At 40.7% G+C, this 144,179-nt stretch overlaps 2 protein-coding genes across 3 annotated transcripts; one reads left to right on the top strand and one right to left on the bottom strand.

Annotated features, from left to right (window-relative positions):
- Window positions 1-33,821: 33,821 nt before the first annotated feature.
- OPA1 (OPA1 mitochondrial dynamin like GTPase) lies at window positions 33,822-92,405 on the bottom strand. Its single transcript, XM_068405921.1, is given in 32 exon segments — window positions 33,822-35,810; window positions 36,311-36,388; window positions 53,843-53,953; window positions 55,192-55,285; window positions 56,601-56,717; window positions 58,018-58,158; window positions 58,951-59,030; window positions 59,688-59,796; window positions 60,417-60,569; window positions 61,116-61,281; window positions 65,075-65,151; window positions 65,795-65,859; window positions 66,469-66,584; window positions 67,079-67,151; window positions 67,241-67,313; window positions 67,825-67,955; window positions 68,518-68,617; window positions 68,767-68,838; window positions 69,167-69,241; window positions 69,657-69,737; window positions 70,066-70,179; window positions 71,062-71,148; window positions 72,162-72,266; window positions 75,170-75,223; window positions 79,851-79,961; window positions 85,062-85,129; window positions 85,773-85,826; window positions 87,055-87,162; window positions 88,311-88,407; window positions 88,731-89,000; window positions 89,003-89,051; window positions 92,289-92,405. Coding segments are annotated over 31 exon segments (3,045 nt in total). The 5' UTR covers window positions 92,318-92,405; the 3' UTR covers window positions 33,822-35,810; window positions 36,311-36,323.
- Window positions 92,406-96,091: 3,686 nt separating this feature from the next.
- LOC137666465 (probable cation-transporting ATPase 13A4) lies at window positions 96,092-139,731 on the top strand. 2 transcript variants are annotated; one of them, XM_068406487.1, is made up of 30 exons: window positions 96,092-96,154; window positions 103,896-104,069; window positions 107,223-107,360; window positions 109,516-109,586; window positions 109,679-109,759; window positions 110,602-110,671; window positions 111,486-111,620; window positions 112,043-112,115; window positions 112,761-112,892; window positions 114,553-114,723; window positions 115,154-115,311; window positions 117,769-117,957; window positions 118,275-118,336; window positions 119,066-119,216; window positions 120,523-120,609; window positions 121,309-121,462; window positions 122,066-122,177; window positions 124,027-124,151; window positions 125,155-125,318; window positions 126,376-126,498; window positions 127,140-127,219; window positions 128,531-128,573; window positions 129,496-129,605; window positions 130,421-130,517; window positions 131,246-131,318; window positions 132,565-132,739; window positions 133,213-133,427; window positions 134,864-134,952; window positions 137,072-137,152; window positions 137,643-139,731. In XM_068406487.1, the coding sequence occupies exons 1-30, from the start codon at window positions 96,092-96,094 to the stop codon at window positions 137,862-137,864; spliced, it is 3,618 nt and encodes a 1,205-aa protein (XP_068262588.1). In that variant the 3' UTR covers window positions 137,865-139,731. The 2 variants fall into 2 exon arrangements, with proteins under 2 accessions (XP_068262588.1, XP_068262587.1); XM_068406486.1 differs by having other exon boundaries at window positions 119,066-119,264; window positions 120,550-120,609.
- Window positions 139,732-144,179: the final 4,448 nt, after the last annotated feature.

The raw sequence follows: 144,179 nt of genomic DNA, 5'->3' as shown, positions 1-144,179 counted from the left end.
GAACATGAATTCCCCACTACACAGGAAACACCAGCATCTGTACATCCCATCGGCAAAAGGTGACCAACACGACTGTGCAGCTGTCCATGACACCACCCACTCCTGCCAGTGCTCCCAGGTTGGATGCTGAGGATCGGGGAATCAGATCTTGCACGTGGGACACATGCTGTCTTCTCAGTGCTGCACACTTGAAAGCTGCTCCACTGTTTATGTTCACTTCAGCTTCCCCTGAGGCTTCTGAGAGGCAAACAGAAGTTTTTTTCCTTGCCTAAAAAAAACCAGTTTTGCCCTATGCTACCTGCGCTAAGGTATGCTTTATTGATTCACCAGGAGCAACATGCGTGCATCCAGAAGCAAGTGCAGGGGTCACCAGTGCCATCCCAGGTTTGCATAATTTTAAACAGAAAGTGACAAACTTGGAGCTGATCTGGGAGCCCTGCTTAGCCTAAATCCCCTCTGCCCGCCCCAGGGACCCCGGCACTTCTCCTCCAGCTGAAAATGCAAATGCAAACAGAGACAAATACAAACTTTACAGTCTGGATCAGCACTTTGCCTCTTCCAGGGAGCATGATGCCATTGGTCTGACTGTTGGTTCTGACGTAACAGCCAGGCATTGCACCACCGAGGACCTAGGAGACAAGTCCCAGGGCTGCACTATTGTTATGAGACGAACACACTGAATTGTTCAATAGATCCTATGATGATCTGAAGGTGGAAGGACCTCACTTTCGTTTGCTGCTCTGCTGAATATCACACCCATGCTGACGTGAAAGTGTTGCAGCTGCTCGGGGCATGGCCATCCTCGGAGGGAGTGACCCCGAGCCAGGCTGCATGCAGGTATCCCTGTGCTGCGAGGGAGGGCTGGCTCTGGAAACCCAGCTACTCCCTCAGCCACTGGCAGTGCCAAATTGTGGCAGCGAGCTGAGCCCAGAAAAGCACTCTGGGGTTTCCAAGGAGAGAAGCATGCTGTTGTTGACAGCATTTTCCCCAAGTGTCACCCAAATCTGCAACGAGTCCTAACAGGCTTGTCATAAATCTGCCCTGTCAAGCCCTCCCTGGAAGGGTCTCTGCTGACACCCAGTAGGGCAGACCTCCTGCCCTGGAGAGGAGGGAAGGAGGAGGATGAGGTGGGTAACCAGACACTTCTTCACTGTCTCTTCCCTCTGCTGTGTGTTCAAAGCAGCCTGCCTCGGGCACGTCTTCAGAGGTCAGACACCTTGGGAGGATGGCCGCTGGCCAGGCAGGCTGTGGGAGCTGGGCTCTCTACTCGAGACAGGGCCACTGTAAACCCCCCACTTTTCCCCATCGACCCTGGCCAGCAGCTGGGCCATACCACCTGTGCTGCAGTTCGCAGGCCCCCTCTGTAGGTCCAGAGGGAGAAAACCCATTTTCCATCCCCAGGGAGAAGCGCTGCCCTCACATACAATTAAGAGAGCAACTGTCTTCATCCTTCATCTTCACGTTGTTTTAAAGATCACACGTTCACACCAAACAGCCTTGGAAGTGGGGAAGGGGGACAAGGCATGTTGTATCAGGCTTTACTCTGCAAGAGAAGGAGGGAGTTGTGGTTAGACCACAGGACAGGGAATCAGGACTTCCAGGGTTGCATCTCTGCTGACAGACTGGGCAGCCCAGCAGGCATGCTGGCAACCCATGTCTGTGTGAGCCTAATCCTGCCTAGCTCACAGCCTCTCTGGCGAGGTCTCCCATGCTGTGCTGGTGCCGTCACACTGGCATAGTGTGTCCATGGAGGATCTGCAAAGCAGCTCTGAGAAAGACTTATTTTCCCCACCAACTGCCCCACTTTTTACAGCCAAGCTGAAGTAAAACATTTCCTGATGTTCTGGTGTGGGGAAATGACATTCCTCTTCCCATTTTGGTGGTCACAAGTACTGGAAATACCAAAGAAACACAGGCAGCTCCCAGGAGATTTTTCATCTGGAGGAAAAGTGCCAGGATTCTGGGGAAGCTTCAGGCCAAGCAGGGCTCCCAGATCAGCTCCTTGTGCTCCAGAGAAGAGCACCCAAACCAGACCTGAACTGCACTGTGGAAGCAATTTGCAAAACACAATCAGAGACCAACTAGCTCTACTTCAGCATAGAGATGGCAGAGTACCCAAGCAGATAACTTGTCAGGCAGGTGCCAGCAGCATCGCCCCTCCTCTTCCCCCCAACATTTGCACCATCTCCTGCCCAGAAGGGTGAGAAAGAGCAGGGTGAATGCCTGCATCTGCCAACCCCACGAACCTGGGGTCAGAGCAAGCTGCTGTGAGATACCTGTGCCTGCCCTGCCCCAGGCCCCCAGCACTGCTGCCTGCAGTGGAGCCAAACCACAGCGTGCTGGTTCTGGACAGGGCTTTAGCAGCAGGAAGAATTAGCAGAGAAGCTTTCATGGCCTTGGACCTTAATGAGATTCATTTCCAAAAAAGCCCAGGGTCTCATTGCAGTTTCCAAACAGGAAGGGATCACCTGAGGACTTTGAAAGGAAAAGAAGAGGTACTTCATTAGCACTACAAGAGCAGAGCTCGGCAGGAAGGGAGAGTGGCGAGTTGAGCCCAGGCCACGCACATGGCACGGCAGCCCAGCGTTTTGCTCCATCTGTGATACAGACATTCGAGTATGCTGGATTCCAGGTTAAAGGAATACACACTCGTGCATATTCTTCTATAAGCAAGTGAGATGCCACTTGAAGGTCACACTGAAACTGGCCTCTCTGTGATTCCCTAGGAGTAAAATGGGATTTGTGGCTATAGTAATTAAAGAAAAAATACCAGAATTGCTGTTTAGGCTGCACATAGCCTGGGATCTGGTTTCAGGGGCTTTCCAGGGACATGCCATGCCACTTCCAAGGACTTGTTAAAAAATACTTCATACCAGCAGAGTTCTGTGGTATTTTTCTCCAGCTAGTCCTGCATGCTACCACAGGGAAATTCACTAGCAGGATTTCTGTAGGACTCTGACCCACACAGGAACTTTTTATTACTGCTTTTAAATATTTGACTGCCTTTTGGCTCCTGGCAGAAAAGTTATTAAATGTTTTACCAGACGTGGCCAGAAACTCTTTATAAAAACATCTTGGCCTGGCATAAAGCATATGTCTCTACTTATCTCTGTAGCATGTGCTCAAAGCTTTCACATGTCCCCTGGCAGTGCAAGAAACTTGGGACCTTCATGTTTCTAGGCTGTGGATAAACAGAGCATCCAATGTCCTGGGCTCGTGTGAGTAAATCTTCTGGTATGCGAATAGTCCTGCTGCAATAAACAAGATATATCAAATTTGCAGGACTGAAGAGACCGGGGCCCCAGTACAGACTCTAGGTTATGGTTCCTATGCACAGCTCTGTGGCCTGATCCTGCCAGGATCCATCTATGCAGCCACTGAACACTTACTCAAGGGATTAAATTAAGTGAGGAGCCCTTAGTCTTCCAAGTAGTCTTGTTAATGTCACTAGGTCGGATGACATTTTCAGTACTGCGTGACACATTGTTTCTTTGCTCAAAGCCCTTTCCCCTCCATCATTGTTTTTTCTCCCTTTATCTTCCTCACATAAATTAAGATGAAACAAAGAAAAAGCATCCCACAAACCAGAGCAGAGATGAACTCCATCCCAGCACTGCATGGAAGAAAGAAGGAGTAAAATCACTGCCTGTTTCTGCTTTCACAAGAGCAGTAAATCAGAATGTTCTGCTAAAGGGGCTGTTGATCAGAAGTACTTGTGCCTGTAGTTTTTTGCTCTACTCCCTGATTATTTTGCCATGTGCTATAGTGATCCAAAGCAGGGGGTTATCACTAAAAGTGCCTGCTGCTTACCTGCTTAGATAGCTGTGCTTGAGGAAGGTAACAAATACAGTTTCCACTTCTCTGCATCCCTCCACAGGCATCCTGGAGCTGAACACACCTGCAGTGGCGATAAACACAAATGGATAAGTAGAAGCAGAGAGGATCTGCACATCAGGGGCAGAGCTGGCTGGAAGCAGCCCCATTCCTACTGCATGGAGTGGGGGTATGCCCAGGCTGCCCCCCACTTTACGGGGGTTACCTCTAAAAGGACCAGCTGTGGTACTGCTAACCACCTAACCTCAGCCGCTCAGATTTGCTGGAGATTTCGTGCCCAAGCAGCCAGCCTGCGCTGGGCTCCTTCCTATTCTGGCACCAGTGCTGGAGTGGAGCAGCTTGGAGCTCACTCAGGGCTGTCCCTGTGGGCTTCGCTGGAGGCAAATCTTGTGTGTGACACAGCTGTCAGTAAGGCAGAACTCTAGTGTAATGCAGGGGAGATTCAGGCCCAGCCTCTGACCTGCATCATTTCATTGCAGATTAACCTCAAATTCCCACATTTCAGTGGCTTCTGCTGGGTGCAGATGGCAGGATCGGGCCCCGCTGGGCTGGAGGTGCAGAAACACCATTTGAGGGTTCAGGAAGGCTCCCGGGTGCCCTCCCAGGTGCCAGCCCTCCCTGCCCCTCGCCACGCGCGGGCACTGCACCCACACACGCCTCCACCACCGGCATCCGAACCCTCGCTCCGTGCACCGGCGTTACCGCTGAACCCACGCAGCCCACGGGAGCGAGCCCCAGCCCCGCCGCGTCCGTCCGCCGGCCCCGCGGAGCGGGATGGGGCTGGTTTGTGGGCTGCTGCCTCCCGCGGGTCCCAAAGCGCCCCGAGCAGCCCTGCCCGACCCGGGGAGCCAGGCAGGGAAGAGCCCGGCCTCAGCGAGGGCCGCTGGTGCCCTCTGTTGTCACAAGAAAATATAGGAGCTGCTGAGAGCACGAATGGGACGTGCCACCCAGGACGGGGTGCAGGGCACCCACCTCTTTGGGCTGCAGGTCCTGGGACAGGGCTGGGCCTGTCAGCTCCCCGGGAACAGCCCGGGCTGGCTGCAGTAAGAGCTCGATGGGTTTGGGTGCCATTAGCACCCACATAAGGCAAGAATGGCTGCTTCTGGCTCAACTCCCTCATCTCCTAAGGGTTGTGCTGCATCAGCCAGGGGATCTCGGAGCATCCCAGGATATTGTTTCTGCCTTCCTAAATAGTTACAGGCGTGCATCTGAAACAGGCGACAGAAATCACGTCCAGGTTTCCAACTAAGTAGTACATGTGCAAAAGAATCCACTTTTTCTTTGAAAAAAAAGGAGTGCAGCATTGCAGTGGGGGAAGGCTGATGCCTCAGTACATGCCGTGGCACTGAGCAATCTCTGCTGAGAACAGGGTTCAGTCCCTGCTGCCCAGCTCAGTGAAAAGCTGCCCGCTCGCAGCTTTTCACAATGCAAAATACCAGCATGTTCCAGCACCAGCTGCTCTGAGCATTTCCCTGGGCTGGGCCCAGGATCATACAGAGTACTCGCAGGACTCTAAGTGCTGCTAGCAGGGAACCTCACCCACGGTCCTGGTGTTGCTCTGTCCCCTCCCACCTTCATCTTGCAAGCCAGGCCACCAGCCATAGGGACAGGCAGCACTTTCCTGGGCTGACTCTGGGATTTCAGAGTGCCTTCCTGGTCACTCACATCCCAGTGCACTTGTTTACCATCAGCTGAAGTTGGTCCCACCATCTGCTGCGTGAGGCTGCAGTAGAGAGAGGATTGGCAGGCAAATCAGTTTTGAGTTAGGGTGATGGGACCAAGTCCAAGTCCAGCTACTCAAAGAGCAGAGCCTCTTTTTGTCAAAAGTACTGAAATCTCCAACACAGGCAGCTACAAGGGGGAGAACATGCCCAGAAAACCTCATCCTAAATATGTGGCTTGTGATTTTCTTACGGTCCTGGCCTAGAGACCCATAGTTTGGGCTCTGCAGCCCAAAGACATGTCTAACAATCCAGCTTACAGCACAGTTCCCACCATCCTCTCGAGGGGCAGCATGCCTTGAACCAGCCTCCGAGCAACAGCAGAGCCCCAGGCATCACTCAAGCACAACATTTTGGGCTCCCGCCCCATTCCCAGGTATAGCAGGGAGCTTGCATTCCCTACTCACCTACTAACAGGGGCCCAGCCCTGCTGAACAGGCATCTGTGTATCCTGGAGAGTCCTCAGGCTTAGACATGTTTCAAGGCTTGCAGACGATACGATGATACAGCCATCACCTTAAAAATTAATACATGAAAACAGGGTCTTAACTGGAGTAGAGAGATTTGACTCTGTTTGGAGTAGAAGAAACATCAGTTAGAAGTGGCTTGTTTCTACCTCCACAGCAATGGTCAGCTGTAATTTGTGTGCACATCACAAGGCAGCACTAGTTAATTATTATTTTAATACTAATTTATTTAGTACTTATCACAAAAAAAAACCCCTCCTTATGGTCTATAAATGTTTGTGAAATTAATTCTTGAAATTAATTGTTATTGGAGATGAAAGAAAAAACGCTATCTGGTCAACTCGGTATGAATTTTACTCTTTGTGAATTATCTGTGGGCAGATGCAATTTCTCCGCATTTGTTATTAAAAGCAGCTCAGGATTTTCAGATGTAGCAATTATGTGCTGTATTTCTGCAGTTTGGAAATGGTATTAACTACAAACAGGAAATCTCTCCTAAAAATTGCATTGCTTCCTTCAAAACCCACAAACACTCCTGCCTCCAAAGACCTCCTCATAAGGAGCGACAGACACAGCTGGGGCAACTCACCAAGCCCTGAGAATGAATATTAATCAAGTACTGGGCAGTGCTGTGCCTTTACTGCAGATGACCCTCCCTAGAAGTCAGAGTCTTATCTGAGAGGGCAACAGGACTCAGTTTTTCACCAAAGGCAAGTTTTTCACACAGGCTGTCTTAAATTCTACATCATCGCTCGAGCATTTCAGTCACACAGCAGAAATGCAAGGTAATACCGTGATCCGGCCTGTTCTCTGGGTTCTCACCAGAATAACCGAGAGCAGACCTTACCCTTGTCATGCCAGCTGCTAGACTGGACCCCAGCCTTCCGCGGTGCTCCCTGCAGCCAGAGCCTCTCTGCGTGGGTGGCACTGCTCGCGGCGGAGGCAAGCATGGTCAGCCTGTAGAGCCTGCCTTAGGAACTCCTCCATCAGCACCCTCTATTTTATTTAACAATCCCATTTCCTTTTCCTGAATTTCTGGAAAGAGTCTGGCGTGGCTCCAGGTTTTACTCTCTAAAGCGCAGCCTACACACGGAAATAAAAACATTTAGAAAGGGATTGGCCATACTAATTGGCTGAACACATCCAGCAAGTGCTGAGATGCTCAAGGAGCGGAAAGAGGTGTGGAGCTTCACACCTTCTCCTGGAACCGCAAAGACAGTCTGTTTCCAGTGCGAGGGGTGTTTGCGTCTGTGTCGTCTCCCTCAGATGCCTCTATCAGTCGGTATCGATCCCCTGCGGGGCTGCGGGCAGGGACTGCCTGAGCTCCCAGGCCAGAGAGAGCCGTACACACGCAGAGGGATAATGAGGTTTAGGAAGGATCGATTTCACGACAAACCCCATGTAGAGGTACAGCATGTGCAGTGCTCTGCCCGCTGTAGACCACACAGACATGCAGAACTCCTTGCAGTGGCCCCAGTATCATTTAGACCAAGTAAATGCTAATATAAATAAATAACAAGTAGCTTAATTGCATTGCGGAAATGGGGGGCCTGATCTTGCAACAAAATCCTTGTGGACAACCCCATGCATCTGCGTAAACCAGGTAGGAACAGGCAAACTGCTACAAGGATCCTGTTGTGGTGTTACAATAAGATCTTCAGGATGTTTGTGGGTCCATCTGGATCCACATGCCCCCAAAAGTGCATTGGAAATGTCCTCTCCAAAGGGCTCATCCATTGCAATAATTTACAGAGGGGAGATGACAAAGAAGAGCAAAACCCTGGCTGAAACAGTGCAAAGAAGGACCCAGAGTCGCCCTTCATGGTCAAGGTTGCTCTCTGTGGTTCATTTGAACTTTCAGGGTCTGAGGGAGCTGGGACTGTTCAGCCTGGAAAAGAGAAGGCTCAGGGGGATCTTATCAATGTGTACAAATACCTCCTGTGAGAACGTAAAGAAGACGGAGCCAGGCTTTTCTCAGTGATGCCCACTGAAAGGACAAGACACAATTGCACAAATTGAAACACAGGTTCCACTTAAACACAAGAAAATACATTTTTACCTTGGGGGTGGCCAGACACTGGAATAGGTTGCCCAGAGAGGTTGTGGAGTCTCCATCCTTGGAGATATTCAAAACCCAACTGGACACAGCCCTGGGCAACTTGCCCTAGCTGATGGTGCTTTGAGCAGGGGGCTAGAATCTCCAGAAGTACCTCTGACCTCAACCATCCCATGATACTATGAGTAGAGATTAAAATTGGAATTAATAGAAAATAAAAATATCACAAAAAATTGGAAGAAGCTGTTGAACAAGGCATGCCACATGTTCTTCAATGGATGCTTAAGTGAATGTTCTTGGCTTACAGATGTTACAAGGTAACTGTGCTTTTCTGTGTCCCAAAAGCCAAACAGGGACCAAAGGGAAGTCAAAAAAAGGAAGCTGGTAGTCATCAAGCAGAGTGCTTTCACTTCTCAGGCTGCTTTCCTTCTGAATGCGACAGTCAGGCCAAGCCATTGATAAATATATATTTTTAGGACTGTGATCTTGAATATTCTATTTTTCAAAACAAAATTTCATTTTACCAGGAATATTTATCACTTGCTTCTTTCAAAGCAATATGCTAAATATAGCCTTTGGTCAGTGCAGTTTATTCTGTTTAACCCTGTATTTCTCCTGCAAAGCAGGATTTATACCCAAACTCAATGTTTTTGTGGGCTTTTAGATTCACAGGTTAAACACAGTAAAACCAGATATCTCCCCATTGCAGGTAGAGAAAAGCACAGGATTCTTGGCATTTTAATCACCCATGAAGATCAATGGATGATTTTATGCTTTTTTGTGGAGAAGGACGGGACAGGGAAAAAAAAAATCACATATATTGATTCCCAGGCATCAGTGAAATGAATAATAGGGTGAAATGTCCTACGTAAGTTCTTTGCAGGTCTTGTGAAAGCTGCCTGTCAAGGAAATGTAGCTGTGCATGTAAGTTGTGATTATGCTAAAGAGGCACTAAATTAGTACATTACATGCCCCATTTAGCACTACTGTGCAAAATCTGAGAGTGCTAATACATTTTGTTTCTAGGGTCAAGAATCATTAAAGAATGGATTCATGGTCATTCATTAGCCAGGAAATTAAAGCTTGACAGCTGCTTTTCAGTTCTGATTTCTCTTAAATGGCAGTATTATATTAGAAGGCTTTTTTTTAAAAAAAAAAACCCTTCCTGACTGTAGAATGGTGAGCGTCATCCCTAAAGCACAGTACCCCCAAGTCATCCAGCCAGTCTTACTTTGTAAGAGTGCTGTATGGCTTTGGGGATTGTTTACAGGGGCTGCAAATGTTTCCATGTGCTGTTGAGACTGGTTTCTTGCTTAGCTATATGGATGTAAGTGATCCATGTCTGGAGTTGTAACTCCACTTCTGCTAGGTTTGCATTACAAAGGAATCACACATTGTGCAACAGAAACAAGGTCCTGTGGTCCTCTGTGGGCCACCAGTGCCAGGAGAGCAAATGGAATTTATGTACGTGTATTTGGAGAGAATGAACCCTTTCATTAAAACAAAAGGAGCAAGTAAACCAACAGTCCTCTCAGCTCTCAGCAGGGGTCAAGGTAGGAGAAACCCTGCCTGCCCTCTAAGGTAGGCACATAACACCAGGCTCAGGGAAAGTCCTTAGTAACCCTGACAAAATTCCTTGGATTAGGGTCTCCATTCTGCAAAAGCCTCTGCACGTGAGAAGCCTCCCTGAGCTCAATGGCACAGCTCACGTGAATACATGCCACGTCGCAGACACAAGTGTTTGCCACACCGCCGTCCAGCTGACAAAACGCATAGTCCAAGGGAGAGATTAACTGACACTCGAGATGGCTTTGTGCCCCGCTCTGTTTCAGCAGCCACCGCAAATATATATAAGCAGTGACATTCCCCTTTTCTCTTTTCCAGTTTGCTCCTACTAAATTTATATCAACAATACCAAGGGTCTTGCTTGCCCCATACAACAGCCATCCTAATGAGAGCCATGTTTTACACCTCCATAGCATTGTTCTTCCTGACATGCCTCAAAGCACTTCGTACACTACAGCCAACATTTGAGCATCCTAACTGTCCTACGGAGCCACCCCTGATTTCCTGTGTGAATACAACTAGTTACGTGCTGATCGCTCTGAAGAACTGGTACCTCTCTCTGTAAAAAAGCAGCACTGAATGGCAGCTTTGCACTGGAGAAAAGCTTAAGGAAGGAGGGGAAAAAAAAAAAGGTACTCTCAAAAAGAAAAAAAAAAAAAAAAAAAGAGAAAGCCCAGCAGCCTGGAGCCTTCTATCGATCAGAGCCCCTGGGCTGCCTTTGATTAATAATCTCTGCATCAATACCACAACTGATGTAATACCCAAATATGTTGCATTAAAAATGCCAACATCCAATTGGATTGATCTGGTTATTGTACTACAAGGGACATTCAGTCCCAGTCAGAAGAATAGTGATATAACTGACTGTATTGCTAAACAAAAAAACTTAGAAAAAAGTTATTTCACATTCCACTCACCACGAAACGCTGTCCCTCCCAGGCAGGCTAGCAAATAACACCCCAAACTTACAAAGTACATCTGAAAAATTAGGACACTTACAGAGCAGAAACAGACTAAATCCAATAATTTATTCATTAGCAATTATTTCCTCTCTTATAAATTGGTAGAATCGAAAAGCCATATTTTATAGTGATAAAGCATTGCTCAGTTCTAAAGTCCTGTGCTCTTTGATAAATTTATGCTGAATGCATTTACCTTTTGCTGAAATGTTGCTGTCCCGAGAGCCGAGCAGCAGACATGGAGCACTACCAGCCTGACTTTGGGTTTAAGTGCTTTACCCAGTCCTGTCTTGGAGGTCTTCTGCAGCAGAACGACCTGCCTCTACCCTCAAGGATTATTCAGCTGCCCTAATACACCTTGCTGCTACTGTGCTTCCAGCCCCCAGGGTGACAAGATGCAGAAGCCAGGCCTTGAGCATGGTCTGGTTAAAAGGAGCTCAGTGGGGATCCTGCCTCTGCGTGATGTGATCCCAGGTACCTTCAGTGGGCACCTCAGAGCCTTCATAGCGTGCAATGTTTCTTGGACCCCATGAATATATTTCCACAAAATGCAGTTGACGGTCTGTCATAACCAAGCGACTCCAGGAGCTGCAGCCCTCCTGAGAACACACGAGTACCCAGAAAACACACAAATATCCAGATCCTCAAACAAAAGCACAGAGAGCTGCTGACATGCAGCTTTCATGCCGGCAGCCTAGACGCTGCTTTTTCAGTCCCTGCTCAACACCCAGTTGTACTTGCTCGTACAATCACAACTGAGCACATATGGGGACTCAGACAGCCCTGCTGTGCTGGGACCAGCCTGCACAGCCCCATGGTTGGGTACAGGCATGTTGTGCCCTTTCCTGTTGCTGCTTTCTGCTGCTAGCCCCATCACAGCCATCCCACTACGACAGCATCTCCAGGCCACGTCTCACAACACTTGCAATTATTCTCTTGCTAGGCTGCTAAAAACCAACTCTAATTAATGTCTTCTGGAGAAACCTCCTCCCTGCCACCCTAGAAAAGATGCTGCAGAAGGCAGATGTGCAAGCCCAAGGCAGCGGGGCAGAGAGGAGGGTGCTTGAAAACACTTGAGGAGTCTCCTGGGCCGAGCGTTATCTCCCGTTTCCTTTGACAGCCCACAAGAGACGGCCTTCCCAAAGCAACCTCTGAGGTGGCCCATTCGGCTTTTGTCTCCCTCAGCAAAAAAATTTCTGCCCCAGCGGCTCTGAACAAGGCTTCCATTAACTCCGTTCCCACGAGGGCAGCACGTGGGACAAAAAGCCCAACACTGCGTCCCGGCCCTCAGACAAGCCTGGAAACAAACGTTGCAGGAATTTGTCAGAATAAAATCACCCGCTCGGTGTCACCGCATACATTTACCTACCTCAGCGCCTATTCAGGGCCCTTCCAAAAGGGCTATATTAACAGAGAGAGATCAGACACCATCTCTATAGCAACACCACCCCGGAAAAATTACGGTTGCCCCAGCAAAGGGAATCCCTGTTTTAGGAGCCCCACCAAGTCTAGGGGTTAGTCCTGATTTTAAAAACAATTCCCTTTCAACACACTTTTGTTCCTTGTGATAAAAACATTTAAGCAACAAGAGAGCAGCAACCTGGGTGGAAGGAGAGCGATCGGAGGATGCCTGGCGTGGAAGGGATGTAGCAGAGCTGCGGCGTGCAGTGCTGCAACACGAACGCCTGTCAACAAAGCAGATCACCAACCCGCTGCTGTGGGGACCTTTCAGGCAGGGAGAGCTTTTCTGGTGCTATTAGACTCGCAGCAAATCCCAGGGCACAAAAGTTATCTGGATGCTGCACCTGAAAACTAGGATGAAAAGCATAGGTAAGAGTTCCGGTTTTCATTGAATCAATAATCACCTATTTCTCCTTCAAAAAAGTTCTTGAAATTAAAGTGCCTTTAAACTGTGGGGAAAAAAATGCGAGAAGAGCAAAGCAAGCTGTTAGAGAGCATGAACTGCAGGAGGAAAGTGGGACTCATTGAAATGAGAGCTTGATACTGCAGAGGATGTTAAAGCCAATCTAGCCAAAGATCCTTTAGCTCTTTAAATCAAGGGGGCAGATCTGCTGTACGTGGGGTAGAAATGAATGAGAATTTAAGTATGCCCCAAACTAGATGAGCACAATGCCCCAGTTTGTGCATACAGAGATGTGAGCCTGAGAGCAGTGACTGGGTGACTAATGGGAACAAGCATGAGAAACAGCATCGTTCAGGGAAACCAGCCCACGCAGCCTCCACGCAGGGTTTGTACACTGCAGAGCCAGCAGCAACTCCATCTGCATGCTTTTCATGCTAGTGGCATGATCCAGCCTTTAGCCTCTGTAATGCTTTCCGCGCTGGAAAGCATTCCAAACACTTGGAAGTTTGGGTCTCAGGTGATGAATTTTTAAATTTAGTATGCAAGAAGCAGTTCTGGAAGGCAGGTGGTCCAGCAGCCTCACAGACACTTTCACTTCATGATTCTTGACAATTTATGACATTGATCTGCATTAAAACCAAAGGAGAAAGCTTGAAATAGCCCCATAATTATGCTGCAGAGAAGCCTTAGATGACCTTCCATTAACACCTGCTCTGCACTAAATGCTGAGCATCAATTCACACTAAGATGAAAACTGGGCTTGTGGCTGTGTTTAATATGACAGAGTGCTCAGCAACCCACTGCTACCCTGGCAGCATATTTGTCCACCTGCACACCAACATCCTAGTGAAGGTATCCTGAACGATGGGAAAGGCTCAACAGGCTCTGCTAGACGGATGTTTGGGTGGACATCTGGAGGAAAGACCCTGAAGCATGCATCTGAGCTGTGGCTTCACACAATGACCTTCTCCCACTGAAGTAAAGACTTTCCAGATCTGGAACTATCATAACCTACTTGAGGCGAATCTGCCTGTCCAAGCTCCAGCTGGAAAGTAAACTTGTCCAGCTGAAAGACTGCTGGAAAGGTTAATGCTTAGCAAATGCATTTAAGTCCTGGGAAGCCAGGAGCTAAGTCAGTTCAGATAAGAGGAAGTCTACTTCTAAGATACATTTGTACAGTTTTATTTCAAGTATGCTTGCAAATAATATGTACTGTGGGATGGCTTCAACAAGTAGAAAAGATAAATTGTAATATGTTTGCACCTGATGGTTACACTAGGGACAGCATGCAGAGATGCCTTATTTTCTCCATGGCTCCTTACTCTCACAGATACACCAGATTCCTCTCTCTGCTTGCTCCTCCACCCTTCCCAGGACTCTGGGCTCCCCCAGCTCCATAGCACTGGGCCCAGCATCAGCAAGCTCCTTGTCCAGAGCTCTGGGATCCCCCCAGGAGAGAGAGTGGAACAGGTAGAAAAACACTTCAGTAGAAAACCCCACTGCATGGCTCATAAGACCTCATATCCATGGCCAATGCACAATCACAGTTCATAACAGCAAACAGCCCTCTCCAGATACTGGCCAAAAGCTTTCAGAGACCAGTACGGTCCTAAAACATGCCCCCTTCTTGGTCTCTGTTTCTGCCCTGACGGATTTACTGGATAACCTTCTCTGCAAAGTGATTCTCTCAGTCCCAACAGTAAGACATATTTAGAGGCTAATGCTGCATGTGATAAACAGCACAGCCCTTGGCAGCAGTCAGCCAGACCCTTCCCCTCCGCTGTGACCACGGCTTCTCCTTATTAAGCTCTTTAAGTCATTAAGTGGCCCCACCGGGAACAGCAGAAAGCACAACTGGGAACATTAATGAAGATCTACAGCATTACAAGAAAAAGCTCAATGAATCAATGCCTCTTGCCTTATTCCCATGGCTGTGACCTGTCCCCATTAGTAACAGGAGAGGGTTTGAAATGAGAGAGACCTCCCTTTCTCCTCTTTCTCCCTTGAGAGGTCTGTACCACTCAGTACCGATAGCTGCTTGCAGGCAACAAAGGTGACTCTGGCTGACTTGTTGCCCTCATGCATCCCTTGTGTCAGTTCCCGCCCAAATGGTGCAGACACCAGCAGCTGGGACCAACACTGGCTCTGTCACACAGCTCTTCTCTCAGGGGGTGGCAGTTACGTTCACTACAAAAGCAAATACCCACCTTCTCTTGTGACAAAAACGAGTCATCAGTGGCACTAGGGCTCAGGAGTGCAACCAGCTGAAATATGAGGCAGAAAGGGAGGATCAGGAGATTTTAGGCTGCTTTAAGAAAACCCAAAAAGCAGCTCTTACCTCCCAAAATGAAGATCTGAGGCACATGTTCAAAGTGTACCATAGGAACCCATGTGCGTGGCCAAGGGATTAGGAAAGGGTTTTACACCTGCCCACATTCACTCGCAGCTGGGTTCATAGACAGATCACATAGCTCATAGCAGAGGGAGGGATTGGGAGAAGGAAGGGGTCAGGGGGATGAAGCTTTGTGACCATTGTAAGGTGATCAAGACAGACCCACATCAGACACAGCCATGAACGGTCGTGCTCTGCGATTGCCACCAGCATCACTCGTCCATGTCCTCTGTCCCGCTGCATAGCCCTGGGGAATGAGGACTGCTTGGGAGGTGCCTGTACCAATACTCTGAGGGCAAGGACTGCCTGCGGGAACAGACCTCTGCTTTTCTGCACTGGGTCACACCATAGGGACAGAGGAGTTTCTATCTGCAGGAATAAAGATTGGTGAAAAACTTGGAAACTTCATCACATTTTGCCCATATTTCACATACATGCTTAGCAAATAAACCAGCAACCTTCAATTGCTCAGTTATGTTAAATTCTATATTTAGGGTCATTCAGCCACTGGGTAGAGAGGTATCTGCATGTACCTATCCATGGCACACAAGCAGCTCCAAGGCTGTCTGCAGGGAGTTATTCTGCTACATAAGCCCTGGTTTTCCCTTGTTCTTAGTACCTACTACAGTATTTTTGCCCTGAGAGGAGTAGAAATGATTATATGAAATTAAGTAATTTTGCATTTTTTTTGCCAGGGATTTTTTGTAGGGATAAGAGTCCCCTCTCCAGCAATAGTAATATGAGAGCTTAATGTTCATGTAGGTCAGCACTGAGGGGACACGGCAGTAATAAGGCTTACACAGAGGGTAGATCAAAGGGGCTGTGGACCTTTAGAGCTTTCTAGCAGGCTTGGCAGGAATTTATCCAAGTGTCTGTGATGGGCTTGTCCTGGCCTTGCCACCAGGCAAGTTAACCTCAGGGGTTTAAAACCTCAGAGTGTCAGCCTGACAGTACCTTCTCCGCAGATGGAAAATCCCAGAACAAGACAGTGCAAAGCAACCCCCTTCAGCAGCCAGCAGCTCCCAGTCCAGGAGGGCCACAAATCTCCCTGGAAGGAGAGGACATAGCAGGGACTGAATCTCTTTTGGCCTCCCTGATGAAAAGCACAATGTTTAGCCTGTTAGCAACAGCTCCCGCCAAAATCTGCCTTTACCACCACTACAGTGATCAGTGCTGTTAGCAGTGCTCCCCTTGCCCCTTCATAAACACCTCGAGAACAAAATGCAATGCTGGGTCCAGGAGCCCAGCTCCAGCTCATGCTGCCTCATTATCTTCTCAGCCTTGTCTAGGCTTTGTCTCTAATGTAGATGGTAAACTCTCAGGGGCAGTGACCATGACTCAGTTCACTGAGTGCCAGACAACTGCCGGAGCTCAGTTAACGATGAGAGAACTCCCATGGGCCCATTGTCTTAAGTGGGAGTTTTGGCTAAGTGAAGACTTCAGGGATTTGCCCAATAATAAGTCAGTAATTCAGGATGCACTTAAAGACACATTCAATGTGCCTTTCCAGCGACATCCCTGGGAAGTGAGCATTTATACTCCAGAGCACAACTGTGAGGAAGTCTAATATTAATTAGGAAGCAAACTCAAGGGCCCTGAATAGGCCCTTATAACAAAAGATCTTTTATTGAATAACGGTAGATGAGTGCAATGCCAAAGTTTTCATGCCAAAGTAACAATAAACAAACTGCAATTAATGCCTTTAAGACCAGTCTGTAAATTCAATCCTAGCTTAAACAAAACAAGGAGCTTCTAAAAAAACCATTTAAAAACTATAAGAGGAAAAAAGAATGAATATAAACTTAAATAAAATACACAGGTTGATTCAACCTGTTTCAGCTGATAAACGGCGTGGTACTTGTTCTGTGACAAAGTGACACTTGACCTCTATATATCTTCTTAATGAAGTCAGCAGAGAAAGACACCCAGTGAGCCTTTGTAACACTGCAAGCAAGTTGCAAGCTGGGCTTTGCTAATGGGAGCTGTCACTTGGTTTTTTCCAGGTCACAAACTAAGAAGAGCAATTAAATCAAATTGGAGGCTGTACAGATTGGAGCAAGCCTCAAAAGACCAGGTACCTAAATCATTAAAGACACAGTTCTTTTCCAGTTCTTTTCCATGATAAATTGTTGAGGAGAGTGAAACTTGCTGCTGGTCATTAATCTAGGCTAATCAGCTTGAAAGCTGGGTTGTTTTATTTAGTAATTAACTGGTTATTTGAAAAAAATGATACATGGCCTATAGAGCTGCCATCCAGCAGATAATAATGCAGAGCAGTGGGGAATCTCTCGAGGGCAATTCATGCCTTTTCAATTACAGCCATTGGCAAACTCTGAAAAATGGCTCTAGGTTTGTATTGACACACAGTAAAGAAACATGCTCCAATGAACATAGCAGGCATCTTGTTGCTGGTAATTGCTCTGGCCAGCCCCTTACACAAACCACACTAAAGCAAACCAAATAGTTCGGAGGTGTCCTTCTTCCCATCCCTTGGATTTAGAGTTTGTCAGACCCTTCTGCTGGAATTAGGGGAAAATTGCTGCTGTGTGTTGACAGTCCGGTCTGCAATAAAGGGGGCCCCAGCACACTCTTGCACAGGTAGAGGCTGCATCTCCACACACAGTAACCACTCTGGACTTCTCCAGAAGTGCTCCATGGGATCCTCAACTGGCTGAGACCAAATGCAGTCTAAGCAAAGAAGCTGAAGCCAATTTCCTGGGGAACCTGCTGAGCAGGGACACCAGTCGATCAGTCCCTGCTGTCCCACATGTTTACTGATGGACATAATAGACAAGACTGGCTGTCTATCTTTGTGCTGCAGCAAAATCAGAGAAAGTCTCTTTGCAAGAACATACTGTAGGAACGGTGTGGTAATCCTCTAACTGAGAGGAACTAACCAGTCCCATCTGCCACTTCAGTGGAAGGTCAGTGTCTCCCAGACCTGGCCACAGCTATGACAGGTTTTTTTTCACACTCAGCCCTTCCAGTCATTTTGAACAGGGGCACCTAACTGCTTTGCTCTAGACATGGATGTATAAACAAACAGCTTTCCTTTGCTGACTGAGACAGCTCATTTAGCCTCACCAACAATTGCTTCCAGGTGTTCACAAAAAAACACTCAAATGCAGGGATCATGTAGGTGAACCACATGTCCCCAGAATGGATTTTTGTCCTTTGTTAAATACAAAGGACAGGAGAGAGGTTAAAATTCTGCTGGAAAAAAGTCTCTGGACATAGAAGAAAGCTCCATTAAGTTATACTGAATACACAGACAACAGCTCTGGCTCAAAAACCTCCTGAACCACGAGTTGCTGGCAGATCACACCGGAGAATCATACACACTTGTCCTGTTTTTCACTCTACCCTAGGCACGTGCTGCTGGCTAATGTTGGAGACAGGATACTGGGCTACCCAGACCAGTGGTCTGATGCAGCATGACTGCTCTTTTGTTAGGTAAGTTCTCTCTCTTAAGATTCAGAGGAGAAGAAATATATGACTGACACAGCAGCAATAGGAATCCAGACTGGAGGGAAAGGCAGTACCATTAACAGGCGGGTAAGCACTGTGCAGGTGGAGGGACTTGTTGCTCAGTCACTGTATCTAACCAACTGTATGTAAAAAAGTATTTCCTCTTTTGAGAGCCTTTGATGGAAATTTTGGAGTCAGAAAGAGAAAAGAAAGAGCCTGTTCAATAGGGCAGGAAGCAGCACCCACCATGCAGCAGCAGCAGCATCCACCAGGCACACAAAGATTGCAAATACAGGCCACGCAGAGTTATTAAACCTGGTTGTGGGGGTCAGGAGAGCCCCAGAGCCAGCAAGATCCCACAGAGTAAGCAAAGCAAGCTCCAGCCAGCTTAAAAAAGCACCCGTTAATGAAAAACTTTACCAGGAAAGCAGATCACATCAAGGCCACACAGAAGCCTCAGATCCTTTAAGCTGCACTTTGAAGACCAGTGGTGACAGACCGACAGATAAAGGCAAGGTCACAGGCCATCAAGACCCCCTCCAACATACCAGGCAGCTGAGTTGGAAAAAAGAAGAAAAATCATTGTTGCTATTTGACTAAACATTATGAACTAAAAATAGCTGAATATCTCTGATTAGGAGAATTCCAAGGGCTTACAATCCTTGCCACTTGGGGTCCAATTTTTCTCTCTTTTATTATGGGCATTAGGTTTTGGACAATACCAGGTCTACAGAGGGCATATGTTAAGTTAGTCTAATCCTGCACCACGTGAACCTTTGCACCCTGTAGGCTACTTTGTCGAATATTTCTGTCTCCAAATGAGCTATAAAGGTTGCAGTTTTTCTGGCAGCAGCCAGCACAGCTCCCACTAACACGTTTCACAAGTATAATTTTCAACAGTATTAATAATTGTCCTCATAAAAGTCCATGAGAGGAACTTAATGGACTGTTTTTATTTTCATGAAATTCCTGCTCTTTTAAAAGCTCTCCATGCCTGGATTTAATATCTTCTACTTTCAGACCTCGACCAACTGTTTCCAGGCATAAACTTTCCTACTTCAAGTATGCTAATGCCAAATGAAAAGCAAAATGATCTAAAGTTCTGCCAGACCCTGCAAACTGAGTTGAAAAAGTCAAAGATGAAAGGGGTGCACCTGCCAGTCATCCTCAGATGAGCAGGGTGGGACTCTGGGAAATCATTAGCTCTAAGCAAGGACTTTTTGACTGCACCAAAGACCTCATCAGCCTTTGGGAATGCCCACTGCAAGGTCTATCCCACAAGGGATGGCAACCAGCTGGATAGGGCCACAACAGATGTAAAACCATGATCCAGTTCCAGACCAGGATCTTGGGGCGGGGGTCAGGTACTGGAGGGGCAGCAGCCAGGATTGCTAAGCTGCATTTGCATGTTTGGCTCATTCAGTCCCTCTTAGCTTCCATCAGCAAAGAAGGGTACCATCTCTGTGGGCACAGAATACTCTGATCATTGAAAAGCAACAGCACAAAGTATTCTGGCTGAAGCTGGGAGAGTCTGCTTCGAAACCCAGCTTCAATACCTTTGCTTAGGCAAGGGGGGAATTACTAACCTCTAAGTTCAACATTCAGTCATAATTAACACTCTGGGGAAACACATCCAATTCAAGACAGCTCCTAATTCAGCAGATAAAAGGAGAATGAGATCTCAGTGCTGGAAGCTACAGCATAAAAATTAGTCAAAGTAGAGTGGTAATGTTTATCAATGACTGTAATAAGCTTAGCAAACTTACATGGTGACAAGATCCATCACAGAGGATTGTCAAATCAGCCCTCAATGTTTCTTTATTGCAGGTGTCTTTTAGCCCAGCCAGAAGCTAGAAGTTTGATGCAGATGATCACAGTGACCCATTCTGGTCTTACCACCTAGAAATACCAAGCAGTAGGAATTGAAACACTTGTAACTAATCACTTACAAGCAAGTAATGCATTTTCATTTGTTCCCTGATGTCTCTAAATTGCCCAAGACAATCTGTTATAAGAAATAAGGAAGAAATCTAAGATGTAAAAATACTTTTCTTTATGAAGTATTTATCTTGCACTGGAAAATGGCCTTGTAAAAACAATCAAACAAGAAAAAGCACAAAAACTGGGACTGGCTCAAATACTTCACACCAAGGATCACTGAACTCCTTTGATTTCCAGCGTCAGTGGAAACAAACAGCAGGAAAAACTTAACATTTAAGTACAAGGATCCCCACGCAAGCAATATCAAGCAACCTCGAAAATCCAAGATTAATGTTGGCAGAAAAAAATCAAGATGATCATCAGTGTGCATTATACCTCAGAATCTCTCTCCTGTTGACCAAGCAAACACCTCATCTCGGGTGTATGTTAGACCTAACAGGTCTGTTTTCAGCTTATTACAAATTAAACCAATGTGTGTTTTCTTGAAAATGTTTGCTTGAAAAGTTATATAGCTAGCTGGCCAACCCTCTTCTCTTTATTATCACCTAAAACCCTCAGTTTTATATGTGGGTGTTTGACTGGCACCATCTTTTCAAAATTAATTCTGCCCATTCTTCATTAGAGTAATTACAAGCAAACTTCACAGAACTGTGGAATCACAGTGATGACCGAGCAAAACATAACTAAGAGGAATATCATTCTGGGAGACCTGAAAACCTGAATACTGGCAAAATTACTGAAAAGAAGAGGAATTCCACAAACACTTGGGAATTCATGCCGTAGTTCTCCCAGAAGGTTTTTGACATAGACTTTGCACATCCCCTCAGTCCTCTGTCATCTAACATGATGCGATTCCAAGGGGATCCTTTTGTCTCTCGACTCTAAATTAAGCCTTACATACAGGAAAGCTATTTCCAGGACTCAGAGAAAGGAGTTTCAGACACAGCATACTTCAACAGTGAGGCATTTCCGGAGAAAAAGGCCATACCAAAGCACTGGGTTTAGAATTCTAATAAGTGAAAAAGCCACCCTTGTATTTCTCATCAGCCACGTGGGTTTACACAATTAAAACACAATAGTTTCTTCCAGGGCTTTGTCGAGGTCCAGAATAGCCCTATGTAAGGGTGCAGCGTGGCATACCACGCCTATTCTCTTCTCTCTGCAGGTCTGTCTGCCCAAGGCAGCCCCTCTGCTCCACGCAAACCTGCTTCTCTCTGGCTGTTGGAAAGGAGCTGTAGTTTTACTTTGCTGCGCTTGAGCAGTGTTTCTGATAATGTCTAGGATCAGGTGCTGGTAAACTCCAGGAAATAGTTTAGATCACACTGAAGCCTTTGTTCAGTGAGTATTTCCTTAAAGCAGAAAGCAATTTTCACATTAGCACTTATTGTAAAATTATCAGGCCCAAGGAACCTGACAAATTCTGGAAAAATCCTCCTGCTGTACATTTTGGAGGTCCACGAATTAACATTTTTGATAGAGAAAAGGTCTTATTCAGGGATTTCAGCTACTTCTTATCCTAAAATCAACTGTGCAGGTAACAAGCAGTGCAGCCAACAGTTGCAAGCTGAATACTTACAATACACTCTGAATACGGCTTAATGCATATTTCCACTTTCTCTGAGGTGGAGTTGATGGAGGCTACTTAAAGAGTGCTTGGTTCTTCTCCATTATAAATTCCTGATTATCAGTGGCTGAAAAAACATTACCAACATGTAACTGTTCATGCTAAAATTTCTTATGCTAGTTGGCTGATCCCAGATGATTGAATTGTTGCTGTTGAATATAGAGTGAAAATGCTGAGAATCTCCAGAGCTTCTTTACTTAGGAACTGGACTTCAGATTTATTAGGAGAAAAGTCTAGTTCTCAAATATTTTCTTAACAAAAAATTGGCCTTTTGGGGTTAAGATACAGTTTTGGATTATTTTGAAGAATACATTTGAAGCTAACAGTTTCTGAAGGACCAGAGAATGAACTGATGCTAGTCAGCATGGGTAGTCCCAGGTTGTCATATACATATATGCAGTGCCCGAGGAGCCCACACACCAAACCTTTTAAAGAGACTAGTATTTTAAATGGCAATATAAAATGTTCTCGACTTTGTTTTGTAAGAGTACCCAGCCGTCCATCTGTACAGGAATGGTAGTTTGTTACCATGCAAAAAGTCCTACTCCAAAGCCACAACAGGGTGAAGCGCTGCTGCCAGCTGCGTTTGGCCTGATGAGCTCCTGCTAGCAGGGAAGCTGGAAGATGCTGCCTGAGAGTCCAACTTGTTCATTAGGATGCTGCCATTCCCCTACCCACAGGAACTCACTACTGTCTCCTACTGTGTAGTATCAGGCTGTCCTTTCCACCCCAGCCTTCCTTCACCTGAACAGCCCGCAGGCTCTATCTGAGCCTTTCTGGAAGTAGAGTGCATGGGGATACGTGTCATCTAAAATTAAAAAACCACATTGACTGGGCTTATTGTAAAGAAGGGGTAGTATCAGCTGTAAACACATGAAAAACCCAGACACCTGAACTGGGTAGCCACTGGGAAATCAGCTTCTGCTGTGCACAGCTTTGGCTGGCTCGGCCAGAACGCAGCGACTTCTGCCATCCACATTTGCAGGTGGATGCAAAAATACTGCAGCTTTATGGGATGGACAGGGTCTTCTCTCTCACAGACTGATGGCTGCTAACTTTCTTTGTCCATTCCACAGCTATTGCTGGGGAAAAAATAAAGACTAAGAAAAAAAAAATGCTTGCTTCTGCAAAAACAAGAAACAGGTCTGACTTCTCCCTTCCGGCTGGGATTTCAGTCGAGGCCAGCACAGTGAAGGCCTTATTCTCCCCTGGAAGTTCAAGACAATTTTGTTTAAGGGAAACAGAGGCTTCAGCAGCTGGTTTTTGGTAAAAGGAACCTTATAGACAATAGGTGAATCAACCCAAAAGCAGTCACTTGACATCAGCCACAAAAGCTTCCAGCCTCATGATCAACGAGCCCCTCTGAACTAACACAGGAAGAATTATGGTGGTGTTTCCCTGACGCATGGAGCTTCGCCTCTCCCTTTTTGCTGGAAACACAATTACAATCCTATCTCCCACTCCCTTCAGCTCTGAATTACCCAAGACAAGTCTGCAACTTGGCAAAATGTGAACAGTAGATAAGGGGACTTGTCCCATCTCAGCACCTGGCAGTGAAATCCATGCTGGCCTCTTTCTGTTTCTTTGACATTAGACTTCTTTTTAGCATGTGAGTGCACTAACCTCAAAGGCAAAACTGTTAGTTTTTCTGAGACACAAAGGAAAAGGAAGCACCATTAGTTCAACAAAAAGGCAATAAACAGCACACGCTATATGTGTTTGAGTGTCCACTGAGGGTATAAAAAGCTGTGGATTTATTTCTGAATAAATCTGTGGAGAGGACAAATCCTGCAAGCTGGTGGGCACCAGCCTAAAGAAGCAGGATCCAACTGTCTGCAAAGGCTCTCTTTCTTGCACATTCACCTCTTAACAGTGTTCGGGCCAATGTTTCATATGTAATATCATAACTGCTGATGTGCCGCTAGACACTTTTCAAACAGATCCATTGTGATTTAGGTTCTCTACCATTTTAGCATGCAACCTGGCCTAAATAAAGATTCCATGCAGTTCACATGTACAACAAACTGTAGGTGAAAGCGGAGATGTGAAGCAAAGGAAAGGCAGATCTGCTTTAAGCTTCACCCTTGACTTAAATATGAAATAAATAACAAAGCTGTAGTGAACAAAGGCCAAAGGTAGCATGGAAAAAAAATCTGTTAATTACACCATTCTTGTGGGGCACATCCCCACTGAAGCACACACAGCTGAGTTACTCCAGTCTGATCTAAAGTGATGACTCGCATTAGCAAACAAGCGAGCCAGAGATGCTGGTGAAGCAGAAGGGAGAGACCGTGAATTAAAACTATGGAGGCCGGGACTCAAATGACCCTGGACTTTCAGAGAAGTCATGGGGAGGTTTGATTTTGGTGAGGACAAGGAACAGGCAAGGAGCAGTGCTCTGCTCAGCTAACAGGATGCATGCAATGGAATTTTTTGTCAGCTGCATTTTGGCTCAAAAACGTTTTGTCTCTTCTAACATGCTGTCATGGAAAAGAAAGTACTGATAGTGGGCTTGCAACACAGTAGTTCTTTTCTAGAGGGACCAGTGTTAACTGTACTAATCCACAGTGATTTTTTTCTGCCAAGTATTATTCTTCACTTTCAGACTCTTGAAGCCTAGCCTGGACTCCTCAACATAGACCTGCAGCATAATAAAGGAGGGTGGTACAGAGAGCTTTCCAAAAGAGAAAAGAGCTCCTTCAACAGCAGCCATGCCATCGCCCTCCAGTGTTTTCAGGAAGAGAGTGGCTTGTTTCAATATCAGTTTGAAGTAACCATGGCAGAGACAGGATGTTTGGTTTCAGAGAGCAGGCAGTAAGTTTATATTGTCAGAGCAAACACTTGGGACTCCAGATCACAACATCCCTTGTTGTTTACAGAGTGTGTTATGCCAGAATCAGACGCAAAGATGCACTTCACGGTAACAAAAGAGGACAATGCCATTATCCTGCAATTGTCAACAGTGTTACAGTGCTGAAGACTTTAGTTCAATATTTGCTAAGCAGTAAAATGAGCAATGCCTGTCAGTTTGTTGACCTAGATGCATCAGTCACTAGTAAAACTATATTGAGCAGACAGCAGTTCAGTTTCAATTGTTGGAGACCAAATCCCAGCCACAGAACTAACTGCTATCAAGTTACATTCAGATTAACAAGAAAACTTTAAAATCTTGTTCGGATGCTGTCACCAGGATACAACAAACAAGCATCCTTATGTTGAGACACTTTCAAACGAAGTGTAACAACAGCTTTGTCAGAACCAGGCACTACAATTCTTGCAGACTAAAATTCCAAGGGGGAGTTAAAATGCTGTAAACATCCTTCCTGGAAAGGCTGAAAACCTTAAAAAAACCATTACCTTCACCTTAATGCAGAACGATCGCTGTGGCTTCATTGACAGATGTTCTGAAAGCTTTAGGCTACAGCAAGTGTTGGCACAGTGGTACATTTGTACCAAACCATACCTTCATTCAGTCACCTGTATCTCAGCAGAGCCAGAAAGGCTTCCGCTGGCTATCCCTGCTGGGAAGGCTGATGGACCTGGGAAAGCACCTACCCTTGCCTTACACCAAGGCAGATATAGGGAGGATTAGTACTCCAGTTGCACTCAGTCCTGAGTAACTGGTGCACACCTTAGACTGACAGCAGCCTAAATGTCCTTCCCTTGCATTCAGTGTGACACCTCCCACTGCCAAATCACTTTATCTGCAGCTGCAATCCGTGTACCAAATGACAAGCCAGTAGCATGGGCTTGCGCTAGATTGCGGGACAGAGCAAACAGTACTGTTCTGCAGAGAAAAAGCATGCAACAACACTGAGTTAAAGCAAAAATTGAGCGTATTCTCCTACGTTTACTGCAGGCAATGTTTCAGGCCTCAAAGGGCTGACAACGCTCAGGCTTGCAGCTGAAGAGCTGACAATCATCATTGATTGATGATTGATTGATTCACCATGCTGAACATGCAACCTCATGCCTGGAGGTAAAGTCTGTCAGAATCAGGACAGGATCAGCATTCATGAGAATCCCTCTTCACACCCACACCACAGTGAGAGTGAGACAATTTTGCAAAAGCTTGCTTGGTGAAACCTGCTATAGACTGTGCCTTTGTGCTGCACTTGGGAAAAGCTGGCAAAATACTTTTCCCCATCTTGTCCAAGGAATCTAGCTTTCACTGAGCATCCCCTGCCACATTCTCCTGTAACAGTGTGCTGCATCAATCACATACTGCGAAAGCTTCTAACTGCATGGACTCTACATACGGGGTGTTTACTAACTAGCAAGCACACCAAAACAAATACCTAGCACAGTAAAGGCAGAGGTCCACCACTCAGCTTCAACCCATGCTTTCCTAAGACAATGCACATATGTCACAGAGATTCCTCCCCAGCTTATCCAAGCTCTCAGAAAGGCTTTTCTTTATGTTTTAAAAGAGGCCTCGGATGATAAGATACCATTCTGCTTTCTTAAGTAATGTCACAAGACTTCTGGTTTGGCCACACAGTTGCTCTTTAGAAATGAAAAGGAGAGTCCGTGCTTCTGCTTTGGACAAGTGGCAAAAACACTGCAATCTTTTTTATAAAGCATGGAGGGGAAAAAAGAGGATGAAAAAAAAAAAAATCAGGAACTGAGTTCAGTCACTCTGGGAACCCAGTCTTTATGTACTGTTTACCAAAAGGATGAGCTGGGGAAAGGGATGGGTGGCAAATGTGCATATTAGGTCTCACCTGCTGATTCTCAGGAGTCATGAATATTCTTATAATCCCCATCTCTCGGCCCAACAGGCTACAAGCCTTTGCATCACAAAGCTTGATTTCAGCGAGGATTCGGGAGTTGATCTAAGCTTCAGCAAGTGGTACAATATTCCCTTGTTTCCACATGAAAACAGCCTCTTGCTACAAACCGCTCTCCAGCGTTTCTTCTCTGTTACTCATCTACTAATGGCATTTGTCTTTCAGACTAGATTAGATACTTAAATAAATTCTGTTCTGGGCTATGCAGAGAACAGTCAGCAAGTCACTATTTCTGAGGCAGTCAGCCTGTTTTTCGTTGCATACATACACATACATAGCATATATGTTGAGATACAGGTATATTTATAAAATGTGCTACACACCTGTAGCTAAAGCCAAGACACAGAAACAAAACTGAAAAGGGATGTGAGCAGTAGTGTGAATTATACCACATATTTTTCAAGCCAGACAGCACTACTGTAAGCATCTAAGCTGACCTTCAGCACATCACAGGCCAGAGAATTCACCTGGCATTGGCATAATTTACATGCCAATAGGGCAGAGGAGGACAGGGAAGGAGGTCGTGCTGGCAGGAAAAGCAAACAGGGTGTGTGAAAATATGGAACAAAGCAGTGTACAGAGATAAACCTTCACAAGATAACCTATGGCTAACTGTACTTCCATAGCCTTGTTGAATTCTAATTTTCAGGCACTAGGCAATGGCAAATTATTTTCTTTTACTGAAAAGGGAAGTGTTATGTCCTCCTGCTGAAGGGATGGACTACGCATAAACTGACAGGAGGGGAAAAAAGCCTTTTTAAATGGGAAGCTCTTATTTCCCTTATGGCAATAGTGTCCAGTGACAACCAATCTTGGGCCATGAAACAAATATTAAATAGCTTAAAAAAAGCTTCCTTGCAAAAAGATCTAATTGATCAGAGCTGCCAGATAAAAGTCAAGATTAATTTTTATCTTTTGTCATCTGGTTAGAGCAGAGATACTACATGATAAGAACAAAAGGGACAGCATTGCCTTTCTGGTTCTTGGTGGAGGATTTTTTAAACTTTTAGTTATTTATATATATTTTTAGAAGGCCTTATACAGTTAACATTCATTCTGGTCTTGCTTGTGAGAAAGTAGGCAAGGCCTCACACAAAGCTATATATCATCAGTACTGGAACCCTGTGAAAGTATAAAGTGTTTTAGCAAGAAATCCAGGGGGTGGGGCAGGGAAGCTATTCTATTTGGATGAAATATTTAGTCCATAATTAGTCCTAAACTACAAAATAATTTGCACGTGCAAATACCTTTCAGGTTAGGTGAGTTTGAGGTTACAACTGTTATATGAACTCATCTTCCACCTGAGATATACAAACATACCACAGAGGAATCACAAACGAAGCATAAGCAGAGTTTGTTTTGGGGATGCGCTGAATCTGCGCAGGATATGGAAGTTTGCTTTTCAAGCATGTCTGACATTCAAGCTACAGTCCACCAACATAAAATCATTAATATATCTACATTTTCTAAGGCAATACCCTTACCTGGTATAAGACCATCCTCTTTCATCCCCTTTATGTCTGTGTCTTTCATACCAACTCTGAGGCCTGATGTTCCTGTAGATTTGTCCCAATGTCTGCTTTGGCTTGTGGAAGCCTTCTGTAAAGCATACATGCAACACAAAGTGATGAGCCCAAATGACAAACAGGCCTCTCACCAGATTTCTACTAGGCTAGGTAAATAGAGATTGTTGTGTATCTCCCATTTTACTCCCAGATGTATGCTGCTGTGGCAGTTCAGGTTACCCAGAACATTTCTCTGCAGCAGAACCCTCCATGAATATGGAGATTGAAATAATGTAGATTGGTTCCTGTTGTGGTTTACTTATGATTTTACACTTCAGATACTGCAAACTTACTTCTATGTACAATTAAGACTTGGAGGGAGTAATATTTTGGTGTTGTGTTTGATACCTTAGGAATCCATTACTCAGGAGGTAAGAACGACCCTCCAAACATCATGGCATTGAGAGTGCAGAGGGCAAACTTACAACTATGCAGTATAGCAGTGGTGGTATTCCCACCCCACATTTTGCTCCTGGTCAGATTCCTCCAGTCTTCCTTCTACAAAAGTATCCTCAAGGATGCACAGCTCTGGCAGCTCTGGTATGAAAGGTCTCGTCGCTCCTGAGATTTAGTCCTGGTATGCAGGAAGCCATTGCTTTTCTTACCATCAAACACGATTCAAGATCAATCCCTAAACAAACCCACACGACTCTCTTCAAACCTAGGAAGTGCTCTGCCAATTACAGACATAGGTCTGAAATACTCCTTTGCAATCCATCGTTGTTTAGTGTATGCTGAGTAGACGGAGATTGTTGTGCGTCTGTACGGTATGCTGTACTCAGCTTTTGCCTTGGCCTCAACTTCTTCCCAACTAAAACATGTAACACTGGGCTGTTCAAAGGTCATTCTTTGTTTGCTTCTTGTCTGTGCTTAAGACAGATGTTTCAAGGCATGAGAGAGGATATAAACACATAGACACTGGAAGAAGGGGAAGAAAAAAAAAAGAAAAGGTGTCCAGGTGTTTAAGCAATGCCAAACGTGAAAGAACTCCAATTCACTGCTTTCTCCTTTAATCTGGCAATTCCAAGGGACCAAGTGTGTCACGACTTGTACCCAGAACACTTTCCGCTCGGGTGAATTCAGACAAGGTCTGCATTAACTCCCCAACCTGCAAGAAAATTATTTGAAACAAAAGGTTCAGATATGTCCCTTTCCCTCCAACAAGCCTGGAAACAAATGGTACAGGAATGAGGTCAGAAAGGAATCATCCGCCTACCATATCACTGAATTCATTTACCTACCTCAGAGCCCATTCAAGGAAAGGGGTGGGATGGGGAACAAGGGATGATATAAAGCAGAATGAAGCTCTGGGGTCGCTCGCTACATTACAATATTTGACAGGCCTTTGCCAGCCTTCAGATTCTTTGTGTCTTTCACATAATAGAGGAACACAAACTGAGCAGCCTGTGATCTGGGGGTTGCACTATTAGAGCAAACCCTTTGCAAATGCTAATAGTATTGTAGCATCCTGTCAGGCAACAACACAAAAAAAGGATGTTGATTTTCACATGAACCAGAACAGACTCATTGTAAGGAAGGTTGCAATGAATGTTCCATCTCTAAACATCAAAAGCCATACGCAATTGGCTTGTGGAGATGAGGCAAATACTGCTTCAGACATTCTTAAATGTAGAGGGCATACTGTTACCTTAACGCTTATTTCATGAGGCTAGCAAAGAGAACAGTTGCTTGAAATGGAAGTGAAAATGATCTTTGGTTTTGATTTCTGTACTGAAATACTTTCTAGATGTAAAGAGGCTTTTGTTGTGCAATCTACTGTATTCCAGCAGTCTGGAAGAGATGCTCCTTTATGAAACATGAATATGCAGATTCAGTCAAGGGTAGAGTTTATGTCATTTCCAAATGATAAGGTCGATAGTAGTAGAGCACAAACAGAACGTGCTTGTCGCTTGCGGTTCTAAGGATGTGACAGCCATCAGTTTTGTCCAGTGATGCACAGCTGTTTCCTGAAAAAAGGTCTCTAAAATGTTAGAGGATACAACACTTAAGCTATTTCTGTTGTAAAACTGTTTATAAAATACCCTTTTAATTCAAACTTCACATCTTCCCCTATATTAGGAATGGTATAATCCAAGGTGTTAATAAATGCACCACTGATTAACTTTCAAAAAGTTCATCGTTGTCCTTTGGGAGAAAAACTTGAACAAAGCTCCTCTTGTTGGTTGTCATGACCAAGGATTGTTCAAAATCCAGTTTAAAGTCAGAATCACCACACAGGTTAGGACGCATTATTCTGGAAGCCCTCTTAGACCCTACAGACTTCCAACAACATCAAATAAACAGCTTTCGATCAGTGCTCTGCAACACAAACTTAACACCACTTGCAGCTATGCATAGTAAACAGCTTTTCAGCAGAAATGGCTCGAAATACTTCTGGAACTGGTGCTAAAACAGCACGCAGAGCGAATTCCAGAATCAGTCCCACAGCAAATAGCAAACTCATTTCTGGATTCATCTCCAAAACCATGCCTGGAACACCACAGAGAGTCAAGCTGAGAAACACACCTGCTAGGCTCAACAACTCAGCCTTTATTGCCACAACCACTTCTAGAGCAACTTCTAGAAACATTTCCCCACTGACTGATGGCACCAACCCAAGAAACTTATCTAGAGTCAATTTAAGAAACATTTCTAGGACCGTTTCTGAGGTTGGCTCTAGAGTTTTTTCACAAGCCATTCCAGAAGCCCTTTCAGAACCATTTCCTGAATCACTTCTACAGTCAAAACTAAAATCATGCCTGTGATTTTTAGCATTTCTCACAGAACAACAGCTTGGATAGTTTCACCTTCTGAAGTGCTACAGCACTGAGGTGACGGCAGATGCAAGCAAGATTTGTGTACACAGAAATCTGCATGGGTCTTCCGTTCCAGCACCGCAGGATAAACTATCATTACAATCTCTATATTCTTTCAGCTTCTTCCCTTTGTTTCTGTATAGCTTTTTATACCAAAAAATTCTTGACAACAGCCTTATTCTGTAAAAGGTCTGTGATCACAGCCATACAGAACATATAGCACTTTTGACAAACTCCAGCTTTAAGAGGTAGCTGACTACATAGGACCTATCTTGCAAGGGCTTTACAATGCATTTTATTTATCTTACTGAATAAAAACTAGCAAGTGATTGATCGTGGTCTGTAAAGATTTCTGCAAGGGAAGATGGATTACTGACCTAATTACAAAATAGAACAGGATTCAATACCTCTAAACTGACATAAAAAATAAAATAAAATAAACAAGTACCTTGGAGATGGTAAGTCACTGCAAGGGCATCCTATCAAGTAAAGTGATAGAATCCTTCAAGATTTAAGATTGCTTGAAATCTTCATGTCAAGATGAAAGTATGTTTTTTCTTTAAGCCAATTATTAAGCTCTACAGAAAAATATATTTATTTGCATTATGCAGGTGATCAGAGAGTGTTCATAAAACATCTCCTAGCCTGGAAATCAAGCATCAAGAACTATGTCTGTACATAAGACAGCAGTAACTGGAAATACCGTAGTTCAGGCTAGTATGGTAGTTTGTAATCAGAACTGCAGTCAAACCTCCACTTTCTCTGCAGGCTTTGGAAATGGGCAGGTTTCTACTTCTCAGTCAGGGGAGTTCTCCAGTCAGATGCTTCCTGAGGAAATGAAAGCAAAAGGAAAATATGGGAGGCTAGTTTATTAGCTGCTGTTTTTTTCAGATAGCCATACAGCTAAGTTCTTGTGAGGTACCCCAATATCTGAGTAATCATCACCACCGTACATCTCATCCGTGTAAGGAAGCATGACTGGAACATTTCCTAAAGCACCTCAAGACTGAGAAACACATTCCAAATATATCAAAGAAAATTCATGCTGCAACTCTGCAAAAACACAGAGGTATCTTCACAGACTGAGTTTGTATGGCAACACCTTCACTGACACAAAAATATCCCAGACATCTCCAGGACCAAATCGCAAGAACAAAGAGTTCTAACTGACTCAAGGGCCTCTGGGTAAGACTCAAGAGATCCCATATTTCAACATTTCTCAACTGGAGTGATGAAATATCTTGCATCTTTTTTAATACAAGAGTTAATAAATTACATTTAAGAGATACGAAAATTAAATTATCTACACTTTAGCTTTGGAAATAAATCATAATTCAGGTTAGGTTCAAGATATACTCAGTCAAAACATTGATTAATATATCCTTGATGGTGAAATAGAGCATCCCAGTACATTTGCAATAACTAAGAACTTCATTTGACATTTTCACCCTTTAACTTAACTCCACTTGCTTTCGGCACTTTTACACATTTCCAAGTTTTTCATCTCTCTCATGCTCTGGTAACTCAGGATGAGGTTACTAGTAACCACTCAGAAGGAATAATTCTTGACATTTGAAAAAGCACCATTGTACCTTTTTCATGAAGAAGCAACAGAAAAACGCTTGGCCATCAATATTTAAACCTTGGTTCATAAACGTCTCATTTCATGAAAAACAGAAATTCTTAGCATATCTACATGACAGTAAAGAACATGCTTTGGAAAAGAAATACCCATTTATGGAATAATTATATTTACATTTGCTGATCCCCTCCCTAATCTCAAAAAGCCACAGAAACTACAGATTAGTCTTTGCTCCTTACAATAAACTACTTTATGAAGAATCTGAAGGTAATATATGCAATACAGAAAAATATCCTAAACTTGTGCAAAACAGTTTGGAATAACATACTTTTCAGTATCACATGAATTTTAGAGACAATTCAAATAATTGTGTTTACTATTTAAAAAACGTTGTAATAGTCAGCACATCCTTCTTATGCTGCTTAACATAACTACAGCTAACGATCTCGTAAGATACTCCTTCCCAGGAGCAATTTTGAAGTGGCCAACTTATAGCACTTAAGTCCATTTTTACTTCTGTTAAGTGGTGCTAACCCTTCTTTCCTCTAACCGTAACAAAAAATCCTATGAAAAACAGCATAAAATTTACCTGTTGCTTATTTGTCAGGACCTTTTTTGGTTAGTTTAATCATGAAGTCAAGTTAACGTAGAGTTATAATCCTTCACTGATCCTAACATGCCCATGTCTGCAATTTAAGCTTTGTGGAGTGAACATGCAGCACCTTCAACACCACACTTTTACAGTGAGTATTTTTTTCAGTTGCTTTTGTAAAATTTTCCTTCATCTAAAAGGAAAAGAAAGAAAGAAAAAAAAAAAAGATGTATTCCTGAATTCATGGGTTGGAAAGCTGACTGCTCTGTAATTCTCAAACCCATTGTCCCAGTAAGCATGTTTATTTTAAATGCACCTGAAACTAACACTCTGTAACCAGTTGTCATTTATACTTGGAATATCAGTTCATTATCTAATTTCAACATAATAATTTTTCATAACACATCTTTGTCTAAATGCATTACATAAATGGTAAGGTAATCACTAATTTATATAGTAAAAATTAACACTTAGTACAGTTACCACTAACTTGGTGCTGATGCAGCACTTCCGAATCAGACATCTCAACATCATTAACAGTACACTTTTTCACAATTTAACAAATGAGAAAAAGAAGGCCAAAGTGATTTCTGAAGTAGATGCAATAGCACTGTGTTCAAACCCCACATTTTATTATTCCTTCAGTTACATTTTTATTCAATAAATAGCATAATGTATTCCATGAAAACTAGGTAAGTCTTAGTTGAGCAGCACAGAGAAGTCAGAACTAAAACTATAGGAGCATCACACTAAAAGAGATGTACACCGGGCCACCGGATGTGACATTTTGCAACATTTATATTACAGAGAAGTTTCAAACAGTGATCTCTAGGTAAATGCAAAAGTTTTTTTGTTGTTATTTTGGGGTTTTGTTTTGTTTTTTACAAAGAGGGATTTAACACAAGTACAGACTTATTTCACTTGCTATACAACCTAAGGACTCTGCCTTCAGAACTGTGCAAACTTACATTTCTGAAGTTATCTTCAGAGACTGATGATGAGACAAGCCATTCTTTCATTTTTCTGTTCTCAAACACTCATTTTCAGGAAGTAATTTTAAACAGAATATCCTAAAACATTCAGTTAGATCACCTTGAAATATTTAACCTTTCAATACCATTTTATGAATAGCTCTACATTAAATTTTTGTCCACTTGACTAAATATTTTACATCTGAACATTTGGGGAACATCTTATGAAATTTTGTATTGTTTCCTCTGAGAGCAAACAGAAACAGTATCTGTTGGAAAATATTCAGATTCCTCTCTTTTAATTGCCACACATCAAAACCAATAGCGTTTTCAAAAGGGAAAAACAAACCTAGGTCAATTTTTCAATGTACATAATCAGACAACGGCAAAACAAACTGTTTCAAGCCCAGTATCTTCTTCCACAGAAGTATTCAGAAGTGTATCCAGATCATTTATGGCAAAGTGTGGGCAGAAAAACATGCTGGTGATCAATCACCAGGCACCTACAATACAGAGCCTATATCATGCTTAAATTTGTCAGAAGTGACATTTCTATGGCAAAACTGAAAGGCAGTAAAAAAAGACTACTTACTATTTTTACTTTACTGAATGATAGAAATCAAGTGGGTGTGGAAGGACCTTGTGCATAACATTCTTATAAAAGCGATTTTGGTCTTACAGTAGCTATTAGAAAAATGAAATTAATTATATTTTTCCTTTTTTGGTTAAGGAGGTTGGACAAGTTGGAATTGTATGGAGTATCTTTCTACATTTCGTACAGACTCAATCAGGTTACTTTGTACCTATAGTGAAGAGAGAAGTTAACAAGAAATCAGAGTCTGTGCAATCCCAGAAATGAAATGTAATCGGCCATGATTCAGAAGTAACAACATATATTAGGAAAGAATGGGTAAAAGGAGCAGCTGTTGACATTATTTCCTGAGCCAAACCTTTTAAGGTGTCAGTGAATAGCAGTCTGTACTTTCACTTGAAAGCACTACAAGAATTGCTTGGATGATGTCTCTCAAGAGTTTAGGAGTATAACAAAATTCACAACTTCCTCTCAAGATCTCAATACCATGCTTACAAATTTGTACCAGAGTGATCAGAGAATGCTTGAACACAGAGCATAACAAGTACAAATGGCATTACTTAGAAGGGCGTTTTAATGTACATACAAATACTAAAACTTTACGTCCAACTCCCAGGATCATTTGCAGGCAAGAAAACGACAACAGATAAAATCACTTTACGAATCTGATCCAGCTTTACCGTACAAGACAGATGCCAAAAATAAAAGCTTTTTTTCCTTTCAGGATAAAAAAAACCCCTTAAATGTACAACTTCAGCAAGCTCCCCAGCTCTCTCATTGACAGACAAGTTAGATTCTTCCATCATGTGCATGTAGCTTCAAAAATTAAAAGAGCAGGTGGATTTTAACTGAACTTCTCAATCCCATGAGACATTATTTTCTTTCTCCTCCAACATTTCAGGATGCTCCCCAAAAGCTAAGAAAGAGAATGGGACACAAAAGCCATTTCTATTCAGTCGTCTTTGTGCAAGGTATCCTGGAAAAGGCTGCATTCTTGTGTAAAGTTGCTGCTGAAACAGAAAGGAGATTATTTTAAAATGTGTGCAAATACATGACAGCACTTAGGCTTATGTTTGAGAATATAGAAGAAAGAAATTTGGAAATTACCTGCATGCAAATATTTTTGCTAACAATACACAGTGCCTTTAAGAAAAAAAAGAATCAAAACACTTCCATAGACAAGAAAAGTGTTCCCTTAATTTTGATTCCAGCTAGTTATGCCTTCTTTCTCTTAACACAGATAAAAATAAGGAACTGAGAGCAATCAAATAGCCTACAGCGTTTCACAATATTTCTACTAAGTTTCATATCTGCTTGTAGCATAAAAGCAGAAAGCATAGTTCCGCAGATCAGAAGCAAGAAACAGCACCAGCCAGGCACGGAAAGAAAATAAAAAGGAATTTTCACAAAGTCTGTATGAAAACATATGCTTCAAAAAGAGACGGATAATCATTTTATACTGAACAATGAGAAAACTGTAGCAATCTTTTTATGATCTAAACATTATTACCTGCTTGAACAGTCTACTTTTCTTGATGGAGGGCTTCTATGAAGGCTTCAAGTTTTTCCTGGATTTCCCGAACTTTTTCTGGGGGAGTTAAAAAGATCACCATTCAAATACCTACTACTCAACTGAGGACATGCCCAGAAAGAAAAAAAAAAAAAAAAAAAAAAAAAAAACCACAAAACAAACCCAGACCTGCAAACATGAACAAAAACTAATGCTGTCATCAATATAACCCTATGCATTTAAGTTTCTTAATTACTAAGATTTAGAACATTTTTCTACATCAGAAGAAATAAAACCCTGTCCCATCTGAAGAACTTCTACAAACACATTTTGTGATTATCATGCTAATTTGTAATTAAAAAATTTACCAAAGCAATCCAATACTAGAAACATTTTTCAAAAAGCTGAAATTTCCATTAGATCATGCACAGCAGAACTATTGTACACCTGTTACAAGCAGGGAGCTGCTATCTTTTAAATAATGCCCACTAATCCCTTACTCTTTTAACCAAATATCCTTATTCTCCACAGCAAGTGTCACAAACACTATCAATCATTCTAAAAAGAGTTGGAAGGTAGTGTCCTTTCAGCAGGGAGAATTTCAGTGAACCAAACGTCAGTAGTCAAGAAACCTATTCAAAAGGGCACGCGCAATGTTAAGAATGTTTGAAACTTGCACTTTACTTCCTTGCATTTCAGTAGTAACCAGATGGATGTGGGCATAGTCTTATTTTATATAAATACCAAAGCTGGGAGTTTATTTCTCTATGAAAACATGACTTGAACACAAATACAAATAGTCACTAGGAATGAAAAGGCAACACTGGGAAAAATTCAGGGGTTTAGGCATTTTTCCACTCTTTTCTCAATTCCATACAACACTTGTCATCATATAACCTATTTGATTTATTAAATTGCTTATGAAGCAAGATTTAGAACATAGCTGGAATCCAAAGCCTGAGAGATTTCCATCTTCTCTCTCACATAGCTGGAATCCAAAGCCTGAGAGATTTCCATCTTCTCTCTCACCACATCCTCATTTGAAGCTCCTTCTGTGTGTGATTATAGCCATGAAAAACACTCACTTCATAAATATGAAGGAACAGGGGGAGAGCAGTAGGACAGACAAAAATAAGTTAGATGAGCATAAACACAGACAATTTTTTTTCAAGCTAAAAATACTATTAGATTAAAGCCGTATGTTTGAGCTTTTATTTTTTTTATTTTTTTTAAAAAAAAATCTTTTATTAATGTTTTCTTCTCTTTAGCAATAACATATATCATAAACTTGCTTTGCTGAGCTGAAATAACAGCAAAACAGAAAGAAAAATAAAACAATCAGCCTTAAATGGGATACATAAGCATGAGTGGAAAAAAAAAAATGACCTCCAAAGAGAACACTCTAAGAACGTAGGCAAGGGAACAAAAAGTTTCGTCCAGTAACAAAGTGACAATACCACAGACAGTTATGAAATCCATTTTAGAGTAATTATAATAATGATGATAATAACAAAACCTCAACAAAACCCTGTAGTCCTGTTCTAACAGAAGTAGACACTTTAAATTAACATTTGAAATAAAATACGGAAAATAGCCCGCATAAGGATGAAGAAATCTCAAACATATATTTATCATGCGATTCTTAGGTGATGAGGGGCAAGCCACTTACACTTTCAACACTTCAGTGTTCCCTTCCCCAATGGTGCTTATCTACAAACACAGACATACAGTGAGGCTCAATCATACTCTGGGTCCTAAAGAAAACACTAAAGAACCTTCTTGAATTTCAGCTGATTTTAGTTTTTTACAGTACTTTGATATTAAAGGAAGATTACATTCAGTGTGAGGGCAAAAGCTGTATCTTGAAAGTTAAGAAACAGTAGTAGCTGTTTTTTATTGGGGGAGGGGATAAATCCTTGATTCAGTTCAGCAGAGAGAATCTTTGAAAGCTGACAATGAAGAAGTAGTCCCATGATTACTTCTCCTTACTAAGCACACTCAAAGTGTTTTCATTACTATCTTTTTAAATAAAAAAAAAAGAATATGTATTGTTTGCATGTCAGTATATAAACCTCTTGTGTAATGAAAACATTAATTCTATGTCATTTATTTAGGCACTACTCAGCTCAGCTTCCAATACTGATGCTCTACGTATGTTTACAAAATTAGCCTTTGAAATAACGTCCTAGCATCTTGGACAGTTGACATATTTTTGGAAATTATTGATCCTGGACTTCACTCTCCAAAATGAGCAGCAGTTGCCAGTGATAACTAGAGATTAGATCTCACGACCCAGAAGATCTCTTCATGTTGTGCTTTCAATAGGTTTATTTTCGATGCGGATTTTTTTTTAATTGCTACATGCTTTCCCGAAGTATGCTCTTTATATTGATCAAGCCATTAGACTCAGTGAAAGCTGGCAGATTTAGCGGTATTAAATGCAAATATTTTCCCTTTTCAAGCTCTTGCTAATGAAAAATTCCAGTCCTGAAAATTAATAGCAACAGCAAAAATCTCTAATTATTATTTCACCCTTAAAAAAAGGTTTGTGCCAACAAAAGTTATTTTAATTTTCTGATTAGGGCATATTAAAATAACAAGATAGCAAATACGTATTCCATGAGAATATACTGAATCAGCTGTGTTTGCTCAGACAACAGACACAATAGAATTGCCTCCATATTATGAGCACTTTATTAGTTTTTATACTTGGACTGAATTGAAATGATTGCTTAACTGTAACAATTATGAGGTCTTGAGGTAATTTAATACTTTGGAAAAACATGCTGGCTATTCTAAAAGAACAGTTACAATGACTGCCAAATAGCTGCAATTATTCATGCTATGCCCTTTATTCTTAGCAGTAGTAAAGCCTTTTGCAGCAGCAGACCCCAGCCAACCTGGAACATTTTCCCACAAATCCATTCTGTAGCACAGAGAAGCAGTCTGCCGTTAGCCTACTTAAAAAGTAAACCAATTTAGCAGAGTTATGCATTTACACAACACTTATCTTAATAAACCAGTAAACATAAAAGCTCGGGTAGAATTCTTCTAATGAGTGCAAGTGCAGGCTCTGCAATCCTGGGATAACTGCCCATAGTTTCATCAGTACCATGTGACACTGCATGTAAAACAACATTTAATTGTTACAAATCAAGAGTCAGATGTTACCCATCTTTATTTGGGGAAGTTCCTTCTTCCTTGAAATGCACAAACTGTGTACCCACATTTGCAGGGTTTTGATTGACACCTGGATCAAAATATTAGTGACTTACACTTGTAAATTACAGTACCTTTTGTTTTGAGGAAGGTTTATCAACATGCCAAACCCAGAACATTATTTGGGTTTCAGATAAGAATACTTACTATATAAGTAAATTAAGGGATAGACAAAGGTGACCTGTTGCTGTTTCTAGGTTTTGTGATACTGTGTTTTCCCATGTACAAGTAAGCCACAGATTAAAAGCATTCAGTTGCTAGCAAATTATTTTTGTAACAGGGTGAATTACCCCAGCAATGTTATACAATGCTCCAGTATCACAGAAGGCTGTAAAAGTATTACACTTGTATTACATGGTACTGCAGAAGTTTAAATATATACTATCGGTTACACTGGATTCTAGAAAGATGATGTGGTTTGGTCATTTTTATGCAGACCTGAAGTTACAAATACATAATCCTTCCAGCACCTGTTAAACAGAGATCAAAAACCAAATGAAATCAATGAAGAATAACTGTAACTAAACCCTTGTTTCCATCTTTAGAACAGTAAAATTCGCTGGCCTAGGGGCAATGAATGGCTATTCTACTTCCCATTTACCCCGTGTTTACCTAAAAGATAAGCTGGTTCATACATCAACTCATTATGCCCCTTGATCTGGTCATGAATATTCCTATAATGCTCCCTCTATATCCCATAAAACTTCACTGGCAGAATGAGGAAATTCTTTATTCAGAGGTCTTGAGATCCTCATTCATGCTCAGTCTCTCCTTATCTCCATATGAAATGATATTGCTACCCACTCATTTTCTTTTCATTAATCCTGCGATCCTAAATCTAAAATGCTCAAAACCAGACTAATTGATCTGTAATGAGGATTTGGATACACTGTGAACACAGAAAGACGCAGCCATAGATAAAGTTTGCTTTTCCTAATATCATAAGCTGGTCAGAAGCAAAACCCCTGAAATATTCAGTCTTACAAGGAGTGCTTACTTAGTGATTGCTGCCTTAGATAGCCGACCTTATCTACTAATTAACAGTGCAGAAGCTGGGGAATCACTGCTAAAATGAAACACCTAAAGTAAGTTATCAAACGAATCTCCTGAGGTAAAGCCAAATAATCTCAAAATAATATTAAACACAAATTAAAAAAGCAAAGCACATTAATGATTTATTTCAACCATGCTCTTAGTAGCAAGAAAAAGTTTTCTGGATATTTTCCAACTGCATTAATTGGTATAATAAAAGATGTGGCCTCTGCCCCCAAAACCTATCTTGCTCATGCTTCTGAAAACAAATGAATTGAGACATTCAAATCATAAATACTTACCTGTAAAAAAATCAATGGTTTTAGCACAGAATTTTAAAGATGTTCATGTCTGTCTGTACCACAACAGGGAGAAAACTGCATGAGTATTTTAGGCAAATCAAAAAGCTTTCCCTTCTCCTGTTTACAAGTTTGCCCATATGACATCAAATTTCAGCGGCAGCATCAAGAAAAATTGTAAAATCTTCCTGAACACAGATCCATCTTTATTTTGTACTTTGATGAAACTTAGAGCATGGAACAACCACTATAAAAATGTGTTAATACCTCATTATAAATCCTCCTGTTCTACACTAAAGTGATTTCTACCTCCAACTAATGTTTACATGGCTTTGATATTTGAAAGCTCGAGGTTGTTACTCCTGTTGCTCTGGACTGTGCTTAGACTTCAGTCTCTCTTTTTTTTTTTTTTTAATCTTTCTTCCTTTCTTAATCCCTTCCTTGCCTATAAACATTCTCACTGCTTGCTGTGCTACTTCTGTGTTACGGTTAATTAACCACAGAGGCAGAAATGTTGAACTTACTGCTGTGAATGCATCATCTTTCCTCTAGTAAAAAGGAAAGCCCAGTCTGTAGTCAGATTTCATCAGAATGCCCAGAAGCACACCATTAAAAACTGGAAATGTCTATCGACAGTTTCCTATTGGAAGTCAAATTTTAGCCTAGGGCTACCTAAGACACAAACCCCATAGTTGCATACAACCCCTTATGAACAAGCAGGTGAAGAAGGAGGGGGGGAGGACATCATCTTGTCAAGAGTTCAGCCTTTTGTACCACATTCCTGGATTTGCTTCGGGCCATGCAAAAGTTTTACTTCTTGTTGAGTAGTATGAGGCAGCACGCTCACAGCCACTCCAAATAATGCCCCAGAAAGCATACTTTACCCCCAGTTACAAGACCTGCATCAACATGCTTTCTCATGTCTCACATAACCACAACCCAACAGCTACTATAATTTACTGATTATTGCAAGGTCATGTCCTGCTGAATTTTAGAAAATCCTTTGATACTACCGATCACATTTTTTTTTGCCAGTTTTCTCTTGTTCACATATCATATCTTCCTCTGGATGAGGCCAAGAGGAAAACTAGTTTTTCTTTTTTTGGGGTGGGGTGGGGGGGCAAAACCACCCAGGCTGCCCTTAAAGAGACAGAACATCATTTATCAGCTGCAAAGACAGATTTATAAGTAGAGGGCCCCCTCTGTTCCTTTAAGGCTGCAAAACAGATGGGAAGTGAATGGACAGTCAAAGGGTCAAGAAAACACATGGGAGGTGCTGCTTGTCTGCTGTACGTATGTTCCCAGCATAAGAAAGAGGTCAAGATTGTAACTGCATGGCTGGGTGCTGGAAAGGCCTTTTCTTTAAGCTGTTACAAAGACAAATGCTGTTCCTCATCCTGCTGTCAAACTGCTATAAATATTGGTTTGTCAAGAGAGTTCCAGCAGCTAAAAGTTTTTTTTAAAAAGGCTGAGCAGGAGGATGAATCATGTGAATGATTCTTAAACAATTAGCTCATTAGTGTAATAAAAGCACTGCAGAACCCTGAGAAGTTTAAATGGAATTTATAATAGTTCATGTAGTAAATCCATGAATCATTAAAAATATACAGCCTTTAAAATGCAAGCTTGCAGAAAATAGCTAGCATACTCTTTCGTTACTAGTAGTTAGACTGAATGAAGATGCTAACTGATGCTACATCATAGTAGCTTTCCTACATTGTTACAAAATGCTTCTTATATGTATTGCAACCTATAATGAGATTTGAATTTGCAGCCAGTTTAACTGAGTTCTTTCTATAAATTCTGACTTCAAAGTATGATCACTGGAACGGGATAATTATGATACAAAAATGTTGTACATACATTTAGAAATCAGGCTTCTCCTCTCAGACGTATAAAGTTAGACATGTGCCATTATATTCACCAGAGTTACTGACAACTTTCCTACTTGCCTTAAATCCCTTTGCCACCCTGAGATAAAAGGTGTTTTAATCTGAGCAACATCTAGAATACCTGTAGTCCAGTTATCAGTTCCAGAAAGACAATGAGAAGGACAGGAACACACCATAACTATCCAAGTGCATCAGGTGAGATGCTTTCATTATTAAATAGACAAAGGTAATATTTCAATGTCCTCTCAGAAATATTTATTTTAAACCCTAGAACAAGACCAGGTGCTAAACATATTATTTTAACATCACTACTAAAATCTCCAAGGGTCAGTCAACATATCAATTTCATGGATGTGAGTTCATCAACAACTGCCTGCTGGTGACCTGGTTGAAAATCTCCTTTTGCATGGCCTTAACAGGAGAAAACATCAAGGAGCCTGTTTCCTACAAACACATATATATAGTGTACATTTTTTCTTTTCCCTGTTGTAGGTGAATTCACCTCTAAAACAGGAAAAGATCACCTCCAGAGAGAATATTTAGCCTGCTGCAGAAGCATAATAAAATCTTAGTCTTAAGAAGTCATTTTCGACAGGGGGAGGGAGGGGGGGGGGGCAGAAATCACAGCTGCCATCACTGAAGTTACTTTTATGGCAAGTATTAATATCATATGAATTATTAATCCCTGCATATCATATCTGAGCAAAGCTATCAGCTGCCTGTACAAAACAGTATCAGCTTTCCTTCAGATTAAAGATAACCAGGCAGCAGTAGAATAGAGCTTGTCTGAAATCACTTCAGCTATTTTTACAAGGTATTGGGCATTGGAACATTACTTTAGCATTACTAATAATGCTTTTTAGCACCAGAAACTGGAATTGTGCATTGTGCTGATGAAATTGTAGATTACTAATCAATGTCTTGATCTATAGCTGCCCCAGATTCACAAGTGAGACCCCTGCAGCTTAATGAAACAGCTTTGGCCACACATTTCCCCCGTCCTCAGTCGAACAGGACAGAAGCTGACTATATTTCTTGGAGCTGTCCCTGGGGCTCCTCAGGCTGGCAAGTACGAAGTCTTTCTGTCTGTGACAGAGAACATGAAAACTGAGGTATGGGGCTGAACCAAAACTGACAACTACATAGACTACTGACGTTATACAAGATACGTTTCTATGAGCTAAGCAGGACACATCAGTCCCGCTTGTCTACAGAAAAGAAACTAAATATTACCAAATCGTGACGCGAGGTCACAAACTAGTACACATTTCTATACTGTCATTAAGGTTAGCTTAACGTACAAATGATTACTGATCTGTATTAAGCTGCAAGTTTGTAAGAGTTACAGTGTCTGCAATAGCAAGGCAGGACTTGGGCACCTTTCAGTCCTCTGTCTCTACTGTAGATTTTTAATTAAAACTGTTCTAATAACTCAATCTTTCAACAGAATTTAGCTGTGCTGCTTACTGGACAGCTAGAAGGAGATTAGTAGCAGAATGACAAGGCAACCTCATAAAACAGACTCACATCTTGAATCAGACTTATTGACACAAAGATTTAATTTCAAGATCAAAACTGTTAAGCTAGAATAATGAGAACATGATGATGCTCATTATTTTGGGTGGAAATAGTGAAAAGTATAAAGGCAAACCAGAATATTACCCAATGATTCATCCAGTGATGTTAAAAAAAAACAAACCACAAACTACTCCTTATGCAGAAAGGACATATACAGCTATAAAGGTAAATTACTTATGTAAAGGCTACTGTAACCTTTAGGCTATAAAACTGTAAAGAGACGTAAACATAAGAAATAACTGATATATGCTGGTTCTCCCACCCAAATAAAGCCTACTCAGTAGTTAGATAAACAATAAATAATATGCTATCAGGACTACTCATGTGGAAGTCTCTCTAAAATATGCTGTTGGAAAAATGAAATGGTGATGAGATAAATTTTTTAGATCATCATAATAATAAACTTCATTTTGATAGTCAGAAACTTCAGTTATCATGCCCTGAAGAAAAACAGGTTGTTCTATTATTTTTGCTTAGTTTGTTATCATTTCTAGCTGAAAATATTTCCTTCCCTTTTGTTTTTATACAGACTTCCAAATTAGAAGCAAAAAGTGGAGTCCACTACAACATTATCAATGTGCAACATACAAGACACTGACTTCTGCAGCTTTTGGAAATGTGAGTGTTACACTCCACAGTTCCATACTAGTTCAAAACATACATTGATTGGTCAGTTTAAAAGTTTGCATTTATACAAATAGTAATTGCTCCCTGATGAGCACTTATTTAAATTCTGATTAATAGGTACCCTCATGAGCAATCACTAAAAACAAAATAGCATCCAATTAGATGTTTTGATCCTTGCATCATTAAGGAAATTTCAGGAAAAAAATAAATTTGGCAGACAACACCAGAATTACCCTCAAGTACGAGAGACATGGGTCTAGGGTAAGATTAACAGGCATTAAATATGTCCTTTACTCATGTAGCAGTTTATCATTATTTTTCAATGTCAACTTTAAGTGATAGGCTTCGCTTAGTCAGTGACAAATGTGCTGAACTTTGTAGGGATCCGTTTTAGAACCTGGACATCAGTGCCTAACTCTTCATCAATAACTTTAAGAAACCACAGCAGACAGACTTTGGTCATCTGGGATTCTTAAGTTAAGTAAACCATCACTCCATCACAGGAGGTTTACAAGTGATGTATGTTCTCCCTTGAGGATTACTTCCCTCTCTGAGAAGATGCAGCTTTTTAAAGCACTTTCTGCCATGACACAAAGCAGGAACTACCTTATCTGCACTTTGACACAGACCGTCCTACACATTCTTCTGGTTTTAATTCATTAGATTGACGCAGTTGCCCCAAAACTCAGAGAGGAAAAAAAAAAACCACAACAATAAAACAAAAAAACACAGAACTTAAACATTCAACCAGTGTCTTTCATGTCAAAGCACGCTTGCTTGGGTTAATTGCATAAATTATCTACATGGAATTAAAAATATGATAATCATGCAAAAACAATTAATTTGTATTCTAACAGAGTTCAACAGAACAGAGTAACAGAAGTTAGCAAATCTACTAAAAATAACGTTCAAATGCTCATGTTCAAAGGTAGTGGAAAATGAAGACACGACCACACAGACTTATTCCAAGCACATTGCCCCCTGACTTCCTGCGCCACGGAGCACCAGGACCTCTGCAGAGCTCAAAGGGAGCATGGGAGTCAGACTGCCACCAGCACACTGGTGACACCAGCACAAGCTTGAACTCATTAGACGCAGACAGCCCACAGGAGCACTTTATTTGACTGATTGAGATTTGGGCAGAAATGAATGTGCTCTAAATGATACCCAGCCTCTGGTAAGATGCAGGCCATATTAATGTCCTGGGGGGAGCTGCTGGCAGGGGACTGTGAAGATAGCAGCTACCCTGCACATGCTTATCAGAAGTTGGAGATCTGTTATATGATTCCCAGAGGGAAATGGCTTCTCTGCTTTCATCTGGTTAGAAGGACACAACATCTCCTGGTGTTATGTTCTGCGAACTCAGGATCAGACTATAACTGAGTGTTCCTCACTGCTACGACCAATTGAAAGGAGCAAAGCAAGACTGCTACCACTTCTGTGAGTTGTCTGACAACTATGAAGTAACCATATTTTTACTTATGTAGTTTCTAAAACTCCAATATTTAGGCGTTGTGGAAGAAATGACAGCACAAAATAACTGTAATTCTGCAGATTCTAATAAAACTACTCCTCCATTTGGATTTCCTAGCATGCTTTCCTCTTTCCCATGTCTGTGTGAGCAGTGGGGCCGATATCTGGGCTCTACATTCAAGTATCTTCAAAATTATACACTTTTTTCTGTATCTTGTAAACACTGAAAACCATGTTGGTTCTGAACAAGCACCTTAAGGATTGATTCAAGGGCTACTAACCATTGCCTTTTGAGCTGTTTTGTCTGCCTCTGGTTTCTAGGGGAAAACTACCTACGATATGCTTATTTGAGAGAAGACCTTTCCCCGTACAGCTGAGCTTTGTCCCCTATGAAATGCTGTGACCTTTTAAAAAAGTTGAAGCTCATAATAGAAGAGAAAATGGAAGCAAAAGCTTTAGAAAGCAAAGTCAAAGCATGATTTTAAGGAGCACATGTAATCAACATGTCATGTAGGACAGAGGTCAAATCAAAATAGTGTTGACAATCATCTCAAGGGACTGGAATTTAGTTAGGCTACAGTAATAACCATAATATAGGATTAGTTTCACACAACATTTTTATTCTGCAGCTAACAGCAATGAAAGAAAAAAACCCATAACCACAGACCAAGTCATGATCTGCAAAAAGTACTGCTCACAGATTTTATCCCCAACTTAGCACAAATGTGTAACAAAAAAGGAGACTCGCCTGTATTTAAACCAGTTTGTTACGTACAACAGACACGACAGAGCCCACTCAGCGTACCCAAATACATCACAGGAATTCCAGATCCTGAGTCAGCAACTCACATGTGGAAGTACCAAGCATAGCTAACATTAGCTTTCTAACTCCATTGAGATGACAAGTTTATTATATGCATATATGATATTAAATCATTCATGCTCAAAGTTTGCAAAAGGTTTACATTCAACACAAGAGAAAAAGTTAAGAATTTAATGCAGTGACTTTAAAGGAATGACTTTAGATATAAAACTTCTAAGTATTTTACTGTTAACACTGGTTTATTTCATTTTTTATATGTTCTAGTCTTTACAAGAAAATAGTTAAGTTCTGCAAACTGTTATATGTCATACCTTACAAATGTATGACAGAATTTAAATAAATGCCCCTAAGCTATCTTTTCTTCATGTGAGGGCTCACTGCTCAAAAGTTTCAAAAGCTTTTGTGCAGAACGAAGTCTCAGCTAGCCCATGACACCTGTACAGGTGTCAATAATACTGACAAATGAACTTGGAGGCTGACCCTTTCACATTCATACCTAGTAATTTCAGGATCAAGTTTCCACAGGCATTCCACAAGTTCCTTCCCACCTCCTGCCAATGACTCTCCCTGTGTAAATGCACATGGTTTTACTTATAATTTGATGAAGTTCTGGGTTTTCTTCTCCTTTTTTAACTTGTGAGGAAACAGGATATTGGACGAATAGTATGCTGACCTAGGAAAGATGCTTAGCATGTACTCTCCTTATATGTGTTTATCCTGTGCACATAAAAGATGCCTTTGCAACGTTCATAGTGTAGCTGTTTAAAAGGAATAAAGGAGAAGAAATAAGTGAAGATAGAACGTGTGTATTTCTTTAGGGCCTGTGAAATTTCATCTTTAGTGAAGCCAATGGCAAAGCTCCTGCCGACAGCCTGACGCTAGGATTCACGTTAAGTATTCAATGTACATGTGCACCACCTAGCATGTTTTACATGCTACTGCAATACAAATATATGTTGATTAGGTTTAGGATAAGACACTGGAAGATCCTGTTTTCTTTCCGAAATGATTAAAGCATTCAGTTCATAACTGTCTTTTAGTAACAAAGCTTACTAAACTAATACTTTCCATGCAGTTGCTAATGAGAAATGTGCAACTGAGAAAAAATTACCATCCCTTACAATCTTCATAAATCATGTTATACAAACAAACAAAAAAACCCCCAGAGTGGAAAACAAGAGGGACAAGGCTAAGCAAGTGCATCTTCCTCCCAGAGGAAAAAACTCATCATCCAAGAAACCAATGCCCACTGCCTAAGCCAGGCTCACGCATCAAAAAAGCAAGAAAAAGTAATCAGAGACAGGAGGCTGGGCACCAGCTCTGCTGCATGCTCATCCTTCCCACTCCTCCTATGAAGGCCATTCATTGCCATCTTGTGTTGAAAAGTTGTATGGCAACTTAATTACCATACAAAGTTCACACTATTGAGGAAGTTTGTTTTGGCCCTTTATATAAAAAGAGCAAGTCCAGCAGAGGGGAATTCTGGAAACAATTAGGTAATTCTGGAAAGCCTTTCACTGGGAGCTCAACATTAAAAAGAAATTGCCATGTTAAAAAGTAGTCTACAGATTAAGATTTATCCACGTGCTATCAATTTTGCATAGAACTATAGAATATTTATCCTGAAATTACTACTCTATCATTTGTGTTAAAAATGAAACAGCAGAAAAGATATTTTTAATCTTGAAATCAAATTCTTTCACCTATGTATTCATTTTTTTTTTTCCAGAAAAAAATGTATTTCCCAATACTGAAAAACATAATTGAAAAGATATAGTTCTAGGGAAGGTCTGACTTCAAAGACTTGTCTTTTATAAATAATCAACCCACTTTCACATTGCTATCAAAAAGATCCTGAAACTCAGCAAACAGATACTGATTTAACTAAGCATATAGTAAAATAGTAAGTTGTGTGAAATAAAGTTTAAAATAAAAATATTTTGTCCTTCAGCAGTGAGCACAATCAAGACGCATAAGCCAACTGTAAAGTAAATGTAATTCTTCCTCTTGCTGATGAGGCCATCCAAGAGAGGGTGAAAGACCTGGGTATGTTCTTCAACTGACAGACAACTTCAGTGGAGAACTTCTATAGAAGTAGCGCACCAGAGTTGTGATGGAGGTTGTAAACTGCATTAAAACAGGTTCCTACTAATTGCTGAATATGCCTGACATACCCAGTTAGACACTTAAGAGATGGACAGCAATTTCCTCTTGTTTCTGCATCCTCAGCAAAACAATAAGCATCTCTCAACTGTACCTACAGTTTAAAAACATGGCATGGAAAATGACTAGGCTGATTGGGCTCTGAACTGGCTGTTACTTCCCACAAAAGAACGTGAAGTCGTAGCAGATAGTCCAGTGTAGCCATCAGCTCATTGCTCAGCAGCAGGCAAAAAAGGAAATGGACTACAAGGAATTACTGTAAAAAGATCAGATTAAAAACCAGAAAACACCATAATACAACTGTATAAATCCATAATGCAGATACATTTCAAATATTGTGTGAAGTTCTGCTCTTTTATCTCAAAAAGGGTTTAGTAGAACTAAAAAAGGGGGAAATAGTGGCAAGGCTGATTGAAGCTATGAAATAATGTCCATGCAAGGAGCAACTACACAGATGAGAACTTTTCAAGCCAGGAAAAAGGAGAGCAAGTGTGAGTAGCATAAACTTCTATGAAGTCATGAGTGGCACAAAAAATGAATAGAGGAAGATTACTGAATGTTTTTCACTGTGCAAGAACTAAAGGAAAACCAAATTAAACTGGCAGGTGGCTCAAAAACAAACAAAAGGAAGTACTTTTTCCACTCAATGTGTAGTTCAACTCTGGAACTAATTGCCACAGGATGTTGCAGATGCCAAAGTTTACATGAGTTCAAAAAGCAATTAGAGAAATTCACAGGAGGGAAAAATCCCCCATGAATGCCTATTAATCACAAAGATAGTACCTCAGGATGAGGAAATCTTGGAACCACAGATTGTTAGATGCTGAGAGAGCATACCAGGCAAGTACTACTGTATGCTTAACCTGTTGTTATGCTGTTCCCTTAGTACCCATGCTTGCTCATTGCCAGGGACAGGACACTGGGATACACTGACCACAGGCCTCTCTCAGTACAGGTATTCTTATAGATTGATTGCATTTTAGGACATTTTTAAAGTAACTTTTTCCAAATCAGCTATTCATCTTCTGCTCTGCCCCTTTTTGTATCTTACGATCCTTTCTTTCAGATGGTCTCTAGTCCTAGGGCTTCTTTATTTCCATAAATTTAGTAATTTTTCACTGGTACAAGTATCATGATGATACTTATGATAAGGAGTACATTTACATTACGTTTAAAGCCTTTTTTTGAAGAAAAAGTAACCTTCCGTACATTATAAAATATGTAATTTGTTAGAAACAGTTCAAAAGATCTGTTTACACTCTTTAAAATATCTAGAATAAAACCTGAGAAGTAAACACTGAGAAGCAGCAAGACTCAGGGCCTAAAGGTCGTCAAGGAACATTCCAATATAGGGCTAAAATATCATTCAAGGCTGTAGCACACAGATAAAACCTGCTCAAATAAGTTTTGAGTCTTATACGAGCTCTCATTATGAGACTGGGTCACCCACGTTAGAAACAGTTTGACATTAACCAGTATCCTGAACAAACAATAAAACACTTCTAGTGCTTCAGCATTAAAAGACTGATGTAACAGAAGTGAGACAGTCTTGCCGTATCATCAGCATCAAGAGGCAGTGTCCCAACCTCAGGTATATAAATAATTTAGATTTGCAAGTACAGTTTCCAATCAGGAAGCAAATCCCAGCCTCATATATACAAATATAGACTTGAAATTAAAAGACCATTTGTAACCATCAGAGGAATGACATCTGGGAACATGTTTTCAGTATGAAGAGTGAACCCCAACAAGTTAACTGATTTAAAGATGGAGCTCAAGATATATGAATAAGCTGGGTTATATAAACACAGCTGCCTGTAACAGAGGGAGACTGGACTTCATGATTCAGGAGATCCCGTCCATTCCATTCCTAATTAAAATACAAATACTTTATGAATGTGGTTGTGGGAGTCAGGATTTTTTTTCCATAAGCAGAGTCCTGATCATCACTAAATGCTGTAAGACGGAAATTATTTTTATAGCCATCTGAGAGTTCAATGCTCTATGCTATCAAAGTCTGCCTCAGGAGTATAAAAAGACTGCAGCACAGAAAAGCACTCTATTCACTAAGGGAAAGGCAAAGAAATCCCTTTTTCCTGTCATTTGCCCATAAAAATTGTAACCACTTAGCAATAAAAGCATGCAGAAAGTAGAGAGAACATCACTGATTTGACTATAGAACTAAACAGTGGTAGTTTTAAAATCTTCTCATAGGTACAATAAAACAGAACATGTCATCATACATCGTTTTGTACTGAATAACAGTTATTTCCCTAGAATAATGCACGTGGGATCTGTGACCTCCTGAATCTAAAGTAATACAGCGCAGTGACGGTGTTTTCGCTACATGGTAACTTATGAAATGCATACTACAAACTTGAAGTATATATGTTAATACACAGATACCTAGGATTATAAACACACAGACAGGCTGCTCTTACAGGTCTAGTCTTAGTTTACAAAATAATGACCCCAGCTGTTACTGCTTTGAAATGAGAGGTTATTCCTGATGCTGGTGAGAAGCAAATTGGACAATGCAAACATTCCAAGTCTATTTCAGTGCAAAACAAAGATAGATTAACTTAAACATTATGTATTTGCTAGTGCTCCTTTACTTTGTTTTGAAACATGGAATATTTAAGGATAAATCAAAATCACCAAGTTTCACTGTATACCAGTATTTGCTCTGGAAAAAAATTAATATCCAGCATCAAAGCAAGAAAGCAAGCAGCACTGCTCACTAATAAAAGAATAGAACACTAAGAGAAGGAGATAACTTCTTCATTAGGTATCTGTGTCCCACTACGCAGGCTACCACTACTTCTACCTCAACATATATACAGAGGAAAAAGCCTTATTTTGTAAAACACGTTCCACCCACTCTAAAAGAATGGCTACACGGAGGTTGATACAGGGTTTCAAGAGCAGGATGTTTCGATAGAATTATGAACTCACCATAGAAATTACAGTTACACCAGCTGTTTCAGAGACCCATCAAAAAAACACAGACTATTTGTCCTAGATTCACTAAAACTCCTACTCACAATTCCAAAATATGATAGCACAATTTCCAAAGGACAAAAATTCCATAACTGATTGTGATTTTAATAACAATACTTCCAATAAGAAGATAACACTTCCAATGTAACCAAACCAGCACTATCAAAGATACATCCTTAGATTTTGAGTTTATTGTAAGCAAAACGTTTTATATGACATTTTGGATGTAAAAAATGGAAGACATAATTAATACTTGGGAAACTAACAGCAATTGAAGGTTTCTCTGTCCCAATGAAACCTGGATATCAGAACATTGCTAAATAAAAGAAGAAAGACTGACCACAGCATTTATTTATTCTGAATTAAATATCCAAAGTCATATTTTAAGAGAAAGTTAGTTTCTACATCAAACACAAAATAAAAGTCTAAGAAGAAAGGTTACTTGTGATGTCAACATGCAGATATTTATACACCTACATCAACTTCATTTAGCACAAGATTTTTTTCTTTTCACTTTTGCACAGCACTTTTTTTTCCCCTACCAGTCCAGATGTACAGATGGGGTTTAAGTGGAAGTCTCACAGAATAGCAGAATGCTGCCAAAAAGAACAACGATATATGGGCAAGAGCAAGCCCCATCAGCTAAAAGTCAGACTAAACCTTACTGGATGCGCAGGTAGACAACAGGAGTATCACCTCAGCCTGGACTGTCCCTTTAAAAAATTTCACTGTTTAAAATCTTAGTATACTAACCACAGAATCCCTTAACACTTTCTGAGTGACTCAAAGCATTAAACTACTGTAATCCTTCTGGAAGGTTAAATCTGCTAGATTTTCTTCCTTGTTAAATCTCTTAATATAATGGTCATCTCAACTTAAGCAGCACAACATATATCACATCTTCATGTCTACAGGTTTTGTTTCTGTACGCATGGTCTAAAACGAGCTGGCCAGTAACTCACAGGCATTTCCAGCTAATCTGTATTAAAAGTCAGTATTGTCTGTGGGAAGGCTGTGTATTTCACCCAATAATTAAAAAAAGATGGGATCAAAACCTGCTTACCCAGTCAAGACTGAATTACCCAGAGACAGCTGAGGTGTGGATTAACCATGTTGTACTAGAAAAACAAGAACTTCCCTTTACAATATTACTCTGTTTTAACTACATTTTTCAATATACTGATGCAATATATTTGTACCAGTGAATTTACATCTAGTGTAAATTACATTGTTTTATCACACTATAATAGCTATATCCACCTTTGAATCAGTAAGCTCTGACCATATTTAAGAAAAATTCCATTTATGGTATTAATTAAATGCTAGCACATGAATAACCAATATTGCATTAAGTGTTCTCAAGGACAGTGGTCAGAATTTGCTTCATTTCAAGCTAGTTCCAAAACACTATAGATTAGGTACTTACTGAGATCCTCTGCGAGCTGGACCCTCTTGCCAGTTAGGAGCTTCACCTTTTTTTCATTGTCCTCAGCAAAATCTTCAAGCACTTCCTTTACATTCTTCTCCAAGCGCCTTACTGTAAAAAAAACCAAACCAAAACAAAAACTCAAAACAACAAATTAAGCAAGAAAAAGTGAGTGGTAACACTTTTGCACCTGTAATGACCTAAGGACGAAATTTTGGGAAGGTCTGTGGGAGATGTAGTATATGTTACCAGACTAATCTCGTTGGAGAAAAAGCAAACTTCTGAACACATAAGCCCCTTGTTTGGGCCATTAAGACAGGAAATTCTCTGGGAAAGATGTTTAAATTTCAAAGCATATTTTCTCTCCTAATTAAATTATTATTGGATGACTTTTTTTTAGGAGGAGATAAAAATATTTGTAGATTGCTTTGCTGTCTATTAAATTCAGCAGTTTCTTTGTTGAGACTGAGTGTGGCCAAGTCAATTACAGGTGAAAGACGGATGAAGAAGTTAATGATGACAGCAGAGTGTGGTATTGAAGGACTGATGACATACAGAGGGGTGTTGCTGTAGATACAAGGCTAAAAAGAATCAAAAGCTCTTTAAAGGAGTATTATGCCCATCTTAACACTCATATCCTTACCCTTCATACTTAGAGGGAGTACCTCCTAATGAAACTTCCTAATTTTCAGCCCAGCAGTTGTCAAGGAGGCAGGTGGTTTGAAGAGACAGGACCTAGCTTTCTACATTTAGGGGCAATTTCTTCTCTATAGAGGGTAACTTGCATCACATGACAAGGTTCAAACTTTCTACCTGCACCTTGTTCAAGAAGCAGGTTGAAAACTATTTTACAGATTAAAGGTCGTTATTAGTAGTTGTACCATGGCGCTAGCCGATCGCTACATAAATGATGCTTTGTAAGGAACCTGCTAGTCTAGATACTACATAGCACATTTTGCATGGCTTTAAGAGAATCCATTTGAATTTATTTTTTATATCAAACATTTTTAAATTAAAATCTACAGCCAGATTTACCTAAGAAAAGAGAATATAGTCACTATTTATTGAAATTCTTTCTGCCTGGAAAAAGGTATTGACAACTGGCATCACGTAAGCTGAAAATATTTTAAACTGGAGAGTGTCTTAATATTGGACATTCTATTTACATTAAATCCTTTAATGTAAATAGAATGTCGAATTCTATTTACTCTACATCTTCTAATTACCTAACCAGGACATAAGAATCAGCCAGCCATGCTAAGCATGAAAGGAACACATAGCTAGAGGAACACTAGAAAATTTCTAAACAATTTTTTGTTTCAAACACCTCAATTCATTACGAGCCTTACCTTCAGTGTTAGTAAGCTGCTGCCTCAGCGTATTTGCTGTAATTGCCAGCATTCTCTGTATTCGCCAGAAGAGGACAATATCATTACATTCGAGCTGAAACGAGGGAAGTTGTAGTGTCAGACCTCTGATGTTCAGTGAACATCCTACACTTGCAAGAATCTCTTGACACTTTTAGAGGCAACTGTGAACTCACGTATACATATCCTGATCTTACACAAAAACCCCACAGAATAACTGCTGTAAGTAATAAGGAAACACTAAAAATACTTCTCAAGAACCGCATCAGCCCTACTTAATACACTGCACCACCTTTACATCTATTATTTTAAACAGAAAGAGCCATATCAAGAGAAATCATGGAAAACCAATTTGTACACGCTATATGCAGACTGGTGAGTATAACCTAATGCTCAGTGAAACACCACACTTGTTCACAGCAAACATTGAAAGACAACAGCTGAACTCTGTGTTGTGACTCCCTGTCTGACAAATGCTTCTGAAGACAGTGTTGGGCCAAGGGCTGTATTTATTAACAGAAGAGGCAGTTTCTACACCTGCAATGATGGTGGGAGGGAGCACTAACTTCACATTACGACACCTTAAAAAGACAGGAACAGGAGTTTAAGCATCACAGAGAGGCAGCTCTCAACTATATTATCTCATTCTCTCTTATCTCTTACAGGCAAAGGTGTTTCTAGAGTAGTAAAGATTTCTGGCTCCATGAAGATCATTGTTTCTCATTAAGAAGAAAAACAAAACTCTACAGAAAGTGAGGAGCTCTACCTTTCAAGTAATTTCTTTTTGATTTAAAATATAACAGTAAGAAAACTGTATATTCTTTTCTTTGTGCAACTGCGTGCATACTGTCATTTGTTGCACAAGCTTGGGTTTACAAAACTGGAAAGTCATTTAAAAGATCTGTTTGTAAGCTCCATAGTTGTGGTTTTGTTTTTTTTTTTTCTGTTGATCACATGTGGTTCCAAGCATTAACTCTAAACACTTATTCATCATCCTTATCCCATAAAAACCCCTTACTTGATGTTTTCTGAATTTTTCGTATCAGTGAGGTAAATAAATACCAATGGGAAAGTAGGAGAAATGAATACCAACAAGATAGCAATAGCTGTACAATACTGTTCTTAGCAGTGTATTTTCAATACAGATTGGTAAGTAACAGATGTTTAGGTCATGGCTGATACCTAGTGGTCATTTTATATAATTACCACCAGCATTGCATTTTTTCAGTTACAAGCCTCATGTAAAACATATCTAAGATCACCAGCTATCTCAAGGCAAAGGATATAAAAGAAAGGTTAGGCTAAAGTATTTGTAGATTTTTTTTTTTTTTTTCCAACTGAGATTGAAATTTTAAGGCAAAACACCAGTGTATAGCCGTTCTTCAATTTACCTCCGAGTCCACAAAATGCCTCTGGTAATAATAGAAGCCTCTTCGACACAAATTGCAGTGGTTCAAAGCAGTCTTCAGGAAATATCTTCTATAAATTTGGTGCCATGTGTCTTTAATCTAGGAAAACAGTACTTAAATTTGACTAAATACATACACTCAGTATCGTGCATAGTTTAATGATCACATTTAATTTTAAAATACAACTCCAAATTCCACTACCGCTGTCACGTAATATATGTTTAAATATTTCTGAGCAATTGTCTGCAACTGGGATACAATTAATGTGTTAGTTACATCTGGCAAACATTACAGATGCTTGTCAATTTAAAAATCTACTCTTCCATGCTTGTAACATAACTGAATGCCTAACAATACTGTCTGCAGCCAAAATACATTTAAATTACATACCACAAAGCAGGACAAATTGTTCTGCTCTTGGCATGATGTAATCTTTACATTAACACTGAGAATACATTTTTGAGTGGTACCCATTAATTTATCAATTCAACCAGATTAAAGCATAAAGAAATATTTAATAGGTCTTATGTAAACAAACATTTGTAACTTTTCTTGATTAGGCTTATTTATGTTCCAGTTCTTCAAAATTAAATATATATATAGATATGGCTCTTAAAAAAACCCCATAAAATAAAATTAAGAAAATCAGTTGCTTAGCTAGAAAGGAAACTCAATTTGCACTCAGTCTCCCCATGCAGAGGATGTGGCTCACTACTCTGACCTTTACAAAAAGGTAAGTGCTGTATAAGAAAGGGGCAGCAGATATTTAAACAACTCTTCTACCTTGAATAAGTACATGTATTAATGTTGAAAAGTTTGAATTCTCATTTATTTAAAATCTTACATTTAATTAGATAAAAGGTCTAATTATGGTTAAGAGCCTTACACTGCAATGAGATAAATCATTTTCCAGAACATTCTAAATGTACAATACATTCCCTCAGGGCACTCTAAAAAACCCTGCCTCTTTCCAAGTATTTTTACAAAATATCTTTCTCTTCAATGTACCTACGAACTTCAAACTGCAAGTACAACCACACTGAAAGCTCAGGAATGGACAATATGTTTTTATTGCATCTTGCTCACAAAGGCCTTGATTCCACTATCTAATGTCTAAGCAATAATTTTAAACAAGCCTTGTCATAATGCAGGCAAGAATATCTGCTCAGCAGATTCTGATTTCAGTCTAGACTGACAGATTCCAAAGCATTGTACTGCATTTGTCTGACAGCCAACAGAAGTGTGTGAATTGCGTGCAAGCAGTCATTTAGCAATTCATTTGGAAACATCTGGATTACAAATTCAGTGTTTAGATGGAGTCTTTTGTACGCTGTCTAGAAAGAACGTTCAAATGTTCACAGGGGGCTTCCATATGTTTTGTTACAATTCTGCATCTTACCAGACATGGGTCCACTGTTATTCCTCTTGCTTCAAGATTCTTTCTGACAGTTGTCACTTCATCATTTGCCAGATAAGCTGCATGTTCTTCATTGCATTTGATTAATTTCTCAAGTTCATTTTTTGTTTCGTTACGAATATTCTAGGATAAGAACGATTAGTTAGAATTAATTATCATAGACTCCGAGATCATCAGCACCTCCTCAATGAACAGTCTACCTGCTTAATAAGCCAGAACAAAAATACCTTTGACACTATTAACTATTACATTTAAATGACTCAAAAGGGTATTTGTGCGAAGAGATCTCAAATATCGTATTTTTAAATGGATAATCCACCGACAATTTTTCCTATTTTTTTCTTTTCATTATGCACAGAAATGCAGAAAAGAAAGAGAAGGGTGGAAAAAAAAATTATAGGTGTTAGCCTCCTTTCCTCTCCATGAACATCTGCTAGTGGCATTCACATTCACATATCACCTGTGACACTGACAAGTACTGTAATTTTGCCTAACAGATAGCAAGAACTCTCCATGGATTCACACCTTAATTTGCTGTTCATTAAACTCCAGTAAGACAGGTTGAAGTCACTGACTTTCTCCCACACCTGGCTGCATACAGTTGACTGTAAAACTTCTTCCTCTGAAACAATTACTTTCTACTGTATTATTTTAAACTCTGCTTACTTCTTTAAAGTATGATTCAGTATGAGAAATATCTAGAAAAAGTAACATAAAAAGCCCATCATCTTTGGGCACTGAATGGAAGGTGCTATTGAAATTCAAAAGAAATTTCCAAAAGCTATGAGCAAATGAGAAGACAGGTTATAATGAAAACAGTCAATCAGAAGATACAACTGTGACTAGAAAGCTAGTGATAATGCTATCACAAACTAGCTAATGAACTACAAAGTCTTTACTTTTTTTTCCTTTTACCTGTTCTTTGGTGCGGCCTATCCAGTATAACCACCTTTTTTTCCAGTCTGGACCCACCATATCTTCAATAACAGATTCAGCTAAGAAAGAAAACATGATATTAAGTATCACTCAAAATATAAGTAACCAGCCAATTTTATAGTTCTAAAATTAAGTACAAGGTCAAGAATGGACATTTTACGCCTAAGAACAGAAGATACGCCATACTGAGTCAAGTCCGATGTCTTTTACTTGAAGCAACAGTTGATGTCTTTTACTAAAATTTAAAAACGACTGCCAAACGGCTGATACTTCGAGGAAGTATATAAAAAAACATAACATCCCTCCACTGAGATGGCCCTCCAGATTCCAAATCAGGTATTTAAAAAAAGTTACCTTGTTGCAACGTGCATCAAAACTAATTATGCTTGATAACCATAAATGGATCAACTACTTTCCCCTGAAATTATCATATTCTTCTACCTGTGTGTTTGCACCATTTTTTGACTCTACAGAACTCCTTTACTTATCTTTCAGTTGCCTCATTGCAAGAGCAAGAGCACTAGCTTTTGAGGCTGTATATTGCTAAATATTTCTATCAGTATCAGCACCATTTTAAATTGTCACCACTATCTCAGTTGTGAGATATATATATATATATATATATACAAAAGCTTGCATTGCAGTGAAGTGAACTAGATCCGGAAACTGGCCCAGATTAAAAAGCACACAGGAATGGAATACATCACACAACTCACTGTCTTTGAGACGACTTTGGAGCGTCTCTTCCATAAAATGAATAGCTGCATCCCACTGCTGTTTATCAGATATTGACCGATCTTCTAAGGCATTGTGCTGGATCACTCGCTGCAATACAGAACGATGTTTTAGCATACAATAAATCATTTATTCGGGAGTTGGTAAAAAAGATTTCCAACATTCTCTTCAGTTTTTGATGTCTATAAAAGCAGCATGTATTGGGCACACAGGATTTATCCAAGAGGCACCTTTTCAAAGCACTGCTAAAAATATCTTCTTGTGTCTTTAATCTGACTCTCTTCTATAGCCTAGCATTAACAATGGAAAAAATACATCAAACAATAAGAAATCCTTCCAGATTACAGAATCTGTAAAGATGGTAATGAAATGCTGTTATTTTATGTGGCTATATTTAACAGAACATATCAGCTGATGCTATACAATTCTCACAAGGCAGTCCTTGGGCAGTCAGTGGATTATGGAAGACTTTTTCCTGAACCAACCCAAACAATTTTATTAGATGTTATTTAAGGCAATAATTAACAAAAGGTAATAATAAAATGAATTGAGAAACACTGAATTAAAACATACAGAAAAGCAGAGATGGACTCATCTCCCTATCGTTTTATGATTACATTAAAAGAATGAAAAAATACTGAATATGCAACTTTAGCAAAAAGATTCCAACGGCATTTAGTCAACAATGCAAAAAACCCACTACGTTATACCAGGCTATCCTCTGCTCTCTCATTCCATTTATGTCGTTTAATACTTTCTTCTTTGACAGCTTGTTTCAATTTATCAAATATATCATCATGCTCTTTTCCTTTTTGTTCCGTCATGAAACGGGAAAATTCTTCTTGCAAAGTCTCCCATGCCACCTAGAAAGTCAGCAAACAATGCCTACTGAAAAAGCCTATTGTATCATGCACCAGCTAGTAAAGGAACATTTATGACAATTCTTGTAAGTATGAAAATTTGCATACTTTTGGAAAACAACGTACAAGCCTAAGAGTAAGTCATTGACTTTCCTTTGCTGCCCTATCTGTTACTAATAAAGTCAACACTAAACCTTGCTTTGCTATGTTGTAGCAAGTGGAATTCTGTTAAATGTGCATAAATCTATTAAATATGAATATACCTAGCTTGAAGGGTTTGTTTAACCTTTCAAAAGGAGGGTTTTTTTTGGTCTTAAATAGGGAAAATTCACCAGAAGAGCAAAATACAATGTTCCTGCTCTATGTGCTTCTCAACATCAAGATCTTGCTAGCCTTTTCTGACATGTAAGCTGGTTAGAAGAACTGCAGTCAGCCCTTCAAACCATCACCTTAATTCTCCGGAGCTACGCTTTCATTTCAACAGTCTTTGCACAGATTTTTTTTTTTTTTTTTTTTTTTCCTAATTTTTTGAAATAAGTAAATTCTCACCTCTACTGCTTTATTAGGCAGTTGCTTGTCAGTCCACTGCTTCAGTTTGATGTCCACAGTGGTGTTAAATGTCCCCGAGTTCGTAGTCTGTGCTGCTGGAAGGTAGATATTCTCAATCACATGAGTAGATACCCTTTCCCATAAAGTTTTCTGAAGAATCTCCTCCCTAAAATGGAAGTTGTAACACATAAGATGGCTTCCAACACAAAAGTGTCTAAGTATTCATTCAATTTGTTAGAAACACTGAAAAAACAAAACTACAGAATACAGGAAATACTCCTCAACATCAGGATACAACTTCAACCAAAATCTGCTTGGAACTAAAGACACAAATACACAATGTTTTCAGCAGCAAAGACAGCCTCAGAAGCTGGCCTCTATGACTCTTACGGCTGCCACTGCACTGCACAACAGTTCCTGGCAGCCTTTAATTATACCAGTATAACCACGCAGAGCTATGTGTGCATATGCACGGCAGGTGGGTGAACGACAAGGGGGCAGACTGTAAAGCATTGAAATGATTTGACTAAAAATTCCACACTCCCAAAAAAGCATGTGGGTTTTGCTTCTGTAGTATTCCGATTTGTTTGTTGGAACATGCTGTAGTTTTCCATCTGGGATTTTCATTGATTGTTCCCAGATTTGATAAACAATGAAGCAAGCAGAGAAGTCCAACCTTTTACCAAAATGTATATTGACATTCACTTATAAATGTGCCTCATGTCCCTATAAAACTAAGCACCACTTTCCTATTTATGATGTGCTTCAAGAAGGAACAATGGAAACAATCTAACTTTAACCTTTTTAAATGACAATAAACTTACTGAGGAAACTTTGCAGCTGCAGTGAGACAACTCAGCTGGGCCAGTGTAACACGCAGCCGGTACACAGAGGTAGTCAACGCTCCTTCTGCTCCTGCCAGTCTCCAGTGCAGGTTGTGGGTTTCTTGCAGGTTAACTTTATGCTAGCTCAGCATGCTAAATCAGCTTACCAATAGGTCATATGAATGCCAGATTTGGTAGAATGGTGAGGCCTAAGAGCTGACGAAGAAAAACTGCCTTTTTTGGTGGTACAAGACTATCAGATCCACTCAAGCCCTTTTCTTCCAAATGGGCTGAAGTTCAGGACATAAGCCTCATCCTTGATAATGCCCCTACTCTCATTTGGGCACCTGTGGACAAAGACTGAAGAACTTCTCATAAATATCACTCCTCCTCCTGTTTCAACAATGGCATAATTGAAAATTTCTCCTTTGTGTTTAAAGCATCCTTCTTTGAGATTTAAAAATTTTGAAGGGGTCCTTCTGACATACCAGTATAAATGAGGATCAAAGCCACTAGTTTTTGTACTGTTGGAACATATCTTTGGCATATTTAGGGTAGTAAAAGTATTTATACAAAACTAAAACAAACTCAAGCATTTAAATGTTGTAAGAATTCACTATAAATAAAAATTAATACTGCCACTAAAACAAGCTGTTTTCCTTAAAAAGCTTTGTTCAAAATAGAATGATTTGGATAGTGTTCAAACAAAGATCAATTATTGATCACTCTTGATCACCATTAAAAGAAGAGAGACATGGCAAATTAACTTCACTTACAGGGTGTGCTGGAAACTGTCTACTATGAATTTTACCACTTAAAAATGCACTGTAGGAGAAGGGCAGTCCTCCGATTAAGAACAAATGAAATCTCATTCCTTCTTTACTGACATGTCAATAAAAATACACTTTTGGTTTGCTTAATCCAATCAAACTTAATTGGAAGGAATGGAAATTTTAACAGGATAGAAACATTTGCATTCAGCAAATGCACTGCTGTTTTTAGGCTACGTATAATGGCTAACAGAAGCATTTTTTCATTACTTAGGTTTCCAGATCTATTTTATAGCTCATTAAGTGTTATAAAACTAGCATCACCACTACATTTTAACTTTCAAAAGAAATGCACAGAAACATTCCTGTTATGCACCCACCCGATCTACAACATAAAATGAAGCAGACTAGACCTGGGACAGGGTACTTCAGCATCTGTTATGCAGCAAACACCAAAATAGCAAACCTGCATTACAGCTGGACTAGAACATAACTTTAGACTAACACAGTGCCTACAACACTCTCTCTGAACACATCCACATGCCCAGAATTATTCTAATGTCATTAAGAGTCAGACATTTTATCTTGGTTTTTAATCTGTGACTAAGTAGCAGTTCAGTTCAGGTTGCTGAAGGCAAAGGCATTAAAGAAATCCTTTTTTTTTTGTGGTTCTCAGTTGTGGCACAGGCTGTCAAAGTAATCCTTTACACTGGCTATTCTCCTCATAGCCTGCATCTACAGTGGCTTCCCTATGCAGTGAGCTATACAAGACTTCTTTTTTACAAGGTCATATATGTTATTTTGATATGCACAATGATAATAATCATACAACAAGTTAAGAGGAACAAATGAACATCTGAAAACTTTTATGAGGACATAACCCGGTGGATAGATGATGGTAAAGCTGTGGATGTGGTCTATCTTGACTTCAGTAAAACGTTTGACAGTCTCCCACACAGCATCCTCACAGCTAAACTGAGGAAGTGTGGTCTGGATGATCGGGTAGTGAAGTGGATTGTGAACTGGCTGAAGGAAAGAAGCCAGAGAGTGGTGGTCAATGGGACAGAGTCTAGTTGGAGGTCTGTATTTAGTGGAGTCCCTCAAGGGTCGGTACTGGGACCAGTTCTATTCAATATATTCATTAATGACTTGGATGAGGGAATAGAGTGCAATGTCAGCAAGTTCGCTGATGACACAAAACTGGGAGGAGTGGCTGACACCAGAAGGCTGTGCTGCCATTCAGAGAGACCTGGACAGGCTGGAGAGTTGGGCGGGGAGAAGTTTAATGAAATATAACAAGGGCAAGTGTAGAGTCCTGCATCTGGGCAAGAACAACCCCATGTACCAGTACAAGTTGGGGGCAGACCTGTTGGAGAGCAGCGTAGGGGAAAGGGACCTGGGGGTCCTAGTGGACAGCAGGATGACCATGAGCCAGCAATGTGCCCTTGTGGCCAAGAAGGCCAATGGCATCCTGGGCTGTATTAGAAGGGGCGTGGTTAGTAGGTCGAGAGAGGTTCTCCTCCCCCCTGCTCTGCCCTGGTGAGGCCACATCTGGAATATTGTGTCCAGTTCTGGGCCCCTCAGTTCAAGAAGGACAGGGAACTGCTAGAGAGAGTCCAGCGCAGAGCCACGAAGATGATTAAGGCAGTGGAACATCTCCCTTATGAGCAGAGGCTGAGGGAGCTGGGTCTCTTTAGCTTAGAGAAGAGGAGACTGAGGGGTGACCTCATTAATGTTTATAAATATGTAAAGGGCAAGTGTCATGAGGATGGAGCCAGGCTCTTCTCAGTGACATCCACTGACAGGACAAGGGGCAATGGGTGCAACCTGGAACACAGGAGGTTCCGCATAAATATGAGGAAAAACTTCTTTACAGTGAGGGTAACTGAACACTGGGAACAGGCTGCCCAGAGAGGTTGTGGAGTCTCCTTCTCTGGAGACATTCAAAACCCGCCTGGACGCATTGCTGTGTGACATGATCTAGGTAATCCTGCTCCGGCAGGGGGATTGGACTAGATGATCTTTCGAGGTCCCTTCCAATCCCTAACATTCTGTGACTCTGTGAAAACTTCTTTATTATGACTGTTCCTTTTCATTTTTGAGGAATATCTATTGTTCATTATACTGTTTAAAAACAGAACAACACACACACTGACATTATGTAATTTTTGTCAAGGGATTATACAAGTATTTGCTGATTGAGAATAATAAACAGACTACTTCCACAGGGACAAAGTACATAATACATTGTACTAAGAAAAACAGTTCCTTATTTATATTTTTTTTTTTTTTTTTTACTAAAACTCTTTATATTTTAAAGGCAAACTTCTGTTAGTTAATTTAAAAGAAGAAAAAATTACCATACCAGTGCTTTGGTGTGACCTGAGTCAAACTTATGACTTCATCAAGAATCTCATTCTTTGCTTTTTCAAACAGTTCATTCTATGCAAAAGGAAAAATATGAAATAATAAGATTTTAAGTATAGTGTGATCATATTTCCATACAAAAAGCAAAAAACCAAAACCTTTTTCTTACGGCCTTTAAGCCTAAAATGATACCTTCCATTCATGTTCTGGACAATGTATGTGCTTGTCACAAGCTACCCTGGTTTACCACACATCTTCCCACCCATCTCTTGCATGCCTCTGGCCAGGCATGGCATTTGAATATTCAGAATCTCTATAAAAGAATTAGAGAATGGGATTATAATTGTTTTGTTACTCTGTCTGTCTGAAAGACCAGGGAATGTAACTTCTCTTTGCCAGTTCTGTCATGATCACAAAGAAACACTCACTTGTTCCTGTAGGCACGTTAGGTCAGTTAACCATATACTAGAGAAGTGAAGGACTTCTCACATACCTGAAGATACTTGAAGTATCACAATTTTGAAGCACGCTATTTCATAAACCAGAGAGCTCAGTATTTCCTTCCCCTAGAATAATTTACACTGTCCTCACATTTTAAAATGTCAGGAATTTATGTTAACTTAAAGAAACCTTTACAAGTGAGATTAAACGGCATAAATTTTAATCCATAATCTTCAGTAGTTTGTAGCACACAAATTAAAGCAGTAGTGTAATTTACCCTGTCAAGCTCTCGCAACCGGGGATAATTATTCTTCCATTCAGTCTCAAGATTGAAACGTGTGGCTGCAAAAACCAGAAACAAGGCCTTAATTTTTTTAATTGTCTATATGCACTTCATGACTATCTTAGAAGTTTAGCAGCTCCTAAAATTGCCACAAATCTTGCTTATGACAAACCCTCCAAGAACTTTAAATGTCTCTGCAAGCAAGCAAAGTTTTTTGCTGTCTGTGCTCAGATATTCTGTCTGCGAATTGCAGGATTCATGCATTAAAAAGTGTAGTGGAAAGAGAACCATTCAACTTCCAGCTCTGTACAAGTCAGTCCTGCCCTGGCTGATCAGATGGTATCTTTATATGGGAAGCCATTTTAAACAACATCTGAATCCAGTGGAAGAATTTTGTTTTCCCCACAAAAAACCCCCTGAGTTTTCTTCTTCATACTTATTTACTCCTTTGGCTTTTAGAGCAAGTGGGTCCTTCATACCATGAATTTTCTTTTTGTGTGTTTTTGTGAAGATTAACTGGGGCAGTTACCAATTCATGAGAAATGGTGATCACATAAAACCTATAAAACATAATTGCCTAAGCAGGCTGGCAAAACAGTATTATATGTATGTGGAAGAACTGTTAACAGCAAGTTGCTATTTCACTTGGTTTTTGAAAAGACATTTACCTTTAAAAGCATCTGCTTGCTGCTCCACAGACTCTCTCACCATTTTCCAAAAGCAATCTGACACAGCAAGACTTAAGTTCTTTGTTGTTACCTGGTGTGCCTTCAGCATACATGTCCTGTAAAGAAAGACAGCTAGAGGAAATTCTTCTATGCATACTGATGCTTTCTGGCCCCCATTTTCTCCTCCCAAAAATAAAGCTTTGCTTTTTCTAGCAGACAATAACATGTCAATGTGCACCTAGCCCAAATTCCAGTCTCTTCCTCCCAAATATTCAATGCAGATAATCAGTAAAGCAAGGGGGGAAAAAAAAAAAACACCACAAATAGAAGAATTTAGTTCTTCTAGAGCCAATAGAGAGACACAGAAACCTCTGAAGACAGGCTCAGAACTACAGTAGAATTAATGGCTGCCTGAAGATGCCTGTCTCTCTCCACTGACTTACAGCAAGCATTAGGAAACCAGGCTAACTTGGTCACCTCAACAAGATACTTCATTTAAGCAGATTAAATCTCAAATAGTGTTTCTACACTTTAAGTTCAACAGGAAAAACTGATGCTAGCATTTACCAACACAGGCTCATTTTACTAAAAGGAATAAATAGCAACATACTTTAACAGCTTTGAATTTTGAAAAAATTCCTCTTCATATTCTTTAATAGATTCAATGCTTTCACTGCTGTTTCCTGGAGAAAGAAAAGAGTGCTGCAACAGTTCCATTTAGACAGTTCTCTGCTATCAAGGAGAAAATAAGCAGAGCCAGAGCTCTCTTTACCTTTTCCAGTAACAACTGCAAAATAACCCAAAGCTTTCATTGGGAAGAGTTTGCCTTCAATTATTTGCTGGATCTATGAAAATAAAGGATTAAAAAAATGTGGTTAACTGTACAGAGACGTTCTTTCCTTCAGTGCAGTTTTAAAGCCAGATCTAGTTGTATCTATGCATAGACTACTATAAGAAGCAGTTTGTCATGGGACTATGAGTTCTACTGATATTTAAAAGAAAAAAATATAAAGGCATTAAAAAAAAATAGCAAAACACAAAAAGTGGAAAAGCGTAACCCAGAATATCTTAAGCCTTCTCAGGAAATGGAACTTGCTCAGGTCACCTGCATGAAAGGAACTAGTATTACAGCAAGCTGTAGCCAAGCTGTGACTGTTATGTAGCTGATCACTAAAAGCAAAGCCTGGGAGAGATTAAAACAACAAGCACCCAAAAAAAATCATACTGAATACAGAAATAAGCACTCAAAAACAACTAGAACAGGTAGGTGAGGTCCAATATTTCTGACAGCATTTCAAGTATTTTTCCATGTGTGACTTTAGCCATCAGAATATGAAAAAAATAGTTTCAACTCACCCTGCTTGGGCTAGCCACGTTTTTCTCAGCAAGATCAACTTTAGTCAACACAAAAATTGTCCTTTTTCCTTGGGGATCCATTTGGCTGACTAAGTCTGTGACAATACTGCGCTCTGCATCCACTGATCCATCTAAAATAAACAAAAACAAACTTACATTTTAGGGACTAAATCTAACATGCAAGACATGTAATCTAACATGCAGTACTGAAGATATAGTAGGCATCAAATGAGTTTCATGTTACAACTTAAAAAAGTAAAATTACACTTATATTCAACTTTTGGGTACATACAGTGAAAAATTGCTTTGTTCCCAGTATCATAAAAAAATGTTTGTTGTAGTTGTAGACGTCTTGAACAAGTACCAGCTTGCTCAAAATGTTAAACTCTATTATTGTCTGTTGCCTCCAAATACACTTTTGAAGAAATCTTGAATTTTATTATCACCACTATGTTTTTTTAATGATAAAAAACCCTCATCAAAAAGTTGCTTTTTGGCATGGATACCAAAAGTGCCTTAATTTATAAATAGATGTTCCACAGCATGCTGTTTTGTACACTATATAAGTTACCACAAATGGAAAAAAAAAAAAAAAAAAAAAAATATAATCAGGAGAGTCCCCAGAGTAACATAAGAATCACAATTAAAAAATAAAAAAAACCTGCCAGTTGGATAACCACCTAGACTCATTACCTTGAATACAAAGGATGATGGCATTAGGATTCTGCATGTAGGCCTTGCTGATGCTAAAGATAGTTTCCTTCGTATCTGGAGCCATACCTGATGTCACAGTCTTTAATACATATATGGAGATATATATTTAAAGAAAAAAGAAAACAAAGATGTAAAAAAGAAAAACAGCAGCTAATATTTTCAACAATAACACTACCTCACTTGCATGTCTTAAAGATTTTTTTTTTTTTTAATTTATTGCATACTTACACTAATAACTCCAGGTAAATCAACCAATACCATTCTCTGCAAACCAGGGCCTTTCACACTTAAGGAGATGGTCTGTGAAGTAAAATTGAAATTAAAGGTTTATACACACATCTACTTTGCATGTAATTATATACACAAACACACATAAAATTATATAAACACATATTTATACACACATATGCTTTAAAGCAGCAACAGCCTCTAATTTTAAATAGGAAATCCAATTTTATATGCACGTAATTGTGATATAAAACTGATTTTAACAGTCCAAATACATTCTGAATAGTGGAAAATATTAAGTATACACAAACTGGATTCACCACAGGTCTCCTATTTGAAGGATACTTACAAAAGATATACATGTACAGATATTTGCCATTAAATATTTGACAAGTCTTACCTCAGTGCTAACAGTGCACCCTTCCTTCACACTATTTCTCATTCTTATTTCTATTTCATTTCTCAAAGCTGCAAGCTGTTTCGAGAAAAGCAAAATATCAAATATAGAACTCATTATAATCGTGATAGAAGAAAAATCACCAACATAAGTAAAAAAGTTTACTTAGGGATTAAGATCTCTGTTTATAAATACTGTCTCAAATGCATGTTTAATAACTAAGTCTGGTAAATGGGGTGCTACTTGACAGATTACCTGCAGACCCCTGCATAATCCAAACAACGCCTTGGCACAAGAACTCCTTCTACATTTTATCCACTTCAGTGACAGCCAAAAATCACACTAAAAGATAATTTAATAACTAATATAATGTCTTGCCCCACTAAATATATTTCACTCTAATTAAACAGGAGCTAACAGCTCACAGAGAGACAAAATTTTTCAGAGAATTAATAAAAGTCACATTAACTTCCAGTCACCACTTTATACTTACATCCTCTTCCTTGGTTAGATCAAACTCCCGAGAGCTGTCTTTGAATAAAGCCACGTGGTGGGGACCTTCACTAAGGGTTACCTAAATGGTAAAAGCCTTATATGAGAAAGTAGGGTAAATCTAACACAGAGAAACAGAAGTACATAGCATACATACACTTCCCACTGCAGACATACAACTATACGTAATACTTATTTAGCACAACACTACTTATAGTAGGAACTACTACTGCTCTGATAATATATATGTATCATATACAGGCCTGCAGAAGTTTTGACATTGACTGTAACAACTCGCTTGCTTAGAGGCCGATTTATAAACGAATGTTCGCATATACTTCAATTAATGGCATAAGCAGAAGGAGAACAATACAGCAAATGCTGATTTCAGAGATTACGATGTTTCTTACCTTAACAGGGGAACGTGTCATCATCTCCCCAGACCCTCGAGGGAATATGCGGGCTTGGGCGATCATTTCTAACACACTGGTTTTTCCTGCACTTTGATCTCCAACCACCACCACCTTAAGTGAAAGTTTAAACAGCAGTTGGCTTTCAGCAGGACATTTTAGAAGCTTAGACAAAAGCTGACTAAAAAGACATTAATCTGTATTAACATTGGCTGTATTATGTTTGACAATAAATATGTTGGCTTAAATATGGAATCCTCGAAGAAATCCTAGCTTTTAGTCATGCAAAAAATTTGACTTGTGCTTAAGACAGCACAGTCCACAAAGTTACGGGCCTAACCTGACAGGCCACCTAATGAAGATAGAAAGGGCTTGCTGTTCTCATGGCAGTTCTTCTCTCCTTGTACAAAATCCTTTCAGCATAACACTGAAGACTACTCATCTGGTAGATGCTGCTTCTGCCTGACGTAGTTGCTGTCATTTCCCAATCTTACTGGCTTCCTATAGAAGCCACCAGTGCTACAGGTGGTTGTGCAAGCACTCCTAGCTCTCCCCTACACCAGCAGTCAGGCCAGCCAAACCCCTTCTCACACTCTCCCCTCCAACAGCAGCACTACTGCAGGGAGTTAGCTGGGGCACCTTACCTTCTCAGCTCCACTGGTACACTCTGGGAAACAACAGTCATTCCACAATGCTGAGAAAGCTGGGGCTGGGGTGCCCTGACTAAAACCATTTAAAATGAAAGGTTGAGCACAGCAGCAGTATCTGGATCTAAATAGGGTTTTATCTATGAGCCAAGACAGACTTAACATAGTTACACTGGTTATTCTCAAAATTCCCTTGTTGCATTTAAAATGGAGAATGTGTCTTAAGCAAAAATCCCGGAGTTACAAGAAAATAGCCTAGCGCTAGCTCTGGATTATTCTGGAATATAATTAAATGTTCTATTCAATCATAAAATTGGTGGTTCAGAAAAAATCTATTTTATCTACTTACTCGAGGTAGGTGATCTTGAGTGTTATAACTGGCATCATAATCAGACAGGATGTCGAGTACTTCAGAATACATATCAATCAAGGATTTCTACAAAAAAAAAGCACAGAGAGAAAACAGTCAATTAACAGAACAAAGATCAGGTTTCAGACTTCTTCATCTGTATATTCTGTAAACTCATCTGTAAAAATGTGTTTATTCTCTCCTGATGGTTTGAAACCTAAACTGTCTATACTGCAGGACAGATCTGTTTTATGAAGTACAACACCAAGTAAAGTCATCCCTTGACTTCAGTGGATGAAAATATTACATCCACTGTAAAAGATGCATCTTGCAGAAGGAGAAAAATGAGAGCTATTACATACAGCATAAGAGAACAACTGTGCCCAGACTTCACAGTTTCCAAATTAAGAAGCTGAATTGAGTTTCTTCCATTAAACATCTAGACTTACATTTTCAGCTTGATGAACAGTAAGCATTAACAAGGGTATAGAGCTATCAACCTCATTCTGTACAAATAAGAACTTCTTATCTTACAGTTCCCAGAGGAAAGAGGAAGATACATATTGGTCAGCAAGTGATACAGAGAGAGGCAGAAAACATCCATTTTTAGAATGCTCAGGATGTTGGCAGACAAAAGCAAAAGCATACTTTGTTCAATCTCCCTGGATTTATACAGGGCTGTTAAAAGATGTTTTCTAACCCTGTAACTATATTCCTACCAAACTCAGTAAGATGCATGACAAAGCACAAAGGTATCAGACTGTGTGTTTAGGAAGAGTTGGAAGCGTATTTATTAGCAACTTCGAGAAGCTACATCAAAAAACCCAATCCACATTTCCTACTTACTTAGTTAAGTTACTTAGTTAGACCTGGTAACCCCTTTGTGCTCTTCAACTCAAGCCATTTCCAAAAGTGATACAATTGGGGAAAAAAAAAAAAAAAAAAAAAAGGATGTATAAAAGCCTTAACGTGTCAAAAAAATTAGATAGATATAACAGATGTTAAAAGTTCATATACGAATTAACAAACACAATTTGGAATAGCATCATGGAAAATAGGGTATAATTATATTTCTAAGCTGATTTGCAACACACAAATACCTTTAACTTCCTTTGATGAATTCCCTTGTCATCTCTTTGCAGTACCAGTTTTCTTAATTCTTTGTTCTCCTTCTCTAATCGTTCAAGCATTCTTTGGTATTTGAGCTACAAAACAGTGGTACAAATATACTCTTGTAATTACAGAAATAGTACACTCGCATGAGCAGTTTTACCTGGGAAGAATATATTATCCTTCAGGCAAGTCTTTTAAAAAATATAGATACCTTTATTACTATTTTAAACTTGTCAGGTTGCAAGTATAAGTTTTACGTAAGGGGAACAAAGTAACATGTATGTATTCACTATATACAGAATTTCATATTAAAAAATAGGCTTTCCAAATGTCTATTATTGAACCCCTAGGCCCTCTGAAGTTAGGCCATGCACTTGTTAAAAGGCCAGTTTGAAAAGCAGTGATCACTCCAGTCTTCAAAAAGGGCAAGAAGGAAGACTCGGGTAACTATAGACTGGTCAGCCTCACCTCCATCCCCGGAAAGGTGATGGAACAACTTGTTCTTGGTGCTGTCTCTAGGCACATCAAGGATAGGGGGATCATTAGGGGCACTCAGCATGGCTTCACCAAGGGAAAGTCATGCTTAACCAACTTGATAGCCTTTTATGAGGATGTAACCCGGTGGATAGATGATGGTAAAGCTGTGGATGTGGTCTATCTCGATTTCAGTAAAGCGTTTGACACGGTCTCCCACAGCATCCTCGCAGCTAAACTGAGGAAGTGTGGTCTGGATGATCGGGTAGTGAGGTGGATTGTGAACTGGCTGAAGGAAAGAAGCCAGAGAGTGGTGGTCAATGGGACTGAGTCCAGTTGGAGGCCTGTGTCTAGCGGAGTCCCTCAAGGGTCGGTACTGGGACCAGTACTATTCAATATATTCATTAATGACTTGGATGAGGGAATAGAGTGCAATGTCAGCAAGTTCACTGATGACACAAAACTGGGAGGAGTGGCTGACACAACAGAAGGCTGCGCAGCCATTCAGAGAGACCTGGACAGGCTGGAGAGTTGGGCGGGGAGAAATTTAATGAAATATAACAAGGGCAAGTGTAGAGTCCTGCATCTGGGCAAGAACAACCCCATGTACCAGTACAAGTTGGGGGCAGACCTGTTGGAGAGCAGCATAGGGGAAAGGGACCTGGGGGTCCTAGTGGACAGCAGGATGACCATGAGCCAGCAGTGTGCCCTTGTGGCCAACAAGGCCAATGGCATCCTGGGCTGTATTAGAAGGGGTGTGGTTAGTAGGTCGAGAGAGGTTCTCCTCCCCCTCTACTCTGCCCTGGTGAGGCCGCATCTGGAATATTGTGTCCAGTTCTGGGCCCCTCAGTTCAAGAAGGACAGGGAACTGCTAGAGAGAGTCCAGCGCAGAGCCACGAAGATGATTAAGGCAGTGGAACATCTCCCTTATGAGCAGAGGCTGAGGGAGCTGGGTCTCTTTAGCTTAGAGAAGAGGAGACTGAGGGGTGACCTCATTAATGTTTATAAATATGTAAAGGGCAAGTGTCATGAGGATGGAGCCAGGCTCTTCTCAGTGACATCCACTGACAGGACAAGGGGCAATGGGTGCAAGTTGGAACACAGGAGGTTCCACATAAATATGAGGAAAAACTTCTTTATGGTGAGGGTGACTGAACACTGGAACAGGCTGCCCAGAGAGGTTGTGGAGTCTCCTTCTCTGGAGACATTCAAAACCTGCCTGGACGCGTTCCTGTGTGATATGATCTAGGGAATCCTGCTCCGGCAGGGGGACTGGACTAGATGATCTTTCGAGGTCCCTTCCAATCCCTAACATTCTGTGATTCTGTGATCTTTTCCTTTTCTGCCAGCTAATGAAGCAGTCTTCTCTTTAACAGAAGTAAGAAGAGGAAATACCAAAAACAGGATTTCACTTGCAAAAGCACATCTTCTCTCAGACTATATTAAATTACAACAACTGAACTAAATGGAAGACATTCAGAAATTTAAAATGGCTTGGGTTTTGTGAAGCAATGCTTTTTAGAAACATATATTAAAAAAATCCTACCAATAGCTGTCATTATTGTTCAAATTTTCACTTTTTGATTTTTTTTAAAGGGCATTACTCTGAACATCGCCACCCTCTTCAGCCTCTTAAAGGGATTAAATGTTCTCTTAAATCCCAAAGAGAGGGCAAAGAAAAAGCTTTTAATCTGCCCAGAGCAATTTTCACACCAAATAGTCCAATCATAGAAACAGCTGTAATTGAAAGAACTGCTTACTGCTTCACAAAACAGATTTTGATTAACACTGCATGGCTTATATACAAATCTACCATTGTAACTGCAATTGTTTTCCTGATGGAAGAAAACAAAAAAGATAATTTGGTCTCTTGAATGCCACTGTACTGTAATCTGAATGTCTCAGCCCACATATCCCATGTGATATCTACTTTTCCTCTTGGACCTCTGATGTTTAGTCAGCAAAAGCACTTAAAACTTCGTTACTTTACTAGAAATGACATTTCCTAGATTAAGGGATTAAAATGCAACTCCTTCATAAGTAAACTCATTTCCTTTCTGCAACAAATGTGCCATTTAAACATAGAAGATATCACAGATATATTTAGTAGCACTGAAGTTATAAAAGAACTTTAGAGTGTTAGGAGTAAAGTTAGCATGCGTAACAAGTTAAAAACTGGAATATCACCATTGCTTTATGTCATGCTCTTGGGCTAACCTTACATTTCAGGAATATACAGCACTGAAGGCAAGGAAGGCATTTTGGGAAAGCATGATTACACATTTGCCCTATTCTTACACGCCCCTCTTGCATTCTGTCAGTCACTGTCAGAGAAAGAACAGACTAGACTGACCTTTGGTCTGTGCCAACAGAGTCAACTTTGTATTGATAAACTCAAATATTGAAAAAAGCACTGCATTTTTACCCAATATCTTATATTTCAGGTGTGCTTTTGTCTAATAAATCTGAGTCTGCTGCACATAAATCTCTACTTAAGACATCAGTAACTCAGAAAAGTTACCTGAGTACGTAAAAGTTCTTCTTGAAGTTGATCAATCTTCTCTTTGTCAGAAACCTGCAAAGAAAAATAATCATGGCTACTAACACATCGTTTAGTTTATCCACTGCAAGTAACCAAATCACAAACTGAAAGCTTCATTCCACATAAGAAAATTGACTTTACATGCATTTTAAAGCAAGTAAAATTCTTCAATTGGCATTTAAGATTTAATGCTGATGGAAAGTTCCATCTGGAATAGGAGGTTCACATAAAAAAAAAGTCTGAATTCCAGTACATGCAAATGCAAAAATTAACCCTTCAAGATGTCATACTAGGCAAGTGGGCTTCAGGAAAAGCAAACTCTGTATGGCACTCAGAGTTTTCTGGCCACTGCCCTAAATGTAATTTTAGTGGTCAAACTCTCAGGATCTCACATGTTCATTTCCTGAATTAGGACGATCTAATGGGATACAATCACTACAACACCTGCTTGCTACAGAAACTGCTTTCAGGTGAGCATTCACTATTTCTGAATCTTCAAGGGGATTCTTATTTCATATTTATTTTTCAGAATTATAATCCTAAATATGCATGCACAACTTCACAAATTGTAGTTAGTCAGGACAGTCTTGAAGGATTATTTTAAAATTATTTAAATCACATTAAAAACTAGAAAAATTAGGATATTATAATACGAAACATTTTGAAATTCAAGGCATAAAAGATCAGGCGATTAGAGCCATTCTTAGTCAAATATTGTTAAAATAGGTTCATCAAGATGTAATAAACAGTTGTTCAAAACAATCCCTTAATAACACAGACAAAAGCATAAATGGTGCAATACAAATTCATATGATGTGAATATTTACAAAAAAATATAATGATTGACTGATAAAATATTAAATTCAGAAAAGAATTATAATCTAAACAGTTACTGAAAGAATGATATAGGTAAAAGCTTCAGTATTTAAATAAAGCTCATGTAATAAAGCCCATGTGACATTTACAACTCAAGTTAGCTTCATATCAGGAAAAGCATATCTAACATGCAGAGGACAGCTGTCATTTGGACACAAATCAATTTAGTTACTATGATTTCATATCAGTTGTTACAGATTAAACAACAAGAAAAAAAATCCACAGTTATTCACAGTGATTGATATTATTTAGCTATTAAACCTGTAACATACAGGATCGTGCCTGCACTTTTCAGAAAGCAATCCAAGCTGACACTTCCATCTATATCCAATTATTTTCTTATTCATAAACGGCAAAGAAGGAATGCTGTAAATTGTCTTCCTTTTCATTTCTGTTAGTTCAGCAATAGCAGAAGCGCATCAGAAATGGGATTAGTTTAGCACAGAGACAACTTGACACGTGTAGCCACAAGGTGGTATATGTAAATAAACATTTACATATAAACACACTTTAAACAGCTCAGAGACATAAGGGGAAAATAAAAATAGAAAGGCAAAGAGAATGGTGTGGAAAGTCAGAAGAAGCAAGAAAATAAAGGAAAAAAAAGAAAAACAAAGTGTTTCCACGTGCTGCGGATTTTCAAAGCCGTTAACATTTTCCTGCTCTCTGCTGTTAAGTTGTTCCTGAAAGTACTTCTGGGGCCTTGATGCATCTTCGAAGTACATACTTACAGACAGACTACATCTAACCACATGAGCACTGTCTTTTATGCACAGTATACTTATGTTAAACACAGTAAGCAAAAATATTGCACACAGCTACATGTTGCAAGGTCTGAAGCAAAGAATTACCTAGCACTAGATAATTAATTCTAACAAGGACATCTAGGTAAGTTATGTCAAAAATAACAGCTCTAGAATGATGTATGTGCTTCAGCACCTGTTTCAGGTGTGCTTTGAACGTTAGTACATACAGTATTTTGAGCATGTAATTCATAATATTGCTAAAAAATTTTAAGTTGCCAATAAAAGCTAAAACTATCATAACAATCTGAAGTACTAAGTCACATATGACTGATCTATGATTTCTACTCACAAAAATAAAATAAAAAAATAAACTATTAAACTATCTCTATATAGGCACAGCAGTATTTGTTTAATCCAGTTCAGCATGGTTTGTCCATCAAGATTCCTCCTTCTTTCCCCATTACCACAAAAAACAGTTATGAGAAAACTGTAGGGCCAGTTTTAACCAACGGTTCCTGCACACACAGATGCAGATACCTGTTTACTAAGATTACCAGAAGCTCCTTATAGAGTTACTTATTTTGCACAGTCGTTGCTTCCCAACAACCTTTGTCACACATTGTATAAAATACGTATGTGCCTCTGAAAAGTTAGCACCTTTGAAACCACAGTTACTGGTTTTGTATATTCTCTAACAAGACTATAAATAATTCTAATTGATCATCTACAGAAGAATTACAATGATGGCCCAGACAAAATGCATCTAAGAAGCAGCCATGCACAGAGCAGCTAGACAAGACTGATCAATTATACTGACAAATATTTATCAAAAGGCTGACCAAAAAAAAAAAAAAAAAAATCTACAGGAAACAATTACATTCTTGTTTTTAATACCCTCTCTGATCATGAGACGGTTCTCACTATTAGTCCTTTTACAACTGAAGTAGATTTAATATTGAGTAATTAAATTAAAATGGAAAACGTGCAAGTAAACTGAGCAACAGAAATTCCAAGAATGGAAATGAAATAATCGTGTTCTCTAACAGACAGACAATCAAGCCAACTCAGTTAAAAAATAAATAAGGTTAGTTTATGTCCTGTCAAAAGGGCATGCAATGACTTATTTCAATGACAGTAACAATTTCTTCCAAAGAAGAAATTGGATTAATGATTGGAATCCTTAAGTTACAGCCTCATATCAAGATATTAAAGAAAACAGTTTACCACCTCTTTCAATTTGTTTCAAGCAAAAAGATTAATGTGAGGAACAAGACACATTCCTTGTTATTAGGCATATGCAAAAAAGCACACTTGAATGCTAAATTAAAACTTTTTATATGCAAGGGCAGTTAGACTTTCAACACTCAGAAAACACAGAGCACCTGCCTTGGAGGACAGGATAATATTTACAAAGATAGCCCTTACAGCTATTTCACAGCTTGGAAATTGTAGAATTAGTTGCAAGAAGGTACTAACAAGGTAGAATGTCAATCAGAAACAAATGTAGTATCAAACTAATTTTTTTTCCTGATTGCGTTTATTGGGCTGGTACATTTTTATATCTCACATATTGTATTGCCTTTCTGGTAATTTTTACAACTTTATACATTTTATTATAAATGTCAAGCTACTATTCCATAGTCCAGCTCTCTCAATAAACTGTATACAATCTGACAGAGGCTGAAGGAGTTACCTTTATTAAAAAAAAAAAAGAGAGTAACTGAATAAATAGAGAATATTTAGACCACTGAAGACATAGTTACTCTTCTACTAAAAGACACATCTGGAAGGGAATGAAAGTGAGGACATTTGTAGGACACCTACTGAGATAAAATCATCTCAAATAATGGCATTTCTGTTATATTGTGTTATACAATGCCTAGATTCATAACTGAAGAGAATACATCAGTGTTATTTTAAATCCAGACAGAATATTAACTAAATAAATTTGAAAAATGAAATATGAGGAAAAATTGCCTTTCACCATCTTTTTTTTTTTTTAATTAAAGGAAGATTAACAGTTTAGAGTGGCCAGGGGTTGTAACTCTAAACAATAAAAAATAATAAGTAAAATATTTAAGTTTAAAATGCAACTGTAGTTTCAGACAACACTGATTTCCTCTGTTGACGGACTAAAAAGCATGACAATTGCAGCTATGCAAATGTGTCTGAAAGGTTAATTCACATTTACTGTGTTCCTCTTTCTGTGGGAGTTATCTTCAGGTGTACAGAAGATTAAGTTCTATATTCAGTGCTCAGTTCCAAAGCTGTTGAAAAGCACGAGTAATCAGAAAGACTTTGGGGGGGCACAGAAGCAGCCAACAAAGCAATGTGGTTAAGAATTACGGGTTGTAACAGATTAGACAACTAAAATATCCCAATTTAGGAGCATTTCCAATGCATCTCAGCCATATAATAATGAATAAAATGATCAGAGCTTAAATTAAGCAAGTAAACTGATGTGCAGATGTTCAACAACCACAGCATACCAGTATAAACTGTGCTTTAAGAGAGAAAACATACAAAGGAATACCTTTGATGAATATACAGTAGAGACTGTTATTAACAGCAGTATTTAATTGTCTGTGCAAAATTGTTTCTAAGGAGCTGCTGTCGTTTTCAGATTGGTAACAGTATAAAGCAGGAAAAAGTGTTCCCAGAGATATATTGCCTGCAAATAGCTATACCCTTACAAGACAGAGCTACAGTAAGCAAGCAACAGTAGAGAAAACAGATTTGACATTTGTTCACATATTTTCCTTAAATGCATTTTTAATGTATGAACTTTAATTATCAGTTTTTATAGAGGCAGAGAACATACAATTTCAAAGTAACACAAAGTACCTGTTCTGCTTTTAACACCATGCTTTAAATGCAACTTGCTTAAACTGAAACAGGACTACACATCTGTAGTGAAATTGGCATTAATAATTATTTGGACCCATGATTTAATTAGTTAGATTTTTCGAGCTCAGATGCAGAAGACTGAAGTATTTGATTAGTGTGAATACAGTACATATTGTCCCTTAAGCCATCACCTTTTGCTTCTGCTGGGAAGAGCCCATGTTATATTGGTCAGCGGCTCTGCGTGCTTCCTCTTCATGCTGCTGGATTTGTTGTTGTAACAGAATGAGTTCACCAAGCAGACCCTGCCATGAGTTTATAATAAAAAGGAGAGGAAAAATTTGGGGTGTAAGGAGAACAAAGTTAAACCAAAGGGCATGACAAAGACAGATGAAAAACAGGTATGAATGGGTCAGTTCAAACAAAAGCGAAATTTCATTAGCAAGATCTCTTGCTAGCTAGCTGGGAGTGCATATAGCCAGCAAAACCATGCATTTTGCAAATGCAGGTAGAACAAAACAATAAACATGTAGCTACATTTTATAATTATATTCAACTTTAAGCATCTAAATCTTAAAAAAAAAAAATCAACTATTCTGGCTTTAAAATATTCTCAGAAGTTTCAGGATTTCATTTCAATTATTCATACCAGAAGTTCTTAACTATCAGCAATTTTTTCACAACTTAACAGTGCATGTATTTAAAGAGAGTGTTTGGGATATTGCACACAAAGTTGTGCACAACAGCTAATAGGCTCAACTTTGTCAGTGACTTAAAAGCTCTCATTTTGTTCTTATTCCCAGCAACGCAGACAGCTCATACAAAGTGACTTTGCCTGCCACTTAACTTTCTCAAACTAGGAGAAGCAAAATAGTTTCTAGAGCATAAAGAAGGAAAAAGCCCCCTCTCCACTTCTGTAACACACTGCAGTTTAAACTCATGCTGTCATAATCCTTCCTGATCACTTCAAAATCCCTGCAACTTGATGCGTATTCCTTTACTCATTCAGCACTTCCACGAAGCTTAGTTTTCTTCTCCTCTCCCTCCACACCAAATATTCTTGTCATGGTAAGATGTGTTTCAAATTGGTTTAGAGATACTATGCCAACATCTACTGGAACTTTATGTACAGTTTATTTCAGAGAATGTAGACAAAAGTATTAATGAACTATTTAAATAAAGCTCTTTAAGAAAAATATTACACCTTCTTCTACAAAAACATTTGGTGAAATGAAAGGTTTCAAAAATGCACTTCAGGAATCAAAACAAACCCTGAAATAGAACTTTGGTGTAAGAATTCAAGACATATACCATCAAGTTATACATTTGTTGCATGAAATACACACACAGGCATGTACACATAAGGATAAACAACACAGGAGAGAATGGATAAGAGAGACAATCAAATGACCAGATATAAACATTTGCTAAATAGTGATTTGTATAACATTTCAAGAAAGATCTTCACATTTGTATTTTACTGAACCACTTTAAGATCTAATAAATTTTGATATTGCCAGACTAGCACACGCATTAGAGCTGTGCCAAGAACTCAGGCAAAACAAAAGATTTCACTTCCATACAGCAGCAAACAGAGAGAGCCTCACAGCTACGCTTAGTATTAGAGGAACAACAATAATATTTTGCCATTTTGCAAACAACAAGGAAACTCTCAATGTGATCTGACACAGTCCCTTTAAACATTATGCTATGGGTCAAGAAAATACAAGAAAAAACACTGAACAAAACCTGCCATGAAGGCCTTTTAGCTTTTAAACAGGAACTGTAACAAATGTTTGAAGTCACCAAATCTAACTGTTTAATGTGCAATTACTTTCTAAGACATCTGGTCCACATGACTCTTATTCTACAGTAAAGTATGAAAAGCCCTTTTCAACTACAGTTACCCCATTTAATAAAATATTTAAGTAAAAAATAGTGACTTAAAAGGCATCTCAATAACATTTTCTTCTTTGTGTATATCAGTCAATCTTATTTCCTATTTCTTACTTTATAGGTTTGAATTTAAAAAAATAAAAAATAAAAAAATAAAAAAATATCAAGAACCTTAAATAGCACAGAACTATACACACAACACCCAGGCTGGTATGAACCAGGATACAAACAAAAATGTTTACATCTCTCTGTCACTGGACACTACCACTGTCGTCCCCCCCTCGCCACCCCCACCAAAAAAAAATAAAAAAAAAAAAATCAAAAAAAAAAAAATCAACAATTCCAGTGTAAACCCGTATTTAAAGAATTTTACCTAAAAAAAAAAAAGCAAAAAAAACCAAAACTCAACATTGATCAATTAATGGGATTTCAAAAAACAAGTTGCTTACAATCATTATATTATTATTTTCATTATCAAAGAAGCAACGTAAAGGGGAATAACACTAGCTGACAAACACAGTGGCACAAACCCTGCCAAGTCATCATGAGAATCTCAGTGCACAATAAATAAAAAAAGGCAAAACAAGTGCTGACATTGTTACTGCACATGCTTTAAGAAAAAAAGCCAACATTATTTTACATTAAAAGTTAATATGCTGCACTTCAGTTGAGTATAAATATCTCTCTAAAAGTTCATGACTGATGTATGTGTGTCCCATTTTCACGAGCAACCACAGCCCTGTCTTTTTGTAGGTCTTGACTCTTTCCACTATTTCCTACTGACTTCAGTGTCTGTTCATGAGAAAAGCTGAGCCACAGTAAGTTCTTGCAGGAAAAATAATTAAATGCTGAGGGAAGTAAAGGGGTGAAAATGACAAGGAAGGTAAAGAGATCAATTTCTAAGAATCTGAATATATGTCACAATTTTATCCAGAGAAAAAGAGAAAAGAGAAAATTATGGAAACTTTATCTTATGGAAACTTGCAAGAACGAACAAAACAAACATGAATGTTTAAAAAAAAAAAAAATTCGAGTCAAGCGATATTCCTCACTAAAGCCTCTAAAGCAGTAGCTGTAGTGAAGAGCTGTAGAATTACTGTGCCACTTCTTACACTGACTGAAGGTGACCCTGTGCTGGTTGAGCGAGGCAATCTACACACTGCCAAATCCTCAGTAGTGCATCAGGTTCTTCAAGGCATGAGATTTTATCAAAGTACCAAAGGCAGAGAAAGGACTGTGTGGTTGGTTGGTTTTGAATTATTAATTTACCTGGCTTATAAGCCCCAAATCAACACTTGAGTCACATTTTTCACACCCACTTCATCACAGCTATAACCATTATAAATTTTCTTCGAAAACTGGGCTAGGCTTTGAAATTTGTTTGCTTTAATAGAAAGCTGAAACTATTTAGGAAATTTTGTTGGAGACAGACAATACTGCAAGATAATTTTCTAAGAAGGTAACACCGCCATTTCAAGTGCAAGCCTGAACTAGTCCCACACATACAATAAAATATTTTACTACACTATAGCTTTTATAGCTTATCTTCTCTCCTCTTTCTCCAAGAACAAAATTTCTTATTTAATCCAAGTAGAAACAGATTTAAACTCCATTTATTTAAATTACTTATCTGAACACTCCAGTAATTTTAATTTAATTTTTAAAAGAATTGTACCTTTTGTATTAAATAAGAGATTACGAGACAAGCACATCAGCTGGCAAGAAGCAGTACAGCCTGATTCGGTATTCAGGATAATGTTCACTCTCTCAAAGTTATCTTGCAAACTAACTGGTTTCTCACTCATTCTACAAGAAGTTTTTAGAGACTCGTCTGAGGATGATGCCCAATAACAGTTCTACAGCACATTCCTCCAAATGAGGAATTCCTAGATTCCTTTACCGGTTACTCAACTTTTCACAATGAAACGAAGCAAACCAGCTCATGAGACACATTTAATACCATGCTACAGCACTTTATGCATCCATACAATCACAGTTCTTAAACTAGTATTGGTTGGCAGTGGAAAGCATTGAATGAAAAAAGGCCATCTAACCCATTGTCTTGAAAATAATAACTTTGCTTGCCAATAAACTAAGTGATTATGTTTTGTTAGGTATTCATATGTGCCTTGTTTGAAATATTATGACCAAAATCGAACATATTAATTAGCAAACCAACAGTTTCTAAGCGTAACGTATCTGATATAATTGGAATAACAAAAATTAGTACACCAGACTAAATTTTCTAAACCATACCGATTTAATATGGGCTGATATTTTCTGTACCACAGCCAAAGTTTTGTTGACAACATTAAAATGCAGTTGTCACTGCATCCAAAAAAACCCCAGAATAACAACAAGTATTAGTGATATTCTGGTATTCAGTAAAAATCTCAGTTAGTTTACTTATCAAAGACAATAAACTAAGATGGCCATTTCTTCACAAATCAATAGTAAAGTACCTTTTACGTTTTAAACAGTGAAACCTGTGCTAAGCAATCACTCAAGAGAAAACAAAACAATATATATAGACAGTTCACTGACAAAAGGGGAAACAAAAAGCTAACTTAGTTCTGATGTAGAAACCCATCACTGTTCTAAAGGGGAAAAAAAAGTTATAAAAAGTGAGCTTTGCACAGGTTTCACTATATATTGCCATGCAGAATTAATGTAGAATAAATGTATACATGCCTGCATATACAGAAATGTCTTTTCTTTAAAAGCCCCAGTTATAGTTCAGACACTCAGTTGCAAAAATAAATATATAATAATTTACAAATTCCTTGATATATATTGTTTTCCTTACATTTTTTAAAAGAACATTTAAAAACATACACAAGAAAAATAAGAAAGCCTTTAATGAATGAGCAACATTACAATTTAGGAATTTAATAGAAATAAGACCTACTACTCATGAGAGCAAAAAAAATTAAACTTTACCTTCTTTATTTCAAGGAAAAAATACTAAAACTTTTAGTTACCAAAATACAGTAACATTTTTTTTCCAGAAGATAGTAACAAAAATAAAGAAAGTAAAAAGAAAGACTATTTAAGAAACAGAAATTCTTTATTAAGGCAGAAATCTTTAAGTAAGAATCACAACTGTGAAAATGTCAACAGAAATGAGGTTGCAAGCAGAAATGCTTGAAAATAACCATAAAAACCTAAATCAACTTCAGTAATAAACTACAAGCTCAAGTGCCACTGAGAACATGCCCTCAAAAATCACAAATGCACACAAAATACCTATAATTACATTCTTATTACACACAAATTTTTTTAAGAATGCAATTCCTGAAGATTTTCATAACTGCCTTGTATTTTCCTTACACCAAAATGTTTATTATCATTGTACTGGTTATATATTAAAACAACGATGTATACTCAAGTCACTGTCAACGATAAATTCTATTGAAGCTGCTTCAAACTCCTGCAACTAGCTATTGAAGCACTTTTAAAAAAAATTACCTGTTGTCAAGACATTCTTAGTTTTGCAAGAGAGTAATTACCTTCTTGTACTGTTTGTCATTGTCATACCCCTGGTCAGTAGCTCTGAATGCTGTTTCTCCTGGAGAACCTAGGACAGAATTACAGAAACTCATTATAACATGCAAAAGGCATTTAAAAATTCTCAAACTACACCCATTATAAAATTAAAGTTTCAACCCCTATGAATTATTAATTCAATAATCTTTGAAGTTCCTATTAAAAAAAAGATTCACCTTAAGAAACTGAAAAAGAAATTCAGTTTAAAACTCATCTGAAAATTTTATATCTAGTTTGTGACTCAGATTAGTTATATCACAAGGGAGTAGGCAGCTTCAGTTAGACTATTAAAGTTCTGAAAACATTGTAAAATTAATTATTTCTGATAAACATGAAAGGATAATACAAATTCCATTGGTATTATTCTAACAAGAAAAAAATATATTCTTTCTTATTGTAATGACGTAGGTTTTCAAAACAAGCTTCTGGAAAATGCCTGAAATAAAAAGCATCTATTAAGGACTATGGCAGAGAAATAACAGCTATTCATCTATTCATTCTCATAGGGGAGGATCTAAGTATTTTTAAAATAGCTGGAAAGTATTTGTAATTCAATATTAAATTGTTGTAAATAGTTGTGTTTACATTGATATCCACTCCTCTTAGTATAGTAGTGTTTTAAGAGTTTGCTTTAAAGAGGCAGGTTAAGGGCAGTAAAAAGGGCTTTTACACACCTAACAACAGAAGTACATCAGAAGCTCCTAAGACTTCACTAACCAAATTGTAACCTGTGAAAAATCAGCAAAGAGGGGAAACAAAAATTATAAATACAAACCAAAATGCAAAACAAAGATGAGGGATCTTTGTCTCAGTTGGAGGACCACACAATCACAAATGGCAACTATGCCCATGTGAGTATGATAACAAATAACAGGTAACATCTCACAACACCAGTCAACACCACCACAATTTTAAACAGCCAAAATTTTAAACCGCCAAAATACATAGCAGATTGTAATCTGCTCTGTTCAACTTGTTTTCCACTTAGGTGCTCACTGAGTTTGTAAGATTAATAAACTAGTTCTGCCATTGAAAGTATTTTAAGAAAATGAAAATACACTTCTCATGCACACTGATATGGAAATATTTTCAAACACACTTAGAGCAATGACTATAACACCTCACAGATATAATCTTTCATGAATACAAATTTATGTGGTTTGATAATTATTAAGATATATAATAGAAATAATCTTGCACTTTACTACAAGAATGACTAGGTGAAGTTTTCAGCAGTGCTCATTAGCAAGTCAGATATGATGATCAAATCAATCATATTTCGCTTTAAAAAGCCCACCAATCAGAAATGTCTTATTCAAGGCTCCCAAAACCTGAAAACCATTAAGCCTACTACCACCTGGACACATTGAATCAACAAACCATCCCCTTGTCTTTTGTGAAGGATCTAGAACCTACTCCTTTGAAACGCAGGCCCTACCTAAGCTAAATCTTCAAGCAAGTCCTTCTGGAGCTGTGTCCAGATGGAAAATATCATACAATCCAAAAGCATACCTTCATTACAAATCTCTTATCTCACATGCTTGCAACATTAAGAACCATCATTCTTAATAATCCAACTCTTTTCTCCTGTAACAGCTGTGGTATTGTTACTGTCCACTGCCACTCTCACCTTCTCCAAATTCCAACTGGATACGTCCAGCTTCTGTGACTCACTGAAGCAATCTAGCTTTCAATCTGTTTGTTTAGAGTTGTACAAGAATTCTAGTTTTCTATGCAATTTCACATTTTGGTTCTCTGTACTTGCTACTAGAATTCTTGCTTTTAGAAATACATTACGCTTACCTGTGTCCATAACACTTTCAGACGAGATACTCAATGAAATGGCATGCATTTGCAGGATCCGCTTTCTTTTAGTGTCTAAGGACATATCTGTAACCTCATCTTGTAATAGCTTATGTTTTCAAAATTAAAACTAAGCTGAAAAATTGTTCTCACCAGGCGAAAAAAATCCTTTCAGTGAAGTGAAGCTCTCTCCAATCTTGTCAAAGTCAGGCAGAAGTTTGGCAAGGTCATCTGCATCAGGAAGGGCTTTGAGAAGTTTTTCTAGGAAAACAGTACAACAGCTAATGAGTAGGGTTTTTTCCCCATTATTTTTGTGAACAAAAATGGCTTAGGCTGTAAAACCTAGAAACTATTTCAGGACATGGCTTTTAAAATTTTTTTTTAAATAAAGAATTTAAAAGTTTCTTTCCACATGCACCTCCCCCCATTAGTGTTGGCGAAGATTATCAGCTCCGAAAAACCAATTGCTTTTTTAAACTTTGAACTTCCTGATAAGCTGGTTGCCTCAAGTACTTTAAAATTGCCTAAAACTTACTGCTGTGTTTCACCACCTTTTGTACATTATTTTCTCATATACTTTGTAGAGGATGTTTTAAAATTACATGACACTAACTATGCTCACCTCTTGTACATTTTAAGAAAAGCTTATTTTTCAATTTCATAAATAAGCCAATTTTGTAATCCTTTTAAAAAAACAAACTTATTAGCTCTAAAGTTCTATAAAAATGTAGTGTCCACTAGCAATAAAAACAAGACAATATTTGACTCTTACTCAGTCTCTGCATTTGTTTATGCAATGCTCATACATGTAGTAAAATCTTCATAAACTTTTTTTTAAAAGAACATCACCTTACTACTCTGCATATACAAGAAGTAACTCAGTGCTTGTTTTTTAGATTTCTATCTTTCATCTGAAAATATGCAAAAAACCTATCGTAACCAGAAGGTTCAGTTAAACAGAGTCTATATTTTTCATTTTCTTTTCTTCTGTATCTTCAAGATAACTTTGTAGATAGGTAGGTTCACTACTCTGCATTATGTTCTACTCATCTATTTATATATTTTACCTATAAGTGTGATTCATACAGAAAGAACTTTGCACATCATACTAGCAAAACCTGTGTAAGTCCCCTTGATCACGCTGCAACTCTCCTTTCAATAATGGGATATATGGCCAAATGAAAGGATGAATTATGGAATATCAATGTTAAACAATGCTTAATTTCTTCCTACAAACACACTGATACAAATACCTTGGTAAGACACACACCAAACTCTAACAATACAAGTTCACTCAAATTACAGCTATAAGATACTACTGGAGAGAGGCACTGAGGACCTACATCCTTACGTTTAAGTTTTACATATGCTAGTCTTTAGATAGAGTAACATTTTAGCTTTTGTGATACCGAAGTCAATATGTTCATCAAGCTCCCAAATGAAGTCAGGAACAATCCACTTATATTCATCGAGATCTGGCATCATGTCCTTCCACTGATCATATGTCTAATACAAAAAGGAAAAAAAAAATATAGTAGAAATAGAAAAAGAAAATGTATGTAGAGAAGCATATGAGCAATCTGCTGAAAAGTAATACCCACATATAAAACATACTAACCCACCATCTTTTAGATGTGAATACTACTATTAGATCTTTTAAAATCTATACTAGTTCTCTAAACAATGTTTTCCATATTTCACTTATCTTTATTGCCATAGTTAACGAAACAATGTCGTTTTGTATTTCTATGGATATACCAAGAACTATTGTTCTGAAGTACATAATAACAACAAAGACAAATGCACAAACAGCTTCCACAGATAAATACCTTCTTAGCTGTATAACCACCACCTACAGCAGATCCTAATATAAGATAGCGAAGTTTGAGAAGCCTTGATGCTAGTCTAGCTAGCCAAAAGTTCCTGTGGAACTGGTATCCATATTTTATATTTAAAAGTTTTGCTTTGCGTAGGGGAAGACGATTAAGAGAAGAGAACAGCTGAACAGATATCCTTAGTGGAGGTCTTTGAAATTTTGAACTTGGATAGTAGGGATGATGTATACTTCGGGAAATAAGATGCAAGTTTTTGAAGTGGTGATTTTCTTTTTTATTCCATAGCTGCTACTTGCTAGACTCCGGCAGATGACACTAGAAGAAAGAAATAAAAACTTTAAGTAACAGATTTCCTCAACACACCATTAACTCAATAACCTCTTTAGAAGCAATTCCCATTACATTTTAGCTGGTTATAGATAAATTAGAGAATCACACCAATTGTACAATTTCCAGCTATCCGTTGGTAGCTACCAGGAAAATAAAAAGCTGTAAACATCGTTAATGGGTATTGTATTTCTAGTGATTACAGAAATAAAACCTTAAATACCATTTATGAAGTCTGTTATGAATTAAATTTAACTTCCACACTGGATTAAGGCAAGTAACATATCTGTGGTAAAACACAGTTTGGGCAAACAGGAGCTAAGAGTCCTCAGAAGACAACGATCAACTTGCAACATAACAGAAAACTTGATAGTTTGGCCTATCTTGTTATTCAAAATGAACTTTTAGAGAACATTAAGTTTGTAGAGGATTTTCAAACTTAAAAAAAACAATACACAGACAAAATTCTAGGATTACAGCATTATAGTTTTGTCTTAGGTCATGCACAGGCAAAATTACTTCTGGAGATGGCTGCACCATGTTTGTTGAAGACTTCAATAAAGTAGTCCAGATTTATGCAAGACAGAAAATTTCAGTCTGAAATATTTGACTTTGAAAACAGAGTTCAGCACATGTTAAAACACAGGAACCTTATCAATCCTGCCTACGTTAAAACAAATGCCGAGGCTGGAATAAAGCTCGTTCTATACTTTCAATTACACTATCTGCATGCTTCAACATTTTGAGGTAGCTTTGCTAGTTTAGGGAAAAGACAACTGCTCTGAAAAAAGCAACTTCTGTAACTTTTTAGTCTCACCATCATATCAGAATGGTTAATATGAAATAATTTACTGGATGAGTGAAGTTATAGTTCTTGAAATTAATGCTTGTCCCTTGATGCTTTTTTCAGGGTTTTCAATATTATCAAGTGCATTTACATACAAAGGAACAAACAGAAAAGAAAGTGCTGCACACCATTGAGAAGGCAAATTATTCATCCCATAATCCTAAACGATTTAAAATTAACAGATCTTAAAGAGAATAAGTGAATCATATGAAATGGAAAATATTACAGCTTTTTCCAATAACATGCTCTACAATCTATGCAGTTCTTTGCTTTGAGATTTTCCAGGTACTGGAGATGACACTATCTATGACAGGCATATTCTTAACGTCCAAAGAAGTGGAAGACTTTGTTAGAAAAGCACTTTTGACCCAGAAATTGAGCTTTTGGAAGAGAAGTTAAAAATCAGAATTATGTGAATTGAGACATTTTCCTCTCTTAAAAGACCCACTCTCCCGATGATCTATGTTTAGAATTTCCTTTAGTTTAATGGAAAGCTTAGAAAAAGGAAACTCCACTGACTCTTATGAAAGTCCTTGTTCATAAAAGTCACTATGATTTTGAAGAGTATCTTCTTGCTGCTCTACAAACTGTTCAGAAGGCTGTGCCTTTGTAATAACAAACTTAGTATCTAGAAAGAGGATAATAAGCAGGAGCAGAATAATCCCTAACGTAGTAACAAGTTTCTCCTCTTTGATATGGAATAACAAGAGGCTCAGAAATTAACCACAGATAGTACCAATACAAAAGTGGCTACATAACAACAAAAAACAAAAGTGCGTCCACACTAGCAATGTTTTATTTCCTGTTTTTGAAGACATTTTTTTAAATCAGGGTATGGTAAGCCTGTACAAAGCGAGCTGATGACTAGGCCATTATTTCTTTCATTTTGCAGTCACCACCATTACACAGAAACTTAATATTTTCAGCAGAGACCAGTGGTAATATATACTATGGCAGCCACTTCTCATTATTAGTCTTCACCTAGGTTAAAGGCATTTTGTAATAGTATGTAATTTTCTTCTCTGTGATTGTTCTTTTAAAATACACTGTGTTTTATAGCATTCATTCTGTATGTTTAAACTGAAGGAAAAATTGAATTCCATCACGAATTGTTGTGGCAAGAACTTGATCAACAAAAATTGCCTTTTGAATGCTATTGCATATTTCAAACCCTACCTGCTTTAATTGAGCATATAAAATCTTATAATTCATTAAGAAAAAACACTACTCCACCACTACATCAAAACTTCCATTTTCTCCTTCCTTCTCCCCTCCCACTGCCAAAACCTCCTGATCAATACTGACAAAAAAAATCACCTTAAGATCTTCACTGAAAAGTGCAATTAGACTGAAAAGGGTGCCAAAACAATGCTATTAAATTAAGTATTTAATGAGTTCCAAATTTGAAGCCTCTGGAAAGCTGGTTTTAACAACAATAACAAAAATTAGCCTTCCAGACATGAGCCGCTCTACCATTAGAATCTGCCTGATTACAGGCCTGTGACCTGACTACTCTTGCACTGCACAGAGATTACAGATCCCTTGTAAAACATGAGTGGCCTGTTACTACTGATAGCCAAGCATTTCACCTGGAAGTCACACCTAACATTTTACACATATTGCTCCAGTTTAAGACTTCAAAAAATCCCCACCTCAGCTGGGATAAATTTTCTGTAAAGACAGGCTATATACACTTTCAATAGCTATGACTGCAAAGCAGTCTTTCACATTTAATCCAACAAAGAGCACTGTGGTATTTTCTTTGTCATTCAGCACCAGACAACACTTATTTTCCTACTCCTGGTCCCACATCTGCCAAGGAACATTGTAAGGTTACCGGCCATTCAGTTTCACCACTCCTGTCTGGAATCATGTAGAAGAACGGTGAAAACCAAGAGGAACGTAGGGTAGCGGATGGGGAGGCCCAGCGTCTGGACACGAAGGCGGCCTGAACCCCCTAAGGCGGGAACGCAGGAGATGCAGCTCCCTCCCACATCGCACCCCCGGGTTCCAGAGGAGCTGAAGGACAGGGAATTTCCCCGCCTGGGAGCGGCAGCCCCACCGCAGCAGGCCTCAGGCTCACCCCTGCGCCATTCACACACACACCCACCCCCCCACCTCGCACCCCGACCCCCTGGGGGCCTCCGGTCTCCCCCGCGGGCAGCCCCGTTCTCACGGGTGCCCGAGCCCTGCTCAGCCGGGACGGGTGTTACAACCCACCCCGCGCCCGCGGCAAGAGGCCCTGAGGTCGGAACAGGCGGGAGAGGGTCGCGGCTCTGGCGGCCGCTCACTCCGCACAGCCGCCGCGCCCCGGGGGCCCGGCCCGCCGGCGGCCCGCAGCGCCCGCCCTGACCCCTGCCGCGGCCCGCCCCGCTCACCAAGCCTCCGCCGCCCGCGTCCGCCACATTCTAACGGCCAGGAGAGGCCCGGAGCAGCCGCACGCACCGCGGCCGCCGGCCGGGGCTCCGCCGCCGCGCCTGGCGACCCGGGCTGCCGCCGGCAAGGGCAGGGGGAGCCGCCGCAGGCTGACAGCGCTGCCGCCGCTTCCGGCCACCGCGGTCCGGGCGGCCGGCCCGGCTGGAAACCGCGCCCCCGCGCAAAGGTTCCGGGCGCGGCGGCGGCGGGGGAGGCTTTTGAGGCAGCAGCGCTGGGGGCTTGTCCGAACTGGAGGAGCGGAGAGGCGGGTGTTATGGCTCCTCCACAGCTGGGCCTTGCGTTCTCCCTCGCACCCCAGCGACGACAGGGCCAGACCTCAGCGCCTCACCCCTGTGCCCCTGGGCTGGCCCAGGGCACCCCGGGCTCGCCTCCGCGGCCTGGCCCGGCGGGTCAGCGCTGGAGGGGGTGGTGAGGCCCAGCCCCGGGTGGCAGCCTGTGGTTGTACGAGGGTCTTCCACGCCGCTTAAATAAGATTCCCAGATGAGTTCCCAGCTGTTGTTGCGCTGAAGAAGTGTGTGAAATGGGTGGCAGTGCTGCCTTGAAATCTGGAAAGCACAAGGTGTGTCCAAATGGGCTTCAGTGAGGTTTTTTTTTTGGGGGGTTGCCAAATGGAAGCTGGAGGCAGAGGAGGAAGCAGGAGCGTTCAGCAGATCTGGCCATCTGCCCTCAGACAGGATCACCAGTTCTGTCATTTCTGAGCGGTGCGTGCCTCACCTGTCCGTAAAGAACACAGGCGTTGGCGTGTTCACCTGGCAATTGCAGTGCTTGCTAACAATAGAAAGTTTTCCCTCGTGCCTGATTTGTATCTTTCTTGCAGCAAGTTAACTTATCCACAGTGGACATGGAGAGTATGATTTTCTCCATTTACATGTTTGAGAACTCTTGTCATGACTCCTCTCAGTCTCCTTTTCTTTAGATTAAACAACCCTAAGTTCCTCTTCCATGTTTTCTCACTCCTTTGTCATTCTACTCTGTGCTGTCCTGTGGACTGTCACCCATTCATTCACAGCTTCCTATCTGTAATATGCCCAGATCTGTGTATCATCACGTGCTGAGCTAAACAGAAAAAGAGATTTCGGGTGTTTCATAGGCCAGCCTTCTGTTTATATAGTGAGATTTTGCAGAGCAAAATAAGTTGCAGAAGGATAACATAATACATACGTGTATTTTCAGGACTGAGATAAAAGTTGTAGGTGTGAGGTGAGGCCTATGTTTTTGTCTCTTACTTGCTTGCTTTTAGATTTATTTATTTATTTATGAATTTAGGGGACTATATTTTAAGTCTTACCTTTGCTTTTGTATTTAACTTGAAGAGTTATTTTTGTGATTTATAGCTGGTTTTTAAGGCAAATTTCAATGTAAAAATAAGAATGATGATATTCCATAGGACATGATAGAAATAATTTTTTATTTATAAACTAATATGTAATTCTTACTTTGAACAGTAGAGGGCATCATATAACTAAAGGTTCCGGTTTAGGATGCTTTAGAGGTGTTTTCTCCAGGAGAAAGTGAACCTGCTTAAGAAAATTAACAAATTCCACAATCTTCATTGGTTCTGGATTAACAGATTTTGCTGGAATATTATGTCAGGTTGCCAAACTATGGAAATGCTGCATGTTTTACACCTTTAATCTGTTTTTAATTTGTTTTCAGTTGTGAAGATATAAGTCTCCCTAATAAGGGTGTTCTGTAGGAGCAGAAATTGTCAATAAGTGATGGACTAAGGGTACAAATAGTGAATAGATTGGATGAGCCTTGATTCTTCCCTGGAGACCCAGGTTTGGTGGGATACTCTGCATGCAGCTCGTCTCTCTTCTCTGAGAAAGGGTAGCCAAGGACCCCTACTGCACCCTAGTCTTCTACAGATACTAGAAAGAGCAAGGCTGACATTTGGGGAAGCAGCAAAAGCTGACCAGGCAGAAAAACTGTGTGTGGCTGTCCTGTTTTCCACCTCTGGCACCTCCCAAAGTAATGATTCATTTCCCAAAATCATCAGCCTGCCTTGGAAAAGGTACCTTTGCTGTTGTTTCCTGTCTTTTATAGCTCCTCAATAGCAATGCTCAGTTTTCTTGTATAATCAGGTTTATCAGAAAGGGACTTTATTGCATTCTTTCTTTTTAATTTTTATTTTGAAAATTGTGATTCTCATGTAGTAACTGGAATTCCTGTTGCTGGGTCTCAGAAGAACAAAATGAAAAGTTAGAAGGCTCAGAGCTAGCCTCGGAGTTGCAGTGGGGAAAAGGAAGGGGTAACACTGAAGCTGGGGTATGGATAGCTCCTTTTTCCCCCTTGATCTTCTCACAACATCACCTGTAACACAGCTTAGAACAGTTATATCCTTTTCTGTCCAGCCTCTGGTCTGGGTTCCTTTTGAGAGTGTGCTAGGTGTTAAGACAAAACATCTTAGCTCCAATGCAAACTGCTTGTCACCAGCATTTTACAAACATCTGCTTTGCAGGTCTGTGCCTGGCTCACATTACTAGCAATGGGCAACTTTTATTGTATTAATTGACCTAGCTCCCTCATTTTCTTTTCTCTGTTCCCAGCATTTCTCCCATTTCTGTTTCTCTGAGCCCACCCACTTCAGGATAGGCAATGGTCTTTCCTGATGCTTGAGATGTCTGAGACTTGTACAAGTCCATGCCACATGGAAGTAAAATGCTAATGAATAGGAAGTAACTTGGTGCCTCTTGATCTGTTTCAGTCACCCTAGACTAACTTGGCAGTTCTTGATCTGTTTCAGTCACCCTAGAAATAATATTTTAGTTTCCTTAACATATTTGCTGGAAGAACAGGTTTGCCCTTCCTGACCTCATTCCTAAAATATTTGGTGTGTAACTTCTTAAAAGGTAGCAAAGGACAAGGAAATAGTAATGAGAGTGAGTCATAAGACTAATAAACAAATGCAGCCCAACACTAGCAAAAAAAAGGAGGTGCTAAAACCCTCGGTGCTGTTTTTCTGCCAGCTTCCTTTTGGCCCTGATTTGGAGGTCAGAGACATTTGTATTCAGCTCACTGACATCAGTGGGGAACTCCAGTTTCGCTCAGGAGGGAGTAAATAACCTCAGTGATGTTCCGCAAAGCTATATGGTGGGGTCAGGACATATTCTGTGATGATACTCTTAATAATGAATAAAAATACTGGTTACAGATCCTACATGGCTGGATCCTGACACAGTCAGTGCATAAATCCACCTGCACAAACTGGGGCCCTTGTTTACAGTGCCAGAGCTTGAATTTTTATCCAAGGCATATGTGGGGATCACAGCTGACACTTAGTTCAGGCTGGTTGCTAAAAGTGTTAACAACAGCAATGCCTGTTTTCCTTCTCATTTGGACACACTCCTGGTCTCCAGTGATTCCATAATCTCTTGAAGAAAAATGTTCCCCTCTTGCCCTCCCCTGAAAGTTGCATGCCACAGCACTTGCTTTTACCTATCAGAGTTATGACCCAGAGTCATATTGTGGCAAACACTTCTGAGATCTAACTTTTTCTTTCTTGCAGTGCCTTTGAGTGCATTTTGCATGTACCCTCGCAGTCACAAAACTCCAACAGCAGAATAAAGGGAGGAGGGATGAATGTTACCTGCTAACCCCACAGAGAGGGAGGAGCTTCATTCTTCAAACATCAGCAGAGTTATAAGGTGTGTACTTAGAGCACTTCCTCAATGTAGAAATTCAAGCATACAACGCTGAAGACCTGTCCTGAGGGTGCTCTAGAAGGACTTCAGAGGGTCATTTCATGGGGGAAAATCCTGCCAAGAACCATTATGCACAGCTTAACCAGGGAGAAGAGAATGAGATGGTGAGTCGTATCTCTGTCTAGGTCTTTCTCAACTTGAAGCAGTAGATGGCACATATTCTGCAATAAGATGCTACAGTGTGTAATTTAGTTATGGATGGTGAGGGTGTTCCCATAGCAGAAACATACAGTTAGGAAGGGATGTAATTTTTTTTTAGCGGAAAGAAAGTTGTATGTGTCCACTGGATTGAATTGGTTAACCTCTCCAACAGGGAATGGCTTGACAGATTATTGATGTGGCATTATAAGTCTAGGTGGAGGTGGTCTTATATGAGCTTGAGGGGTGGGCTGGCTGAATTTGACAGCTGAATCTCTAGGGCTGGCTCCAGTCACATGAGGACTGGGAACCTTGGCTTTCTCTGGAACATAAAAACCCATGTTATGTTTGCATAAATTATTAGCAAATGCAGTCTGTTGAATTGGCAGCACTATTCCAGCCTGAGCGCCTGTATGAAGCAGGATTTCTAAATACAGAACCACCATGTTTCTTTCCAGAGTTTCCCAGGGAGGAGTATGTTTACATGCATTCTGTAACATGTGGAACTAAGTCCTATGACCTACTTCATGGCGCTTCTTTTAAATAGTAAGCCCAGTGCACGATTGTAGTAAATTCAGTCCTTCTTAGCTGCTTTGGCATTGCGGTGTGTTACAGATCAGCTATTTGTCACGTATCCATTCTGTCTATCTAACAGACTGAGCTGGAGATGTCAGACCCATGGTGCAGCTGTACATCAACAATTCTCATGCCTGTCTGGTAAATGCAGTGCTTCTCAAAATTCCTGTGCTGCAGAGCTACTGTAGCTCTGCTATGACTGTGTAGGATTTCTGGATGTACAAGAGCCCCAGCAAAGCTAGTGAAACACAGTCACTTACAAGCTGACATGACTGTTCACTTCCAGAAATCCTGGAGAAATCTTCAAAATCTACTCACTGAGAATTCCATTTTAGTGAGAAAGAGACCATGTCATGGAAAAACAGGGACATTTGTAATCCCTAGATACAAACGTAGATTTTCAGTCAGCTCTCTTCCATCCAGGGAAGGGGAGGTGTCATATTTTGCGTAATGCAAACAGGGGTAATCTGGGATGTGCTGGAGAATGCAGTACAGAGTCATCCAGCAGCATGAACGGAGCACCGCAGGAAGCACAAGGCACTGGTTCTGAGGGTGGGGACTAATTAGCTCAGTGCAATGCAGAACCCAGCTGGCTCTGCTGCTGAGTTACTCAACCTGCTCGAAGTACCCCGCTCCTGGCTCTAGCCCTGGTGCTGATGTGCCACTGCTCCCCAGCTCCAAGTGGCTGCTGGTTTTGTGTCAGTGCTCCACCCTGTCCCCATCCTTCTAGGACCATAAACACCCTGTCATTCTCTTCCCACTGCTGGCACTGTCACTAGCAATGCCAAAATTGAGCCTGAGCTAATTAGGTTTAAGTGGACCGTCTAGTGCTCTGTAGAGCCCCACTACTGTACCCTGGATGTCCCATTCCAGCTGTGCACTAGTGGGACATCCAAGTTGTGCTTGCATGGAGCCAGCTATCCCAGTAATGTTCTTGTTTCTCACTGGGATCATACTGAGCACATGTGCCGTGAGTCCAGTGCTTGGGGATCACACTGTGAATCTGAGGTTTTCCGTGCTAAGTTGGTGCGTGTGCACAGTGTTGAGTCAGTCCGCTCTGTGAATACAGTATCTGGCAGTTGCCATGCTCTCTATGCCTACAATGAGCATGAGAAGTGCTCATTCACCTGAGGTTCCCAAATGAAAGTCACAGAAAAAAGATTGATAAAGCAGTCAAGTAGTAGGTGCAATTAAAACCATAGCCAAATTGTGCTAGATTTGGCAGGTATGTATGTGTCTCTGTTATGTATGTGAAAGAGAGAGAGAAAAAAGTTACGAGTGTGAGAGAGGAAGTTACCTGTGAGGGTGTCTGAGGTACTGTAAGAGGACGAGGGAAAAAGCGTGTCTATAGAAAAAGAGAACAGCTAGTGTGCGTATTTGTGTGAAAGAGAAAAAGAAAGTAATATGTAGGGGAGAGAAGTTGTGAAGAAAGAGACAAAGAAGGCTGTGTTTAAGCAGAGGAGAGAAGTAGAGTGCATGGGGTAAAAGAGAATTATGTGCAGACATTCTTTCTTTGTTAAAATCATATGTTTTAAATTATTGGCAGCCACAGCAAGTGGCACTGGCATAAAATGTCTTAGTGACCCTGCAACATTTTTTTTAATTCTAAGCAATGAAAAATATTTTTTGACGTTATTTTTAAGAGTAAGTTTAATCCACCTGAACCAAATTATTAACAAGCGGTTCTCAACTCCTCAAACAAGATCATATCACTTGGTGTAATAATGTAACAGCTGACATTGTGCAAGTGCCAGTTCTTTCAGAGTGAAATCGTTCAAGTAATTCTGAAAGCATGTTAGTAGTTCATTTGGACTCTGGACATGCAGTGCCTTCCTATGTTGAACTAGCTGTCCCTTTTGCTGAGGAAGTTGGGGACTCTAATGAGAAGAAATACTTTTAAGTTTTCTTCAGTGTTTCCATTTCTTGGTACAGCTGAGATGCTAGATAGTCCTGTATTTAAGAATAACCACTCTGACTTAGGAAATCTACCCTATATATCCTTGTGTACATCTTTGGGATTACTTTATGAGGCTGGAGCACATTTGCTTGAACGAGAGTTCACTTTCCTGGTACCCAGCTAAAACTTAGCAATGTATATTTGTAGCATGCGATAATATCTCTCTCTTCATAAACATTTGTAGTATGGGAAAGATCTCAGTAGCGTGAGAGCATTCTGGACAGAGCAGCTTGCCTCAGAGAGGGCTAATAGGTATGGTAACAGGAAGGGGTTTATTTTAGGAATTACCTTGCTTTTTTTTCCCATCCCTTCAGCAAGATCTGTTTGAAGGTGTTTTTGAGAGGAAGTAATTGTTGATGAAATAGGAAGAGGGAGGAAAAACACAGCTGCATGCCCTCTGCCAGTTTGATGCTCCTCTCTGTACAGCTTGGGACTAATCATTCCCTTTGCACAAACCCTAAAGTGCAAAGCATAAGTCTTGTAGTGCAAAAGATTGTGAAAGACTTCGACAGGCTGCTGCTTCAGGAAGAATTTACGAGAAGCGTGTCTTAAGCACATGTTCCCCAGTTGCTTACGTCTGAAGGAATGAGACAACTGCAGTCAGTCATCCGGTGAACCCCAGTTTGCCGCTGCATATTGGCAGCTGTCTGCTTCCTTTGGGATGCCAACTTTCTGAAGGGGATCTGATCCAGGTATTTTATATACTTTGAGTTTGAAAAAAATAACTCTTGAAATTAAGATAGAATCTGAAAGGCACAACCTTGTTCCTAATGGAACAATAGTGAATGTTGCTATTGGCTTCAGAGGGAAGAGAAACCAACCTCTGATGAAACAGGTTCTGCTTGGTAAGAATGAGATTCAGTTATTAAATTCCTTGTGAATCTTAATCAGTCTTTCAAGTCTAATCCTATTATCTGTTGTTATAGCAACAGGTTGTTCGTAATAGGGTACCTGGTGATTGGGTTGCCAGAAATATGATAGTTCACAGCCACTGTTTAGGCTCCTTGCTGGTAGCTAGAGGCCCTTGTTTTCACCAAAGAAAAGGGTGCCTGAACTTCTTTGACTTTTGCATTTACATTCTTCTGTGCAGATGACCTGGCAGTTACAGGCAATTTTTCTTTCAAACATAAGTAACAAAGACTTGTTGGACACTAGAGTGGTAAGCCCTTGAGTGCTGGCTTTGTATGATTGTAAAAGCAGCTAAGACCTTTCTTGGAATAAGCACATTTTCTGCCAACTGAGCAGGTCTGGCGGCTTTTTCTGTGCAATAATCCATGGCCTCTCACAAGTTAAAGCATTTTGTTTTAGTCACTTTTCTGACTGTTAGGAGTCTCAAGAGAAAGGGGACATTAACAGATGAGGAAACAAAGTTTTACAGTACACTACAATTTATTAAAAATTATTCTACAGAGATGAGATGAGCCCTGCATACCAGCCTCTTTTGTAGACAGTGCTACCTCCTGTGAGATAAAGGGAAGCCCTTTGGAGTCTTACAGATAGCTGATCTTAGCTTTTTTTTTCCACCATCTCTTAGTCTGGTGCCCTCAAGAACCCAGGTTGTTTGGCTGTGTAATGTTATATGTGCCAAATGCACACATTGAGCCCTAAAAACCTTCTCACACAGCAGAAAAGTTGTGAAGGTGCAAATCTGTATTCATCAGACCCATCTTCAAAAGAAGCATGTCTGCATCAGCACAGCATCTTTGTGCAACGAAATACAACCCAGCAAAAGTTATTCTCTTTTCCTTAACAACATAAAACCAGCCTGACAGACATGTTCTTACTGGTGACATCAACACCAGGATTTCTGCCAGCCCTGGAAGTATTATTTGCCATAGTGGACATGCATTTGCTTGGAGATCTTTGTAGCATAGGCCTGGTGAATCCTGAATAAGCTTGACAAATTTCCAAACCCCAAGTACTGTAAGACATTCACATGGCTAGATAAACCGGCTGAGAAACCTGCATCATGTGTGTGCTTGTTCCCCCCTCCTTCATGCACATTGTGGATACCTCTGTTGCGGATCTAATATTCACCTTTTTTTTTTTGGAGAATTCTTCTAAAGAATTCCACTGTTGACTTATTTGACAGGTGAAAAGTGTTTGTACTAATACTGTTTCTGTTTCTACAGGGAGTTATATATGTACTAAATGCTTTTTTATGAATGCAGCATTCATTGCTATAGTCCTTCCAGCTGAAGGCACAGGGTCAGGAAAAACACCTCAACCTAACAGAACATTTTATTCTGAAGTTAAGTATTAAAAGGTTCCAGTCCAGGGAATTTTGTCACAAGTTAGGTTTGGAGCTCAGTCTATTTTCCTGCCTAGCTTTACTTCTGAATGATGTGGCCCAGGTAACCTGCACCAGACATTTCCAACCCATGGGAAATACTTTGCTTTGGCTTTAGATTACTGCATGGACATCCAGATACAAAACAGCAGTTAACATCTGATGTTTATTCTTTCCCAGCTTACTCCTTGTAGAGCTCCTGAACACCTATATTCAGAAATGTCACATTCATCAAGGCACAAACCAATGAACCTGAACCAACACCTGTGTTCATAGGACAGAATGTGCACTGGGTCAGAACAGCTCAAGGGTATCTATGTATGTATGTATGTATGTATCTATCTATCTGTCTGTCTATCTCAGGAAAGCCCCTTGTGAGAAGCAGCAAGATCCAGCAGACAGTGTAGTGGAAGTCTTAAGAGCATGGCCTTTTTTTTCCCAGCTGAGCTGTTTTTCTTGTCGTCTTCTCTCCTAGTTTTCAAAATGAGGAATACTGATGCATGCTTGGTTTTGGGAAGTGTCTTGAGATCTAAGGAATCAAACTATTATTTGAGGGGAAACTATTCTGGAAAACAAAGGCCTGGAAACATATGCAGGCGTAGGGGACTCAGATACATATTTTGTTATATAGGTTCATGGTTTCCTAGGCAGAGAAAGACAGAGTCTATGGTTATGTTGTCATATCAGGCTTGGGGAATCGTTCAGCATTTCAGTGGAGGAGAACACTGCCAACAGAAGATGGTCCCAAATGACTGCCAGTCACATGCTGAGTGCCTGCCCTCTCCCTTCTTGATTGCATTAACAGTCTTATTGACTTCTCAGACTTTGGGTGTAAGGCACAAAAGCTGGAAATTAAAGGAATGATTCACTGGCAGAAGCAAGATGTACATGGCAGCAATCTCATTCTTCCCCACCCTGATATTCATGCCCATCCCAATTTGAAAATATTATTCCAGTTATTCCAGGTCCAGCCATTTACTGGAGGAAGTCCGAAGGTACGTTCTTTTAACAGTTCTTCCCTTAGGCATCTTTGTCTCCTTGGGAGTTCCTTTGCCTTGCTGACAAGCTGTAAAGTCTGTATCCAAGCATCTGGATCTTGCTAGTAAGCAGTTGCTGTGAACAGTAACTTCACATTGTTCTATGTACTATTCTGTATGCTGGTGCTGACACTAATTTTGTAACCTTTTTGTGAAGTATACAACTAGACAGAGGTGAATAGACAGCATTCGTGAATATTGCTAGCACGACTGCCACACCAACTACCTTCTAGCAACCTTGCCTATCTGCTGTCCTCCATGAGCTTCCTTCTATCTGCTGCAGAGTTGCCTTTTTCTCTTGGGCTTCTCAGAGATTATAGAAGCATTTGAAAACGCTGAGCGTGTGCATCTCAGGGTGGTATAACCAGGTCCTGTGCAATGCAGGCCACTTCGCTGTGTAGTTTATCATACCTTTTCCCCACAGTTGCCAATTTCTTCCCTTTAGAAACCCCATGGAGATTAGCTAGGAAGATAGAGTCCGTCTTTTGGAGAATGACATAGAGCAGGTAGGCCGAGGCAGCGTGTGGAACCACTGGGTAGGGCCTGCGTTTCACATAACAAGCAAAGACACCAGCACAGAACCAGGTATTACTCATCCTTCCAATTACATTGCCTTTTCTTCTCACCTTGTGAATGGATCTTGCAATATCTGTGGCTGCAGATATCTGATCTCCAGAAGCAGATTGCACAATTGCTGCAGGTATACTATGAAGAAGGAGATTGAGGAATCTTAACCCTTATGTTAGCAAATTCTCCTGGTCACCTGATGTAATTTCAGCCATGCAATCTCCCATCTTAGATCAGGGCTGGGTCTTCTCTATAAATTCACTGTATACATTTCATTTTGCCTTTACCGAGTCCCTGCTAGCATTACTGAGAGGGAATTTGTCCATGGTATCAAGACCTGGCAGCTCTTAAACTGTGATGCTGACAGTCATCCCTTTGAAATTTTAGGCAAGTCGCCTTGCCTCGCTGTAACAATTTCCCCAGCTTTAAAAATGGAATAATAATACTTACTCATACAGCTACAGTGAGTAGCTTCCTTTGGTCCTCTGAACAAGTAAAGCATTCTGCAAGTGTTCATTAGATGTTCTTACTAACAGTTATTATTACTATTTTGGGGTGTTAGGACAATGGCACATTGGCAAGGTCCAAAATCCCCATACTGGACCTATCATGGAAGATGGTAACAGCCCTACAAAGGCTATGTCTGTGCCGAGTTGTTCAAAGCAGCTCCAGCTGGTGCAGCCACACAATGCCATTCGGCACCATGCAGAGACACTAGCCGAGTCTCTAAAGTGTAGGTGCATTAATGCAGACTCACTGCTGTGGCAGGACAGCAGTGGTGCTTCTGATTCTGAAGCAGGCACTGTCTCAGCTGCTGCAGTGTGTCTGCACCACTCTCTATCCCCTAGTGCAGATGTACTCACGTTCTTTAGCTGTCTCACCCAAGGACCTTAAAAAGCTGACCAGGCAAATCTGTGTTCCTAACCTGGGGCTTAAAGGTTAGGGCCTCTATATTTTGATAGCATTCCATTCATGCACACACGTAACAGTGTCTCATGCTGAGTTTCACAACTACATAAAACTATTTAAGAGGTTTGGTCAGACTACAGCAATCCAGAATTTGTGAAGTTGAATGAAAACTTCTGTGAAACATGCAAAATTTTTTTCTAGTCATGCCTAGGACACATAAAGAAGCCAAATACAAGTTCTATGACTTGTTTTTTCACAGTACCATACCAAACAGTACCTATGGGAGAGCAGTGGATGACGGGAAAGTGTAGTATTCCAGGTGTTTCTTTAAGAGAAATAGTAATGATTTTTTCCTTGTCTTTGCTGTACAGGAGATTTTTGGCTACAAAACCCAAGGCTGCCGAAGGGCCTTGTGCATTGCTGGATACATCTTGTCCTGTGGAGCTCTGCTGCTGCTGTTTTACTGGAAGCCAGAGTGGAACGTGTGGGCAAACTGCATCTGCTGCAGCTTGGAAGAAGCGGACGTTGTCCTGCTCAGAACAACAGTAGGTGCCTACTTTGATCTTTAAATTAGTCCCTAGTGTGTAGTTTTTTCCAATAAATCTGTCACGGTTTAAAGCTGGGCCAGCTATTAACCAGGTGGCAGATGCTCTCTGTTAACCCTCTCCCCACCCCAAGGGAAAGGGAAAGGGAAAAGGGAGAGAGACTTATGGGTTGGAAAGTTAAAACAGTTTTAATAAACTATAATAATGAAAAAGAATATAATAACAATAATAATAGAAATAATCAAATATATACAAATATATACAAATATATACAAAGCCAAGACTGAGAGCTTGGAAATCCTCCTCAGGCAGAGTTGCTCCCCCAGCACAGGCAGAGGGGAAAATGCAATAGCTCTCCCTGCCATCACACCTGCAGGCTTTTAACTGGAGAATTGGCAAAGCTGGTACCAATCAGTGGGAGACAGGAGGGCCCCTCCCTCCTGGGCCCCACCTCCAGGAGGCCGTGGGTTAGTGATAAATAGGAAAGTGAGAATGACATGTATGGGATGGAATACCTTGTTGGTCAGTCTTGGGTCACCTGCCCTGTCTGCTCCCCCCTGCAGCTGCGACCCCCCTTTGGCTCTTCACTCATAAGCAGTGAGGAATTTAGCAGTGACCTTGGTTTCTCTAAGACTAATTGGCCTGGTTTGGGCCAAACCAGGACAAACTGGAAGATGAGTTAATGGAAGGAATACAGTTAGCTGAAATCTCTGACATTGCTGATTTCCTTCAGTAATATCTTGTGTTTACCATCATTGATCTAAAGAACTCTCAAGTATGCCACAAATTATGTGTAAGATGATGATTGGAATGGAGGGTAACAGCTGATCAGACAACAAGCTGAAAGAAATCGGGGTGAAAAAACCTGTAATATCTGTGGTTTCAAGACTGTGTTATTTGCTCTGAATCCTTCCTCCTCCCTTCCACCATTCCTGTGCTTTCTACATTGCACATCTGTGCTCTAGATTCTGAAGCATTTGTTTGATTGGCAGTGTCCAGCAGATCCCTTTTCCCTCACTTGGCTGTCCTGGTAAAGCTGCCCCTTTGCCAAAATCTGGCCACTGGGCCAAACCAAAGATTTGTCTAGCTCTGTCCCCAGCAGTGTCCAACAGTGCATGATGAGGGATCAGTATAAGGAAGACTGGTTGTTTTCTTGGCTGTATGTTTCCATTTCTATCATTTTCCCCATGTCCAATAAGCCCACAATCCTGCAGTTAATGCTTTCAGGGCTGCTACGTTTTGCTAGTAGTTTCCTAATACAGATTTCTATCTGTTGAGCACCGTACTGAAGCACTGCAACATGTACAAACCCTGATTTCATTTCCTGTGAGCTACTGCAACACTAGAAGAAGCAAACTGAGACTTGACTCTGAATCCCAGCTGAGCCTGAACAATCCAGGAGCTGGCAGGGTTGGTTTACTTCCAGAAGTCTGATTTGTTCTGCTTCAAAGATTCCTGAACAATGGTATTTGCAAAATGTGCAGTTGCAAAATGGATCACTTGCTATCGCTGAATTTGAGCTGCCTTCTTAAACGAGCAGAGCAGCACGCAGTTAAAATCTTGGGTTTTGAAAATCACAGATCTGCCTGTTGAATATTTTATATTGAAACAATCTGCTTCCTAATAGGCTGCGGGTATGTATTCTTTTTTTTTTTAAAGAAGCTTATTAGGTTTAATCTCCCTTTTTAATCTTCAGTTCAGTTTGCATTTTTAATTACTTATTCTTGTGTGTCATTTTAAATGGATTTGCTATGCCAAGCACTTTTCAGGTAAATGAGTTTTTAAATGATCCTTTATGTAATTAAACAAGAATTGAATCATATTGTATGCTCTTGTTATCAGGAAACTCTCTCAAAGTATGCTCTGGGCATTTGACAATTTCAGATTTCCTTTGTGGTTCTCTTTTTTAAAATGACGGTTTTGTTTTTTTCCCTACATTCTGATTATGTCAGTTCTCAAATGTGATGGCTACTGCTAATGAGGATACAGGTAATCCTATCAGCTTGATCCTTGGAATTCTCTTTTGCTTCACATAAAACCTTCATTCATAATTCATCATCATCTCTGCAATTGCAATATAAGAGCCTATTAACTCACTTTTGTTGTTGAATTTTGACTCACTCTAGTTCAAATAATGAGTACCTATGTTATTCACTGCTTCCCATCACAGTCTGCATCCCAGTATCTACTAATTCTGAAATTTAAATTAAAGATAAATATCAGAAAATAAATGTTATTCTACTCAAAATACCAGCTTAAGAAAAAAAGAGCACAAATAAATAAGATATATAAACATTATTCAAATTCTTTTTTTGAATCCTTAAATTATTCAAAAAGACTCATATTTGGTACAGAATCTTTTTTTTTCTGTTGTCATTTCCAAATGAAATTTAATAACTGTGCTTTCAGAACCTGGCTGGCTGATGTAATCAGCTTTTTCCATCTGTCAAACTGCTCACCCACTGAATATGATATATAAGTCAGTCTCATAGTTGGTTTTAATGCATATGGTTCAGTGTTCGGGTCTGAAACTTAACATGGGGGTACTTATTACAGATTACAGTAGTTGCTCTAACCTCTAAAACTGTACTACCGACACTAGGTATCAGGCGGTTCCAGTGCTGAACTTATTTTATAAAAAATAGCAAGATCATTAACTCAGTTTGTGGCAAAAGCTTGTCTCATTTACCGTAAGGGAGGCATGGTGCTAACACACTTGTTCCAGTGAAGCGTTAACACGGGAATGACTGTGAAAAGGTATTGGCACTAAACGTCCATTTTACAATCCAGTGCTATGTTCCTTTTGATCTTCTCTTTACAGTATGGTCACTGCATCTCAGATTGTCCTGTACTGTTTGCCTGTCCTAGATCATGATGTGGGTGTTCACATTCCATCCTTATGAGCCAAGCACCGGACCTGCGATCAGTGAATTGTTTGCAGTACTCACATTTTGACAGGATCGTGGTTCTGCTTCCATTCTGCTGATTTATCTATCATCAGCCACAAGTGCTGGGAGACCCTGTTCGTTAGTTCTTTAAAAAAGCTGGAGCAGTGCTCTAGTAAGGCCTAGTGTAATCATTCACTCCAAGGTGATAGGGAGTTTGGTCTGATTTTGGGCGAAATTGTGACACTTCTCTTTTATATTCATTTAGGATGAATTTCAGATTTATTCTCGTAAGACTGTGACATGGATCTCTGTGTCTGCACTCATCAAAAGCAGGTCAGATTATCCAGCCACTGCTGAGGAAGACTCAATCTTCAGCAAAGCCATAATGAAGCCAAGTTTGCAAGTAAGTAAAGTATTCCCTGCAGCATCTGGGAGATGATAGCAAATCTCAGCCATGCTCCATAGAGTGAAAGTGAGCTGTGAAACATATGCAGCTAAGAAAGTTGCAGCTTGATGAACACAGTGAGCTGTGGAAAAACACGCTAGAGATTTTGGAGAACTGTACTCACCTCTGTAAAAATCCGCTCTTACTCCAAGGTAGGTTATGAAAAAAGAATCCTCACCACTCCTGAGAGAAGTAGGAGAGCTTCAAGACACTGGGGTTGGTAGTGAAGAGTCAGAGTTCCAAATCAAAAACTCATTCCTGGCATAGGAATCAAGGAATTTAGGGGTGGCTGTGTGTCTGAAGGGAAACTAAGGAACTGAACATCACAGCTCCTGCAGTAACATGAAAATAGGGATGAATGCAGCTGAAGGGCAATAGAACAGGGAAGTGCCTAGGCAGAGCTGCATCAGTATTTCCAGAAATGTTTCATCAAGGAGGGTCTGAAACCCATTTTGCTTTCTTGCCTTTGTATGCACCAATTTGTGCTTTAAATTACGTTTGCTGGAGGTCTTGCACTGTTGACTCTTCCTGCAAAAATCTGTCCTGGTCTCTGCCAGTTCCATGGCTTTGAATCTTCCCCATTTTGGAACAAGTACCAGACAGTTCGGTTATATGTCTTGCTTAACATTACATGTTAAATTGGTGTGAGCAATAGGAATGCAATGGTACATTTGCTAATATTTGGCTCTTGATTATAGATACTAGATCACTGCACTGGGGAACCCATAAAAGAGCTATATTCCCTTCCAGGAAATAGATTTATAACTTTTTGGCATTTATTTTTATATCTGCAGCAATTTTTAGTAGACATTTTCATTATAAACCTAACTTTAGCTTAGCAAAGCTTTTGCTATTACTGCTGTGTTGTGTGGCCATATATTGATGTACATAAGAAAGTTTAGTGCCAGCTAGTTTAATCAACTGGCACGGTATGAAAGTGAATACTGATTTGTAACATTCTTCAGAGGATCAAATTAGTAACATAAAAAAGCCCAATATAGCCCTCAAATAATAGGCCCTTTGAACAACCCTTTCATATCAATCAAAACATCTAGATAGAAAAGAACAGATTTCAAAGCAGCAAAGAGCAAACAGTTTAATATTTCACTAGCAATTCAAAAGCCCCCACTTATATGTCAATTATAAAATCTTTTTGCCGTTTAAGCTACCTAAGTCCACAGAGTAACGTGCAGTGCCCAAGAGCTGTCCATGGATCTGTCCCAGCAGCGAGTTGAGTCCTTCATTTCCCACTCCAGTTTTTAGCATTGCAGATATTGCAGCTTCTATTGCATGAAACCCTAACTACAGACCTCTTATTAGGTTGTAGTTCCATTTTGAGTCAGTGTATGAGTTGAGTATAGATTTCATTGGCCTATAATAATTCTTATTGCACTGAGTAGGGAGAGTCCCCTAGAGCTGATTTCTTTATTACTTATGTGTATAGGTGTATAGCCATGCCTTCCTCCAGCTGATACGAAGCACCATTATCTCTAATAGGCTTCGTTATTGTTGCACAGAACAGGACAGACTCCTTTTGCAAGATTTAAATGGCAGAGTGTGTTCCTAATGAGTAACTGTTCTGCAAGGTCTTAGCATTAGCAATGACTCAGGAAGTATCCTGGGATGGCCTTTCTTGTCTATTGGCATATCTGTTCAGCTGAAGGACTCAGCTCCATGCCTTCAAACTGCCCAAAGCCCCCTGCTTTCCTCAAAGCCAGACAGAAGATAAGGGAGTTTTTGACTGAAGATGGGCTTTGACAACTGCCTGCGTACCCACCACTGCATCAGTCATCTCTTCCCTTCCTTCTGTGAAATGAGAGTGAGGACTGTATTCCTCGCTTCACAAAATGGGGAGAGAATAATGCTGCTTTGTACTTGCTTGACCTAAAGATCTGTAAAGCTTACTGGAACCTGCACTGCGGTGAGAGTCCACTCTATAACATAACTAGGGAGTTAGTATATGCAATCCTGTCTTCTCTCCTTCCCTGCCCCTCATATAATTAGCTTTATTGGTGCTTGACCCCAGTGAGGATGCCTAGCTGAGATCTGTGAGCAGGCCTGGGAGTATTTTTATTTGCTGTGTTGCATATATTTTCCCTGCTTTGTTTTACAGGTGAGAAGTATCCAAGTACAAAAAATCCGCTATGTCTGGAATATCTATGCAAAACAGTTCCAGAAAGTTGGGTGAGTTCAGTGACCTGGTTACACAAGTTTCTGAGGAAGTCAAGCTTCTTTGTGAATAATGTCCTAAGGAAAACACTCCCTTTATATTTTAGAGCCCTAGAAGACCACCACACTTGCTCAGCTATACACGCCAAATTTGGTTCTGGTCTCACCTGCTATGAACAGAATGTCAGGTACACATTTTAAAACATAAGTACTTAACACAAGGATGTCAGAGAGATGTAAATTCACTGCTGTTGGTGCACTTTCCTTGATTTTCTTGTGTATCCATTAATATGCACATAATTTTAGATGAAATGGCCATGAGTGAAAAATTGAATGAAAAGGGCTAGAGAATGTTGTGTATTCCTTGTCAAAGTTTTATGAAATGTCTCAGTATTCATCACTGTTATTGTTCTCAATCAGGAAATAACTATGTCCTGTAACTAACTCTAAGCAGTTCTTATTTGGAGTAAGAGAAAGTCTCCATGGGGTTCCATGTAATTGTATTGAACTTCTAAATCAATTAGTTCTGGTCATTGAATTTATTCTCACAGACTACTGTATCATTAGTCAATTTACAGAATAGGTATTCCTGAAACTGCTAAATAAAGAAATGATCCTCAGTTGATTGAATACTGAAAATCCAGCTCCTGACCTTAGTTCATGTTGAATCTTACATTCAAATCACCCTTACCTTTATGCAAAATTATTTGGTTTTAGATAATTTAGTTTTAGGTGCAGAATTCCTTTGTTTACGGTGCTTCAAAGGAATTTTTGCGTGATGGAAATGTTTGCCTAAAAGGCTGTGCTACGCCTCTTGTCTGTTTAAGTAGATTTCGCTGGTACAGTCATCTTTTCTGACATAAGCACTGTAGGGGCATTTAATTTTTTATCTTTTTCTTGGAGAAGGATCCTCACAGCCTTTAAACTGGGATTGATACAAGCTCTTAGGACTATTGAAAGCTGCAGCTTCTTGAGTGAGCTACATTGTCACTATTTTGTCTGTTAAGTGATATATCTTTATCCCATACAGGAGAGTTATATGTGGGCCAAACAGTATTGATGTTCCAGTGATCCCTATCTGGAAACTGCTCATCAAAGAGGTTAAGCATTTCTGTTGCTTTTATTCTAGCCTACTTGGGGAGGCAGAGTATGCGTATAGAATATAATGGATTCTATGTCTGAATTAGCTTCACAGTGCTCGCTCATCAAGCACACTCCTGTTTAAAGCTGTTCCATGAAATCACCATAAATTCATTTATTCTCCATTGTTCTCTATCCTCCATCCCCATTCCTGTATGGTTGCTTGGTATTTGTATGTATCTGTGTCCCAGGAGCTCATTCTGTTGGCGTTACAAGGGTCAGTGTATATTTACAAGCTGCACTGGAAATCAAACCTTCCAGGCAAAGGCTGTCTCTTAATCAGCAGGGATTAAGTGAACAGCAGTAGCTGGTATATGCCTACAGCTGCAGAGAGATCCAGTGAGCTCATGACTCTGGGCACAGCACCATGTAAAGCACCAGTATCTTTTTCAGACAGGAACTGGCTATATGTGGCCTAAACAGAGTGTTTGTGGAGATGTGCCTACGGTATGTGAGCTCCATCCTCATGGCACAACCTGCTCTTCTCTCACTTTTGTTACATTTCTAGTAAATAAGCAAGCAAAACAAGACTTGGGCTGAGCCATTCGCATCCCAAATAACATCCTATTGGTCCAGATTATTTGGCCCTTCTGTCAGATGGAGAAGGCCCAATCTGATTAGATTGAAGCCACTGCTAACAAAATTAGAAAGGGGGTTGGGAGACACAACTCGATAGCTTTTATTCCAGCCCATTTCTAACAGGATGGACTGGGTGGGTATACTGGAGCCATTGAAATGTGGCCAGCTCTTGAGTATTGCTCTCTCTCCAAACAGGTCTTAAATCCATTTTACGTGTTCCAGCTGTTTAGTGTGTGTCTGTGGTTTGCTGAAGAGTACATGGAGTATGCCACTGCCATCATAATCATGTCTCTCCTCTCAATTTTTTTGACTGTATATGACCTTAGACAGGTGAGACACCTAACCTTTTACCACAAGGATGATTTATTTCTAATGTCTGGGAAAGGCCAGAATGTTACAACATGCACATGTACAGTGCTATGAGAGTTACTCAGAGGTTTAATCTTGTGACATTGTGTAATAGCAGGTTCAATGGCCTGGCCTTCTAGTCATCATAACCTCTGTGTGGTTCCTTACCCACATCCTCCCTTCCCCATTCCAGTGCTTTGCTTTGTAACCTTTTGTTACACCTTCTCCATAATGAGTGTGGGGAATTTCTTTCTCTGTGTGATTGTATAGTTTCTGGCAGGGCCAGACCCCAGTTTAGGAGGGCTCTCATAACCACAAATAACAAAACGGAATAATTGTTAGTGGATGAATTGCATCATGTAAGTAAGATGTAACACTTTTGTGTGTTCTCCTTTAATTTATAGCAATCGATTAAACTGCACAGACTGGTTGAGTCTCATAACAACATCATGGTCACCGTCTGCAGAAATAAGGAAGGTGAATCCTGTACACTTTTTTCTTCAATGCGTTTCATTTCTATAGCAATTTATATCAAACCCAAGAACGTCTAGTATCAAATTCCTTCTAGAGCAGTTTCCCCTTCTGTCTCTCAGTTTTATTAACTAGCTTCTGCAGATTGGGTTAATTTGACCTAGAAGTATGTGGTGGCACATCAATCATATTCGTAACTGTTTGAGTGGAGCAAAAAATTACCAGGAAAACTATGTCATTTTTCTTAAAGCAATGCTGACAAAGCCAACTACACAGCCATTAAATGGCTGTGAGCCCACCTAGTTGCTCCATGCAAAGTCTGTTCATTGCCATGGTATTTAGAACACAATCCAAAAAGACAGATTCAAGCTAAGAAACGTAGGTCCAAGCTTCTTCCGTTAGGTTAGTGCATTGGAACAATAACCATTGGTTGGGCTCCTGGGGAGATAAGAAGGAATTCTACAGTTCGAACTGATGCCTAGGCTTTTCTAAAAATTGGAGGTTGTATTCTTCTTAGGTGCTACTTGTGGTCCTTTGTTTATCAGTCATTGTAAATTGTAACAATCTATTTAGCAGGTAGTTCCTTGTGTTTTTCCCCTTACCACAGAGAAATATATGAAGCACAAAGTTTGCATTACGTGTCACCTACAGGTTTCCATGAGCTGGAATCACACCATCTTGTTCCTGGAGATATGCTGGTTTTGAAAGAGGGCAAAACCCTTTTGCCTTGTGATGCCATCCTGATCAGCGGGCAGTGCATTGTAAATGAAAGCATGCTGACAGGTATAGTTCATCCCTCCCAGGTTTACCATCAAAACATCATGATAGCCCTGTGGCTTCAGACAGTGACACAGGACATACAGTGTTATGTATCACCCTTATTATGATATAGTCCATAGCTAGGGTAGAAGGGGATACTTTTGAGTGTTTGCTATAATAAAGACTGAATTGTAGTTAACCTCAGCTTATCTAAATAGAAAAGATGGGCTTTAGGAAGGGCAGTTTCATCCTTTTCTTCCTTTCCGGGGTACAGAATTCAGAAGGGATCCTCTGATTAGAAAAGAAAGAGTGGACAGTGAAGAGGAGTGAGCAAGACAGGAGAAGAAACAGTAGATATGGAGCAAAGCTGTCCCACACAGGCCCACAGTCTGCTCAGGCTATAGGAATTTCTCTCAGTCACTCTGAATGTCTCATCACTGATTGCTGCAACATCTCCAACATACTGGAGTGTCTGTCTAGACCTCCAGACACAGCCCCATGTTCGTGTGATAGTAGTAGAGGACTGTCCTGGTTTCGTGGGGATAAAATGTATAGAATCAAGTTTCTGTTACATTTTGTTTCAGTTTGTGGCCAGCTGTGGGATGGTGATCAAGGCCATCAGCAGTGAAAGCCAGGGCAGCTGACCCAGCCTGGCCCCCAGGTGTATTCTATAGCATTAACATCACCTCCACTATAAAAGGGAAAGCGTGAGGGGGAGGTGTGGGGTTCTTTTCGTGCTATTCTCTTCTTGCAATTCTCAATGGTTACTACTCCTGGAGGGATTTGTCAGCACTCTGTGGGTTAAGTATAACTTTGTGTCTTTTCTGTTAGTATTGATTTTGGTTTTCTTATCTTACTAAATCTGTTTAAATTTCAACCCATGAGTCTCCCTCCTTTTCTCAGTTCCCTTTCTCGGTGGGGAAAGGGACATTGGGTGATAGAACAGCTCCTTATTGTTTAGCTCTGGGTGCGGGCTAAACAAAGGGAAGGACACACCAGGTGGGAGAGTTCACTGCAAAGCAGGATTTTTGGTGCAGGAGATGTTCATAGTTCTGTTTCTTGTCTTTATATTTGGTCTTTGTCTGAATTGAACTGAAACCTACAGTGAAAAATTCCAGAAACCCCTTTCATTTAGAAAGCTTCAGCTGTCAGAAAATACTTCTGCTTTGCCTTAGTGTGTCTGATCTGCCATAAATATGATATTTGTCAGCTGTCAAGCATTGAGCTAAAGGCTCTCCTTTTTACTAGTAAGTGGAAACAGGGAATGTCATGTTTAATCTGCCTAAGGGAATAGTGTAGTAACCTGAACATGAGGTTCAAACTAGGCAGACAACTTGTGGCCATCAAGTGGAGTTATGCAACACTAAGTCTCTTTTCAAGTCTGTATATCTACAGCCAGGGTTTGGAGTCCTTGGACTGCTTTCCATTCTTGGACTTACATGAAGCTGTTGCACTGATGCAAAGGAGAGCTTTTCTCTGGCAGAGTCTGTCTGCTTGCTAGGCTTCAAACTCTTACTCACTCTGAAGATGTCACAATACAAAAGTAACATTTCTCTAAACTGGTTTCTCTAGTGCGTACCTTTAACTTACCATCGAGATGTCTAGATACTGTACTTATTTGAAAGTCAGCAGGTTGATTTTAAGGTGTACTGCATTTTTCCTCATCTGAGCTAATCTTCCTTAGGGGAAAGTATTCCAGTAACAAAGACCCACTTGCCCCAAGCTGATAACTTCAAGCCCTGGAGAATGCACTGTGCAGAGGATTACAAAAAACATGTCCTCTTCTGTGGTACAGAGGTCATGCAGACCAAGGCGGATGACAGAGGAGTAGTGAAAGCTGTGGTGCTGCAGACTGGTCAGTCAACACTTCAGTTTGCTTTTCCTTTCATGCTTTTTCTTACTGGAACAGTGTGACTTAATGTGCACAGTCACGTTATGTTAAAGGCATTAATCCAAATTCACAACAGTCAGATCGATATCCTGGGCTGGGCTAAGCTATTATGCATTGTTTCCGTTTGCGTGGCGTAACTTTTCAGAAACCACTAGCATATGATTACAAAGAAGAATTTTGCTTTGCTTCTGAGACATTGAAAAAAATCCTCCTCCTTAAGACAAAATAACTTTTTTTCTGTATTCTGCAGAGTAGGTCATATACACTGAAATTAAAGATCTGGGCCATCTTTCTTATGTTACAGAAATTATGAGTCATTTTAAAGCCTTTCTTTCTTTGTAGAGAACTTTTGGAAATGTTTTCTGCTTGCAATGATTTTGGTTTGTCTTTCCAGGTTTTAATACAGCCAAAGGGGATCTTGTGAAGTCCATTCTCTACCCTAAACCCATGAACTTCAAGCTGTACAGAGATGCCCTCCGGTTCCTGATGTGCCTCATAGCATTTGCAGCCATTGGAATGATCTACACAGTGTGTGTATTTGCACTTAATGGGGTGAGTTACTAAATGCAGGAGAAATGGTCACACCCAATTTCAAGACACTTGAAACTTAAGTGGCTTCGTATACATTTATATATAAAAATATGGTCCTTGTCACTCTCCTTTTTGCCTTAGTATATGAGACCATTTTACAATGTAATTGAATTTGTGACAGTATGCAAGCTCTCATAACGTAATTCCAAGGTGCCCAAACCTGCTGTTTCCCAAGTCATTTCTTCTGAGGTCTTAGCAAATCCTGTGCAAGCACTGCATGTCTTACAGCAGTCTTCTGTATGCTGACTGCCTCTGTTTGTGTATTGCCTGCCCTGTGCTTGCTGATACATGTAGTTAGTATAATACTCTAGAGCTCTGAAAATGGGAGGTCCCAAGAGCTTCGCACTATGCAAGTAACTTACAGAGTTTTTGTGGCACTTTTTGTACATTCCTAGAAAAATCACAACTGAGTCATGGGTTAAATGGGACACAGACTGATGTGTCATTGTAAAAAAGACAGCTTTCCAAAAACTTCATTTTAGATCAAAGACTCATCTCTCCCTGTCCACTGTCTCTGAGAGTAACTAGTATCAAATGCTTATGGAAACTCCTTAGGAAAGGGCAAGTATAGAACGATTCTTCCCTGGTATAGTCTTCTAACTTCTTGAAGAGAAAGGTTTAACAGTTCAGTAAGCTGTCTTTTATATCTAGATCATCTAGCTGTAATAGCCACTGAAAATCTTCCAGAATGTGGTTTAATATATTTCTGAATTCATTTATGCCCTGGACTTAACAGCACCTGTAGCAATGGTTCCCACAGTTTCATTATGTACTGTGTAAAAATGTTTTTAAAGCTACTAAATCACTGAAAGCACTGCAGATTTTTAGTTTAGAGAAGTAGCAAATAGCTGCTTTCTATTTGATGTTTCCTGTAGTATTCACGATTTAGAGATCACCCCTTCAACCACCTTTCTTCCGTGTTACTGAGCCCTGAACAGTACAGGTGTAAACACAGATCCCTGAAATTTACTGATGTTACAAAGAACTCCCCATTTTCTTCTGCCTTTTTTTTTTTTCATATCTTTGTATAGCCATTTGGTGGGAGGGACAGGGTGGAAGGGAGATAACCTTCACTTAGTTATCACTCAGCTTCTAAGCTTGTGACTTACACTGTAAGCAGTAGTTCTGCAGTTTTTAAAGCCTAATTGCTTTAGAACTTCTTAAAAAACTTTCAAGAAAGTCCAAGTCCTGACTTGCAAGGTTGATTCAAAAGCTGAATTGCAGAATCATTTTTCTCCTTTGGAATAATCTACAGTCAGTTGGCTCAGAAGATTAATTCCCCTCTGGATATCAAAGAAAGTGTGTTAAGAACATACCCTGGTGTCTGCTTTGCAGTTTTTCCTTTTTTTTTTTTTAACTTCCCCCTTGTAATATGTAAAATACATGCTGATGTTATCACAGCAGCTGAAACTGTCTTGTCAGACTGGTGTAAGATTCAGTCACATGATATACTAAATTCTTTCTCTTCTGTGAGTGTGTTCATCTAAAGGTGGTAGGGGCTTCATTCTAACATAAAATAGATACAAAATATTATCAAACTGGTGCCTTCAGTGATCTGAAACAATATCAATGAAGGGAGAATGAGAACGTGATGGAAATTCAGCATAATAAATGCAACATGATTTATGGTCAAAGTCACAAGCTCAGAAGCAGTCATAATAGAACCCTGTGATTCTGAGTTGCAAATTGGCTTTAGTTTGCAGTGTCTCAGTTCTGGGACTCCAATTTGAAATGCATTCAGTCCTTTAGCAGTGATATCAACTGCCAAGAATAACAGTGCTGACATTCAGCATACTGTCAGTCAGTTTTACACCGACCTCTAAGCTCCCAAATTAGAGATTGCTTTTAGAAATGTAGCTTTTACTTCCATGTCTCTTCCTGCAGGTAAAAGCAATTTCCTTTCACAACTCCTAGAACGTAAGGTCAGAAGAAATCATTAGCTCATGCATTCTGCCCTCTTTTTCAACACCATCCCATATGTATCACCTGTCACCCTAACATGGAGTCCAGAGCTATGCCTGTAGGCAGTTGGATGAATGCCCATATAAATGGCAGATTCTTGTGTGCTGTATCATGGGAAAATGTGCTTGACTGAGGGTGCAATAACCTATCTGGCATGTTTGAACTCATGTGCTTTGGAGGAGACTGTGAGCTCTACCTGGCAGGTTTGTTGGCATGGAGTATGAAGGAAGGCCTGGAGGCTGCTCTTTAGCAGTGGTGTAGCCTTAAAGCCTTTGGTTAAATCAAAGCAATTGATTTCTTAGGGAGATGAATATGTGATGGATCATGGGCAGAAAACAGCACAGCCTGAAGCACCTGCAGTGAAGGGGAGGAGGGATGAAGAGGGCTACACTCAGACAATCCAAGCAGCACTCCTTACCACCCTCTTGCTGATAACTGCCTTTGGTTTTATGTCAGGAGGAGGCAGGAGAAGTGGTGAAGAAGGCTTTGGATGTTATCACTATTGCTGTCCCACCAGCTCTGCCAGCTGCTTTGACAACAGGGATCATTTATACCCAGCGGAGGCTGAAGAAAAAGGGCATCTTCTGCATCAGCCCACAGAGGATCAACATGTGTGGACAGCTGAATCTCATCTGCTTTGACAAAGTAACTGCTATGTGATGGCTACTCTCTTACTAGTAATGGGAGCCATGCTAGGGGTGGGAGAGTATGGGCTTTGATCAAGCATTTCTGTTATATTTTAGAAACACACTGACCAATCTTGCATACTTAAGTTTGTGTTGTCTGAACAGACGCTGTTGTGAATTGTTGTTTTTCTTGGAATCTAGGAATTGGCTCATAGCACTTTTGCTCTGCACTGTACTGGCATTTTCTGGACAGTAACTTCTTAAAATAAGTCTTGCTTTTTATTCCTCTTGGAGCTCTCATGTGGGAAGTTAATTTAAATGTACATTTTAACTTAGACTGGCACCTTAACAGAAGATGGCCTGGATCTTTGGGGCTTGCTGCCCTCTGAAAGAAACTGGTAAGGCTGCTTGACACACCAATGGCATTTCAATTTGGTGGGATAGTGACTGGATTTTCCTCCTAGACATGAACAAATCTGAAAGACAATTAATGTCAAACATCAGTTTGAATTTCACCATGTTTAGATTTCCAATATCATTTCTATAGCCTCTGGAAAATGAGCTTGTTGCCTCATTCGAGGGGTCCTGCTCCACGTGAAAAGATGCAGCCACTGTTGTCAGCATTTGGCACAGCATGCCCAGGCAGGGTAGTCTGCAGTAGACATGCTAGGTTAGATCTCAAAGCTGCAGCAGTGTCCCAACCCTTATGACAGGAAGTCACTGTTAACCATGAGATTGCCACTCTGTTCCTTCAGTGCCCATGCTTTTGCCCATTTACATTTCCAGAAATGTATATGCACAAAAATGCTCAAACTTATATCGGCCTCACAGCTCAAGAGTCATTACACAAGCTGCAAGGAAGATATTTTATAATAATCTGTTCCTCTGTCCATCCCAATGGACTCCTTAACTAGGCAGAGTACACATGTCGTGAGCATGTGTATCCCAGCCTTTAACAGGTGCGTGAGAAATAGCTCACGGGGGAGGACAAGTCCCCAGAAACATGCTTGCGGTCTGACCACAGGACAGGACTTTAACAACCCACTGACTTAGAATTTTTTTTTTCTGTTAGTCATGTGTTGTTTGGTGTTCTCTGATGATAATTTTTATGTTCTTTTTTGCATTAGCTTCCAGGACATTCACAGCTTCCCTGCAGACCACAGCCTGCCTTGGGGCCCAGTGTTCAGAGCAATGGCAGTTTGTCATTCACTAATTGTTTGGGAGGGCAAGATCCAAGGAGACCCACTGGATGTGAAAATGTTTGAGGCCACTAACTGGGTAAAGCTGTGCTTTATTGTTATGCAAATAATGGTGGACAGTTTTGGTGTTCTCCCAAAGGACTAGTGTCCCAAGCCCTCCCATGCAAATAGCCACTTCCCACATGGAAAGAAAACAGCTAAAAGCCAGAAGAGATACCACATGCTCAGGCTTTTGGGGAAATGTTCCTTGTTTCTGCCTAGAGCTTTCACCTAGGAGTACTTTGAGTACTTAGCTCATTTGACTGGAAGTGGTGGATATCATGCAAACCCCACTGGGGTATCAACTCTGACTCTGGCTGCTGCCAGATAAGAGGAAGTCCCAGATGTGATTTATATGCAGATTAAGACTGCTTTTACAGAGCAGTAACGGACTTCTGCAAGCTTTGGACTAGATAAAAGATTTTGACCTTTGTTAGAGCTCTGTCAATGTGGGGATATTTCTACCATCTTCAGGTTTGAAATCCCATGCTGCTATGAAAGCACTGCTTTCAGTCTGTACCATTACCTACAAATAGGTGTGTGGCGGGGGGGTGTGTGGAGAATGACCATTTATGAAAACTAAGAGGCTGGAAGGGATAGCTGCAGCCATTGCTGATGAAAGAGGTTCAGGGCAGGATTAGCTAGTTACATGGGTGACAACATCCACACTCAACACCTGTCTGTTTTGTATCTGCAAAATACATAAACCAGCCAAGTTTCAAAGAATAAACTATCCAGTAACGACAGGAGTTAGAGGGTGTTTTTTCCCAGGGACATCACCTTGCCATCTCTACCTTAGGCAGACATACATCAAAGTTATAAATTAAACAGGAATAATCCTGTTTAATAATTCCTGTGAAACACAAATAATCATGTGCCCTTTGACACCATAAAATATTTTTGTTCCTCACAGACATGTTGTGGTGATTAAAAAACCCAGGTAACTTGTGGAGTACTTCAAGAGCAGAGGATGATGCTTTCAACATTAGTACAAACTCTTATTTATTATTTTCCCATTGGGTCTATGTTATGTCTAAAGATTTTTGCATATTTAAGTGGGTTGTAATGAATGAAGGATTTATTGTCAGTGAGAGGACATGATCTACTTGCTATGCAAGAGTACAGCAGTATCTTAGTGAAGCTGGTGAAGCTCTGGATTTGATTGCCGAGGGAGGCAGTGGGTTTTCCACTAATGGAGCTTTTTAGTGCGAGATCAGACAACCCCCCCTCAGAAATGAATAAGATACTTTGTTTTAAGGGAAGGAAAAGCTCTAAATGATTCCTTGAGGTTCATTTGAGCTCTGCTGGTGGTGTGATCTGAAAGATTTTTGTCTTTCAATACACAGGTGATAGATGATTCCAGTGGACACCAGATTGAAGGTCAAGGATCTACACGTGCCATGGTTGTTAGACCTGGGCCTAAAGCCAGCAGTGTAAGCTATTTGCAAGATTCGCATTCATGATCAAGTTAAACTGTCTGTGTAAGAGTTACCTTTCAGTAGAGAAACCCTTGGTTGTCCTAGTCTAAGACAGCTCTTCCACACTTTGTTTTTCTTGTACTGCCTGCAGAGAGATTGCCTTGCTCTCTCTGATTAAAAAGAGATGCCTGGGGTAGCTTCCTGCTCACACCAGAAGCAGGGAGATGCTGGATGACAGATTGTCCAGCTCAGGAATTTGCCTGTCCTGGTGGCTCAAGACTCAATCCAAACTCAGATGAGTGGTGATGATCTCTAAAAGTACTTGGGACTGCAGTGGAGTCTGGTAGCTGATGTCAGACCGTTACTGGTGACATACACCAAGGGGGGCACTTTCAGACATCCATTTTCCCTTTGTGAGACCAGTGTAAAACCTAGCAGAGTCTTGTTAAAGAAACAGGACTAGTGAATTCCTTTCAGTAAATTACATCTAATAGCCTGCTAAAACTGTCTGAACTTTTCCTACTGCTTAAGTTAAATATTTCTGTACAAATTTCACCTCCTCTTTGTATACCAGTCCTTTCTGTCCCACTGTGACAAATCAGCCAAATCATACATGGTTAGCTTCTTACCATGGCCCAAAGGACAGACCTAAAATCCTTTGGCCTGAGTTTAAGATCCTTGCTGCAGTATTTAATCCACTTCCTTTTCTCCTAGGCCCCAGTGGAAGGAATTACCATTTTACATCAGTTTCCGTTTTCTTCAGCCTTGCAGAGAATGTCTGTCATTGCTCAGGAAATTGGTGGGGAGCAACAGGTCTTCACAAAAGGGGCTCCAGAAATGGTAGCCATGTTATGTAGAGCAGAAACAGGTAACTAAGACTTATAAATGCTTCCTAGAAACATGTATGTATGTATAAGTGACTTTTGATGGTGCAATGAAGTGGAAGGTCCAAATGAGATTTCTGGATCTAAGACTTTCTACTTCAGCCTGAAAAGTTAGAATCTCTCTGTTGTGCTCCAAGTTGAAGGCTAAGCTCTCATACAGCCCTTCTCAGCAAAGAAGGACTGCTAAGAGATAAAAGCAAATAACAACTCTTGTGCAAGGTATACAGTCTCTGCCAGAGCAGATATTTGAAAAAGTGGTCTACTGGTCCAGGATACACCAAAAAAAGTTTCTTTTTTCTCCAAGCCTTGGGCGGGGAGCTAGAAGAGCACAGCTCCTTCATGACACACTGGAGGAAGGTAAACCTTGCAGAATAGTTTAGGGTCCTAAGTGCAAAGTGACAGAGGAGAAGCAATGATTTTCTTATTGAGCAAAGTTCAGTTCAGCAGCTTGCTTTGATGTCCTTTGCCTGTTGGTAGACTCTAGGTGTACCTGCCTTCTGGGACAGAAACTTTCCTTGCTCCAAGGCTTCCTTTTATTAGAAAGCAGTCAAATGCCCTGATGAACTGTCTTTTCCTCTTTTGCACAGTCCCATCGAACTTTGAAAGCAAGCTTCTGCTCTACACAGTGCAGGGCTTTAGGGTCATCGGACTGGCATGTAAATCTCTACAGGCAGGGAAGCAATCTACTGATCTAACAAGGTAAGCCATAGACTGCTTCTTATCAGCCACATTCAGCCATGGGCTCGTGGTGCCTCACATAGTACCATTACCACAACACCCCTGCCAAGAGCAGAGCTGTAGTACAGAGTTTTGTTAGATTTAGGCCAGAGGGAATCTGATTTAAATCTGGATATAGGTCTGTCTGAGAATGGGTAGAGAGCACTTCACTACCCCGTGCTTACAGCACATGCCCAGAATCCTTACACATTTCTTAACTTTGGATCAACGTAAGAACTATAACTCTAGTACACTCTCAAGTCTAGTACACCCCTTCCTCAGTCCATCATTTCTACCAATCTCCTTGCAGATTTATCCAGGCTTTCAGCTGAAGAACTCTTTTTTTTTTGTTATCCTGGCTCCTTGATTAAGCAAAAACAGCAGATGACCCCCATTACACCACCTGTTCTCTAGCCCAGTCAAAGCCAGCAGACTATCTTCTGCTGCTGTTTTCATCCAATCCTTTAGCTTTCTAGCTTTAGCTCTCTAGTTTCTAGAGAAGCCAGCAAACTCTTCTGCTATGCTCATGGTATTGGTTTTCCACAAGCCTCACACAAGAACACCTACCCAGGAATCCATGTACTTTTACCCACATCCCTCTAGCTTTTGCCTGTGATAGTCCAGAAGCATCACTTCTGAAACATCTGCAGTTACTTAGCATCTGCTGTTGTCTCTGTTTACTAGGTGCAGGTCCTAATCCAGATGGGGCTCACTTGCTCTTTTACACGGCTTTTTGCTTTGCTGAAAGGACCGATGACACTGAGGCAAAGTGCAAGTGGTTTGTTTAATTCTTGTGACAGGTGTCATAACAGACCTATCCAACCCAATGAGCGAATGTGTGTGATATGGCCAAGATTTTGCAGTTGTGTGTGCAGTTATAGCATGCGTGATGTATATACTGCCAGGAGGAAAAAGAAAACTGGAGGTCAAACACAATATCAGCTGTGAAAGCAGTGACTATTCAGGCACTGCCTGACTCAGCTACTCTGACTGCCATGCAAGTGTTTGGCATTACCTCCTCCTTACTACCGTGGCTAAAATAAGTGTTTGAAAGCTTTTCTTTTTTTCAGACTCTTCAGAGTCAACCTGTCTCCCTGAAAGACCTCTAGTTTATGACTCGGGGATGGGATTGTTTACCAATTTCTGTCCTCAACTGCATGTGTTCAACTATAAAAGAAGCAATAGCACAGCTGTAAAAAAAAGAGTAGGCGAGAACAGAATTGGAGTTCCCACATGCTGTTAGCTCAGGTCCTACTGTCAGAGTAGCAGACACGTTTACTAAGGTGTGTTTCTTTGTTGTACAGTCCTCAAATGAGAAGGACTAGTGTGCATGAACTTTCCAAATCAGACCACCACAGTTTGGGAATCCTGCAGGAAATTCAGGGTGCCTTTTCATGCTGGCTAAGGATGATGCATGAATGGAAAACGCTCCCAACATATCCATAAAGATTCGTGTTGGTATGTGGAGCAGGTAGGTTGAAATTGGCTCTTTTTTGATTTTGTAATTAAGCAAACATGAGCTGGAAGCTGGCTATGTACTGAACTGATTCTTCAGAACATGGGAAGAAGAGAGTAGAAGGATGAAAAATCAAGTGAAGATCCTCCACACACAACCAGCACTATTTGCTGCCAGTGGGAAGCAAGCCCTGCTGGTGTTGAAATAGCACCACAAAAGACAGACAGCCTGGGACTGCTGAAAACTAACAAGTTATTTTAATTCTTTTGTGTTAGGTGGGATGGTTAACAGTTATAACTGGCTATCAGCAAATTTAATGCAAAAACAGGCCAAAGGCAAAAAAAAAAATTAAATCTGTCTGTCCCTTACTCTTAGGGAGGAGGCAGAATCTGATCTGACATTCCTGGGTCTGCTGATAATGGAGAATCGATTAAAGAGCGAGACAAAGCCTGTCCTGGAAGAGCTCAGTGCTGCCCGCATCAGGAGTGTTATGGTCACAGGTATCTAAAAAGGGTGGATTATTTATGTGGCCACTGGCCCAGACAGGGAGTTCAATGATGTTTGAGTGAACAGTTTGCTGCTTTGTCACCACCACTGGTAGGAATGCACAGACATTTGTATCTTTCGGACAATTATAGTCCAAGAAGCATTTGTATTGTAATAATGACATGAGCTGAACCATGCAGGCTTGTGTCCTTGACAACTTCACTAGGCTGTGTCAGATACCTAACTCTTAATCTGTCCCACTTTCACCACAGATGAGAGCCTTTCTGTTCCTTTGATGCTCTCCAGGGAGTCCATTTGTTCTCCCTGGTAAGGTTATCAGATGACATGCATAGAGACATGTCATGCAAGATCCCTTCTTTATTAGGGCCTCATGAAATCCTGTTGTCATAAATGAGCAGAGATGGAGCATGGATGCCAGGACAAATCACTGAACCTTATGACATCTAGTAATTCATGCCTACCAGTCCCTATTTATCCCATTTTTTTTCTTGAAGGGCTGGTTTTGGTTTGGATAGGATAACACCCTGTTTTTCCATGGTCCAAAAACATTTTTCCAGGAGTCACACAGATCTCATCTTCTTGGGCTTCACCCCTTTCAGCACACATCCTACATCAAAGTCATCTAAGGCCAATTGATGAGAATCAGTGATACTAGCAGCAGCTTAGCAGTGAATCCCTTATTGGTTTTTGTCTAAAAAACATAATCTAGGAGCACATTCCCTATCTGGATTTCATCAAGATGAAGATGAAAATATTTCATTTCCAGATGAAAATGAAAATACTTCAATTCCAGATGAAAATACATTTAATTGAGACACACCTCATCTGCAAAGTTTTGATCTTCATCAAAAACTTTCTTAGGCACAGACACTGAAATCTTACTGATTCTTGTGGATATATTTGAAAACTCAGAATTCAGGAAAAGGCTAATGTTTCCTCCATAAACAATTCCTCATTGCAGAAATTTTTAGATAACACTCCCCTTGATTTTTGTAGGTGACAACATTCAGACAGCTGTAACTGTTGCCAAAAACGCTGGGATGATTTCTCCAACAAACAGAGTGATTCTTGTGGAAACAAACAAAATACCTGGATCTTTTTCAGCATCTATAACCTGGAAACCACTAGAAGAAAACAAAACTGAAGATTACGGAAGCCTGGTAAGCATATAAGAAGCAGGTGTTGTGCAGGAGGAAAACTAAGCTGTAATGCTTTAAATAAGCAGTGGATTATGCCAGTAGAACAAAGACCAGTCATTCACAATCATCTGCATCTCAATGTTATGTGCTAAGAAAGTTTTTTAAAAGAAGGGATCTTTATAAAAATGTACTCCCCTAGGGCTTCCTTCCTAGCATATTATCTTGTGAACCTGTTTTTGCTAACTGCCTAGCTGGGTTTGAGAACAGCTTTGTAGAAACCAGGAAAGATTTGTCTCTAGCCCTCATGCTTAGCTGATGCCAGTTTAAAGCACGTTTTCTTTCCCTGCAAGGTGAATTTGATAGTATAGATGAGGACTTAAAATCTGTGGAACTGCACTGAATGAACCAGCCCTGTTCAAGCAGGTATGGAGTTTGCACTTACCCATACCTGCAGAATTAAACCACAGATTAACTGTTGAGAAATAGCATATACACAGTGAAACATAGGCTAGCTATGCTACGAAATTATATTTCTTCAAGCATCTCCACAAAGAAACTGAGACAAACACCAGTTACTCTCTCTGAAGAGTATGTCTGAAGGTGCTGACCCTTCTCTGAGAAGTCTTAGGAGTCAGGCAGATGGCAGGGAATCTCTGCAGGGGCTGTTGAGGGGCTCCTTTCTACCAAAGCTCAGCCTGAGCAGCATCTTCATTGTGTTTCACTGCAAAAAGGCATGCCTAGCTATGGTGCCCATATGCTCTTTCTAGCCCCTCTCACTCACAGTGCAGCCCACTAGATTGGCACTGTGTCATGAATTCTATCAAATGTTACAATGCTGAGGACCAGATTTTAAGACATATGAAGCACCCAGTTCACACTGAAATTAATGGCATTATATGCCTAAATCCCTTTACAAATCCAGGCAAAGGCAATGGGCCTTGAACCCAGGTCTCCCAGAGTCTTCACAAGTGCCATCCCCATGTTATGTCCTTTTCTATGTCTGTAGTAGTGCTCGTGTAAATGCACATAGTAGCTTTTGAGGGCCTGGGAGCAGCACTCATTCTGTCTTGTTTTATAGGAGGATGACAGTCAGACTGAACGAAGAATCAGGCTGGCTTCGGGAGCAGGCCAGTATCATTTTGCCATGAGTGGAAAATCTTACCAAATTGTAGCACAGCATTTCAGGCACTTACTTCCAAAGGTAAGATCTGAATTATTTAACTGGAGTAGGCTTGCCATTCAGTAGATTCAGATTGTCCTAATATAATTAGCTGAAGAGATCTGTACCAGGACATCTTTTGAGAACAATTCTAACCCTGAAATACTTATGGGCTGGATGAATCTCTGATATTAATGTGTGGGGAAGGATCTGAAAATCCCTGGATTTTTTTCTGCACATGGGAAGAGCAGACCTGCCTCGTGGTGTGAGGACATGACTTAAAAACATTGGTGCCCATATGCCTGGCCTTTGCCATGTTTTGGAGAACAGGAGAAAACGTGGTATTACACAGCATGCAATTCAGCATGACTTGTCTGTTTTATGGAAGGATAGTCTCATGAATTCTCTTCTAGTAAATCCCTGCCTGGTAATCTGTGTTCATCAGGTAACTCAAATGACACATCATTCAGGCCTCTTGTCCCTATTGTGACTGTTATTTTTCAAAAGTTCATTAAGATTGATACCTTTTATCTTTGATCATCAGCCTTTCTGCTTTGGAGTCTATCAGCATGAGTTGTTTGGAAAGGTGGATTTTTGGTGGTTACTGTTCCAGATTATCACTGAAATCACTGTGACTCTTGCCTCAAGTGCTTAAAAAATCGCTTCCTTTTTTCTCCTTACAGCTCCTGCTGAATGGAACAGTTTTTGCTAGAATGTCTCCTGGTCAGAAATCCAGCCTTGTAGAAGAGTTTCAAAAGCTGGAGTAAGTTCATAATGAGCACTAAGATTTAGGAAGTGTTTGATGAATTTCCAGGTTTGAGAAGAGTCTAGTAAGAGCTAGCTTTGTCTAACATAGCGTTTCCTGGAAGTGCACAAAGCTGCAACTTTCACAGGCATACAGCTTGGCAATTAAATTCCAAAAGCCTGTTAAAGAAGACACACTGAAGTCCATGTTGGTTTGGCAACCCATCAAAGACCTGACACTCCATGATTCTGGATTTCATTTGTTCACATCATCCTTCATACTTCTCTTTCTGGGCCTGAAGGAGGGCACTTGTCTACCCAAGATTTTTAGGAATATCTCCCAGCGCTGCAGCTTCTCTGATGCTAGCAGTCTTTTTACTGCACTATTGCTGACTAAGTGTGATGGGTTGGAAAACATGGCAGGGCAGTCTGGATTGGTATGCCCTATGCTGCTCACAGTCATAGAAGTATATATATTTGAGTCCCCAGGTGTCTTGTTGCCTGTTGTTCAGAATGTTTCCCAAGTCTTTTGAAGAACCATCACCTCAACTAGCTAGCCCCTGGCCTTGCCCTAGAGCAGGGTAAGCTTTAGGCTGTTCCAGATTATCATCCTGGTGTGAGCAGTTGTGAGCACCCCAACCAGTGTCTGGCCTCCTAGTGAGAATTTCCCCTCCACTGAAATCCAGGCCTCAGCAGTAAAAGACACAAGTGAGTCAGCTCCTGAAGCACTAGGCTGATTTTACTTGGATGCTGCAGATATAAGGATTTATATTTAGGGCTCATCATTTTACAAGGTTGTTTCAGCCTCAGGGTGGGGAGCTGTCCCAGATACCCCATTAAGCCCATGTTCTTCTCTCTCTACTCCAGCTGTTGCTGTCACTCTCTGCCTGCCCCAGGATATTTCTGGCAGGACTGGACCCCAAAGTAGAGTCCCCATTCGTGTCTGTTCCCACTGAACCAATGCCTGCAATCCTTCCTTTCTGAGCAGGGCTGTCACCATGAGCTCTTTCCTCTGTTGCGATTGACCTTAAACTCGGTGAGGGTGGGAGACTGAGTCTGTTGTAGTGAATATATAACTTCATGCTAATGTATTCTTCAGTCTGTCACAGCAGAAACTCTTACTGTAGGTACATCTGAGGTGCAAGCACAAGGCCCATACACAGTCCAGAGTCCTGGGCTTGTATTTCAGTCTTTCAGCTTTCTAGAAGGGCATTTAACAAAAAGCTTTCAGGACTTGCATAAGTGACTCACATGCAGGAGGCTCTGATTCCCTCCTGTTTATAGGTCTTGCTTTCCCCAGAACTGAACTGTAGGTCACTTTATTTTTCAGTTACTTTGTGGGCATGTGTGGAGATGGAGCCAATGACTGTGGGGTAAGTGAAAATTCTTTACCATATATTTCTTTAAGAAAAGAAAAATGAATGCAATGCCAGTAGAATATCCCAAACTGAGAACATGCTGGAGATGGGAGTGCTCTTCTTATTCACAGAGAAGCTGTACTGGCACCAGCACTGATTCAGGCCTGATCCCACAGTGTGGTCCTTACCATGCAAGAGCTGTCCTAGGCAGAGATTGTTGTGGTTTGTGGTCTCAAGGACTGATTCATTTCCTTTGCAAAAACCACTAGAGGATTCTCCAAATCCTCCACTGAGGTTTCTGTCAACAGCTTCAGTGTCTGGGGGTGGAGAAGACTAGAGTGAGGAGGAGTTTCCATAGGGAACAGCTGTAGCCCTACAAGGTTTTTGTAAATGCACATTTTAGAAGAGCAAGAAAGCTTTTTTTTTCTTTTTTTCCCCCAAAAGGAAGGGTGTGTGTTCAGGAGAGACCCATAACTCTCTTCTGAGCAGGTTCAGTTCACTCCATGACATCACATGTCCTTGTGGCAGTGAGAGCAATGCCACCTAGGCAGTGAAGCACTTGCTTGCCCTAACACAAAATCCCAAGGATTCTCCTGGGGAAAGCAAGCAGAGAAGCTAGACTATCTACGTAAGGTGTGACTGCACATAAGTGCTGACAAAGCAGGCAGAGACAAACTTGTCTTCTGCGGCTGGTAGTGGATGGCTTTGGGGCCAGTAGAAAATGGACTTTCCCATGCTGTCATTCCCATTCTTCTTCTGGACCCAATGCCTCAACCATATCCCACTGGAGGAACCTTTTGGGTAGAGCACACCCAGGGAGCGAAGAGGGACTGCTGTTCACAGAACGCATCCTGTAATAAGGGGTCACTTCTTGGCTGACATGTCAGTTGCTGTGTCTTCCTGGTTTGTGAGTGCTGAAGAAGAATGTGACTTTCAGGCTTTGAAAGTGGCGCACGCAGGGATATCGCTGTCAGAGCAGGAGGCATCTGTGGCTTCACCTTTCACATCCCGAAACCCCAGCATAGCATGTGTGCCAGAGCTAATCAGGTAAGCATGGATTTTTATTTCCTGTTACATAAAGGAGACAGTTCTCACTCCTCTCAAATATTTGTGTTGGGTGTTCCCACTAGGCCAGAATATACATCTCTAGAGAAAAATAAATGTCTTTGACCTTGAAATTGCCATTTGCCTAGATCCCATCTGAAATTCCTTTAAGATATATTAATTCCCCTAAAACTACAGGAGGAGGGCATCTACAGCTGAGCTTTTTGTCATTAACAGTATTTTAAATGCAAAAGAAAGAGCAAAATGAACAGTGCTGCATAAAGCTGAATCAAATGTCCACAAATCAACCTGTACGCTACTGTTAGGCCCTGCCTCTGATACCCTATGCAAGCAAAATGTTAGCAACTGTTATGCTGGGTCCTGATTTTGCTTACTGTGACAGATGAATAACCAGGGAGAGTGCGTTACCCTCGTTGGATACTATATATGTTCACTGCAGGAGGAGAGGACTTGTTAGTTTGAACTCACTGAGCAGCTGCTTGGCTTTGCGTGTTTTTCCTCATATGGAGTTGCTACCTGCACTATTAATGTCAGCAGGAAAACTTGCTGGGGTAGATTGTAGTCTTGGGAATACAGATGACTGGAATCAAGCCCTTTTGCTTGCAGCAAGATTTTTGCAAGTGAAGATTTTACTTTCATTCAGGCCAGATTTTATTTATTTCACCTCCCAGCAAGATGCTGGCGGAGACCTCTCTACTTGTGACACATGCTTTGTTTTTCAACAGTATTTTGAGAGGACTGGCAACAGGAGCAGACCCATCACCTAATTGCTGTCCTTTATTCATGTCTTCACACAGGGAAGGCCGTGCTGCCCTCGTCACTTCCTTCTGCATGTTCAAGTACATGGCACTGTACAGCATCATTCAGTACCTTGGTGTTCTCCTACTGTACTGGGTATGTCTTGGGAACATGTTAGCTAGAACTGAATGAGCTACTACTCCCTTGTAGGAGAAACATGGCATAAAAGCCCCAATAAAACTAGGGTATGAAGCTTTACCTTTATCTGAGCTGCAAACTTCTGTGGCATGCTCATATGGTCCTCCTGCACCCTCAGCTGAAAACTGGAAAGATTCTTCCCATAACTTCAGTCAGTAGGCTCAAGATCCAAGCTGGACAAAAAGAAGGCCGAGATACTGAACGGTATTTTGGATGAGGGCATATGTCTGTGAAAAGGGAGAATCTGGCGTAAGCATATGCTGTTGCAATTTATTCAGCAGTTAAAGCATAAATTAACTTGACAGTAAGCAGAATCTCCTGGAGTGCCTCAAACCACTTTTGTATGGCTTCTTCCCAGATAGAGAGGAGGGCTTTGCATTCAGAAGTCACCCAGCATTGAGGAAGCACATCTCTCCAAATAACCTTCTTTTTTATTGCCTTGAGTGAACTGGAAGTGTTGTTAGTCCGAACAATGCACAAAATGAGTATTCACCCTAGGCCCAGTGATGACAAATCTATTGGCAGGGTAGTGGATTGTGTGGTCCTCTTATCTGCTGAGTAGCATTTCAGAACAAACAGCAGAGCATTAGCTCCATGAAAATAATACGGCTTTCTAGAGATGATATAAACAAGCCCACGGCAAATGTCTGATTTGTGATTTTTTTTATTTGTGTTCCTCTTTTCAGCAACTAAACTCCTTCGGGAATTACCAATTTTTGTTCCAAGATCTGGCTATTACCACTGTAATTGGCATGACAAGTAAGCCTGTTAGTCATCCTACGTATTAATGAGAGAATGATCTCGAATATTTTTCACCTCCTTGGAATTGCATAATTCTGTGTATGGAAAGGAAGAAAAGAGAGACTACATAGAGTAGATGATGTTTAGATTAGTAGAGGAGGTGTCTTGTTTGAGAAAAGCTCTGAAATAAGATGGGTAATTCTTAGCGGTGCATTTGCTGAGCATGTAGGTTGTTGATAACTGGGATGTTATCTCTAGAAGAAGTTAAAACAGATCTAATGTAGTGGAAAGTCTGTTCAGGCTTTTTCCTGTTGACTTGGTAAGGCAGATTAAGAAAATACCTAAGGATCCATGCCCAAATGAAAAAGCGTAGGGATTGACTCTTTGGAGTCCAACTCATATTTGAAGCTGCGTAGGCAGGAGGCACGAGAGGAAAGAGAGATGAAGATGGAGAAGAAAGAGATGACACATCAGACACTACAGAGTAGGAAGTTGTAAGCCAAGAATAAGAGAAGAAACCAGTGCCGGAGGAGAAAGAGAAAGAGGGGTTGTTGAGATAGAGTAAATGAAGGGAGAGATTTAGAAGCTGGAATGGCAAGGGCAGGGACATGAAAAGCATATAACAAAAACACATAGCTGTCTTCTATCCCTGCTGGAACACAGACAGCTGGAAAAGGCCTTGATTAAATCAAGCCTAAAAGGGTCAGCCACAATACTGAGTGCCAAAAGCTACCTTGTTTAAGTAGCCCATTTGGAACACTGCATCATGGCTTTCTGTATAGCTCTTTTACTCAAAGTCTGGATAACTTTGTTAAACCTAAGAACAGAGGAAAACCTGCTGGTCAGCTAATGCAGTCCTCTACCAGCTCAAATAACTGGGCACTAAGTGCTAAGTCCAGGAGGATGCACAGAACATGGGCAACAGAAAATCCCAAGCCACAGTTGACAAGTGACAGAAAAAGAACAGGAGAGCTTGAGCATATCCTTGTATCCTTGGGCCTGACAGTAGCCAAATAAAATAAAAATCCAATGTTTTATTTTCCAAAAATGCCTCATGATAGTCAGATGCCATTAATTAACCTCTTCTGTGGCCAATAAGATTTTGTAAGAAAACAACTCTGTATTTTGTACTCAATGTAGGATTTGTATGTAGTATAAAGAACATTAGACTGCAAAAGTGCTGGCCATTGATAACAGTCAGTATTATACAGCAGCACTGCTTGTATTTTGGACACACAAGTAAACATCTTTGTGCATGTTTCAGTGAGCTTCACAGGTGCCTATCCAAAGCTGGTTCCCTACAGGCCTCCTAACCAACTCATCTCACCCCCGTTGCTGCTCTCTGTTGTACTTAACATCCTCTTCAGCCTCAGCATGCAGATTTTCGGGTTTGTGGTGGTCCAGGAGCAGCCTTGGTATTCCAAGACCAATATACGCAGGTAGGTCCCTTTCCTGGGACTCTGGGTGACACAGAGCAGATGTAGAGGGACAGGTCTGCATGATACTATTGATCAGCTTATCTCCAGGTCTGATCAGCAGCTGCAGGCAGACCCTGTGCTTCCCCATATGGTGCAAACACATTAACCAGTGTTGTCTGCAGGTCTCTGAGCTCTCCAGCAAGTCTGCTGTGCAGCACAGTGCCTGTGGCGAGAATGCATCTGTAGAGCACAAAGAGGAGTATTTGATTGCAAGGAAGACTGGGGTATCCAAGTAGGTTTGAGCTCAAGCGCTGCCAAGTTCAGCAAGCTCAACCCAGTGGGTAAGATTGAGGACATTGCCAATAACGTACATCCTTGTGATAGCAGGAGCAAATCATGGCTATGAGGAAGGATTCCTGATAGTGGTAGTGGAAGCTGAGTGGGAATAACCAGGACAGTGATCATTTGCTGACCAGTGTGACTATCTTTTTCAGTGCCTGCCTCTCAATGAACAACCATACGGAGAATTCTTCCTCTATTTCCAGCTTGGGGCTCAATGGGATGACAGATGGAGCCCATGGGCAAACAGACAATGGCTACAAGAGCTATGAAAACACCACAGTGTGGCTGCTAAGTACCATCAACTGCCTCATCGTTGCACTAGTGTTTTCCAAGGGAAAGCCTTTCAGGCAACCCATCTACACAAACTGTAAGTATGGGGAGAGAGGGAGGCATCTGTGAGTAAGTCAACTCAGGAGGTCAATTCACTAGGGAAAAATTAAAACTATCAAAGTGATGCCAGCCAAAAAAATCAAGAGCCCAATATTAGATTTCTAAATGACTAAAGGCCACCTTTTCAGAAGTTTTAGTGCCAGTGGCATCCTGTGACCAGCAGCTCTCTGAGCTGAGCATACACTTTGTACTTCCGTACTGCTAAAAACTTGGCTCTGGCATTTGGATTTCTGAAACAGACAAATGGAGTTTGATAAAAACTTTTAAGGGGTAGCAGGAAGGTGGTGTTGGCTGGCAGAAGCATCATGTTACTTAAGGCAGCTTGAAAGACACATCTCAAGAGGAGCCAGAATTAGGTGGTGTCACTTTGCTTTAGTCTTTAGAATAGCTCTAGAAGAGCCCTATGCTGTCTAAATCTGTGCATTGCAGGGGCCTTGTTTCCTATTCCAGAACCAGAGACGTTTAGCAGTTGCTAATTCGATGACCAGTAACTTCTTTAAAGAGGAAGCATCGAAGTGGGCAATAACTTTAAGGGGCTGTAGTGAAGTCTAGTAGGTCTGTTCTGCCTCTGAAAGACTGTCATGGGAAGGGAAGATGAGCACATGTAACTGTGGTAGTTCTGGAAGTTGCAGTGAGGCATAGGAGAGCTGTTCTTTTTCTCTGTGGGACAAATCCTGCAACTGTCTCTCAGGCAAAGCTCAGTTCAGTTGTTTTTTTTTTTTTTTTTTTTGCTGAAGAGTTAAATTCATGCTGCAGGTTTCATGGCTTTGCTGTTTTGGTATAGTAATAGTGAGGAGGAGACATTCCTCCCAGATAGCAGAAGAGTGGGCCGTCAGTCTCCCAGAACAAGGCAAAACCAGAGTGAGTGGCTGGGGGGTGAAGTTTGGTGCATGCCAGCTTGAAGAGAAAATGAATTTACTCATCATTGGACCATTTACCTACAGATGGGGAGGGCAATAGATTCTCCATTACTTGGACTCTAGATCCCGATTGCTAGCCAAAGTCTTGATATCACTGAAATTGAGGGCAGAGTTCCTAATCATATCAACAAGAGCAAGACTACATCCTGGACATCTTTCTGAATGAACAGGAGACACAGAACTCAGACTGAGACTCACTGGAGGGCTCTAAGGCTTCTCAGATGTGAGAAGTCAGATTGAATGTTCAAAATACTCGTTTGGCATTTTAAAACTGTGGCTACAAGTCTTGTCCCAGCCTCACATATATCTACTTGACTGAGTAAAGCTGGGGGTTTACTCTGTTCATTTTTCTTTTGCTGAAAGTTCCTATCTCATGGATTTTTTTTTTGTCTGTTTGACACAGAGAATGATTACAATCTTCTGTAGTAAAGGCAAGCAGCTGAAATATTGCTCACAAACCTGTGGTTTTATTTGCTTGTTCTTGTCCCTTCAGATATGTTCATACTGGTGCTCATAGGGCAGCTGGGCATTTGCCTCTTCTTGGTGTTTGCCGATATTGATGATCTCTACTCTAAGATGGATGTGAGTATTGTTCCAAGGTGGGTTTTCTTCCTACTGCCAGTCCCATTATAAGTGCACTGGCATTGTTTTTAACAAAAGGCACAGACTTTTTCAGGGATACATGGCACCTCTAAAGACAAATCAAATTTAAAGACATGGATTTTAGATGATGGGATTGAAGAACCTTCTGGAGATATGGTAGCTCCAAACTAAGATCTGTGCATTCTGACACCTGGACAGCTACACATGTACGTTTGATTGTTTCAGTGCATTGTCCATGCCACAGAAGATGACATCACTGAGCTTACCAAGCTTGCCAGGAGAAGAAAGGGACCAGGCCCTCCAAGTTTAAACTAAAGCAGCATGCACTTGTGTTTCTCAGGCTGTGCTACTCTGCACACAGATGCTCGTGCAAAGAAGACCTGCCTGAGAAGACTCACAGCAGGTCTCAGTTCTCAGTCCCCAATATTTTCAGGCTCCCTGTTTAAATTTCGGACAGCCCACAGTTTCCTAAAGCAGCATTTGAGTTTAGAACAGTTGTAGGGAAAGACTAGTGGGGCTGTCACGGCAATAAAGGCTCTATCTTGATCCTTGATTAAAAAATACCAATAGGGCTTGGCTTATTTAGTCTGGCAGAATGCAAGCTGGGAGTTGCCTTGTGCAAATCCATCCTAGGGGAAATGCAAGGGAAGGATAAGATCTACATCAGCTGTAGGACAGGGTTGTCAGTGGATCTGGCAATTAGTATGTTGGGGCTGGGAGATGTTAACCTCCTCCACTGTGAAACTCACAGCCTTGTAGTAGGAGTCACAGGAACAAAACAACAAAAGCAACACACAGCTATTTTTTTAGTACATTTGTAATCAGAACGATGAAGTGTGGTGGCTTTGAATAACAAGTACTGAACATGACGCTGCTTCTAGTCCTGTATGTCTGTATGACAGTTAGCAAGTGGATTTAGAACTGGAAACAATGAAACGTGGGAAGAGAAACCTAGACAAGAGGAATGGACCTGGATTTTGAATGCCAAGCAGCCTAGCTAAGGCTGCCTCACAGTGTAACTGTTTCCAGAGCAGCGGCTCAGCAGACAGACCCAGTTAAAGAATCTACCACAAGATGGCACTTTAAAGCAAGTCTTAGTCCTGTTGTGGGCTGTGGTGACACAGGGCATTGTCAGCACTACATCTGTGAGGGGCTAAAATGCCTTTGGGGAGAACTGTAAAACTCCTAGGCTGTCTGGAGGGAATACACTGGATTTGCAGAGAAGAGAAAAGGAGGGAGTGACAATAAGAAATTCTGCAATAGCCTAGCCCTGGAGAAACTGCTGATCCAAATTTTGGATCTGAGCTGCATCTCCAATAAGTTGAGCTACGGCCAGAAAGCCAGTGCTGCTGTCCTGTGGAAGCTGGAGCTGGGTTTGGAGCTGAAATACTCAGACTTTGAACTATTTCCTATATTAGAAAGAAAGGAAGCATGCAGATTTCCTGTTGTCGTTCTGGAGTACAGTTTTCTTTGCTGCATCATAAGTTTAAAAGCATCTTTATCAATAATTCTTCAAGACAAGTAGCAATATTGGCTCATCAGCAGTGTACAGCCAGTATGGGATTCTGGCTTTTGATGACTGGAAGCTGGTGAAGGGTCACACATAGCACACATAGCACACTCCTGTGAGGAGTGGCTGAGGGAACTGAGTTTTTTTTACTCTGGAGAAAAGGAGGCTCAGGGGAGACCTTATCACTCTCTACAACTACCCGAAAGGAGGTTGTAGTGAGGCGGGTGTTGGTCTCTTCTCCCAAGTAGCAAGTGTTAGGACAAGAGGAAACGGCCTCAAGTTGTGCTGGGGGTGTTTAGATTGGATATCAGGAAAAATTTCTTTACTGAAAGGGTTATCAAGCACTGGAACAGGCTGCTGAGGGAAGTGGTTGAGTCACCATCCCTGGAGGTATTTAAAAGATGTGTAGATGTGGAACTTAGGGGCATGGTTCAGTGGTGTAGTTGGCAGTGTTAGGTTTACAGTTGGACTCGATGATCTTAATGGTCTTTTCCAACCTAAATGATTCTGTGTTTCTATGACACAAGCTCCCACCAATGTCTAGTGTGTGCACATGTTGTTGAACAGCTGCTCCTGCTTTTTTCCCAGCTTGTTTGCACCCCTACCATGTGGCGGATCTCCATGGTGATAATGCTTGCAGTCACACTTGCTGTGTCCTTCCTTGTTGAGGTGAGCATGCTCTGTCAGCACTAATTGGAGAGATGAAAGGGTCAGGTCTTGCTCTTTCTCCCTCCTCCTCAGACCAGCTTGGGAGTATCTAGTAAAACAGGAAACATTGCTGCTACCTTGCCCTTACTCTTTCCTCAAAGCCCCACATCTGAATGATCAGATATAAGGGAATGCAAGGCCCAACCACCTTCTTTCCTCTGGTGAGTGGGATGTATCAGGCCCTGCCCCAGGCTAGAGAAATATGGGCATTGGTGTTTTCTACTCAGATCCTGAAGACTGTTAGGAGGAGCTGGTCCCAGTTTTCTGGTGGAGAGCTCTAGTGGAGCTGGTATGAAAGTTGTCAGTAAAAGACTATTGAAGGGATGTGGATGAGCAGGACATCGTGGGAGATCTGAGTCTCCACTACTTGCCCCATGTGTGTGCTGTGGATGAAGAGGGAAAACGGCTGTCCAGGTCCTCCAGAATCTTTCTTTTGCTCTTTCTTTTACAGGAAGCTGTCATTGAGAACAGACCCTTATGGCTGCTGCTGAAAAAGACCTTCCGGTACCACTCAAAGAGCCATTACAAGAGGCTGCAGCGAGTGTTAGAGCAGGACTCAGCCTGGCCACCTCTGAATGAAACCTTCTTCTCAGATTCTGTGGCAATATCAGTAGAGGGAAATATGGGAGGCCATAGCAATCCAGCATTTGACAGCAATGAGGATGCACTGTGAAGGAAACTGCAGAGGACATGTGTCCAGGACAGTTGCAGTTGGCTGTAGAAGGACTATCTCAAAGACATAAGGAAAGAGGAATGACCTACCCATCACTGCCCCTCCATTCTAAGACTAACCAGCTCTGGCTTATTTTTAAATTAACTGGAAGCAGAAAAGCTGGCTGCAGTAGCATAAAGTCACCACAGTGTTTCTCCTGTCCCCTTGCCCATGTGTGAATGGCTGCCAGCTGTAAATGGAACATTTTGCTGAATATTGGCAAAGTATTCATGGTTGAAACACCCCATTGCTGCATCCCTCTCTTGAACTGCATTATGCAGTCCATAAAGGTGAGATCTCTGCCAGATGAGAAGTAGGTAATTCAGATACCAGCACTCCTCTGGGGAGATTCCCCATGAGAAAACAAGAACTTACTCCTGATAGAGGCTACTGAACATAGGCAGGTCCTGGATTCCTGTAGCTCTCGGGGTTTCAGATACTGCTACCTGGTGTCTGGCGTTTGTTGGGTTTTTTTCCCCTTCTGGCAATACTTGGCTTTCTGGGGCTGGAAGGAGCTGCAAATAGTCAAAGCCTTCTAGAAGCATCCACTCCTAGCACAACTGTGCTCTTCCCATGATGGGAACAACGCAGAGCTCTGTTGGTAGCTTACTGCTACCAGGCAACCTGTTTGCCCTCTTTGCCGTTTAAAACATGGTACTTGCATTTTCTGAGTGAAAAATCTATTGACCTACAGAGCAGAATGATTTCATTGTTTAACAGTTCTTGAGGGAGGTATTCGTTTGGGATATCCATTTTAAAAAAAGTAGAATGAAACACATGATAATTGCAAATTATGATCTCATTCTGTGGGTCTACAAGGACATGCTGTTCCTTCTTGTGTGAGCTTGCTCTACTAGAGTGGATGCTGCATGGCTGGACTGCTAGCTGGCATCAGCTCCTGGTTTACCAGTGCCAAAAGAAGCAGATATTGAAGGGGTTACTACCTCCAAGGGCCTAAGGCCTGAACTAAAAGACAGGGAGCCAGCTAGGTCTGAGAATAATTTTATTAAATTCTGTGTTGTGCTCTGAAGTTGAACCATCTGAGGTTTTGGCTCTGGTTTCCAATCATAATTGCACATGCTACACACCATGTGTCATTCATCAACTTATAACCCTCACCTGGTAACCTTTGATGGTGACTTACTCACTCTGCTGCTTCTGCTATACGTAAGTGCAACAGAACTGCACTTTTCTGCATGTTTTACCTACTCAAAAAAAGCAGCTTCTACTAGCACATATTCTCTTAGCCCTTTGAGCTGGCTTCCTGTTCACTGTATTTTGCAGTCCCTGTCCACAGCTGGATAAAACAAGACAGCAATCAGGGAGGCTTTGGACCAAGAGACACACTTCCTTCCCTGCATAAGGTGTGCAGGGGAGTTGTACCCTCTGAAGTGACTGCACATTTGTTTTTCACAGCTGGAGCTTGCCCATGGTTTTCCTGGGTGGGGCTGTGGAGAACTTTGGGAGCACTTCAACACTACAGACTGTACGTTCTCACTATTTGATGCTATAAAGCAGTCTTGCATTGCCACAGAAACCCAGAGAATCAGGCAGGTTGGGAGTCATGGTAAAGATTCCTTTGGTCTTTTAGAGTAAAAAGTAGCTCTGGAAAAGCAAGAGCAAATCAGAAGAGATTATGGATTGTTTTGATTCAACATGTCTGTACCAGAACAGTGTTTGAAATTAATTTTGCTTGCATCAAAAAATAACACATGCTATTTTTCTAAAAAAGAAAAAAGTTTCAACTTGAATAAAACATACATTTGACTCAAAGCAATTTTTTCCCCATTTTAGAGAAGTTTGACATAAGCAAATGGAGTAAATCCCTTCCTACCTACTGCAGTTTACCTAACAGTAAATATCTGCCACAAAGCCACACAACCAGAAATCATTCACATTTGTTCATAAAGGTGTCTCCAAAGTTAGGATGAGTTCCCAGTTTGCAGCAAAATCCATTGGTAAGTGGAGGCTAGAGGCTCTATGGAGTCCTTGTAACTTCAGGAGACACTGTAAGTACAGGTTAGTGGAGTTATTCCTGCTGTCCTCTGTTCAAGGTACAGTAACATTTTCCTTGGAGATGAAATTCACTGTCCTATTTATGAACTCCTGCACACAAGAAATATGTTGCTGCATGTGATAAACTGGCAGCTGCAGTAGCATTGCAGTCTAGGCATGTAGTTTATGTTTATGGCACAATTGACAGTAGAAAAGTGTCAACTTGTGACAAACCTGTGCCACTTGTAGGGTCGACAAGATAAAGACGTGCTTGCCTGCTGCTGAAACACAGCCTTACCTGCAAGAGAACAGAATGCAGATGCCAGGTGATATTTAACTTCTGCCACTCCTTAAGAAGTCAGCCTTGTGTTAAATCTTCCTACACAAGTCCAATGTCTCCAGCTATACTGGGGCATATTTTATTATCTTTCCTCAGTGGTGTCAGCCACCGTTCAACAAGCAGAGCTGTGCACTGTGTCCCAGCTGCACTGAACTGCTTATATAGCATAACTCTGTCCGTCGGGAGACAAGCAATGTGTTATGCACATCCTTGCTGCAGAAACCAGCTCATATGCACACATCAAAACCCCTGTGTTCTGCTCTCTCAGCTCTGGTAGAACATCAAAGGTCCCAGTCCACATCTCAGTGCTGGTCTGGTCCCTTCAGACTTGGAATATATTTAGGGTCAGGATGAGGAATAAGCAAAAATAAAAGCCTCAACTGTGTTTAGGATTCATGTCTGCATTTTGCATTTTGCGAGTCTCTCTGATTTGAAAGGATCTTACACTTCTGGAAATTGGGGTGGCATGAACAGAACGAGCATGTCCCCACCTCCAGTCTGTCTGCCAGGCACCCCCCATGCTCCTTTTGCCCATCCGCACTTGTGGGGCATGCAAGAGAGGCGCTCTTGGCAGCTGATCTTGCTGCTTGGAGCTCCCAGCTTGTGACACTGACAGAACAGCAGAGAAACAGAAATAAAACTTAGTTACTTAATGAAAAGAGCTGTTTTGTAGGAGTATTATAAAAGTGCTTTGCAAATGCTGAGGCTGCACGAGGGCAGAGATAGATTTGACAGCCCTGGATGTGGCTTCCACGGTCCCTGTCTGCAGTCCAAGCTGTCCAAAGATAGCTGAAGAATCCCCCAGAGCACTGCAGCTCCAGGATCGCTTTCTCCTTTTGTGCCTGGCAGTGGGCACCAGTTGGACAGACCCCCAGCGATCTCTGCCAGCAGACACTGTCCATCCTGGTTAGCTTTCAACAACTAAATCAAAGGGGCAGACTGGAGCACAGCCAATCCACTGAACCATGCAGCCACTCTGAACAGCTGATTTCAAAATCTGATTTCCTTTTGAAATACACTTGTCCTACTTAATGGAAGAAGAAAATCACCATTATTTTGGTGCTTTCCGTTTTTTTGTGACTTGTTTATCTTGATACAGTCATCACAGGTTTTGTCTGCTCACCAGCACTCTAGAGTTCAGCCTGCTTGGCAGCACACACAACCAATGGAGGAACAAAGCTCAATTTAAAAGATTCAGACCCTTGTCGATAATAGCTGTAGGGGTACATAATATTAACAAGCCGGAAGCTTTTACAAAGTGTCCCAGCTTTCCACTCACATAGAGCACCTTTTGGCTAAGGAACCTAATGCACAACACAGCTCTTCAGGAGAATGGCAGAGGAGGCTGCAAAGGCAAAGTACCTGCCAAGGATCAACCAGGAAAGGAAAGCACAAATAGCTGGTACCTGGACCACCCAGTTCAAGGCAAGGAAACAGAGAATTCAGTTATCATATATTGCAGGTGTCTGGTGCCAACAACTGAATTTAAAGGACTCATTTCTCACTCCTCTGGCTTCTAAAATCTTCATGCTGGAAAAATAGTCCCAGAGCATTCTGCACTAACATCCCCCACCAGACAGTGCTTAACCCCTCTACAGCCTTTGTCTAGTTTGTGGGCAGACGGCAGGCAGCCCCCCAGCTAGGAGGGTCATGCTGTGCTGCATGGTGGTTCTGTGCACCATGGGCTCATTGCCAAACACGTGCACGGAATGGCAATGGATGACTTTTAAGTCAACTTACCTTCTTGGCTCCCCTGCCTGCAGATGAGGTGAAGAATGCAGTCATTAAGCCTGGGGCCTGTTTAAAAGCTCTAAAAATTTCGATCATCCCAGACATCTGGTAGGACTGCATTCATATAACCCAACCTGTGAGATGACTGGAGCACAGCAGATAGAGGTAGAGCAAGGGCACTCGGGTTAAGAGATCAAACCGTTGGACACTGGGACAAAGGGTTTGAAATCAAACATGGCTTTGCTTTTCAATAGCTTTGTTCATCTGTTCAATACAGCTAAGTTTTTTTAATAACTTGGTATCAGGCACTCACCAGTGCTGGGAATAATCCTGATCAGAGCCTAGGGAAGGAGAAAGAGGAGGGCAGAATGATGGGAACATCAGGAGAAATACAAAACAGGTGGGACTGGAGAAATGTAAGTCCTGACGAATGCTGCCGTGTACATGTCTCATTGCAGACTGGTTGGTCCCAGGAATAAATGGCATGGTCCTGCTAAATAACGTTACCTGGATCTGAATTCACAGAGAACCATTGCACCACTTCAGTTAAGGTCTGGGCTGTGTTTTACTGAGCTCGGGCAGGGATTCTGCAGGAATCACAGGAGTGTGAGGCTGGTGGGGACCTGACATTGTTATTTTGTCCATCTCCCTGCTCTGAGACAAGATCTACCTATCCTTAGATCATCTTCGGCGAATTATGTCCTGCTATTCCTTAAAATCTTCTATTGTATGAGATTTTCCCCTGCCCTAGGGAGCCTGTTTGAGTATTTTACTATCCTTTAAGTTAGAAAATCTTCCTGAATATCTAAACTAACTCTGAAAAATCTAATTTCTTAATCTAACAAGAAATTAGTCTGATTTCTCCTTGTCTCTAATAAACATAGGAGAAAAAAGTAGTTGACTGTCTTCTTTTGTGTATTATAAGAGTTACTATGTTTCCCTTCAGGCTTCTCTTTTCTAGTTTAAACAAACTCAGTTATTCAACTTTTCCTCATGGGTCATGTTTTCCAAAATTCTCATCTCTTGCCATTTAGGTTGCACCTTTCTAGAGCCTGAACTCCAGCCAAGGAGTTGCTAACAGCGAGTCACATGGAGTTATTTCCTCCCATCTTACAGACCTCACCAGCCTCCCGCTACCGTGACTCAGAATGACAGTCACATTTTTGGCAAGAGGAAACTCATCCTGCAGTTAGCTATGTCTCCTCCTCTGTCATACACCTGCTTGGCCACTATCTCCCCATTTTGTACGTGCTTCCTCCAGCTACTAAGTGCAGCATTTTACTGAATTTCATAGGGTCATTTCAGACTTTTGTCTGGCATCCCAAAATCATGCTGCATTGTTTCTTTCCTCTAAAGCAGGCACTTCCATCAGCTCAGTGTCATGAACACCTTTCAGTTGTCCTCTCCACCCTGTTATCCAAGCTGCTAACAAAAACATGAATATTTTGGGTCCCCTGGGATGGACAGTGAACCATCTACTTCGGGTTCAACCTTTCAGTCCGTCATGAACAAATGCTATTTCTCAGTATCTTCATATCTCATGGGGAGCTCTGTCAAAAGCCTAAATGTGCCACATTAGCTGCTTATCTTGTTCCCTGGAGCATCTGTCTGTGGGGGAGGAAATGAGATTGGTTTGATAGGATCTTCCCGTAACAGATCCATGTTAGTTGCTCCTTATCACTTTATTATCCCCTAGGTGCTTACAAACTGACTGCTTAAGAATTTTCTCTCACATCCGTCTGTGTACTCAAGTTTGGTTGACTGGCCTGAGTCCTTTTTTACCTGTTCAGGTGCCGGCTCCACAGCTTGGTGGACTGGGGCTGGAGGTGTCCCATACAGCTTGGGGAGCACTTCGCAAGCGCGGGCTGCGGTGGGAGTGGTGGGCATCTTGCTGCCCAACACAGGGAAACTGCTGAGACTCCAGTTCAGAAACTGGAGGTCATATTCCTGTAAATGAAATGCACCTCACCCCAGATGATCAAATAACACCACCCAGCTAATGATACCTCTCTTGCATTCCCTTCTCTCTGAGAGTTACAGGAGGTGTTGGCTGGTAGTAGGTGATCACCTACTTACAGTGGGTTGCACTTTATCTTTGTATACAAGCCTTTTGCCACAGGAATGTCCACAAAGGGCGCAGCTGGGCTTCATGTAAGGGCCAGGTACAATACCCTTATAAATGGGCACAGCTTCTGAAAAGCAGGGAGTGA

Source organism: Nyctibius grandis, chromosome 8 (assembly GCF_013368605.1).
Source record: "Nyctibius grandis isolate bNycGra1 chromosome 8, bNycGra1.pri, whole genome shotgun sequence".
Taxonomy (NCBI): domain Eukaryota; kingdom Metazoa; phylum Chordata; class Aves; order Nyctibiiformes; family Nyctibiidae; genus Nyctibius; species Nyctibius grandis.
This window is presented reverse-complemented; position numbering and strand designations above follow the sequence as displayed.

Coding starts and splice junctions, on each gene's coding strand:
- LOC137666465 (XM_068406486.1), top strand. CDS start 96,092: ATGGGGGAAAATCCTGCCAAGAACCATTATGCACAGCTTAACCAGGGA. Junction 107,361..109,515: donor TAATGAAGCCAAGTTTGCAA/GTAAGTAAAGTA, acceptor TTTGTTTTACAG/GTGAGAAGTATCCAAGTACA. Junction 130,518..131,245: donor GTGTTCTCCTACTGTACTGG/GTATGTCTTGGG, acceptor TCCTCTTTTCAG/CAACTAAACTCCTTCGGGAA.